The following is a 144179-nucleotide window of genomic DNA, read 5'->3' as shown; positions in this document are numbered from 1 at the left end:
GCTGTGTGTGCACATATGTGGACACCCAAGTGTTGCTTCCATCTTTAGATAGTTCCTTTAGGATCCACCTCCTATCTGGAACAATAGTTCCCTCTCCTCAACGACTGAGGATTTTTAAGAGCTAGTCGTGACTGGTCACTTCTAGTTCGAACTGCAGTTTTCCTGTCAGCCTTCCTTGGTCATCAGATTCCAGCTTGATCCCACATCGTCCTTTCTTTCAACCCTCAGAGCACCATACCTGAGCTATTTAAAGCCATGGGCATCCCCAACAGTCGACAGTGCCTTAGGGATGGCAACAGGATCGTAAAGAAAACTTCAATCTCATGCTGGTCTGCTAGACCTGTGATCACCCAAGTCCCTCCTAGTCTGCCTTTCTCCACAGCTTCTCAACGAAGTGCTATGCCTGCTGTCCTCAACCTCCAGTCTTCACAGTCCCTGCATCGCAGATGTCCATAAAGGACATCAGTTAACATACAGGCCAAGGGAGGCGCTCACACCCTTTACTACACAGACTGGTTGGACTTCCTTCAAAATTGCAGGTGTGGGCTGGGGAAATGACCCAGAAGATACTGGGTCATGCTGCACAGGCCCCGATGACCTGAGTTTGCTTCTCAGAAGCCCTCAGTAGAGAGAACCGACTCCCCCAAAGTCCTCTGACCTTCGCAAACCCACCATGGCACCCACACATTCACACTCACATGAGTGCATTGCACCCCTATACACACACAGGAAAATTCAATTCAAAGTTGCCCTGCTGGACCTGGACATGAGCACTGGGGTGATTTTTCTCTCCCTACAAACATTGCTCCCCACTGCTCTCCTGTCACCTTCTCTCCTCCCTCCCCCTTTCTCTTCCCTTCCTCTCCTCCTTCTCTTCCTCTCCCCTTTTCACTGCTTTGCCTCTACAGACTATTCCTTTTTGTTATAATGACATAAAAAGATTTCTAGTCATTGCTCAGTGGTGAAATTACAAGTCATTTTTCATTTCCCCATTTATATGCTTGTGCTCTCATTTTTACACGATTTTTCATAATGAGCGAATGTTATTTTTCATTAGTAAGAAAATAAAACAAACAGGAAGCCTCAAATGACCCCAGGAAGAATGACGATAGGAAAGCTGGGCTTTGCCCCGGAGGCTCTTCTTGCTCAAGGACAATGCCTCATCTCCCTCCATAGATACTGCTTCTCCTATAACTTAAAATAAATATTTCATTACATTTTCTTTTAGTGTGCTCTCTGTGTGTGTAGAGGACAGAGGTTGATGTTCAGTATCTTCCTTGATTGTTCTCTATATTATTATTAGTAGTATTAATATTAGTGTTAGTATTGAGACAGGTCTCTCACTGAATCTGGAGCCCAAATGTTCTGTTATCCTGGCTGGCCAATGGCTTTCAGGGCTCTCCGACCTCTGTACCTTCAGTACTGGGTCACGGATGGAGCCTGCTTGGTTTGACTTTTCCGAGGGGTCTGGACCCCTCTGGCACTCTGCTCTAGTGGGGATGTCACCGTTTTCTCCTAGCTGCACTCTTGCCAAGAGTGTCATTGTCACGAGCAGCCACCAGACTTTGGACTCAAACCTCCTTAACGCTGAGATCCGTTAATCTTTCCTCTTTGTAAGGCTAATAGTCTCCAGAATTTCATCACAGCAACGCAGAGATAACTGATAACCGGCACAGTCCACTTCCTGGTCCTGCCAACTCAGACGAACTCTCTCACCTCTGGGTCTTTAGAAATGGAAATGAATGAAGTGTTTATTACACAGGATAGCTGGAGAAATTAGAAATTTCCACCAAACCTCTTATATTAGTGTCTTGCCTTTCAAATTCTTGCTCAGGGACAATGTCTTATCCCCACAGATTTTTTTTTCATATAACCCCAAAGAAATATTTTATTACATTTTATATATAAATGTGCAGTGTGTGTGTGTGTGTGTGTGTGTGTGTGTGTGTGTGTGTGTGTGTGTGTGTGTTGTCATGTTTGGGAGGTCAGAGGACAACTTTCACATGGATCCTAGCATGCACAGGGTCCCAGGTTCAATTCCTAGTACCATAAAAGCAAATGAACAAACTGCAAATTCTATCTCCTAATTAATGCTATTGTAACCTCTACATCAACATCACTTTAAACAAAAGTACTTGTGAAGTCAGGGTTGGAGTGCAATCTTAATTTTTCTGTTTCAGCCTCTCGAGTGGTGTGATCAGAGACATGTGAACTATGCATGGCAAGTTATTAGAAGTTTGAAAGTTCAATCAGGTACCATGTATGACGTCTCATGTTCCCCGGAGGGCATCAGTACAGGCCTGAGGAGTACTGAAAGCACCTACAGGCTGGGTGCCTGTAAGGCAGACACACACTTCTATTCATTAGGGAAGCAAGCACAGATGGGTGAGAGGAGCCCAGATGCCGCAGAAGGGACAACAGGAGGGAAGAGACAGCAAAGGACAGTGCTGGGGCCTGAGCTGCCAGGCAAGTTAGAGGGGACAAAGGTGGCACTTTCCTGGAAGACAGAGAGGTGGCCGAAGGTCAGCAGGCCAGGGTAGGAGGACCTTAGGACACTCAGAGAACTATCTGCCTGCGGAGGCAGTGCCGGGAGGGAAGCGAGTGAGGGAAGCCAGATGAAGATAAAGAAGAGCATGCCTGTTCTTGTGGAAGGGTTTGGACTCTGGCCTGATGTCCATGGGGGAAAGCAAGAGCTTTAGACTGGGAATCACATGATCCACTGTGTGGCTAGCGACGCTCTGGGGTAGTTACTGTGAGTGGCTCCTGACAAGTGGGATTCCCACTGTCTGTCCCAGTGCCCACGCTCTCTGGTGGGATTCCTGCTGTCTGTGCTAGTGTCCACGCTCTCTGGTGGGATTCCCGCTGTCTGTACCACGCTCTCTGGTGGGATTCCCACTGTCTGTACCAGTGCCCACACTCTCTGGTGGGATTCCCGATGTCTATACTAGTGTTCACACTCTCTGGTGGGATTCCCGCTGTCTGTAGCAGTGCCCACGCTCTCTGGTGGGATTCCCACTGTCTGTACCAGTGCCCACGCTCTCTGGTGGGATTCCGGCTGTCTGTACCAGGGCCCATGCTTTCTCATTCCTCCTTCTGTATTTCCATGTTGTTTAACATGGGTTTCCAGGTGGGCCAGGGTGTTCATTCCTGTAGAAATGAGCACCCTGTTCTGTTTGCACTGTATCAGATAAGCTGGACCTGCTTGGTGGTACAAACCTGATTCAGAAGCTGTTTGCAGTCCCTTCCCCTGGTACCTGCATAGGCCAGAAGAGGGCATCAGATTCTCCTGGGACTGGAGTTGTTATGTGGGTGCTAGGGAAGGAACTCAGTTCCTCTGGAAGGGCAACCAATGCACTTAACCTCTGAGCCTTCTCTCTGGCCCAGGGATGTCTTTCTTAATTGTCTGATATTCATGAGATTCCATGATATCTGTTTTTCATATCTTCACGCCTGCCAGTACCTCTTCACCTTCATGACAGCTGCCTAAAACATCACAACTAGAGGCTCAAAATAACACATTAAAATGATCTCTTCTGGCCCAGCAGTGGTGGTGCACACCTTTAATCCCATCACTCAGAGGCAGAGGCAGATGGATCTCTGAGTTTGAGGCGAGCCTGGTCTACGGAATGAGTTTCAGGATAGTCAGGGCTGCAAAGAGAAACCCTGTCTCAAACAACAAACAAATAAACAAGAAAAAAAATCACTTCTTACCTCCCAGAATTCTGGAGTGAGCTGGACTTGGCAAAATGTTGGCTTTGCAAAACCTTGCAGCTGGATGGTAGCTGGGGTTGGGGTCTTTTCCAGGTCTGTTTCCGCACATAGGCTGCAGTTAACTTGTGGTCTGGCCTGGGCTAATTCACCAGAAGGAACCTGGGAATAATAAAAAATGTCCCAAGAAATCCATGAGGTTGTATCACCTTTTGTGACCTAGCTTCAGAAGTCACATCACTGTCCAGGCCTGGTGACAGCATGACACAATCTGTAACCCAGGACTTGGGATGTGGAGGTAGGAGAAGAACAAACCAAGGCAGCCTGAGCAACACAGAAAGACTGTGTTTCACACCCAACAACAGACACACCCCAATGCCACTATGGCAGAGGGTCTCTGAAGACAGCCCTATTCTGTCGTGGGAAATAGAATCTACTGTTTGATAGACAACAAATCCGCAGGTGTGTTGTTGAAACCACCAAAGGGCAACCGATGATCACAAATCATTTACATTCCTCCCTTGGGTCTTTTCAGGGCCTCTGTCCCCCTCTTTCTATGGCACCAGGCTTAGTTTATAGTTCAAGATCCTGTCACCAACATTAAGTTCAAGTGCATGAAGATCGCGGCCTGTGATACCTCAGGTCTACACATCTCGAGTGCGGTTTCTCTCGGTCTGACGTCCTATGAGGTCAGGATGCAAGTCATGACCCCCTTACATGCCCAGCATTCACTGGCAAGAGGCATCTATGATAGACCCTCACGTTTTGAGGCAAGTCACTGATCCACAGATGACCACATGCTGCCAGTTTGTGGAGCAGGGTTCACCCTGTGCGAATGCTACATGGTTAGCTGTGCCTTCATACATAAAGTTCTGGTCTGGCTTTCCGTAATGCCATAAGTATATACACATTCATACACATATATGTGCGCATATGAACAGTGTTATGTGCGTACTTGGACACTACGACTTGGGAGACTTGAAACCACAGAAACTAATGGTGCTGGGATAAAGGTCTGACATGCAGATTTCAGAAGAGCCATGCTCCTACAAGAATCTGTGTGGCAATCCTTCCTTTGACATTCCTTCGTGGGTAAATGCATTGCACCCTCCTCCCAACGCACAAGGCGTTTTTGCTGTCTTCATGGCATCTCCGTTGGTACCTGCTGTCCCCATATCCAAGTTTCCCTTTGTTATAATGATCCAGGTCACTCAAAGGAAGTCATTTAACTCACTGTCCTCCATGAAGACACTTCTCTGTGTACCCCCTGACTGTCCTGAAACTTACTCTCAGAGATCCGCCTGCCTGTGTCTCCCAGCATGTTGGGATTAAAGGCATGCACTGCCACCACCCTGCAAAGATGCTGTTTTCAAATTAAGATACATTATGGGGCTGGAGGTTAGGATCTTGTGGCGGTTTCAATGTAATGTCTTGATGTCCGCAAACAGTTTTGGAAATGTTTTGTTTTTCTGTTTGAGACAGGATCTTTCTATGTAGCCCTAGCTGTCTTGATCAGGCTGGCCTTGAACTCACAAAGATTTACCTGCCTCTGCCTCCTAAGAATACTAGGCATTTGAATACTTGGGATCCAGTTGGTGGTCTTTTGGGGAGGATTGGGGGTATGACCTTGGGCTGGGGAGATGGCTCATTGGTTAAGAGCACTGGCTGCTCTCTCAGAGAATGAGGGTTCAATTCCCAGCACCCACATGGCAACTGACAACCATGTGCAACTCCAATTCCAGGGGATCAAACACCTGCACACAGGCATACATGCAGGCCAAACAATGCACTTAAAATAAAAATAAATTAAAAAAGAAAAAAAAATAGAAGGTGTGACCTTGCTGGAGGAACTATGTCATTGGAGGTATGCTTTGAGGTTTCAAAAAATGCATGTCATATTCAGTTAGCTCTTTCTGTTTCCTCCTGGTGGTTTGAGATGTAAGCCTTCACCTCTCAGCTTCTGCCCCAGCTCGCTGATGCCAGCTGCCTCCACCTGCCACCGTGGACTCTAGCCCTTCAGAACCATAAGCCCCAAGCAAATTCTTTTTTCTATAAGTTGCCTGGGTCTTGGCGATCATCACAGCAGTAGTGAAGCAGCTAGTACAGACTCAACAGATCTTTCTGTGGAAACACAGTTTGATTCATGACAGCGGGGTTCGGTGAGATGCTTCTCACCAAGTCTCTCAAGCAACAGTTGCCATATGCTGGCTTGAGAGGTGACATCCCTTCTTTATTTCCATGTGATGTTGTTATCAGCTAGAACAATTTCTCCTTTTTTGGAAATCAGAAAATTAGGAAACAATCTACTTCAAGACCCAGCAGTACCGCTGTTGGGTATATATCCAAAGGAAGCTCAATCATACCACAAGGACTTGTGCTCAGCTTTGTTCATAGCAGCATTATCTGTAATAACCATAACCTGGAAACAAGGTAGATGCCCCTCAACTGAAGACTGGATAAGGAAAATGTGGTACATTTACACAATGGAGTACCTCACAGCCCTAAAAAATAATGACACCTTGCAATTTGCTGGCAAATGGATGGATCTATAAAAAACCATATTGAGTGAGGTAACCCAGACCCAGAAAGATAAATATAATATGTATTCACTTATAAGTGACTTTTAGATATAAAGCAAAGAAAAACTAGCCTACAGGCTACAACCCCAGAGAAACTAGACAGCAAAGAGGACCCTAAGAGAGACATAAATGGATCTACATAGGAAGCTGGAAATGACAAGATCTTCCGAGTAAACTGGGAGCTTGGGGGTCACAGGAGACAGTAGAAGGGGAGAAGGGAGAAAGAGAGGGGACTGGATAAAAACTTATAGTTCAATAAAACAATAAGAAAAGAAAAAATAATTCCTCCTCCTCTTTCATTCTCTTCTTCTTCTTTGTCCTCTTTTAAGGCAGGGCTTCTTTGTGAGCTCTGACTGTCCTGAAACTCATTCTGTAGACCAGGCTGGCCTCCAATTCACAGAGATCTGCCTGTCTCTGCCTCCTGAATACTGGGATTAGAAACATGCACCACCACCACCTGGTTTGGCTAGAATGCTTCTTGAGCTCTCTCCACATGAGTGAGGATCTCAGAACATGGCTGTCAGAGAGAAGAAAATCAGACTCCACCCCTCAAGGGCAGACTTAGCAATGAATTCACAGACTTATTTTAAATTTATTTCCTTTGTTCCGTAATCCTTCATGTTGGCAGCAAAACCCTTTTGTAAAAGTTTGACTATGACATTTTCTCCGTTACAGTTCTTTGTGTGTGTTATATACATGCATATGTATATCTGTGCTCATGTGTATATATGTATATGTATGCATGCATGTAAAAAACAGTGTTGACATAAGGTGTCTTCCTCAATTGCTTTCTACTTTATTTATTGAGGTAGAGTCTATCTGAATACATAGGAGCCCAATTCAGCTTGTCTAGATAACCAATCCAGGGATCCCTATTCTCTGTCTGTTGGGTTGAGATTACAGGCAGCTACCACATTGTCTAGCTTTTTCCCATGGGTTCTGGGGATTTAGACTCTGGTCCTCATGTTTGCACGGCAAGAATTTACCCACCGAGCCATCTCAGCCCACCACAATTCTTTAATAATGTTGGTGAGGTAGAAATCAAACTTGTTGTTGTTGTTGTTTCATAGAAGAGACCAGGCTGGCCTTGAATTCACAGAGAGCCACCTGCTTCGGCCTCCAAAGGGCTGGAATTAAATGTGTATGCCATCATAACTGGCCAGAAGCCAACCTCTTGAATGTGACCTCTGAGATCTGCTTTTCTGGTGTCCCATTCCCCATGTTGAGTTGAGGGCTATCAATGTGACATCTCCTTGAAAGTAATGGAACATGACTTCCACTTGAGGAAGCTTCCAGAGCAAAACAAAATGAAATCAAAACAGGCTAATTCAGGCACTCAGAAGGCACCTATAAAACCAACAAAAATTACTGCATTATTAGTGACCCTGTGGGGCTGGAGAGATGGCTCAGAGGTTAGGAGCACTTTCTGTTCTTCTAGAGATCCTGAGTTCAATTCCCAAAACCACATGGTGACTCTCAGCCATCTATAATGAGATCTGATGCCCCCTTCAGGCATACAAGGAGGTAGAATGTTGTATTCATAATAAATACATAAAGCTTAAAAAAAGAAGTGACCTTGTTACTTATGTTGCCAGAACATGTGCATATGGTTTGTCACAGAGGCTGTTCATCAGCATACTTCCAGTGAGGCCAGGAGAGAGAAGACTTGACCCCAGGACCAATTCTGAAACCCCTATGGTGGAGATGAACTATCTGGATCCCGTGACCGAGTGACTCCATGCTCAGCTGCTCTGATAATGGCCTGGCTCCCAGATGCTTTGTGTGGGAGAGAACATGCTAAGCTCTAAGCAGTGCTTCGGGGGATTTGATGACTAAACACATTCCCGGCTCTTCACAGACGAATAAACTGGCCTCCTACCATTTATTGGCCACCTCTTGGGAAGGGGGGTGGGTGGGAGCCAGTCCGACCTACAGTGCGTGTAATGGGCAGGTGCGGACTCCTGAGCCCACAGAATGGAGGAAAGCTAAAGGTGAAACTGGAGAGAGGCAGCGAGGAGCAAAGCTGGAAGACGGAAGTCCATCCCAGGACCTTGCAATCACTTCCTTTGGTTCTGAGCACTTGATCCTCTCCACCTCATCCTAATCTCAGCCCAAGGACACTCAGCAGGGCACATGCCATGGTGCAAAGTCTTTACTCACTAACAGCCTAACTGTGGAGGTGAGTATAGACTCCAGCCGAGAACTGAAGTTAAGCCCTGCTCCAGCTGCCTCTAGTTGGAGAGGTCCTTGAACAGAGAATTAGGCTTCTGTTATGGGCGAAAACCAGACAAATAAGTGTGTTTCTCTTAGATGCTCTGCTACTCCAAGGACAGGGCAAGAGAGTCCTGGGGCAATGAAAGTTTCTGCTGACTTAGCCAAAGGACGAGCATCAATGTCCTGAGTGCTCACACAATAGGACTGTCAAGGGGCAGAGACCTGCATCCAGTCCCAGCAGCATGGGTTGGCCAATAACATCTTCCAGTGTGAAAACAAACACACACAGGACCCTATACTTTCCTCTCCAGCACAGGCTTTGCTAAGGGAGATGTCCCTCAGTTCAGCCCTTGGTTGACCCTGTCTAAAGTCACTGAAAGGTGTGTAACTTGGTGGGAGTCATTTATTTCTTTGATGGGTTATCAGCCATAGGTTGTTGTAGGATCCTTGGGGTTCTGGGCTGCTATTGGACAGAGATGTCATTTCCAGAGTTGGGACAGGTGGACACTCCAGCTCGAACCCTTTGCATCCCGTGTGAGTGGAATGATGGGAAATGAGGTCTAATTTGGAATGTGATGAAGGGGAGGTTGCTGCACGAGCAAACATACTAGACGCTACTGCATTTTCAGTGTGAGTTATGGGAGGGGCACAGGATGGGAGCGAGATGAAGCTAGAGGACAGGAAAAGGTCTCAGACTTGCCGCGCATCTGTCCTGTCCAATGTCTTGGAACTCCTTTCAAATCAGTGAGGTAATGTAGCGAGGAGACACCACATCAGGTTGGTCCCACTTTGCTACTTGGGATTAATGTATCATGAAAGAAATAAAGGATGCGGATGGGACCAGTGATAAAGTCAGCAGTGTTAGGAACAGCAGCCAGCAGGCATTTAACACCCGGGGTCTTTCCCTTTGTCCTGTGGTTCCTCCCTTTTCCTTCACCTCGCATCCCATCTCGATGCCAACTAGCTTGCCCCAGAAAGAAAGCATCTCATGGAGTGGGCCTCAGTAGTTGGGAAGAAGAGAAAATTGTGGGCTCCAAATTGAATTCTGTGAGCAAGTTATTTTAGCCTTGGAGAGCCTGTTTCTCCAGATGTGAGACAGAGGCTGTAGAGCTGTCAGGCAAATAGAAGGTCACTCCCCAGTTTACTTAGTCTGGCTTGGTTTTGTTTCACAAATGGCTGCTAATTTTTATAATTGTAATAGGAATGGAGGAAGTGTAATAGGAATGGAGCAAGGTCTTGGGGAAGTGATAAGGATACTAAATCCTACGTGTGGTGTCCTCTCCAACCACTCCACAGAATCTAAAATCACCTGCAGACAGAACTCTGGCATGTCTGTGAGGAGTTGTCTGGTTTCAGCTAATTGAGGCTGGAAGATTCACGTCAATCGTGAAAGACAGCACTTCCCTGGGCTGGGGTTCTAGGCATCACCAAAGGGGACAGCTCTCAAGTCTCTCAACCTCTGACTGCAGATTCATGAGCTGCCTCCCCTTGCTTCTGCCACTGTTCCTTCCCTGCCATGAAGGATTGTGTCCCCTTTACCATGAGTGGATCTAAACACTGGGCTCAAAATCCAATAAAACAAAACAAAATAGAAAGCAGGTCCAACTCTACCCCTGCTGGGATATTTATTTGTTGAAGAGCACCCTTGACCCTCTCCTTATTTAGCAAAAACAAACAAAAAAAATCTATTGAGGTGGATTTTTTCAATGATTTTTTTAATGATTTATTTTTCATTTTATGAGTACAGGTGGAGTATTCATTGGGTCCCCTGGAAATGGAGTCACGGACAGCTATAAGCTGCCATGTGGGTGCTGGGAATGGAAACTGGAGTTTGCAACCAGTGATCTTAGCTGATGCACCAACACTCCAGGCCCCTGAGGTGAAATTCTTATGACAAACTATTGTAGAGTGAAGAATTCATAGGCATTTATTTTATTCATAATATTGCACAGTTGCCACTTTTATCTAACTTAAAAATATTTCCTTTACTTTTGAAGCAGTTTCCTCCTGTAAAAACCCACCCTAGACATTGGGACCCACCAATCCGTGTTCTGGCTCTAGATAGATCTATTCAGGACACTATATATAATGGAATCACATATGGAATTTCTTTTAAAGACAGGCTCTCACTCTGTAGCTAAGCCTGGCTTAGAATTTACTATGTAGCCCAACTTGGCCTCAGATTTACAGTAATCCTCCTGCTTCAGCTTCCTGACAGCTAGGATTATGGGTGTGAGTCACCAGGCCTAGCTCCAAGTATGGTTTTTGTGGTTGTTTCTGTTCTTAGTGGAGTTGTAAGTTTCTCCGCATCATGGCCTCTCTTTAGGATGGGAGAAATACTTCACTGTGTATGTAAAGCACAGCTTGCTTACCCATTCATCAGTTGATGGGTACTTGGGTCGTCTCTACCTCTCGTGTGTCGCAGAGATGAGCACGCATGGACTTGTACCTGTTTGTGTTCCTGTTCTTCGGAGCTCACGCCTAGAAAGGGGACTGTGGCATCAGGTGTCAGTTCTACATAAAGATTTTTAGAGGCATCACTAAGCTGCTTTTCTCAGAATTTGAGCCACCTCACAGTCCCACTGGTAATATTTCTCAACATGCTCAACAGCACCTGACGTTTGTGTTTGTGATTCTAGAAACCGACTCACAGCCTTAAGTAGGCTAGGCAAGTGCTCCACCCCTGAGCTACATCCTCAGTTCCTACTTGTTCTTTCTGTTTCGTTCTCTTCTTTAGCATGATCCTAATGGTTTAGGAAGTCACAGCTCACTGTGGTTAACTAATGATGTTGAATTCTCCTAGATGTCCCTTTGCGTATCTTCTTTGGAGAAATGTCTATTCTAGTCCTGCGCCTACTTCTCTCTCTCTCTCTCTTGGATTGATTTGTATCTTTATCTGTTTCGTTGCTACAGCAAAAAGCACAGAGTAGGTCATTACAATAACACAGGATTTGTTAATGGTTTTGGAAGCGTGGAAATCTGAGAATTGGCACCAAATCTGTGGATGGCCTTTGTTCTGTGTGATGACATGATTGGAGCTGATGACGTACAAAACTACACAGAAGAGTCAGAGAGAGGACGGGAACTGAACGCCCTTTATTAGGAGCCTGTTCCTGCAACTCTAACCCACTCTGAATAGTAACACTAATCAGCTCACAAAGGCAGAGTCCCCATGACGTAATCACCCCTTAAAGGTGGCAACTTTTAATACCTACAGTGCAATTCATTTGCAATGTGAATTTTGGTTGGGACATTCAACAACACTAGGTTATGATTTTTGTTGAGTTGTGAAAGTTCTCTAGACAGAATTCCTTGACTTAGAATGGGGCTATGTCCAGATTAAACCATCATAAATTAAAAATATCATAGATTAAAATGCATCAAATACCCCTAATATAGCAAGTATACAATGAAGGGTTGACTGTTTACTCAGGTGGTCATCTTCCTGCCTTCCCTGCACCAGGCCCCCAGACCTTAGTAGGCTTCCAGGCTGTAGCACAACAGACTCCTGAATGGAGTCTGTTCAAGGTCGTAAAACTCAAGCATGTAGACAGTATCACCAGCCAAAATGAAAACAAAGACCTAATCTATCCAAGTCCATAGTTCTGGAACAGTCTCTAAATGTACTAACCTTGCTTTTTTTACTTCTGTAATTCTGTTCCAGGATAATTGTTCTTGTTAACTGAATTATGTCAACCCAGAACATGGTTTTGTTCCCTGAGAAAGGCTCAGGACTACGCAAGGATCCTGAACACCCAGTGTAGATGCCAGTCAGCTAATAAAGACTTTCTATTGACTTAAACCCATGTCTGCGCAGTCTTCTCTCATGAATACCCTACAACACTGCCAGCTTTGTGAAATTATTATATTGGATGTTGCTCGCTCATGAAAAGATCACAGTTCAGACTTGTGATGGAGTCCTCAATACAAGTCCCAGTCTGCAGGATTTTAAGATACTAAACCCTGACCAGATATACACAGATAGACAGTTACTTTTCTATTGCTGTGATAAAAAAAAAAAAAACCCAAGATGACGAAGATGACTTACAGAGTTTATTTTGGAGTTATAGTTCCGGTGGGATAATATTCCCTGATGGTGAAGAAGCAGTAGCAGGCAGCTGAGAGCTCACATCTCTATCCACAAACTTGAGCTAAGTCAAAGTGGTACGTGTCTTTGACACAGCACAATCCCACCCCACCCCCAGCTGAAGTAATATACTTCTTCCAGGAAAGCCATCCTTCCTACTCCTCCACTAACAGCCACCAAGTGGGTATTGAAATGCCAGACTTATGGCAGGCGCCTCATTCAAACCGCCATCATCTGTAAGCATGTTCTCCCGTCTGTAGGCCGTCTGGTCACTCCATTGAGGTCTTTTCAGTTCTGGTTCACATTTTTTTTTTCTTTTTGAAAATGTCTTAGCTCTGATACTTCCTATGTTTCCCGGGCTGGTCTTGAACTCATGGTAATCATTCTGCCTCAGCCTTTCAAGTGCTGGGCTCACAGAAGTGTAGCACCACACCTAGCTTGGGAATGTCTTTTGATGCACAGATGTCTTCAAATCTGATGAGGTGAACCGATTTCTTTTTCTTTTGCTGTGCATGCTTTGATGGCAGAACTTGAAATCCATCACCAGGTCCAAGGTCGTAAGAATTTACCCCACATTTCTGCTAGACTTCAGTGGCTTTAACTTTTACATTCAGAGTGTTTGATCCATTTTGAGATTTATATATTTGTTTTTGTTTGTTTTAGTTCTTCCAGACGGTGTTTCTCTGTGTAGTCCTGACTGTCCTGGAACTTGTTTGGTAAACCAGGCCAGCCTCTCTGGAGTAGGCACGGACAAGTGGAGAAAAGTTGGTATCGCCTCTCTTGGTCAGACAGGGAAGTTAGCCGGGATGGGCTGCTCATCACGGCAGAAGACACAGGAGGGCGTTTCCAGAGCTGCAGGACTTACTGCAATGTTCGGTTGGTGCCGTATCAAAGATAGGCTGAGTGGCACTGCTAAAATGATTTGAGGCACAAAATGCAGAAGTCTACTGCATGGTGCAAACCATATGACAATATCCATATTCAATAGGTGGAGCTCATGCATGTGACGGGGAGGTGAAACGATTTCCCATCACTTGGAGAGCTTATGTCTTTTATTTGTTTTCTAATACTTCAGAATGTAAATATTATCCAAGCAGACATTTTACTGTATACACCTTTTTGTGGTAGCCTATTAGACATTCTTGTCTCTGCTTTCCAGGTATGGAAATAGAGACATAAATAAGCTAATACTCTTGCTTAAGGCGATTTCTTTTCTTTTTAAAGAATATACTTTTATCTTAAGTGCATTGGTGTTTTGCCTGCATGTATGTCTGTGTGAAGGAGTCAGATCCCCTGGAACTGGAGTTACAGATGGGTATGAGCTGCCATGTGGGTGCTGGGAATTGAACCTGGGTCCTCTAGGAAAACAACCAGTGTTCTTAACAGCTGAGCCATCTGTCCAGCCCCCAGACTTCCTTTTTAATCTGTGTAAATGCATATATTTTAGGAAACGTCTATAGTAATATATTCCGTATTTAAGGCAGATTTCTAAGAAGTAGAAGAAGATGAAAGGGATGCTCCAAGCCGGTCTCAAACTTTGGGTCCTCTTGTTTTAGCCTCCCCACTACTAGGATTATAAGTGTGAGTTGCTGTACTGGCTGCACATAATACATTTGATATTTATGTGCACAGTGAGGTTATCGCTATAGATAAGCAAGTTAGTGCATCTCTAACATTCCATAGTTAATCCAAGTCTATAATCCCAGTGTGTACAAGGTCAAGCAAGATGTCCCACAGATCAGGACAGCATGGTAAACATAGTGAGTTCCAGGCCAACCTGGGCTATAGAAAGAGATCCCTCCCCTCTCTTTTAATTATTTTTATTTTACATTCATTGGTGTTTTGCTTGCGTGTATGTCTGTGTGAGGATTCCAGAAGCCTTGGAATTGTAGTTATAGACATGTATGAGCTGCCATGTGGGTGATGGGAATTGAACCCAGATCCTAGGAAGAGCAGTCAGTGTTCTTAACCACTGAGTCATCTCTCCAGTCCCTAGAGATCCTGTCTTAAAAAACCAAAAGCGCAAACAAAACAAAATATAAGAACACAATCTGAGCCCTGCCACACATTGTATTCTACAGAGTGTCAGCAGAAACACAAGCTACCCTCATTAAAATACGAAAATATAAATAAGTCCCAAACAGACCCAACAAATTAAATCTGGAGCTTCTGCTGCCTATTTATAGTTCAGCCAATTAAACTGAAATTAAACAGTAATAGTGTACAGGCCTCCAATCGATTAGAGAAGAGCCAATATGACTGAGTACTTTATCTAGACAGGCTTAGGGTTCACAATATGGATATTTTTTGTTTTGTTGTGCTTATTTACTTGTTTTGATTTTTCTTTTTTTAAAATTGATTTTTATTGAGCTCAACTTTTTTCTCTACTCCCCTCCCTGCCTCTCCCTTCCCCTTCAACCCTCTCTCAAGGTCCCTATGCTTCCAATTTACTCAGGAGAGCTTGTCTTTTTCTACTTCCCATTTAGATTAGATCAATGTATGTCTCTCTTAGAGTTCTCGTTGTTGTCTAGGTTCTCTGGGATTGTGATTTGTAAGCTGGTTTTCTTTGCTTTATGTTTAAAAACACTTATGAGTGAGTACATGTGATAATTGTCTTTCTTTTTTTTTTTTTGGTTTTTTTGAGACAGGGTTTCTCTGCAGCTTTAGAGCCTGTCCTGGAGCTAGCTCTTGTAGACCAGGCTGGTCTCGAACTCACAGAGATCCGCCTGCCTCTGCCTCCCGAGTGCTGGGATTAAAGGCGTGCGCCACCACCGCCCGGCATCAGTATTTATTTTTTATTTTTTTAAGATTTATTTATTTATTATGTACACACTGTTCTGCTTCCATATATGCCTGTAGGCCAGAAGATGGCACCAGATCTCATTACAGATGGTTGTGAGCCACCATGTGGTTGCTGGGAATTGAACTCAGGACCTCTGGGAGAGCAGCCAGTGCTCTTAACCTCTGAGCCATCTCTCCAGCCCGATAATTGTCTTTCTGTGTCTGGGTTACCTCACTCAAAATAATGTTTTCTAGCTCCATTCATTTTCCTGCAAAATTCAAGCTGTTGTTATTTTTTTCTGCTGTGTAGTACTCCATTGTATAAATGTACCACATTTTCCTTATCCATTCTTCGGTCGTGAGGCATTTAGGTTAGTTCCAGGTTCTGGATATGACAAACAAAGCTGCTATGAACATAGTTGAGCACATGTCCTTGTAGCATGATTGAGCATCCTTTGGATATATACCCAAAAGTGGTATTGCTGGGTTTTGAGGAAGGTTGTTTCCTAATTTTATGAGAAATCTCCACACTGATATCCAAAGAGGCTGTAACAGCTTGCATTCCCACCAGTAATGCAGAAGTGTTCCCTTTTCCCCACAACCTCTCCAACATAAGTTGTCATCAGTGTTTTTGATCTTGGCCATTCTTTCAGGTGTAAAATGGAATCTCAGGGTTGTTTTGATTTGCATTTCTCTGATGACTAAGAAGGTTGAGCATTTCCTTAAATGTCTTTCAGCCACTTTAGATTCCTCTGTTAAGAGTTCTCTGTTTAGGCTTGTACTCCATTTTTAAAAATTGGATTATTTGTTCTTTTGATGACAAATTTCTAGAGTTCTTTGTATATTTTGGAGATCAGACCTCTGTCCAATGTGGGGTTGGTAAACATCTTTTCCCATTAGGTAGGCTACTGTTTTGTCTTGTTGACAGTGTCCTTTGCTTTACAGAGCTTTTCAGTTTCAGGAGGTCCCATTTATTAATTGCTTCTCTCAGTGTCTATGCTACTGGAGTTATATTTAGGAAGTGGTCTCTTGTGCCAATGCATTCAAGTGTACTTTCCCACTTTCTCTTTCTCTTCTATGAGCGTCAGTGTGGCTGACTTTATGTCGAGGTCTTTGATACATTTGGACTTGAGCTGTGTACATGGCAATAGCTATGGATCTATTTTCATTCTTCTACCTATTGATATCCAGTTATACAAGCACTATTTGTTAAATATTCTTTCTTTTTTACATTTTATATTTTTTGCTTCTTTGTCAAAAATCACATATTTGTGGGTATGTAGATTAATATCCGTGTCTTTGATTCAGTTCCATTGCTCCTCCTGTCTGTTTTTATGCCAATACTAGGCTGTTTTCAGTACTGTAGCTTTGCAGTAGAGTTTGAAGTCAGGGATTGTGATGCCTCTAGAAGTTCTTTTATTGTACAGGATTGTTTTTGTTAGGTACTTAAAGGAGACATACTTGAGAGTGGATCTAACTAAGGTGAAAATATCTACCCTGATATCATCCTATGTACTGGGGTCCCTGCGGGAATCAAAGAAAGTAAGCTGAGCCCCAGCAGTCACCGGATGCAATGTGACCAGCTTCCTGATCCTCCTGCCTTCCCATCAGCACGGGCTGCAGTCTCAGCCTGTGAACCCAAATGAACTGTCTCATGGCAGCTGAATGGCAGGCTCTGGGAGCCCAGCGTGCAGGGGAAGAGCCTTGCACATGGCTTGACTGCATGTACAGTGTATAATTGACAGGCCGCAGAGCTCTTAGACTTCCAGGTCCCTCCTGGATCCAGGATAGAGATCTATCTACAGCCTCTCTAACCTTCATTGATCTGTTCAGACAGGGCTGATCTGGAGTGTTTTTAAAGGTGCTCCTCAAGGTGGCATTTCCCTTTTATGCTCCATGTGTGTCCGTATTTAGCATTAGAGGGATGGCATTGGTCAAGCTTCTCTTCATATCTTCATGGAAGAGACGCTAGCCCTAAGTATGTGAGGACCACAGACACACAGGTTGGTTGGGGATAGGTAAGAGCATGCCTGTGTCATGCTTTCTATCCAGCCTGTGACATAACCTTGAGCCACCTCTCTGCATTTAAAAAGTAGGAGCATTGAAGTCCACAGATAGGGTTGTTATGAATATTGAGATTCACAAACACATGGCTCATACAATGGCACAGTGTGGCTGTGTTTGGACATTTTGTTGCTATAGTCAAATATCCAAGAGAAATAATTTAAGAGGAAGGAGTGATTTTGGTCCATGATTTCAAAAGTTTAATCCAAGGTTGCCTGGCCCCATTGTTAGGAGCTTGAGGCAAAGCCAAACAACATGGTAACACTTGCATGTGGCAGAAGCTGCTTAGCTCATGATGGCCAGTAAACAGAGAATGACAGGATACAACCTTCCAGGGAATGCCATCAGCAACCCACACCCCCATCTAGACCTCAAATCCCAATAATGCAGTCATTTGATGAATTCATCAAGGGTAAATAAATTGATAATATCAGAACCCTCTGAAGCTAGGAGCCCCATACTTGAGCCCTCAGGGAAATCTCAGATTCAAACTACAGCAGCTCTCTGAAGTGCCCCTCCTCTCCTGGAATCTTCCTGGAGATTCCCTCATTAAAAAGAAAGTGATACTTTAGTGTTATGGAATAGTCTTTCTGTATACTGTGAAGATGATTGTTCTCATTGGCTTAATAAAGAGCTAAATGGCCAATAAGAGGCAGGAAAAGGTTAGAAGGGATTTGCAAACAGGGAGAGAGCTCTGGAATGAAGGAGGATGGAGTCACCAGGAGACTCAAGTAAGATGAACGTGCCATGTTGAAGAAAGGTACTGAGCCATGTGGTAATGTAGATAAGAAATATAGGTTAATTTAAATTGTAAGAGCTACTTAATAATAAGCCTAAGCTATCAGCCAATCATTTATAATTAATAATAAGTCTCTTTGTGGTTATTTGGGCTCTGGCTGGTGAGAAATAAAATTATGCCTACATTTTAGGATCATAAAAACTTATTCTTCAATAAAGGAGAGACCTGTGTGACCCCCAACTCCAGCTAAGAAGATGCAGGTATAGATGGACATTGGGGGAAACCAAGTACATTTTAGTCACGGGTTTGGCTCATGGTAAATTTAAGCTCCTGTGGATATAGATTCCACGCATATGGACAACAACATTAATTGGTTTCAGTGGGCTATAAACAAAGAATATAAAATGGAAGGGACAGTCTTGGAAGAGGTAGATTGGGGAATGGTTGCGGACATGTTTGTGGAATTACCAAAGAATAGGTCAACATCATCCTCTAGCACTTGGGAGACAGCTCAGTGGATGAAGGGCTGCATGAGGACCTGAACTGGGATTCGCAGCATCCACAGAAAACTGGGGAGACATTGGCCAGCCAGTCTAGCTGAGCTGGTGAGTTCCAGGTTCCATGAGACACCCTGACTCAAAAAATAAGATGGAGAGGGCCAGGTGGTGGTGGCACATGCGTTTAGTCCCAGCACTCGGGAGGCAGAGGCAGGCAGATCTCCGTGAGTTCAAGATTATCCTGGTCTACAAGAGCTAGTTCCAGGACAGCCAGGGCTGTTACACAGAGAAACCCTGTCTTAAAAAACCTAATAATAATAATAATAATAATAACAACAACAACATGGAGAGTGATTGAGAACAATACCAAACATCATCCTTTAGATTACACAGCACACGCATGCACATACATGTGCGAGTGCATCACTGCACTCTGTTAGACTGGAAAGGACTCAGAATTCTGTCCATCCCAGTACTTGTGAGGGTAGATAGAGTAGGATAAATACTAAAATCCTCCCTGCTGGTGGGACTTCCTGTTGATTTTATGAAGCTGGTGTCATGGTCCACTCTTGTGATCTTAACACTCAGGAGACTGACACAAGATATAGAGTTCAAGGCTAGCCTGGGATGAATAATGAGATCTTATCTCAAAACACAAAAGCCAAAACCATAAAATGTTTTTACACATCGGAGAGTTAAGTGGTAATAAAGCAGAAAACACAAACACAAACACACAAACACACACACACACCCCCTAATGCAAGAATTGCACTTTTTGGTATGTATACCTTGAGAATTCATAGCATGACTTTGTAAAGAGACAGGTGGAGGAATCATCTATTAGCATGCTGCTTGTACTAATAACAAACACAAGGAAAATAGATACTGTGATGGTATTTAATTGCATGGAATTAGGATCACTAAATTAAACAATGGATATTTCTGAGTATCTCCCTCCCTCCCTCCCTCCGTCCCTCCCTCCTTCCCTCCTTCCCTCCATCCCTCCCTTCCATCTTTCCTTCGTTCCTTCTTCTCTTCCTTCCTTCTGTCTTTTTTTTGGGGAGGGGTTCGAGACAAGGTTTCTCTGTAGCTTTGAGCCTGTCCTGGAACTAGCTCTTATAGACCAGGCTGGCCTTGAATTCAAGATCCCCCTGCCTCTGCCTCCCAAATGCTGGGATTAAAGGGGTGCCCCACCACCGCCTGGCTCCTTCTGTCTTTCTTCTTTCATCCTTTCTTTCCTTCTTCCCTTCCTTCCCCTCTCTCCTTTCCTTTCTTCCTTCTTTACTTTTTTCCCTCCCTTCCTCTGACTCTCTCTCCCTTCCTTCTTCCTTCTTTCCCTCCCTCTCCCTCCCTCTCTTTCTCTCTGTCTCTCTCTCTTTCTTTCTTTCCCTCCTCCCTCCTTTCTTCCCTCCCTTTCATCTTCCTTCTCATCCTCCCGTCTCCTCCTTTCTCCCTCTCTCCCATGCATCTTTCCTCACATCCTTCATCCCCACATCCTTCCATCCTTCTCTCTCTTCCTTCATTTTTTTGCATTTTGTTAGTATTAGTGTACAAGCATGTGTATGAGTGTGTGCTTGTATGTGGTGTGTGTGATGTATGTGTGTGTGTGTGTGTGTGTGTGTGTGTGTGTGTGTGAATTCCACATGTGCCATGGCATAAATGTGGAGGTCAGAGGACAAGTCTTGGGATTCCATTCTCTCCTTCCACATTGTGCTCCAGAGATTGAGCTCAGGTCATCACTCTTGTGCAGCAAGCCATTGACCCACTTCCTCTTCTTTCTAGCCTGGCTTTAATAAAAAGCTGAGTTCTAATAAGGAGCTGTTAATGAAGTCTTCAATGATACTGGGCTGATTAACCACGCTGTGACTGCTGGGAAAAAACGTTTTAAGATAATGAAGAGCTGTCCACCCTTGCAGTGCTGTGGGTCCCAGTTACACGCTCAGCTCAGAGGTGCTTAATTTACACAGTTGGCCATGATGCCCACTGGGACACACTTGCAGACCTCTCAGTGGCAAGGTAGGAATGTACCCTTGACCAGACTTTCTGAAATTATGGGCTGGGGATGCAGTACAGTGGTAAAGTATGTGTTTTGCATGCACAAGGGCCCAGATTAGATCCTTGAAACCACAGAAAGAAAGAAAATACATAGATAGTATTAGTCAGTCAGCCTTCTTTCTCCCACTATCCCATAGAACCTGATGTGTGCTGTTCAGTCTGTTTTTATTGGAGGGGGTGTCTTCTTGTCAAAAGATAGGGACATCTGGAAAGAGGGAACCTTAATGAACAAAATTCTTCCGTCACTGCCTGTAGGTAAAGGTCTGCGAGGCATTTTCTTGGTTAGTGTTTGATGTGTGAAGGCCCTGCCCTCTGTGGGTGATGTCACCCCTGGAGAGGTGGTCCTGGGTTATCTGAACAAGAACCTGAGCAGGCAGGTAAGCAACATTCTCCTGTGGTTCTGCTTCAGTTCCCGATTCAGTTACTGTCCTAATCTCCCTCAACGATGGATTGTGATTGGGACACTTAAGTCAAACAAACCCTTCCCCCTGCAAGCTGTTGGCTTGTTTCACAGGCATAGGGAACAACTCAGGACATGGGATGGTACCGAAGAGTGGGTTACTGTTCTGCCGTTCTTGACCATGCTGTATTCTGGAGGATTGTGGAAGTGTTGGAACTTTGGGTTGGCAAATGCATGAGGCAAAACCCAATGGGCTGTTCTGTGGGAACACGGAAAATAAAAATCTGAGTAGCGCAAATGACGGGAGCTTGCCTTGAGGCTTCAGAGGGAAGCAAAGACCTTATCAGGACCATTGGTATGATTTATTTAAATGAAGACTCTGTGGGTTTTGGTCATTTGGAGTTGAAGAGTTAAGTGTGGTGAACAAGAGACCAGTACCACCGAAGTGAAACTTGGCTTTACTGAGACAATTGGAACTTGTTGGCCGGGACTGAGAACTCAATTGTGATTAATAAGAGAAGACATCGCTGATGTGAGATCTTCTGAGGACTGTTTCCTCAGAGACAGCACTCAGAAGCTGTGGTCCACGGGGTCAGAGCTGTATCCCAAGTTGGCAGCTGAGTTTGGCAATATCTAAGAGTCTCCTGTGCATTACTGGTTTTTGCAACATAGAAGCTGCAGCACTGAAGGGGTCATGGAGGCTTGGCACTGTGAGGGGCGGGAGAGGCCACTGGTGAAGGTGCAGACTTAGGTGCAGTGGAGACCCCAGGCAGCATATGGGAGATACCAGGACAATGTGATAAAGACCAAGGACAGTGGCAGGTGTGGAGTGGAAATGGTCGGAGCCTGCGAGACAAGCTGCATGAACTGTAGATGCCAGAGCTGGAGAGGAGGAGCTGCTGAAGTCTCCAGAGTCCAGAAGAGCAGGAGTGAGCCCAGACACTGGACACTGAAGTCCTCTAGAGTCCAGAAGAGCAGGAGTGAGTCCCAGACAATGGACACTGTAGTGTTTCCCCCCTTTTTGTTGGTCTTTGGTTTTACTTTGATCTAATTATGATTGTGTCCTAGAATTAGAAAATATGTGATCTATTTTGTATTTTACATGAACCCATAGCTAGTTATGAGACTTTGGCCTTTTGAAATATTTGAATTTACATTTTTAAAGATTTCTTTATTTATTATGGATACAGTGGTCTGCCTGAATGTGTGCCTGCAATCCATAAGGGGGCATCAAATCTCATTATAGATGGTTGTGAGTCACCATATGGTTGCTGGGATTGAACTCAGGACCTTTGGAAGAGCATCCAGTGCTCTTAATTGCTGAGGCATCTCTCCAGCCCTTGAACTTAATTTTTTTTTTTAAAAAAATTATGTATATGCATGATTTGTCTGCATGTATGTCTATGTACCACTTATGTGCCTGGTACCTATGGAGACCAGAAGAGGGCATCGGATCTCTTGGAACTGGAGTTAGAGACTGTTGGGAGTTGCCATGTAGGTGCCAGAAATCAAACCTGGGTTTTCTGAAAAAGTAGTGCTCTTGGCCACTGAACCAGCTTTGAAATTTTGAAAAGACTATGGATTTTAAAAGTAATACATTATTTTATACTGTGATATCAACATGAGATCATGGAGGCTAAACAAGAAAAGAAAGGTTATAGTTTAATAGAGATGAATTTCTATGTCAAGTCGATAAGAGATCAATTTTGCTGGATAGTTATTTGTCAACTTGACACAAACTAGGGACAGCTGGGAAAAGGAACCTCAATTGACAAATGTTCCCATCAGGTAGACTGATAGGTACCTTTGTGAGGACATTTTATTAATTAAGGATCAGCATGAAAACCACCCTTGAGTAGGTGGACTTGGGTGGTATAAAAAAGCAGGCTGAGAGAGTCATGGAGAATAAGCCAGTAAGGGGCACTCCTCTGCCAGTCTGCTCTAGTTCCTGCCTGGAGATTCCCGCCTTTAGCTCCTGCCAGGAACTGCTCTTCGTGATAGACTATAAGCAGTCAGTGAAATAAATTGTAGTCTCCTTAAGCTGTTTTTTCGCCAGTGACTTTTGTTCGTTTGTTTTGGATTGATAGGAAGAAAATTAGGATAAGGAGCTGCCTGAAAGCGCCCTTGCTGTAATAACCCAGCAATTACATGGAGAAGACAAACAAATACCAAAAAACGTGGAGGCCTGGCTAATGACAAAAGTATGTTCTGTTCTCTTAAGTTATTCTGGGGAGATTTGACAATTAAAGTAACAATAGAGTACCAGATGAAAAGGCACACTTTTTTTTCCTGAATGTGTTGCATGTGCAGGAATTTACCAAAATAAATAAATAAATAAATAAAAATGAACCTCAAGTGGTAAGAACAGTCCTGTGCACCATTTTAATGAAGAAGAGGAGCTTGTACCTCAAGAAAGGGTGAATCATGAGAAGTACCTAGGAAACCTTGGGGTACTGACGAAAGGTGGTTTTGCAGGGTTTTGCTGCTGCTGTTGTTATTTTTTTGTTTGTTTGTTTTTTCTAGGAATTAAGCCAAGGACCTTGCTCAAGACTCTGACTTAGAGAGATGTCCTCAGACCTTAAATGTGGGGCTTTTTTTTTGGTTTGTTTTTGTTTGTTTTTTTGATGCGGTTGGCCTATGCAGGCTTGAATTGTGATTGTGAGCTGACTCTTTCTGATCATGTGTCTCTCTCTTCTCCTGGTCCATGAGTGCCCTCCCTTGAGAGAAAACTTCTCAAGGGAAAAATCTGCCTTGCTTTTAGATAGAGAAATGGAGGGCAGAGATCTCTTCTGCATCTCTTGGTTAAAAATTGTATGCCGAGATAGCATGTTCATGTGGCAGATCCTGCTGTTTAAGATAAACATACCCCAGGAGAAGGAAAGTCATACAAAACTCGCCTGGATCCCCACATCCAGAGGCTGCAACCACATGAACAGAGACTGGCTTGGATCTGCTGAACCACAGCTACCCCACAGGTGCCTGGCTATGTGCCTAGAGAGCTTGCTGTTGTTTATCATTCGGAATTGCTGTAGTAATGGCAGATTCATCATCTGAGAGGTGCGGGCAGTGTGCTTCCTGATTTGCAGTGGCCTTACGAGAATCAGAGATATTTAACCAACGTCTCGGATTTCAACACTCAAAGAATGCAATTGTGGTCACATTCACACAGAAGGCTGGTTTACCACAGTTCCTTCACAGCAGAGGAAAAAACCTTCCCAGAAGAGGATCGTGAGCAGTGTGGACTGACCCTCTGCTAGACGACCACGTTGTGTTTGGTTCAGCTCCCTTGAATGGATTCAGGCTGGTCATGGGTGAAAATGCAGTAGAGTTACCATGGGTGACCAGAAGATGAACTGAGTTTCACCATATGAGACAACAGAAACATTTATTTAAGAAACGAGTGAACTAAGGTGTTACCCATGGTATTTTTGTAATCTGATCAGTTAATAAACAGTCACAGCTCGGTGATGTGTGTGTGTGTGTGTGTGTGTGTGTGTGTGTGTGTGTGTGACCTGTAGAAAGACATGCACTGAGCCAGATGCAGTACTACAGTAATGGCTTTGATAAAGGGGAGGGGACAGAAGGTGTTCTCTGTCTCCTCTGTGCCCAGCAGTGAACTAAAAAGTCTGCTCAGTCCCCAGGGAGTCACAGTTTGGTGAAGCAGCTCGTTTGCTTTGGTTAACGCTTTTAGAATGGCAGGTTTAAGAGAGTGAGGAGCTGTGGGCCGGATTCCCGCCACCCTGCTCCTGCATGTTTAGCTTTACACGCAAAATAACATCACACAAATTGTATTCTTTTAAACACTGCCTGGCCCATTATTTTCAGCCTCTTATTCACATCTTGACTAACCCATATCTAATAATGTAACACCATGAGCGGTGTCTTACCGGGAAAGATTCAGGACATCTGACTTGGCTGGCATCCTCGCATCTGGTTGTAGAGGCAGGGCAATTGTCCGAGCCATCTACCTCACTTCCTTCTTCCTGTTCCGTCTACTCCACCCACCTACTTTCTAACCTATTAGGCCAAGCAGTTTTCTTTATTAATTAACCAATGAAATCAACAGATTGATAGAAGACCCGCCTCCATCATGACCGCAACAATAAACTCCCCCGTTCTCATTCACCATTGGTGGTCCTCAGATCTGAAAGTCACTTGGACCGAGGTCAAGATATTTTCCCACAGGACACTGTGGTAGCCATGCTGATCCAAGCTGCACACAGTTGACAATGACGGGAGACATCCTAGGGCCTCCTAAGGCACTGGGTGTCACCGGAATCCCCGCATACAGGATGTGACAAAAAACACCACGCGGGAGGACGGTGTATTTCACCTTCCAGTACAAAGGGACACAGTCTATCACGGAAGGGACGGCGCGGCCACAGGAGCTCGAGACAGCTGGTCACATGACGTCTACAAGCAGGAAGCAGAACGAAGATGGATGCAGAAATTCAACTCGATTTCCCCCAGAACCCAGCCCATGGGATGTGCTGCCCATATTTAGCATGGGTCTTCCCACCTCCACGGAGTTAATCTAAAAACTCTCTCATAGATACGCACAGCGTTTTGCTCTAGATCGTGTGTTTGACAGCCAGTGTTAGCCACACGAGGTGATGTGGAGAGCAGCAGTTGGGTGAGACGTTGAATTCAAGCAGGACTGACGTCCAACTCCTGGAGGAGAGGAAACAGCTGCACACGGAGCATTTGGAATGGGAAAGGAGGCCATATTAGTGTCTTTGTACTGCGGGGCTTGAGGGTAGCTTGGGGTAGACAAGTGAGACTAGGAAGTGGCCTGGATACTGGGCTTGGGTTGTGTGATGGGTAAGATGGGGCGGGGTTCTCTGCACGGGATGACTCAGCCCTCTTCTGGGGCTGAAATTCTTCTAAGGCCTTCTGGAATCCCTGCAGACATCTCCTAAGTATATAATAAGGGCAATTTTTCTTACACTCATGGCTTTTTTTGTATTTGCTTGCAACGCTCAAAATATCAAAATGTCACAGGCTAGGTGGCTTGAGCAACAGAAATTTATAGTTCCACGGAGCTGGAAACTCATGAAGTTGGGGCACATTCCACCTCTTTCATCCGTTTCTCTTTGAGGAAGGGGCTCGTGAATCTCCCGTTCTCCTTTGGAGACATGCAGAGGGCAGCTGTGGACACGGGCTTCACATGCCCGACTCACTTTGAAAACGCACTTTTTCATCGAGCCCAGATAGGCTTGGGTTTGCCCCTTGACAGGGGTGGATGTGTGTGTGTGTGTGTGTGTGTGTGTGTGAGAGAGAGAGAGAGAGAGAGAGAGAGAGGAGAGAGAGAGAGAGAGAGAGGAGAGAGAGAGAGAGAGAGAGAGAGGAAGAAGATTTTGTTCAATTTCAGAAAGGGGCTATTTGGCAGAACCTACTGGAGCCGTGAAGGAGGCGGCTGTACCCACTCTGCCTGCACTGACTGGCACTGTTTTCATCTATGCTCCCCCAGCAAGGCATTCTGCCTGGTTGAGTGACTCGGTCACCAGAGGGTGCAACGTGAGCCTGACAGTTCTGGAAAATCAATCGGACACATCTTTGTGGAGGGAAGAGAAGGCTCAAATAAGAGCTGTCCTGGTAGACTCAGCTGGTCTCTGTACACTGCTTCCTGCAAGGGCAATGACCCAGACCCGCCCTGAAGAACAATCTGACTTTCTCTAAGTGAGTCTTGGAAGCTGTTACTCTGAGAGATGTCAGGAGGGTCACGTTCAGCTTCCTGAGTCATGAAGGGAAAAGCTAACCTTGGGTGGCCACAAGCCCCTAGCTTCCACCGGCAGTTTCCAGACGGCAAGTTCAGGCCTGTGGAGAGCCTGCCTGCTGCTCTCATGCACGACTGAGTTCCTGGGCCATTCTGACCAACTGGAATACTGCTGGCCTCCTCATCAATAGGAGCTTGAATGTGCACGCCCCCTAACCCCTGCATCTTCCACCATCCCTGCAGTATTTTAGGCTGAGTTCCACCTCCAGGCCCATGGCCAGATAATCCTCCCCAGACGCCATTTCCTTCCATCCCCCTTGTCAAAACCCTGCCACCTGCCAAGGCTCAGCTCCAGCCCCATAACAATTTTGCATTTAATAGCCACACTCATTGCTGAATACCTCGAAACATCTGTTGTATTGTCATGGTAGTGAAGTAGAAATGTATTCATGTGATGCTCAGATGCATATTGGAATATATTTTATCTATCATCAAGTCTTCCTTCTGAGAGTGCACTCCCTGGGCATCAGTCATGGCAGGTGGCTGCGGAGGTTGGAATCACTATTTAGTTCAATGGAATAAACCAATAGGCTCCTTTGGGAAATGCTTAGTCTCTTAAGGTCAAGTGCCACAGAATGTGCTACCTTACCTCCCCTTCCTCGGGAAGTTGCTATAACGCTGGGGCCTGTGGGAGATGGCGGCATCTACTATCAGGCAATGCAGCATCACCTTGCTCTGGCCTTTGATTCCGCTCACCAGTTGGTCCTGCTTCCAGCTTCACTGGTGTTTACAGATTCCTGTGGACACAGCTGCTGCGACAGTGCAGGAAGCCAGCATCTGCACCCTCCGTCTCTCCCGGGACATACGCAGATGCCTGGACACATTCAAACTGTGCAGGGGCCAGGGCATCTCAGAGAAGACACACATGGTAGTTTGAAGGGGAAATGGACTCCACAGGCTCATGCATGTAAAGACTTGGTCCCCAGTTGGTGATGCTGTTTGGGAAGCTGGTGGCTTACTGGAGTTAGTATGGTAGGTACTTGGGGTGGACTTGGAGAGTTTATAGCCTTGGCGCACTTCCAATCTGGTCTCTGTGCTTCCCACACATGGATGAAAGGTGACCTCTCAGCTTCCTGCTTGTGCTACCTGGATCACGCCCACCCTGCTGTTGTGGGTTCTTCCTCTGGAACCCCACACAACAAATAGCCATAGCAACAGTGTGGTTCATAGACTCTGGTATTGGAACACTTGGTCTCCAGTTGGTGGCGCTGTTTGGTGAGGTGGTGTGGCGTTGCTGGGGGAGGTTACGTCACTGGGGTGAGAATTCATAGCCTCACCCCACTTCCGGTTTGCTATGCTTCTATTGGAGATGTGATCTCCTGGTCTCCACACCTATCACTTATGGCCTTACCTTTCTTCCATGACGGACCTTTATCTCTCTGGAACCATAAGCCAAAATAAACCCCCTCTTCTGTAAGTTGCTTGTGGTCATGGTGTTCTATGACAGCCACAGAAAAGTAACCAATGAAGACAGGACTGAAAGACAGCTCTTATAACCCATGGCAGGAGTGTGACCCACTGAGTGGTGTGACTGTCTTCAGCCTAAGGACCCGGCAGATAGGGAAAGGGTGTGTTAGCCGTCAACAGAGGCTCTGAGCAGAGCTGAGCGCCTGCGTGGCTCCTCCCATATCCCCTCCTCACAGCACTAGTAACCAACCGTGCACTTTCCTGTGGGCTCTACGCACGCACGCCATCTCACTTAAGACTTGTGAGATGCCCAAGCGGTGGATTTATTTTTCCATCCTCATTATCTCGCACAAGAATGTGAAGCCCAGGGAGGGTTAATCCTAAAATTACTGAGTAAGTTACAGGACCAGGACTATTAGACTCCCGAGTCTGACTCTTTCGCCAATGGCTCAGGTAATTTCTGTTCGAATGAGGGCAATACACACAGGAGAAAGAGGGCGGGCTGGAGGCTTAGCCGAGAATCCAAGGAAGGACTCATCAGAGCAGGCGCCCCAGCACGGAGTGTGAGGCTCGGCAAACATCATCCTGGCAGATGTAGGCTTAGGATTCCCTAAGGGAACTTCCTGCCACCTTCAAATCCACAGCTGTCAGTGGCTTCCAGGACAACCCTTTTTGTGTAGGGGGTTGTTTTGTGTATTGAGGATGGGGAGGCGCCTAAGGAGAACCCGTGGACGTCAGCACTTGGTAGAATGACCACAGTGACAACGAAAAAAGAAAAGAAGCCAACTTCCTGGTAGTCAACTGTAGAAAAATAATTTTATTTACTACTGTAGATAAAGTAGTGCAAAGAGTAGTCCGAACCCACAGTAACGCCTTACTGATGTATTTACTACTGTAGCAGCATACAGTACACGGACACTCACACTCACGCACACACTCACGCACACGCTCTCTCACACACACACACACCTATAGACACCGGCAGGCAGAGGGGTGGAGATGAAGCTGTGAGCTAACAGCTGTTTTTCTGCAGATCCCATTGCTGCCAGTCTCATCTAATGGCGATTCATGAAGAAGACTACATTTAAATACTAAAGAGTTCCTAGATGTTATTGCGTGGGTTGTGATGGAAACATAAACGATATCCAATAATGTCATCAAATGATTTGGAAGCACTACGACTCTAGAAAATCCACAGGGGGGAAAAATGTAAACCAATGTACAACGCTATTGCCTTCCCTGTCTGTGCTGCTTTATTTGCTTCAAGGTGCCTTCCAATTGCTGGGTTTGGGACTCAGAGAGCAATCTGTCAGCCGGGCTTTGGGGAGAAGGATGTGGCAAACACAGACATTGAAGCATCATCAGCCTCGGAGGGAAGTTCCTGTCCTCTGGTCAGAGGGGATGGACAAAGACTAAGACTTTTTAAAACGCATCTCCATGGATGGGAATATGGATGTTCTACAAGGCAGGCTGTGGTTCCCAGAACAATGACTAGGAATGAAAGTCCAATGCCTCGGCTCACCTCCCCATATGCCCCTGATTTCAAGGCAATCCTTGAATTTGTTTGATACCTGTATCCTGCTCTGGGTATGTCCTTGTTTAGAAATAAACAAAAAGACACCAAGTGCAAAGCCGGCATCCAGTTCACGAGACATTTAAGGTATTTATCAGTACAATGCCCTGGCCTCGGCCTTCCCCAGCCAGATGTTGAAAGGGCTGTCTCTCAGCTGGAGAGACTTGGAGTGCACAGTTCACCCACAAGGCTCGGGGTTGTTAGCCATTGTGGGTGGGTCGTGGTCGGAGGCATCTGCAGCTGGAGGCACAGCTGGACTTGGGGTAGATGAGGTGGGGTCTGCCACGACCCAGGCTGGTGCTGGAGAGGAGCCACTGGCTGCAGAGAGACAACACAAGGGGAGCTGACGATTGAGAGAGGCACATGCAGGACACCCAGCCCCAGACAGGACCCAGCAAGCAAGAGGGATACTCCTTGGCTGGTGGCCCCAACTCTCCGTAGACAAGCAACCTTGGATCCGTTATCTACGTTCTTTGAACTTTGGTGTCCCCGTCTATAAAATAGGTTGGAATAGATATGTAAAGATCTCTGGTGGCTCTTACGGCCTGGGGTTCTAAGTCCCTGAGTGTCTGAAGGAATTTCCAGGCCAAATGCTGCTGTAGTCATTTTCATGAGCTGTGGGCCCTGTCCCCGCTCCCCAACTCTCCTCCCCCACCTCCCCCATGATGTCAATATAATCCAAACCATAATAATATCAAACAGTCAGAGGAGGGCTGGTTTTATTTGCATTCTTATGCCATTTGGATGGTGTGTCATATTCAGCCCAAGTTATTTTATTTAAATAATTGCATGCAATGGTTGGAAAATACAATCGCTGCATTTTTCATGAAATTATTAGGTTTCAGTATTTTTTCAATATATCTTTAGTAGAGAACATAATTACCCTGATTTTAGAGGAACGTATATCAAATTTATGTGAGTAGTTTTCTTTTCTCTTTAACTTGTATTTTATGTGTATGAGTGCTTTGTCTGCATTTATGTCTTGTCCGACTTGAGTGCCTGGTGCCTACAGTGGCCAGAAGAGGGCCCTGGATTCTCATTCTCTGAAACTGTAACAGATGGTTGTGAGCTGGCATGTGGGGGCTGGGAATTGAATCCAGGTCCTCTGCAAGAGCAACCAGTGATCTTAAAAGCCGAGCCACCTCTTCAGACCCCATGTCAGTAGCTTTCTGATACGAGTGATTTTGCCTCTCCCGAGGGCTGTGGCACTGTCTGGGGACATTTCCACTTGCCATACCTGCCCAGGGTATAGTATGATGCCATCTTATGGGTAGAAACCAAGGATCATGTTAAGCCTCCTGTAGGATACACGATAGTCTCACAGCAATGAGTGATTAGCTCTAAATGTCATCTACACTGGAGCTGGCAAAGCCTGCCTTATGTATTAAAACCTAGACATGCCTCAGGAAAGACTGTGGGTTCCTGAGGCCACCTGATCTGACCCTTAACAGCTGTGTGAGTGACTTTGGGTAACGTATCCACATGTTCCCAACTCCAGGAAATGGAGAAAAGGAACGTAGCTGCCTCACTGAATCATTCCAAGGGTTAACTGAGAAAATGTTCTTGAAAAGCTTAGAACGGTGTTTGGCATGCCTAAGTATGTGGGGAATGTGTTGAGATTTGTTTGTTTCAGGTACATGGCTTAGGGGACTGATGAAAGGGTTGAAGCATTTGTTTTCTGGTTGCTTGCCGTCTCCTTTGAGGCTCCAGCACAAAAACAGCAAGAACTTCAAAGCTAGAAAGGCCGCGAGTTGAATAGGGGGGATGTCTACCAGCTGGGCAATCTCTAGCCCGCTCTTAACCACTTTGAGTCTTGGTTTCTTTAGCTGTAAAATGGGGACAGTGACACCCGCAGCTGGGTGATGAATGGTTAGCTGCTCAGTGACCAAAGTCTGTGCAAACTCGAGCTAGTCTACCTGTAAGCAGGGATCTCAACTAAACTCGGTGATACTTCAACCTCTGCAGAGAGTGGGCTCATTTTTATTTTATTTATCACTTTTGTACTTATTTATATGTAGTGCATATATGTAAGCATGTGCATGCACCAGGCACACATGTGGAGGTCAGAGGACAGGTTGCAGGAGCCCGTGCTTTTCCTCCATCATGTGGGTCCAGGGACTGAATGCAAGCTTCCAGCATGGGCAGCAAGCACCTTTAGCTGCTGAGCCATCTTGATGGCCTGACGGAGCCATTTTTAAAGGTCATTCTGAACCGTATGTAATCACACAAAGATGCCACCCTTCACTGACAACCCAGCTCTTCAACAGCTCCATGTCTGAACGGGGTCACCCCAAGGGCTATTGCTGAAAGTTGGGGCATGAGCATCCTAGCAGGTTGGCTTTTCTGTCCACAGACAGGATTTTTCTTCAGGGCCTCTTCCAACACTTACAGAAAAAGTGGAAACAGAGACTAGGGGAGAGGCCACGGTGTCATGGGATGGTGGAACATTACTAGCTATGAAAGACTGGGAGACGGGTGATCAAGAGATGAGGTTCAGAGACCAACGTGCCGCAGTAGGAAGCCAATCCTGGGCATCTTCTTTAGCTGCCTAAGAAGTTGGCTACTCCTTGAGCTAGATACCGGTGTGTGGATGTTTCAGTTCTAAGATGTTGGAATCCCTGGTTCCTCTGTTTCCTCCCCTGTGAACAGAAGGGGTTGCAACAGCTGGTGTCTGGACCTCCATCTGCCATAGGCTCCGCCTTTCCTGTGACCCCAGTGGAGGTTAATATAACACTAAGGCAGGGGGACTTTTAAGCTTAGGGACTGTCTAAGTCACCATGGCAACGAGATAAATCAGCAATTGGTTTTCTGATTAAAACAAAAAGTGCCAATGTGTAAATGTAGAAGGAATGCCTAATTAGCGCCGCCACCACCTAATCCCCCCGGATGGGGACAATAATGAACTCTGGCTGTTTCCACAGCAAGTTTGTTATTATCTTTGTGAGGGTCCCCTCCCTTCTGTGGGGGCTGCAATCACTGTGTTAGCCCTCCTGCCACACATCTTAATTTTAGAGTGGGCCCTCTGTCTCTGCTCACCAGGAAAGTGCGCTGATTTTATTATTGGGCTACAACCAAGGTAACCAGGAATATCATCGTGCTGCTTAAAAAATAACAGAGTATGTTCCAGAGCCAAGGGGAAGTAATTTGTGGGTTACTCGCTGGCTGGGGAATCATTTCTGTATATTAGTGGGAATAACCAGGAGTTGGCACACATAGGACCCGCGGCCAATGGCAGTCACTGCCTGGTTTTGTATCAGTCTATGATCTAAGAATGGCTTTTATACTTTTAAATGGGAGGACAAAAATCAAAACAAGCCTAAGACTTTGTGATATGTGAAAATATTTGAAATTCAAATGGGTCCACACCCAGTTTTATTAGAAGCCCAACTATGATGTCTGCTTCTGATCTCCAGGGACAGAGAGGAAAAGCCGAAGCAATAATTATCTAACTCCTTACAGAAAGGTGTGGTGCTGGGGTGTAGCTCAGTCGGTAGAGCGCTAGCCTGGTATGCGTGAAGCGCTTGGTTCCAGCCTTAGACACACAAAGTAAATGTAGAGATGTTGGCCTATAATCCTAGCACTGGGAGAAGAGGCAGGAGGAGCAGAAGTTCAAGGTCATCCTCTACTAACTCGAGGCTAGCAGGGGCTAGGGAGACTCTGCCTAGAAAACAAAACAGAAAAGTGTGCTGATCTGATCCGTGTTATAACCATCGCATATATTTGGCTGCCAGTTAATCAAACGTGGGCTTCAGCAAAGAGTATGGGAGCGTGCATTGAAACGGCAGGTGACTGCAGAGAATGAGGGGAAGGAGGCAGCCTGTAAATCTCACACAGGGCCCAGGACAGGTACAAGATTCCTGTCACCAACACTGGCACTGGTAGGTGCCAAGAGAGGGAGACTAGGGGAGACAGGGAAGACACCTTGCTGTGACTTCCCTGACTTCAAGACTATCCGCTATCTTCACCAGCTCTCTGCGTGACATTCCACTGTGCTTTTAGCAGAAATCTCATTAGCTGGAAGTGTAGAGGACAGAGGCAGAGCAGACAAAAGTTTAATTAATCTCACTTGGATCATCTTACATTCTGTTAGAAAATAAAAAGAAAGAAGAAAAAAACCTAGAATAACCACCGTCTAAAAGGATGAGTCGGCATACATGGGCAGTGTAGGGACAGACTGGCAAGGGACTCAGGCCACCCTGCCATCCCTGGGAGCGGAAAGCTCTACGGATCTCTTTTATGTTGTGTGTTCTTTAGACGTCAAGTTTAGAGTCATGCTGCAGACGGGGATTTTTTTTTCTCTGAAATGAACTAGACCAGATGGGTTTCGAAGTTCAGAGCCGGGGCTTAGGTTAGACTATGTATAATGATGTATCTTGTGGACACAAATAGAAAAGAAAAACTCGTTGTTTCAATATATACACCTTATATGCACAGACTGAAAGGTAATTTTACATGTTTAGTGCCCCTGCATTTTCCTGCAGCCTACTAGGTGGTTAGGTGTGGACCCTCTGTGGCTTCATGCTGGTACTCAAGCTTCAGGGTTTAAGAATTTAGGATTTAGAGTCTTACGGACTTTGTGTTTTCAAAATTCAAATTTCAGTTTTCAAAGGGGGACTCCTTCTTTGACATGGTGCTTCTGTTTTTTTTTTTACCTCCCTTCAGGCAGCCAGCTAGGCTCCAGGCTCCGCTGTGTGAAGGATGTCTGCAGCAGGTCCAGGTAAGTGTGGCTCTGGACTCACTTTACTCTGGGATATTTTGGACTTCGAAACAGCTACTCCATTATGCTAATTATGCTTGGTGCCCTTGGCAGGGAGTGGGAGGAGGTGCTTCTGAGACACACTCAAGCAGTGAAATAAAACTCTTTTTAGGGTTTGAGAGAGAGGCTGATCTATCTGTGAACTGTTCTAGCAATGCGCTTCCTCCTTTCCAGGGAGCAACCTGAAACTGGGAGGCTCCAGGGAAAATGCTAATGGCTCTGGGGTTGGGGAAGATGCCCAAGCAGGGTGATCCAGAAGCTGCCTAACTGAGCACCTGGAGCATTTAGTAGGAGTTCTGCTCTCAGACCTGTGGCAGCCAAGTAACTCCAGGGCCCCTAGAAGCACTGATCTCTTGAAAGATGTAGCTGCCTGGAGGAAGGCAAGCCAGGAACCATAAACGGGTTTTCTTGATGGCAGTATTTGTCTCCTATTTTGTTACTTGTGACAGATTTGTAAACACCTTTGCTTAAATGCTTTTGAAGTGAAAGCCCCACGGCATAGCAAAAGCATGCTAGGCTTCGGTTAACTATTACAGAGGCAAATCAGGCTAGTTAAGTGTGATCACCTCCTTGTGGCAGAATTCTTTAACTGCAGGCAAAATGTCCCAACAGGACATGACTCTGAGAACTGCTTAAATACACCATGTCATCTCATTTGGTTCTCTCAGCTACAGAAAGAAGCAGGCAAAGCATTATCTCTTCCATTTTACAGAAGAGCAAATGGAGGCAAAGGCAAGCTTCTCCCTTGCTCAATATTGTCCCACAAGTAACAGTTGGGCCAGAATCTTAGCAGCTCTTTTCCCCACTGCTGGTGGGACTAACTCCTGTCCTGCACCACTGAACATGGGACCATTTCACGTGGCAAAGGCTGGGGCATGTTGACATATCACATAACATATATATCACAGAACATCATATAAACATGGGAGAAAAATGGGGATAGCTGGAGTTGAACGCATAACAGATATGAACAGCTTGCTGACAGATGATTAAAATCGAAAAACAATTGATTTTTTTAAAAAAATCAAAAACTCTCAAATGAATAAGAACCCCAACTTCTAGTGGCAATCCTCACTCCAGGCTGTTTTGGAGGCCAACAGTTTTCAAACCCAAGCTTTCTCTATTCTCTATTCTCTTGACTATTGACCAGCACCCAGGGTAAATTACTATGCTTATTTCACACCCTCATCCGCGGCAAGGGTCAGTCATCAACACCTCCATTTCCTGTGGTGCAAGGGACATGTGGGTGCCAGCAGCTCATCAAGGCCAGTGGCAGAAGCATTGGCTTCTAGGAAACCCACTCACCCGTGCTCCTGTCACCTGCCTAACACCTCTTCAGTCACCTGGGTTGGACAATCTTATTTCAAAATGACTGGCATGTTTTCATTCTGGGCAAGGAGAATGGATACCAGCCAAGGAATGGGAGAGGTGCGTCAGCTCTCAGCATGAGTTCTTATGCGGCCGGTGGCACCGCAGCAGGCAGGCACATTCTGGCAGCATGATAGCCCTTCCTTTCCATTTCTGCCATTCCCGGTCCAGGCATGTTTTACAGAATGGCAGTGTGGGCATGGCCCAGAGGCTGGCTACAAATGTCTAATCTAGACTCACTCTCTCAAAATCTTCAAGGCCTATGAACCCTGCATGATTCGTATGCCCAGTAACACTTAGAAGCAGTGGGCTCGAATTCACATATGGAAACATTATTTTGTAACACATTTTCTTTTAATTATCCTTTATAGTGCTTTTAAAGCAAATATGCACGTGGGCAGGTTAATTACGAATTTTATTTTAAGATACTCAAACCTATTAGGAAATATTCCTACTGTGAAGGGGCAATTAGTTTAAGATACTAAACTAATTTTAAAGTACTGAGGTTTTGAAAGCTAGTCTGGAATGCTGCATCCTACATCCCTCTTGGTCTCGTTTCCTTAGCTGAACAGGCTACTTCACTCTCTGGCCTCTGTTTCCTCATCTGTAACATGCCGCATGTAGAACTGAGTTCTTTTTAAGATCTTATCTCAACAGTCTTCTGTGGTTGCCAAGAAGAAAGGGGAGACGCACTAGAAAAAGCGAGTGAAACCATTTTTGAAAAGTGAGGGGAAACAGGTGACAGAATGACACAGGAGGGACAGGAAGGGGAAATATATGTGATCTATGAAAGGGCAATAGGGACAGGGAGACAAGAATGCAGAAGGACTGATAATGAAGACGGGAAGACAAGAAGCAGCCAGTGTCTAATGAAGGAGCTCCCACCCACCCATGAATTTTCATGGCTACCGGCGGGCATAAAGCCATCAAGTCAATTTCCAGCAACCCTAACAGAACTGCGTTCCGAGCAGTCGTAACAGTGTTTCCACAGAGTAAAAATGACAAAGATAATTTGAAATGGAGAACATTGACAAGAAGCAAAATAAATGGGCTATACCTGGCAACAAATTCAGGGATGAGACAGACGGTGCCCTAGGGAGATTTATGCAGGGGCAGAGGAGCGGGCCTCCAGCCTGCAGGGCTGTGTGAGGGCAGCTTGCACCTCCTTCGGTACATTAGAGGAAGACGGCCCTGCATTTGCCTGCGAGAGGGAGGCCCACCCACTCCTTTCACTTTTCATCATCTTGCTGCACAAATAACGGGCATGCAAACACTCAGATGCCAGCCTGTCCCTAATTTACCCATTATAAGTGTCTCTGTTAGTCTTTATGACTTATTCCCTCCTCCGGTTGCCATTCAACATGGTGGAAACCTGTCACTTTCCACCAAGAGACACTTGCAGGTTTGAGCCTCTGTTAAGTATGAGATCGTAACATGAACGGTAGGTCTTGGGCCATCCTTTACCCTGGGAAGACAAATCAAACAGCTAATGTTCACTGAGAGGGTTTTATACATCCACTCAGGTTTGATGGCTGTCAGGTAACTACAGTTGCCATTATGATACACATCCTATATGCACGTTAAACTGTCCCCTCATTTTACAGCCCTTGGAAGCTATGGTAGACTCTCTTTCCACTGATGAGAAACTGGGGGATCAGAAAGGCTGAGTAATTCACACCAAGTCACACAGATTCCAAGTCTGGAGTCAGTCTAAACCCAAAGAGAAGTAATGAGAATCTCATTGCATTAGCTACTTCCTTACGCTAGGGTGAAAAAAATGACCGTGCCTGGAAAGAACCAAAGTGGACTCTCCGTGTCTACCTGGCTAGGCAGGTACACTTGTGCAATATGACTGGGATGAGTGTGCTGTGGAACAGAACATTTGTGTAACTAAGTAAAGATGTGTTACATTTGTTTGTGTTGCAGAATAATTGTTTAACTATGTAAGGATGGGTTGCTTTTGTTTGTGCTGCATTTGTTTAACTACATACAGATGTGTTGCCTTTTACCTTGCCTGCTTAAGCACCTGACCAGTCTAATTAAAAAGCTGCATGGACTGAAAAAAAAAAACAAAAAACAAAACAAAACAAAAAAGCTGAATGGCCAATAGGGGCCAGCCAGCCAGCCATGGAGGAAGCAGGAAAGTTGAACACACAGAATCAAAGAAAGGTAAAAAGCCCTGAGGTGAAACATAAATGAAGAGAAACAGGTTAAAGTAAGTTATAAGAGCTAGTGGGACAAGCCTAAGCTAAGGCCGGGCATTCATAATTAATAACACGTCTCTGTGTCAGGATTTGGGGGCTGGTGGTCCAAGAAATCCTGCTACACAAGTGGGAATACTTCATACAGCTGCTGGGTTTGAAATGAGGGTTTCGGGAATATATAGGGAAGAAGAAAACATTTTAGTTCAATTTTTGTTTTTGTTTTCTGATTTTTGCTTTTTGAGCTCAAAAGATAAACAGCCAAAATCCCAAGCCCTTTCCTTTGAAAACTAACAGACTGAGGCTTCCTGAAGTCGGGGACTGTGAGACCCCGTACACTGTAAGGACGCCTTCATCCCATGCAGGACCATGCTGAAGAAATGAAGCATCCCCAGGATTGTGAGGAGGTCGTTGCCACTTGTTGGGAGAGAAAAAGAACCCCCTTCCCTCCTGCCCTGGCTTTCGGGAAAGCTTTACCTGAGACACACTGGAAATGAAGCACCATCCAGGCGATCCCTACGGACAGCAGGAAGGTCCCCAGGAAGTAGATCTGCAGGCATTCGGAGCACACGTCAGATGACTGAGGAAGGGCAGTGCCTCGGGCAGGGCTTGGGGAGGATACTCACCAGGGCAGAGTGCAGGACGGCACCCCAGAGAAGCCGCAAGTGAAGGTAAAGCCAGGCCAGGGAGCAGGGGCTAAGGGACTCCTCATTACTGAGGCTCCAGCACCTGTGAACCAAGACCAGGGTACCTGTGACATCGCTGGCTTTGGTGGCATCAGCCATGGTTAGCCCCTCATACCCACATGAGTTTGCTTTTGCATACAGGAACTCCCTCGCGATGGCAGCAGAGAATGAAGCTAATTAATTTGAAGAGCTTTGGGCCTGACCTGGTATTGGGAGATTCTAGCAGAAACCCGGTTATACCTCCTTCCCAAGGAAGGCCCTGAGCACAGGATCTACCCAACCAGTAATTCTGAGTGTCTATCCAAAGTCCAGGTGTAGGATGGCCTCCTTATCTTCTACAAAAGCTAGCTAATCAGTTGTGTGATTCCCCTGCCCCCCATCTGATGGAAAATCTTGGTCAACACTTAAACTTCACATTTAGAACATTCCATGACAGACCGGAAGCTCAATAGAAAAGGAGCAATTCTGGTGACATTTTCTAACAGCTGACATCACAAAATCAGGGTGATGTTAGCTTGAATCAAGGCAAGAGTGTAACCCATGTGGGTCCCCACCTCTCCGCAGGATCAGAGCAGCTCAGAGCTCACCTTTCATACAGCTCCCGGAGGATGGAGGAGTTACTGGGATGGAGTGAGGGGTCAATTTCCAGGAACTCCAGAATGTGGTGTGGGACGACAGCACCTTCCTCTATCAGTAGAGCTAGGTTGAAAAATCCCTAAAAAGTGAGCAAAACCTAAGTCAGCGACTTCTGGATAAAACCCAGACACAACTGTAAACTTTACAACCTCTACTTTTTTTTTCTTCACAGTCCCAAGAGCCAGATGGTTTGGTTGTGTTCATTGATGAGTCATTTTCCTAAATATATGCATCTGAGAAATATATTTGCAGGAGAGTGGGAGGTTTTCAAAGAATGCTACAGTCCATTTGCTCAAATGCTGGGCAAGCCTTCCCGACTCTGGTTCCTCCCCAGGACCTGGGAAACGAGTCCTGGCATCAACCAAGTCAGAACGCCAGTTAAGTCACCAGGCCCTTGATCACCATCCATCTACTGGACACCTAATCAAATAAACAATAGCATATAAACACATTTCTGGGATATGCTAAGTGAGTGTGGAAAACATCACATGATTCCTGTTGGTGTAAATCTTAGCTCTGGGTTATTTTTCTACATCTTTCTTCTACACTTTGCTTCAGAGCCTCCGAGTGGGACCTATTGTTTGGACTATGTAGCTCCAATAAAAGAATGTCATTCAAGAGTCGGATGGTTGAGATGTGTCTAAACTGTAATACCCTTAAACTACCAGAAAGAAATAATCCCTCCGGCATTAGGGTATATAGAAAGGAACAGCAGAGCTACATCCCACCACCTGGCTAGCTTTACACCGAAATAACAACACACAAATTGTATTCTTTTAAACACTGCCTGGCCCATTAGTTTCAGCCTCTTATTGGCTAATTTTCACATCTTGCTTAACCCATTTCTATTAATGTGTGTAGCACCACGAGGTGGTAGCTTACCAGGAGAGATCTTAACCCGAGTCTGTCTCGGAGAGGAGAGGCATGGCAACTGCTCGAGGCAGCTGCCTGACTCTGCTTTCTTTCTCCCACAATTCTGTTCTGTCTATTCCGCCTACCTAATTTTCTGTCCTATTTAAAGGGCCAAGGCAGCTTCTTTATTAACCAATGAAAGTAACACATAGACAGATGACCCTCCTCCATCAAGGGTATGTGGCCAGACCAGCATGTCCTCCAATAAACTACTAGAGATCCACAGAGAAAAGTGTTACTGCCCTTCAAAAGATGATTGGTTGTGTTTTCATGGCTTCTCTTTGGCCTTGTATTTCAATGGCCACTGATAATAATTTGCAGGCCATCAACATCCACCAGCAATACCAGAACTCCCCACCAGCCCACGCAGCAGTCACTATCGACACAACAGCAGCTAACTTGCAAGTGCTGGCTGTGGGGGGGGGGGCAGCATTCTGCTTTACAAACACTCACTCGGTCTCATGACAGTGAGTCATTCCTGGTACTATCACCCTTTTATCGTACAGATTGAGAATCTGGGGCATAGAGAAGTTAAGGGATGTGCTCAAGGTCACCCAGCCGGAAAATGGCAGAGCTGGGATTCAGACGCAAGAGGACAGGGTCCAGAGACTCCACTCACTGCCAGTCTGTAGAAAGAGTCTGAAGTGTCCTTAAGACGCACGCACACATCCAGCAGAATGCACAGCGTTCTCCTCTCTTTGAAAGAAAGGGGCTCTTAGAACTTGAAGTGTTAGAAGAAGAGAGAGAACGTGGCTATAAAATTGCAAGGATTCTGATCAATGGGAAAATAAGATCAAAGTAAGTGGCAGCGAGGCCGGAAGAACAAGCGTCTGTGTGTTTGAACGCAGCTCAGTGGTTCATTATCAAGTAGGGAAATATATAAAGAACTAATTATGACTTGAGTTTTAAAATGTATCAAAGGACCAATAGATAACCAGGCAAAGAACGAGAACGGAGAATTCACATAAAGAAGCTGGGGCGATTAGTTCATCAACAACAAGTGTGGATGAAATCGCCTACTTTACTAGCAATTATGTAAAAGCAATTTGAAGTGAGAATCAAGTGTCAGCCTGCAGTCACTCAGTTAACAGGATTAAACCGTCCACGCCGACAAGGTTTCTGCCACCCTGCTCGGCTTAGCTACTTACTGCTCACTGAGATAATGACTGGAAAATATAAATATAAACCAGCAGTATACTACTGTGTAGTCATAAAACCACTGGGATGGTGACGGTCTTTCTCAGCGTATAACTGAGGTATTCAAGTGCGGGGCAGGGGGGGAGGTGGAGATCCCAAAGTGTTCACTAAGGCCAAAGGGGGGCACTCACCAGCTCCTCCTTGGGAGACTGTCAATTCCAAGGAAGAAAGAATAGCGACCACTGAACTTTGTAGCACAGTAGGACTGGATAAATACACGTAGAATCAATAAATAGGTTGTCAAACAAAAGAAGAACCATTCATCCATGAGTACGAATGAAAAAGACTGTTTAATAAAATGTACACAGCCTATCAGTGAGTGATAAGATTATTCCCAAGGTTGTAGGCACACTGGAGACTGTGGGAACCCACAGTTGTGAACCTGTTGCACCCTGACTCGAGGTCAGTGAGTTTGAGCCTAGTTTTGCTCTCTCTCAACGTTGTTAACAACAGGTGTGGCTACAAACGAGAGATTCTGACCTAGGGTGTAGTTAATTAGTATTTTGGGTATAGAGGTGGATCCACTCCACCTGGACCAAAGGTCGGAAAATTCAAGTCTATGCCTTATATCACGCTAATGAAGCCTGTTGCATCCTTCCTTCCTTTTTGGAGGGAAGTACATAAGCATAGGCATGTGGAAAATAAACGCGGATGGATTCAGTATTCTCTGAATGTCCCTCCCGATGCCGCTCTGTGTTTCTATCTCTTATTTCTCTCATATCTCTGTTCCTCTTGCTTAATAATTCTAATCCTCACGCTCCTACCCTGGAACGTAGGAGTTTTGTTGACGCTGGTCTTGACAGACACAGCTGGTGGGCAGGGCCTGGAAGGGATGTGAAGACATCATGAAGAAGTGAGAAGCCTAGGCTAGAGGAACGGCTCAGTGGGTAAAGGTGCTTGCCGCCAACTCTGATGACCTGGGTTCAATCCCCAGGATCCACAGTGGGGAGGGAGAGGACCATCTCCCTAAAACTTGTCCTTTGGCATCTGCATGAATGCTGTGGCATGCTCACCCTTCCCTCCAATGCACAAAAATGAATAAATAAATATAAAAAAAGAAAAAAAGGAAGAAACAAAAGACCCTTGCCATGGAACTACAGACACATTTATTGATTTCCGTTTTTTGCCATTTAAGATTCAATTTTACTGTAACGTTGTGTTTCTAAAAAAATAAATAACAAAATTGAAAATCAAATTTTTAGGCTTAATTTTTAAAAGACAGCTAATAACTGGGGAGATTGTTTCTTTAGCAGAGCTAGGCGATATAATAATAAGACAGATCGTGTTCATCAAGTGTACTTGGCATAGAATCAGAGCTTTCTAACAAACACCTCGTTCAATACTCACATCCCGCAGGGGAGAGGCTATAATGACCTCAGCTGACAGATGTGGAAATGGAGACCTCAGGGATTAGAGACATGTCGCGTACAAGCAACCGAGTGGGAAAGATATGGGATTTTTAACCCGGGCACACAACTGTACTGATGTAATGCCTCTGAACTAAAAGAAGTCCGCAACTTTGTTCTGTGACCACACACGACCCAGCCACTGACACAAGCAGGAAGCAACCTTCCCATTCTCCACTGTGGAAAAGAGCCTGAGATCGTCCCCTGATTCTAATCAGGAAGCTGAAAGGGGAGGAAGGAAAGAACTCCTGTAAAGATACAAGCTAGCGACTGTGGCAGGCAAGGTCTCCTAAAAGCCCTGGGCAAACTTTGGAAGACAAGCAAGATGCTTGGATAGCTTTGCAACACTTCCGTCAAGATCTTCATGAACTAGAAACACAAGCATAGTTACTTTACAGAAATCACCTGTTGTGAGTTCAGTGTGAAATGTCCCCCCACAGGGTCACGTGCTTGAACCCTTGGTCCCCAGCAGGCAGCACCATTTGAGAAGGTTGTAGAATCTTTAAGAGTTGGTCCCTCACTGGACTAAGTGGTCCACTGGGAGTTGGTCTTCATTCTCCACAGCCCAGCCTCACTTCCTGTTCACTCTTGGCTTCCTGAGTGTGACAAACCAGATCCCAGTTCCCCCAACAAGCCTCCTTCCTTGTTGCCACAGAACTGAAAGCCAAAACAGGCCTTTCTCCCTTAAGTTGCTTTTGATCAGGATATTTGATCACACCAGGTAGCTAAAATAAGCTTGCCACCGTTGAGGCTTTCTAACTGCATGCATTCCTGGTACGATGCTTGTGGGCATGTCCTCTCCCAGGTGCTGTAAGCACATACTGTGCTTCCGTATATTCGTCCCCATATGTCATCAAGTCATGCTGCTGAAGCCACAGAACGGGCTGATAGGCCTTGGGCCTCGACGGGCAGTGACTGGTGCTTACCTGGGAGTCTCCGTCCAGAGCGGCTTGGGCATACATCTGCACCGATAGCTCCAGATCTTGGGACTGGTTTTGGTGACCATAGTAGTAAAGGTCTCCCATTTTCAAATATGCTGCAGAACACAAACCATGTGGTTACTTGTCAGGTAGTTTTATTTCCAGGGGTGTTTAATCCATTGCCCATAGGCTGGGAGAGTATATATGCTTATTTTGGGTGACTCTGTGATAGGACATTGTCATCTGAAATTTCATGATCTAGAACCACACAATTAAGTTATCCCCCAAATAAATAAATAAATAAATAAACAAACAGATAGATAGATAAATAAATAAATAAATAAATACATGTGCAAAAAAGTCATAATTGGGGCTGGAGAGATGGCTCAGAGGTTAAGAGCACTGGCTGCTTTTCCAGAGGTCCCAAGTTCAATTCCCAGCAACCACATGGTGGCTCACAACCATCTATGAGATCTGGTGCCCTATTCTGGTGGGCAGGCATACATGCAGATAGAACACTGTATACATAATAAATAAATAAATTTTTAAAAAAGTCTACAGCTCTGAACCATTAAAAAACAAGTCACAATGATGGCTTGGTGTGGTGGTGTGCACACCTTTTATCCCAGCACTTGGAGGCAGAAGCAAGGACAGCCAGGATAGCCAGAGGCAAGTGAGTCCCAGGATAACCAGAACTATATACTGAGATTCTGTCTCAAAACCAAAACAAGGGCTGGAGAGATGGCTCAAGTGGTTAAGAGCGCTGCCTGCCCTTCTGAAGGTCATGAGTTCAGTTCCCAGCAACCACATGGTGGCTCACAACCATCTGTAATGAGATCTGGTGCCCTCTTCTGGCCTGCAGGCATACATGCAGACAGAATACTGAGAATACTGTATACATAATAAATAAAAAACAAAACAAATAAACAAAGCAAAAAAAGGTCATGTTTTAAGAAAATGTATGATTCTGATTTTTCTTGTATTCTGTACTATCTTGGGGCCACACGTGAATACCCAGTTTTAGATCAACATGTTAAACCGCTGATATTTCTTATTATAATATGTTTACACATGCTTATAAAACATTATCCTAACTATAACTGTCAACTTCTAATTGTAAAATTGATATAATCTAGAGTCATCTGAGAGGAAACTCTCAGCTGGGGAATTGCCTAGACCAGACTGGCCTGTGGGACAACTGTGAGGAACTATCCTGAAACCAGAGTTACAGACGGTTGGGAGCTGCTGTGTGGGTGCTGGGAATTGAACCCAGGTCCTCTGAAAGAGCGGCCAGTGCTCTTAACCACTGAGCCATCTCTCCAGCCCCGTGAGGAACTGTCTTGATTGACACTTGATGTGGGAGGGCCTAGCCCACTGTGGGTGACTCCATCCCTAGGCAGGTGGTCCTGTAAATGAGAGCGCCAGAGAACAAACCAGCAAGCAGCATTTCTCCCTGGTTTCTGTCTCCAGGGTTCTGTCTGGAGCTTTTGCCCTGACTCCCCTCATCGATAGAATGTGACCCGGAAGGGTATGCCAAATAAACCCTTCTCACCCCAGGTCACTTTTTCCTGGGGTGTTTCTATCACAGCAACAGAAAGGAAAGTGGAACAAACATCTTCACGTTTTCCTTGGTGGAAATCTTATGCTCTGATCACTTCCATCTACTGACATATTGGGTTTCCATGTTGGCTCCCTAAACAGATCTGCTGAGGAGAATCTCCATCAGCAGGCTCACAATCCATCAGTTGAGGCCATCTCTGAATCTGTCACAGCTGCAGTGCTGTGGCCTGGCCTTCGCGTGTCCTGCATCGTTTTGACTTTGTTTCAGCCATGTATGTCATCTTCTTAGGACTAGAACTCAGTGCCAACAGAGGAAAGCAGACTGTCTCCGGTAGCTGCACAGAGGACATCCACCATGTGGAAGTGGGTGCTGGTGTCGGAAGGGCATAAAGGGTAAATGGGAAATCGGAGGTGATTTAGTAATCAGGATTTAGGAAGCAAATGCCATCCTTAGTGTGCAAGAGAGTGGTATCAGGGGATAGACGTGACACTTCCAGGACTTCCTGGTCCCATGAGAGCTGAGACCAAAGAGAACAGAGTTGGCTGATGGGAGCTAGAACACTCAAGGGCCTCTGCCAGGAGCTGGGTGCAAAGAGAAAGACGAAGGTACTTCTGGGCTTCTCCCCTCCCCTCCTGAGATGCAATCTTCCAACAGTATCCAGGGGGCAGAAGTTCATCTGAATGCCCTGGGCACAGGAGTCTGGGGACTGTTTCCTGGAGGCTGAACCTCTACCCAGAGACCAGACTGGAGGGTCCAGGAGCCCACCCATGGGCACAAAGACAGAGGACCTGCCCAGGGAACCACATCACAACAGCGCTCTCTTTAGAGATGTCTTGGTTTGAAAGGAGCTGTTGGTTTGCAGGAAGTAGACAGCAGGAGGCTGACAGCAGTTTAGCCCTGACCTTAATGGCAGACGTTTTCACTTTCTTCCCTAATTGTTTAGAAACACCACACTCCATACCAAACTGTTAGATGGTCCCTGATACTATGGATTAAAACCTCCCCAACACTCCAGTTTAGCACCTGTTTTTCTATACATACCAAATGAAGGGGCATCGATTTGAAAAACAGAGAAATTATAGTATCGCCAAACACAATTAATGCCCAAGAATCTCCCAGCCAGGTCCTAGAAGGAAAAGGGGAGAGGAAGTTAATTCACTAATATTTTGGCCCAGTGACTAATTTTGCCCCTGTAAAACTCAATTCATTATCTTTAACCTCTGAGCCTCTACTGAGAGAAGAATGGAATACATTACTTACTGGCCGCTCCTCACAGATGTGTGCTAAATTTGTCTGTGACACTTCAATTCCAGTTTCTGCTGCTAAAACATAATACAGCAAAGCTTCATGCCTAAAAATAGATGATTAATAATGAATTTCATATAGTGGCTCTTACTAATACGCAGAGAACCTTATATTCAAACAGAAGAGGGCACAAAATAAGCAGTTTTTTAAAACCACAAAATCATGAGTTTTCCCCCCCTTTAAATAAATACTGTTGTTAAAAATACTGCCGGCACTGATTTATTTTCTCTTAAAAGCGGAAAGGACAGATAAGGCCTGGAGCTCCTCGATGCAACAGCTACCTCTACTGGTTGAACGGCATGTGGCCATGCTGCCTGGGAACTGTCTGCAGGTCCTAGGTTCTTGAAGCCTTCCTTACCTTCATCGTTTATGATGAGCGGTATTAAGAAAAATCCCCGAGCTTAAAGCTCTCTGTTTCATGAAAGGCTTTCTAAGGTCTTAGGGTTCTGAAGAAGCTTAATTAAGTGGGGCTTTTGTTGTGCATTAGAAGCAGGGCAAAAGCAACGTGGTTTAGAAGGGCTTGATAGCAGAGGTTAAAATAGACAAGAAAATAACCATTGAATGCAGCGAGTAATTGCCTAGGATTTCTGCATGGATCTGTGACAAGGGCCTGGGGCTGTGGATATGGCCCTGCATCCATTAATAGAGGAAGGGCCATGAGCACAATGGCTCTGGAGGATGAGGTAGTCATGCCAACGCAAGAAGCATCAATAATATGTGTACGACATGGTCCCACACATCTCACCTGCGGGGTCTATTCAAAAGGGAAAAATCAGAGCTATGTACAGAGACTCCATTGTCAAGGAGTTCATGGGAGGGCTGCTCGCAGAACAATAAGAAAGAAAACAGCAAACATATGTCTGACAACTACTGACTGGTGCAGGGACTCCGTGGTGTGTAGCTCCTTTCAGAGGTGGTCGTTTAGAACAATGTCACAAGATGGTGTCGTGGTGTATGCCCGTAAACCCAGCACCTTCCAGGCAGGAGCAGGGGGGTTCAGAGCTCAAGGGCATTCTTAGCTAACTGGTACATTGGAGGCGAGTCTGGGTTGTATGAGACCTTGTCTCAAAAGCAAACGAAATCGAGGTCTTGGTTGAAATCAATTGCTAGAGTGCTTGCCTACCGTACACAGAGCTCTGGGTTGCAAAAGAAAAGTAAAACCGAGCACACAAAGGCACACACAGATGACGAGCCTCTGAGGCTCTTCGGCCTTAACTCATTTGGTCAGAGTGCATGTAATATTTACTTCCTTCCTTTTAATTACCTGCTTCCTTAATTATGTATATGGCCCAGTTTATGATTAAAAATGAATCATAAGTAGTTGTTTCCAAGGTTTATTTTTTTCACTTGGAGCAGATGATATTGGTGATGCTTTCTTCATTTTTGCTTAGAAAATGGACCGGGGGAAGGGTGGGGAGGGCATGGGTGAGACTAAACCAGGTAAACAGTCTGAAGTCATTGCTTCTAAACAGCTGTGAGCTAGCATCTCTGGGCAGACCATGAAACAGAGAGGTGGCTGGAGAGAGAACTGGGGCAGTCAGACCTTCAGCAGAAACGTAGGCCATGGGCCACCGGGCTGAAAAGGAAGCCAATTCCCAGCCTACGAGAGACCCCCAAGAAGAGGACCCGTTAGCTGATGCCTGCTAAGGAGAGTCAACCAGCTGAGCAGTGTTCCCTGCAAAGACAAGTCCAGAACCCAAAAGCGTACAGTAAATGTCACACAGCCTGAAACAACCATGTTTGGGTACCAGACTCTTCAGAGCAGAGCAGACCCCAGAAAGCCTGTCAGTGGGACCAAGCAAAAAGCTACATCTTTCTGCAACAAGGTTCTGCTCTTACATATTTTCCTTCTCCCTCCCTCCACGTCCTTTTGATATAGGGTTTCATGTATCTGTGCTCCAGGCTGCTCTGAACTTGCTATGTAACTGAGGATGACTCTGATTATTTTCACTTCCTGAGTAATGACATTGCAGGAGCATACCACCATGACTGCTGCCAGGGATCGAACCCTGGGTTTTATGTATGCTAGGCAAGTACTCTACTAACTGAGTTACATCCTTAGACCTAAAGGTCTCAAAAGCTCAAGTTGTTTCAGAGATAGCTGGGATATATTCATGCCTTGGTTTCCACCCAAAAGGGACAAGGGTCAGGTGAGGTGGCACATGCCTATAGTCCCAGCACTCAAAAGGATCTCTGTGAGTTTGAGGCCAGCCTAGTCTACATGGGGTGCTCCAGGATAGCCAGGATGACATAGAGCGACCCCGTCTCAGAATCAGGAAAAGCACAAGGGAAGGACATGATATTGCTTAACAACCCAAGGTCAAGATCTGGGCCGTGAAGAGACAGAATGGGCTCACATTATTAAAACATAATGCGAGGAGCTTCTCTTGAGCAAGAGAAACACCAGCCGGCTGCGAGGACTGAGGACTGAGAGGTGAGTGTGAGATTGATCTTCCTCCTTAAGAACACTTACTAGGACAGAGCTGGTAAGGACAGTACCTCCTCTTCCAAGTGACCTTGGTGATGGGGGGAAGAGAGACTTCTGATGCCCAAATATTACATAAACCCAGAGGAAAGTCAGCAGCATTCTGGAGCACTGCCATCAAGGAAGAACTGAGATCCATCAAAATGAGATGTCTAAACATATCTTTGTCAATATCAGTCTCAACAGAAACCCGCCTCATCTTCCATCTGGCAGAACCAATCACTCAACGCCCATGCGCCTGATGTCATCACATTTCCTACAGTGGTCGTCTCTAGGGATGCGACACTACAGACCAACCTTCCCCGCTTATTAAAACCGTTGCGGGGCTGAGGATAAAGGGCTTGCTGTGCCTGCGTGCGTGAGAATCTGGTGGGGACTGGGAGGGACTGGATACAGGCAGATCTCAGGGACTTGCTGGACAGCCAGGAGAGCTGAAAAGGTGAGCTCTGGGTTCAACAGCACCCTGTCAACAATAGAGGAAAAAAACCCACTTACGCCTCTCACTTCCAAGTGTGTGCATGCCCATACATCACACACACACACGAACACACACACACACACACACACACACACACACACACACACACACACACACTCCTCGGAGACACAGACCTTCCTCCATGTAACCTCCCAGCATTCACTTGACTATCTCCACGGAAATCATGTGAAAGCGTTCATTACATATATTTCTACTCTTGCATTCTGGAACAAACATCGGCTCGTCCCCAGAAGTCCAAAGACAGAGTTCAAAGCTTTCTTGTTTTTCCACAAATATCGTCAAGGCGGAGAAGGGCCAGCAGTATTCCCAAGCACAGACACAACTCTTCCGTGACAGTCGCTATGACAGAAAGGTCGAAAGGGCACACACAAGAAGGAACTCGTGGAGAATGGACTGAGAAACCTTTTCTCCCTTCTCGTCTCAGGCCTGGCATTAAATGTTCCAGGCACTTTCTCCTGGTGATACATCTTCGGAAGAGCTTGTGTGGCCACCTACTGTGAAGCGTGAGTTTGAGCACTTGGGCATGTCTGAATGGGTTCTCAGACAATTAAACTATTGCTTCTGTGGCTTTGGGTGCTAGTGCCTAAAGCAGCGCAAACCAGAAAGATGAGGGAAAAACAAAAACAAAACAAAACAATCAAAACAACTAACATTTTAGGGTCTCTCCTTGGAACTCATTGCTGCATTACAAAACGGTGACTCTCTTTCATCCCCAGGTCCATGTGCCTCCTTGTCTTGCAGCAAGCCAACTATACGCCGGCCGACACGGAAGGGTAAGTACTTGGGGTGTGCTGAAGACAAAGGGCAGTCAAACTCACAGCTCGAAGACAAAATACCCACGAATAAGGCAGCCTGAAATGAAACAGGACAGCTGGCCCTTCTAGGGTCCGAGGACCGCCTCGGGCATGACGACATAATCTCCCAAGATATGTCAGTGCAGCCGAAGCCCCCTTCCCCATCACGGTCTTCTCTTAAACAATTCCACATAAATCTTGGAACAACAGAAAAAAGCCACAAGCACAGCAAACTGACACATGTAATTTGGAAATAACGTCCAGAGGCTGGGGACATTGATGGATGCCTTAGTTCTATTACAGCAAAATAGAAGATACCTCAGAGTTGGAGGCTGGGAGAAGCGCATGTCTCTTCCCTGTTTGCCCCTGGGGAGGGCTGGGAGGACAGGATAACTTAGAAGCACTTTGCTGCAAATATATTTTGACAAAATCTTCCCACTGTGATGGATATAGACGATTTTTTTTTCCTGTCAGACTAAAGCTTCAAATCCAAACTGATTGCGTCAGCTGTACTTAGCATCAGGATTAAGACTGGCAAGGACAACAAGGGGCAGAGATGCGTGGATGACGGGCAGGACAGCAACGGGAAGACATTTCAGGGAACAACTAGCAACGCTGTGTAAGGCTGCGCCGGCAACAGGTGCCTAGCAGAGACCCAGGAACCCCACTGGCAAGCTTAATTGTCAGCAGGTCCTCCAGCCCAAACTTCAAGCCACACGGAGCTTCAAGACGACAAAGAAAAAACACAGACATGCATTAATGTGAGAACCTTGGCATGTGACCACCGAGGATGCGCCGCCATGCTACCCAGAGGCGGGAATCGAACTGTAGAAACAGGCTAACTTGAAAAGCAGTTGAGTGATTACATATATACTGATTTTAATAATATAAAGGTCAGAAGCAGGCCAAACTAAACGTCCTGCATGTAAACATATCCATATATCCATATCCATAGAAGAATCTAAAAGCAAACAAGACGTACTGGGGTGGTGGTGGAATTCAGTTCGGGAGGGACAGGCAGGTTTCGTCAACAGAGGACCAGAGCAATGCTTCCTCCCCTGCCCCCTCCCCCCAGTCCTTTCTTCCTTCCCTCTCTCCTCTCCCGTCAGCCTCCTTCCCTGTGTGACCCTGGCTGGCCTAGCATTCCCCAAGATCCGCCTGCCTCTGCCTGGAGCGCTGCCATTACTACCACATTCAGCCGTGTCTCCCTCCCTCCTTCCTTTCCCTCCTTGATGAAAGAGCTCACTAAGTTGCCCAGGCTGGCCTTAAAGTGCCCACACAGCCTGGCTGGCCTTGAACTTCAGGGCCCTTTGCCTCGGCCTCCCCGCTCCGAGACAGATCTAGGCCCGTACCATTGTCTTTGGTTCACGTTCACCTCCTTAGATAAGGGAGACCCTGCTGCACTTGACTGTTAGTGTCTGCTCTCACGCCCACGGCACACGCTATTTCACGTGGGTCTCTATTATACAAACAAAGGGGAATCAGTCCGTGGATTCAAACGCGTGGCTCCCTTGGCTTGGATTCTGAACTAGCCCCCATTCCCATCTATGTTACCAGTTAGTAAGAAGGGGCTATCTTGTCACTCATAATCCCATCAAGCCATGTTTCTCTGGCTTGACTAGATTTGATTCAAAAGTTGCTCTCGTTGCAAACGGAATGGCTTAAAAATTTCCAATTGCACAAGATTGGTTCTGTTTTTGTTTGCTTGTTGTTTTTTTTTTTTTTTTTTTTTTTTTTGTCTGCTTGTTTCTTTACTTCTGCTACTGCAATATTCTCTGCTAGAAACTCTGCCCCCTGCAGGCTAAGCGGACACTGCCCATCCTTCAAGGCTGCGGTCTCCCTAATTCTCTGGACAAGGCTGTCCCAAGCCTCCCAAGCCAGGTAGCATCTTTCCCTCATCATCCAATTTTCCAAAGCCCATGCCATGGCTCTTCATCCAGTCACCTCAGTTAACTCATTCAGGAGTTTCTGGGTGCTTCTCAGGGGCTCCCCTGTGCAGGGCACTGTGATGCCGACTGTTCAGCTGGCATGCTAGGAACAGGCATACCCCATGATGGACAAAACAGGGAAGGACCGGGCAGGATTCCTGGGTAGAAGCAACCGTAAGCGCAGAGGCTTGGAGTCAGACTGAACTTTGGCCTTGGGAGAAAAGACACGTGGAAGAGGAGAGGCAGCCAGCAGTCTGAAGTGTGACCTCAGCCATCCTCGTGGCCTAAATGCAAGGTGTCCTGCATTTAGGCATTACACTAAATCTTTTTTTAAAAAATAATACTTTGTATTTTTGAAAGTTCCATACTGTTCGGTTTTTAAATAAAAAATTATTTTTAATTTTTATTATTTTTAATTATATCTATGTGGAAATGTGCACATGACTGCAGGTGCCCACAGAGGCCAGGGGAATGATATTCCTGGAGTTGGTGGTGAGTTGCCTGATGTGGGTGCTGGGAGGTGCATTCAAGTCCTCTGGAAGAGCAGGACATGCTCTTTAACCACTTAGCCATCCCTCCAGGCTACTACAGTGAATCTTAACAGAATCAGGGTTGACCCGCGGTGGGGGGGGGGTGTAGGGGAGCGCACACTCACAGTCTCTTCCCCTGCCAGCCACAGAGTGTAGGGGGAAACTCCTTCTAGGGCTGGATTTTAAGAAAGAAAACACACTAGGCCCAACCTATTCATCTAATCCTTGTGGCAAGTTCTAAAATGTGTGAGCTCAAGTGCTTTGTGAAGTTTAATTCAAAAGCAGGCAAGAAAACAAACCCTCTGTATGGAAAGTCAGGCGCAGACATGAGTGTGTTTACAGGCGTGTTCCTCTTTGAGGAAACCGCCACAAAGGAATGCTTTGATAATTGGGTGTTTAGTTCACCCTGAGAAGCTTGAGAGAAGAGAAGGGAGGTTAAGGTTGGATTTGAGAGAGGTGTTTTTTGTTTGCTTGTTTTTGAGACAGGGTTTTTCTATGAGCTTGGAACTCACTGTGGAGACCCAGCTGGACTTGAACTCACTATTATCTTCCTGCCTTGGTCTCCCAGAGCGCTAAAGTATGCACTGCCACTCCCAGCTCTGGGTTTGAGGTTCTTACGAACTCAAGTTCATTTGGGAATCAAGATAACACAGGGCAGAAAGGGTGAGGTGTGTTCACAGCTGGGGACAGTTATTTCATTTAAAGAAATTTCTTCACGATGGTGCATGGGGAAGCTATAGATAATGAACAGTTCCAGGATGACAAAACAAACATTTGTATTTGGTGCTTTTCCAAGAGTCTCATTTTCCAGCACGCTTTGATTTAAGATCCTTGCTCACTGATGTGTTGGTTCAGCTATGGATTGAAAGGGGAAAATGGCATCCTTTTGGGCCCTTGGTTTTATTTTTAATTAAGGTTCATATCAGAGTGTGATCTATTCTAGGTCTGGTCTAATGTCTTTGAGGCAGTGGACCGAAGGGATTTCTGATGATTTGCATATCCATTTTTGTTATTATGGAAATACCCAGATCATTTAGGCAATAAACCAGCCAAGAAAATGCGGCCTGAGGGAGCAAAGATGGAGAGCCAGAGTCCACAGAAGGAAAGAGAATGGGGAAAGAAGGCAGGTGGCGTTTGAAAGCTGCCCGGCGATTTATGATCACCAAACAGTGACAGAGATGGAGAGTATCTCATCTCTTCAGGACAGGGTGGGTTACCCATGGCAAGGTGAGGAAAGGGAGCATCAGTCAGTTAGTGACATCCAACAACCCTGTGGTACCAAGGTGTAGGCAACTATCTGTGAAGGAAAAGGGCAGAGCCTTGACCTTCTACACCGGCCTCTTTTCCCACCAACCAGGTGGATATGCTAGGCTTTGAGTGGCCTGGCGGGGTGAAGGTGGGTCTTCCCCAGAACTGCCTGTGTCGTTCCTAACTCTACAGCCAAGCAGAACAGGTTTGAAGGAAAGAGAAATCAATGTACGTGTGTGTCTCTCAACTTGATGAATGTGGACACTCCCCCCCAGAGAACTAATTTTTGTGTATAATTAAACATGGAAATGCAATGTTTTCCAATCAACAGCCAATCAGCCTGTGTGGCTCTGAATAGCATTACTGGGAGGCTGTGATTTCCCTGCAAATTGCCTTTAGGGGGTTACATTTTAAGTTCCCCCCGCTAAGACTATACTGACAGGTTGAATGTGGAGGGCTGAGGAAGTTCACTCTGATGTGGGTCCTGGGCTTACCACAATCCCTCCAGGTAGGCGTTGAGGCCTCTGCGAATGACATGACCCAAGTATCCATTTTTCTCAGCCACGTGCTTTGCCCATCTGAAAAAGAAAGGCAAGAGAAGGGAAAACATGCGGGCTGCAGCAGATTAAATAATCACCTTTCCTCATATGATCGCCGTAAATCCCACTTGGGGAATATTTTCCTGTTTGAATTTTTATAAAGCAACAAAGCAGAACAGAATATTAAGAAGGTAAAGAGAATGCATTTGGAGAGCTCTTGTTCAATGTCCTTGTTTACAAATGCTGAGTAGCAGCCTGCTATGGAAACAAAGACCCATAATGCACATAATGTAAAATTCTACTGCTATAGAAAGACATCTCCACCCAGGGTGCCATAGCTGCTCTTATTAAAACAGGTTCACTAGAGCTATTGGACAGCTCAGAGGTACAACAGTGGCTTAGGACATGCCGGGCTTTGGGCTCAACCCCTGGTACTAGGAAAATAAACAAATAAATACATTTACTGCTATACTAATGAGAATGTTTGACTCATAAGCTCAGATGTTTGACTACTTGGTCCCCAATTGATGGAACTGCTTGGGAAGCATTAGGAGGTGTGGCCTTGTTGCAAAAGGTGTGTCCTAATGGGTTGGGTTTGAGGTTTCAAAAAGCCTCCAGCACTTCACTTCTCTCTCTCTCTCTCTCTCTCTCTCTCTCTCTCTCTCTCTCTCTCTCTCTCTCTCTCTCTCTCTCCCCATTGTTCTTGTGGCTCAAACTGTGAGCTCTCAGCTACTGATCTAGCACCATGCCTGCCTGCCTGCCACGCTCCCCACCATAGTGGTAATGAGACACCTCTGAAATTGTGACACCCCAAAACTCTTTCTTCTATAATGTGCCTTGTTCATGGTGTCATATCACAACAATAGAAACCAACTAAGACATATGATGATAAGGTTTCTTTGTTTTAAGTCTGCCCCCTAATGTATCCAAGAGGGGTTTATTAACAATGGATTACTGTGTTGAGATCTGTAGACTTAAACCACTAAAAAAAAAAAAAGTATAAAATTTTGCCAGATGTGGTGTGGTACACAACTTTAATCCCAGCATTTGGGAGGTAGAAGTAAGAGAATTTCTGTAAGTTTGCTACCAGCTCAGTCTACATAGTGAGCTCCAGGACAGGTAAAACTACATAGAGAAACCTATGTCAAAAACCAAAACCAAAGAAATAAAAGGTATAAAAATGAATAGCTACAAGTTAATGGGGGGGGGATAGAATAACTTATAAAACAATTGATTAATACAAAAGAGGAATAAGAAAAGAGAAAATCAAAGATGGGAAATGAACCAGATAAGGTAAATAGGAAATAATAAAATAATATATTTTAAAGGTTTATTTATTTTATTTGGTGTGTATAAGTGTTTGCTTACACATCTATATGTATACCACATGCATGCCTGGTGCTCTCTAGTGGTCAGAGGCACTGGATTCCCTAGAACTGGAGTTGTAGATGTCTATGAGTCCTCAGGGGTGTCCTCTGGAAGAGCAATAAGTACTCTTAACCACTAAGCCATCTCTCTAGTCCTAAGTATTAGATTTTAAAACCAAGTGTATCTACAATTGCACTAAATGTAAATGGACTAAATATGCCAATTAAAAACTAAAACTGTCAGATGGGATACTTTGTATATACAACTCAACTCTATGCTGCCTATAAGAGCTATACAATAAAGAAAAAAGTGATACATTAAAGGACAGAGAACCAATTAAAGTAAATGAGACTAAGTTAACAGTGCCCATTAACAGAGATAACAAGAACACTGTAAAATTATGAGTCATAGAAAAGCAAAATAAATCTATGTGATCCAATTACATAAACTCACGTTACACAGCACAAAACTGATAAAACTCTAAGGAAACAAGTTAAGTCTATATACACAGAGAATTCGAACACATTTCTTTCAGTAAATGACTTAACAAGCAGAACAAGGAAAGCCAGAAGAAATACAGAAGGTCTAAACAATGCAATCACCAAACTTGGTGTAGCGATGTATGCAGACATACATTGCTTGTACCCATACATACTCGTACCCAACCAGTTTAGAAGAGCCTGTTTTTAAAGAGAGCAGAAAGCATCGACCAAATTGTCCACACGCTGCTCACCGAGCATGCTCCAGCGAGTTCCCAAGGACTGAGGTTGTTGGGTACTGCAGACCACCAGACCCTGAATTTTCTGTAAACAATTTGTTTTCCTCTGCCCTGAGCAGCCTGCAGCTGCTCTGAGTACAAGACCCTGATAGCAGGGGAGTGATTTCTGATGGGTCTGCAGGGAAATACCCTGAGAGCTGGGGCGTGGCCAGAGCCCTATATAAGCTGCCCCTGAGCACAATAAAGTTGGTATTCTTGGCATTCTTGTCTCAGGGATGACCTGTGTCCCGCATCTCTGTCTATGTGCCTATGTGCGTGCGTTTTTTAAATCTCCAGCCTGGTTCCCGGCTACCGCGCATAGCGCGTAGACCATAGAGCAGACACGGGAGGGCTTTACATGAGGTCACTGCAAATACATTCTCTGATCATCATGGACAAGAGTACTGAGAAAATCTTGACAGAGTGAATGTTCACCCCAAATACCCTACATTACAATGAGAAAGGGCTTCAAATTAGCCTGCGTTTTATCACTTAAGGTGAGGTCAGATGGATTTGATCCCAACTATCTTAGGAAAACATCCTTTAAGGGAGTCAGGCTACAGGTGAGATGGAGCCAAAGGCAGGGCCAGTCATGTTTTCTCTCTTCTATAAAGGGTGAGAGATAAACTTCGTAGGTCATAAATGGTTTTTCTTTGTTTGCTTTGTAACCTGTTAAAAATGCAGAAAGCTTCTAAAGCCCTGCAGGGCAGGCATAAGAGGCATCTCATCAGAGAGCCACAAAAGGCCAGACTCTGAAAAGCATTTTGGGTAGGCAAGACTTGAAAAAGGTGCCTGCTGGGTGGCTCAGTGGGTGAGAGCATTTGATGATCTTACAGAGGACCTGGGTTCTGTGCCCGTGTGAGGCTTGACACTGTTTACAACTCTCGTCCAGGGGATCTGATGCCCTCTCTCGACCACTGTGGGCAGTGCAGTCACATGGAGTACAGATTTACATGCAGGCAAAAAAACACATGAAGTAAAAATAAATGAATCTTTTTTTAACACAGGCTGCCTCGCCAATCTTCAGGAAGTTATTGCAGGATATGTTCCAACAAAACTCTGGGAGGAGGACTGAGAAAGACAAGGGCCAGCCTGGAGTGTCAGAACACTGGCAAAAACAGAAGGAAGGAGAAGCCCCAATGTGGGGGCAAAGTCAATCTCAGGATCACAACCCAAAACGGAGCCCCCACAAAGGCTCCAGGAGAAACACCGTGAGAAGATTAACTTAATAGAATAGACCCAATGTAACAGACCCAATGTGCCTGGGCACACTGAGTGGGGGTTTAAGTGACAGGAGAACTGGATCAAGAATACAGTAATATGATGGGACTGGAAAGATGGCTCAGCAATTAAGAGCACTGACTGCTCTTCCAGAGGATCCGGGTTTGGTTCCCAGCACCCACATTATTGCTTACAAACACCTGTAACTCCAGTTCCAGGGTATCTGACAAGCTCTACCAGTCTCCTTGGGCACCAGGCACACATGAGGTGTGCAGACAGATGTGCAGGCAAAGCACCCATCCATATGAAATAATAAAAATTAAAACTAAATAAAGGTTTATTTTTTCAAAAGAATATGGAAGTGATACATAGAGAGAGAAGAAAAAATAATAATTCCTCAATAGAAACCTATGTAAGAAAGAAAAACCTAGGATAGTATGATTCAGGGCTTAGTCATATGAACTCAACCCTGATACTATTCTCACCAAGACTAAAAAGTCCCAGGGAAGATGGCAGCAGCCAGGAAGCCTTGGGGTGCTGGGGCCTGGGAGGCAGCAGAGAAATGCCTTCATTCTCCCGGGGAGCACCACCACCACACAAGGCCTGTTGTGAGAACACTGAGACCGGCGGGGAGAGCGTGCTGCTTAGAGATGGAGGAAGAAGAAATAACAGCCAGACTGTGCCACGCTCCAGGGGCCAGGAACTGGAGTGGAGGGTGGGGACTGGGATTGCTTGTTTTGTCTTGCTGATTTTTTTTAATTAAAAAAAATTAAAATACTCTGCTTGTCAAGTATTTGGTTTTCTTTTTAATTTTAATTTTATGTGTTTTAATTTTGTGGATGTTTACTTACATGTATATCTGTGTAATGCATTTTGGGGAGGTTCAAAGAGGGCATTGGATCCCCTGGAACTGGGACTATAAATGGTTATGAGTAGCTATGCGGTATTTAGACTCAAACCTAAGTCTTCTGCAGGGGCAACAAGTGCTCTTAACCTCTGAGCCCTCTCTGCAGCCCCAATTATTTGGGTCCCCCCTTTTAAATCTACAGGCATGTATAAATGATAAATGTAAAAACTGAATTTTAAAAAGTTCAATGAGAGATAAAGAAATAATCAGTAAGGGGAGGGGAATGAGAAAGGAGCAGGAGAGAGGGAGGAGGGAGGGAAGAGAGATATCCCTTTTGTCAGGCAAGGTGAGTAGAGGATGTGGCTTTTCAATGGTAGGGGACATTTGGCAGATTCTTACACAACGGCTTTCTCGGGATCTCTAGGGAAGGTCTCCAGGTTGCCCGTGATATAGTAAAGAGAACACCACAGCGTCCCTTCGATGTGCCCTCCTTGGGCGGCCTTGTGGAAGTATTCACCAGCCAGCGTCTGTAACGAGATGAACAGGAGCCCCCTCATTAGTGCAGAGCCCTCCTGGCCGCAGCGTCTTCAGCACAGCCGAGGTTGCACACACGATCACAGGCTTATGTCTTCTGACACTTCAGAGCAAACCAGGTCAAGAGAGAGCTCCAAACAGGGAGCTCGCCCCAGAGGCCCGGGATAGACAGCCTGGCTGAGAACTATTCTGTTGATTAAGTTTACCCAATAAAGACGACACCTTGCATCCAGGAGCGTGCTGCCACCTCGCTGGGTCCTCACAAAACCTCTGCAGGCTTGATGGCGGCGTGTGACAGGAGTCGCGCGGGGTGAGAACTCCAGCATTTGCTTTCATAACCTCACTTAATACCTTCCTTTACGCTCATGCACTTCTAGTGCGGAAGTGAGAATTAGAAAGTGACAGGGATTGGATCTACGCTCGCAGATGTGTGGGAGAGCTACCAGACATTTGCAGTGCACCGGGATATCAGCTTTAGTGCAGCCGGGGAGAGGTGGAGGGAAAAGAGAAAACAACCATTTAGGGTGTGTGTGTGTGCACATGTGCGTGCGTGCACACGTGTGTGTGTGTGTGTGTGTGTGTGTGTGTGTGTACTGACTTCCACTGGTCACCAATATTTCTCAGAAGGTAGCGAACTACTGTTATTTTAAAAAGCACGGCCTTTATAAGCAAGAGGGACTTGGGGTTGAATCTCTGCTTGCCGTCTGTGTGGCCTTATTCTTTCCAAACCTCTTTTGTTGTGTTTGGTTTTGGTTTGCTGTTGTTGTTGTTGTTTTCCACAGTACATGTGGCTTCTGAAACCAGACATGGCTGTACACACTTGTAATCCTAGTCCTTGAGGGGTGGAGGAAGGAGGATCAGAAATTCAAAGCTTGCCTTGGCTACTTAATAAGTTACAATGTCATCAGAGGAGACGTTCATGGCCCGCCTTCTAAAGCAGCATCCCCCAATCTCCTCTAGTTCCAGCCTCTTTGTCCCTCTCATTAGGACAGGGACCGGTATGTCCACTGCTGTGTGCCTGGCAGAGGGGGCTATATGTCACAGTTCTGAGTTATGACTCCCATCAGCAGTGTGACCGTGAAGAGAGGGTTCCCACATCACGTCAGGGCCTAGCTCCTGACTTAAACTAAGTATATGACTCTAATGATGCAGAGATCTGGTGGCCCATTCCAGAAGATGGGCACAGACATAGCTGATGTTTCAGAGGCTGGTACACACGAACCTGCCATCTTCCGAACTTCTGAAGTGCTTGGCATTGAGGAAGTGCCCAGGAAGCACCAAACATGGCCTCTGTTCTTTGGTTTGTAAATTTGGTCTCACCTCTGGCAACTCTACCAGCCCTTGGTCCTTTCTGCGTCTTCGAAGGCCAGTTTCCCAGAACCATCTCTTGCTCTCCCAACGTGGATAATTCCCCTTATCCTCTACTCAAGCCTTCCTCTGCCACAAAGACTTCATGGATGCTCTGGCCTTCCTTGGTTCTACTGCCTGGAAGCACTAGGATGAGCTTCCAGTGGCTAAGGTCCTCTCGCCCTCCTCACTGAGCTCCTTGAGGGCACGCCCATGCCTCAGGTCACGTTCTTACACACCTCCCATGCCACCACACCTCCTTTAGGCTGAGCCCTCCCTGGCAAACCTTCCCCAAGCATTCACAACCAGTCACTGGCCAGGCGTGGAGTCCTTTCAGGTTCACTCACCAGATTCCTTCCAGAAACTCCCGGGAAAATGCCATCCAAATACAGGACCCCAAGGTTGTATGATGCATCCGGGTTCCCCATTTCTTCTGCTTTTAACCAGTATTTTGCTGCTTTGGCATAATTTTTCCTGAATTTGTGGTAATACCATCCCAGGCCATTGACGGCCTGATGTAATCCCTGAATTTTAGAACAAGAGGGAAATTATTATTATTATTATTTTAACAAAATCTAAAGCCATCTGGAAGCAGTTGCTGTGGCGGCATTCTTCCCTAGTCTTTTCCTTTCTCTTATTCGAGGGGCAGATGGCACTGGAGAAAAGCTAACTGCTAGACAGCACGAGCCTGCCTGAGAGACTTCCCAGGTGGATTATGCCCGGCTGCTGCTGGGTTTTCTGACTTGCAGCCTCAATAGTGACGCTGGTCCCCAAATCATCTCTCAATGCCTATGGGCTCTTACGCAACACCCCTGCAAATGCCACTCCTCCCCCAGCAGGATCCTGCATGCCCTTCAAATTCATGAGAACCCGGCTGCAGCAGGATGTCTAAGATTGAAACCCGCCCTGGCTGGGATAGTTTCTAGGCGACCCGCCTGCCCATCTGTTGAGTCCTCTGCCCTAAACACCAACAAGCCTCTGAGGACAGCAGCTGTGACAATGCACTTGCACAGCTTCGGGGGCTCTGAGATGAGCTGGCATCTCCAGTTCTGATGGGATTCAGGCTCTGACAGGGACTGGAGCCGCAGACAAGGATGGTGAGGGAAGATTTCAACATGGAGCTGGTAATATCGGCTCCAGGGAGGGAGCTGTTTGTGTCAATCTGTCCTCCAGCGTCCTTGTTCTTCCTGAGTGTATTTCATCGGGGACCCTTTCCTGTTCTCACAGATGCACAGATGATGAAACTCGACTGTCTTGCAGGGCAAGAATAAACCCAAGAGAGCCTCCCGCCCTGCCATAACACACCTGCATGCACACTGAGTTCTTATTTCTCAGTTCTGGGGAAAGATGGGAGGGACCAAGAGTGCCCTTGCGTCTGCGGGCTTGTAAGGACAGTCTCATTGTGGACGTAGGCATTTTAGCCTCCCCTTGCATCCAGGAGGAACTGACATCTTGGTTTTTATCTCCAGCACAGTAGACACTTTCAAACAAGTGCCAGATGGGTGAAATCTGCACTCTGAATGCAGGTGCAAAACAGAACCCTCTACCTTTAAGGTGGAGAGCCATTCCTGCAGGCCATTCAGAATACCCAGACCAAAAGAACCACCTGAGCAGAGTCTGCACATGACCTTCACAGAAGCATTCTTACATGCCTGGGGCAACCTAAACTCTGTACTATAACTCTGTCTAAAGAAGTAATAGACCAAGGCATCCTATAAACTGGCAGCAAAATTCTGGGGACATGATCACAGTAATATCCGAATGGCTTTCCGTTGCTCAGCAGGAGAGAACACAGCCTGATTCCGATGCTTACCACAAGTCGAAAGCTAGCGCTTCTCTGGGAATTGCTCTGGATTCATTTCAGTTCAGGATACCACAGGAAATCCTGTTATATTGCTTAGTACTTAGCCCTTGTTCTGGGCCTCTATTTAACTGAATCAACAGATCTGCCTCTGTGTGTCTCCAAATTCCAAAATTTGAGTTGTAGGCATCTTTCCCCCACAGTCCCTGTCAAACACGAGGCCCCCAGTGAGTCCTTGCCAATGAGAGTGAGAATCACACAGGGCTCAAGGCACAGAGACTCCAAAATGTTTTGTAATCTGAAATAAAGCAGCTGAATGTGAATTCACCACTAGGGGCGCTAAAGAGATGCAACCCTCACACTTGAGGATGCCCTGGACTCAGTACCATCAATGACCACCGTTATTGAGCTGCTTCTCTGTTTCTGTGCATCACTTGGGTTAGGTCAATAGCATGTATGCACATAATAAGCAGGGTCATCATAGCTAAGCACTGGGCTGAGCTCCTGGACTTGAGCTGAAGAGATGGAGGAAGGGTCATGATGAGCAAGAGGGGTCAAGATCATGGTTCGGGAAACCCACAGAGACAGCTGCTTGGAGCTCATGGGAACTCGGGGACTCTGGACTGACAGTTGGGGAACTTGCATGGGACCAATCTAGGCCTTCTGAATGTGGGTGACAGTTATATAGTTGATCTGTTGGGGAGGCACTGGCAGTGGGACCAGAACTTATCCCGGGTGCATAAACTGGCTTTTTGGAGCCCATTCCCTCTGGTGGGATACCTGCTCAGCCTTGATACAGGGTATCAAGGGGGAAGGCTTGGCCCTGCCTCAACTTTGTATGCCAGACTTTGCTGACTCCCCAACAGAGGCCATACCCCCTCTGAGGAGTGGATGGAGGCAGGGAGGAGGAGAAATAGGAGAAGCAGGAGAAGGGAAGAGGAGAGCTGGGGTTGGTATGTAAAATGTAAAAATAAAATAAAATAAAAAAAAAAAACCAGGGTCATGTGCAGTGCTAACACATAGATAGATGAGCCTTCTGAATTTCTGACTCCCTAACTCAAATTCCTCCTCTATGGGGCAGGATGTTCTGAGCTCCCCCAAGAAAAAGAATTGGGAAGAAAAATTAGCATGGTTACTTTTAGAAGCCTTGAGAACAATGGACCGGCCAGGGGCTTAAAGAGTAATAGAGTTCCCTAGCGAGGTGGAGAATCAGACTGGCTTCTAAGAATCTATTCACATGCACATCTGGACACATCTGGTGCCTGTGGGAGCATGGAAGGACTAGTGTTCATGCATTTGGACCTGCATGCACGCATATGTGTGCATGTGTGCACCTGCATGTCTTCTTTCAAGGGATGTCTAGCCTCCAGTGTGCAGGGTTCTCTTGAAACCAGCTGACTGAAGGTACTATTGAAATATAAACAGTGGCAGAGGCAAAAGGATTCATAAAGCTCTGACCTTGGTGAGGATCTTTGTTAACAGCCCATTGCCAAAGCACGAGTAGCAAACGGGAATTGGTCTGAACAGGGTTAACTTTCCAGGAAATTCGGCTTTGGTTTTTCTATTTCAATGGCCTTTCTCCCCATTCAGTTTCGAGGAGCCCCACTGCTTGTTATCAGGGAAGCTCGTGATTGTAATTTTAGCCTTCAAACAAAATCAGCCCAGATTCTATTGGCAGTAAGGTATATTCAGCCTCTGAACGGTGCTGTTTGCATTGTGGGAAGATTATGTGTGTGTTATTACTTAAAAATGACTAGTCGCTGCACGGGGGGACCCCTCCCCACCTCACTTCCACCTCTGCTTTGTGGAAGAAAGCTGGCCCTTTGCTTGCGCAGCTTTCTGAGAGCGTGGGTGTGAGGCGCAGTTCCCTCCCGACAATATGCACGGGTTACCTTGGAAGCGGCTTTCTTCATGAGCTCTAAGGCGAGCCGTCTGTTCTTTTTAACTCCTTGACCCTAAACATTGACAAACAGCAATGGTTACGAGAAAAATGAATCCCGAGTCCCCACAAGCGTCACACAGCGACACCCGCGTTCAATAGAAAATGCTTGCAAACAAACCCTGAACCTTTAAAATTAAAAAAAAAAAAAACAACCCACAATCTTAAGTCTTTCTAGCACCACAGTATTGCGAGATATCATTGTTGCTGTTGTCACCGCCACCACCATCATCATTCTGTTCATGTTTGCAGGAGAGGAACAAGCCCCAACTCCCAGCTCGTCAGCAAGGAACTTCCCTACAACATTAATCATGGTGTGAACTGTGTTCCCATCATTCCACAGGTGCTGGGGGAGAAGCTGTAAGGCAGGTTGGGTGGATTTGGTCATGGGGGGGGCTTTCCTCTGGAATTATCTAATCTGACGCCCAGATAAAAGTATGTTATCTGTGTTGAACAATCAAGAGTTACTGGAAGGTCCCCAGGGTGTGACATTGTGGCTTCCTAATGGGAGTGAGAGTGTGCTGTAAAGGAGACAGGACCCTGAGAAAGCAGTCGCCTGCCTCCAAGGCAAGTGATGGATGCTAAAGGTTCTTTCTAGCACATGGGAGAGCGCCAGCAGAGGTGGCTTGTCCTCTGTATTCAGAGGTGGGCTTTGCAGTTCCTGTTGTCAAAGGACTTTCTAAGGGGTCTAAAGGACTATGTGCAGAAATGGTGGGTCCAAGAGTGGGCAGAAAAGATGTCCCTGAGATCTTGACCCAAGTCTGATGGCAGGAGGGAAGTCGGCTGAAGGTCCCTTGTTGCTCCAAATTTATTCATAATCATGAGTTGATGGAGGACTCTCATTGGGTAATAAAGAAACTGCCCTGGCTTTTTGATAGGTGGAGTAGACAGAACAGAATGCTGGGAAGAAGGGAAGTTAGTCAGATGTCATGCCTCTCCTCTGTGAGACAGACGCCATGGAGCCAGCCACCAGGTCAGACATGCTGAATCTTTCCCGGTAAGACACCACCTTGTGGTGCTATACACATTACTAAATATGGGTTAAAGCAAGATATGAGAATTAGCTAACAAGAGGCTGAAACTAATGGGCCAGGCAGTATTTAAATGAATACAGTTTGTACGTTGTTATTTCGGGTGTAAAGCTAGCCATGCGGGAGTTGGGCGGGACGAAAAGCAGGCCTGCTCGCCTCGTCACTACAGTGAGTCACTTCTACTCTCCCAATGCTTTAGTGGATCTTCCTTAACTCGGAGGAGACTCACAGGGCCACACGACATGGCCATGGGAGGGCTTTCTTCCCTCTGGTTGGCTCTAGAACAACTGGAGCTGGTGATTAACACACCAGGTGATTATGGGCCAGCACCCCCATCACCACATCCAACCAACCATCACAGCCACTGTACAGGGAGCCACTGATCCCCATCCACCTCAGACTTCCCAGAATTCCATAATATGTGAGAATGCGAGGCAGGATTTGAACACATGCAAGCAGGCTAAGTCCCTGACCACCATACTACACTGTCTATTGTGTATGTTTGGTTCTATTCCAAAAAAGTATGACTCCTAACTCTCTGCATAGTATGGAAAAGACGAGGGTTTGCTTAGCTATATATATTTAAGGACCACCGGTAGAAATAAGAATCAAACTGAAGGTTAAATTCTGCCCATGTTTCTACTTAACTATTTAGTAAAACCAAAGTGAACGGTAGAATGAAAATGTTTTTTTTTTCAGAAGTATCCCTGCGCTGTCTAGTTTTATGTCAACTTAACACAAGCTAAAGTCATCTGAGAGGAGCTAAACTCGATTTAAAAAATGTTTCCATAAGATTGGGTTGTAGGCAAGCTTATAGGGCATTTTCTTAATTAGTGACTAATGGGGGGAGAGTCCATTGTGGGTGGTGCTGTCCCTAGGCTGGTTCTAGAAGAACCTGGGTTCTAGAAGAAAGCAGGCGGAGCAAGCCATGGAGAGCAAGTACGTAAGCAGCACCCCTCCATGGCTCCAGGTTCCTGCCCTGTCTGAGTTCCTGTCCTGACTTCCACTGATGATGAACAGCGATAAACCCATTCCTCCCCAACTTGCTTTTGGTCATGGTGTTTTATCAAAGCAGTAGTCACCTTAACTACGACATTGTCATTATGTCATTTAATTAGGCAGAGGCTGAGGACACATCTGTACACTTGGAAGAGTTGGGGAACAAGAGAACACTTGGACTGCCTGAGAAGCATTAGAGGCAGTGGAATAACGGGACATCTAAGCCTGGTAGAACGCAAGGTTCATCTTCCTCACTTCTCCGTTTTGAAGAAATGAAGCAGGACAAAGGCTCACAGAAACACAGCAGATCCCTAAACCCAGACACTCTGCCTTCCAGGGCATTGTTTCCAGCAATCTAGAATTAAATGTTTAATCTAGTATTCTTGTCAGCCTCATCACGTAACTTCGCGAACAAAGCCTTACCATATGCTAATCTGAGCAGTACTGGAAGTTCTTATGTGAGACCAGTGCCAAACGTGGGCAGAGTGTGCGCTCGGTGAACAGCCTATGAATGCCGAGACAGAGGACGACACTGAGTCTAAGCCAAAGTTCCACGATCAGGCAAATGTAAGATGCTCTTGACCGCCTTGGACAAGCCACACCCCCACTCTGGTGTCATCTTTGCATGTGGTATGTTGGGTGCCCTACACAACCAATGCACACCATTGCCTTGACACCCAGTAAGCCCATGAATTCCCATTTCCACGGGAGACCCTTCTATGTGGGCTGTAATTAAAAAGAGCTCCTTGCCAGAAGCGATGCTCTTCCCTGAGATGTGGATAAAAGCTTCCTGCACTGTACTCAGAGATAAATGACAGAATTCGATAGCACTGGCAAAACAAAAACAGCTTTGAGGTCTGGGAAATGGGACCCGAGGAAATATGTCACCCACGGTCACAGATGCCTGTTTGTGCATCCAATTCTACACCATCAGATCCTGGTGAGCAGAAATAGTGCCTGACTCATGCCTCCTTCTTCTCTGGACTTTGCACAGTGTCCAGCCCTAACTCTGGTGGATGAGGGTCTCTCTGCTATCCCATTTCTGTCCTCTGTCTTCCCCTCCAGCATATGAGCCCCCTGAGGCCAGGGATGTGACTCATGCCTCCATATGTCCCTCCACTGAGCGCCGAGGTTGGCATGTGGCCAGCACAGAATGGATGTGTATTAGATAAATACACTGGCATATGGAGAAGATTCAGATAATTTCTGTCAATTTGGTGCCTGGAAAGAGAAGGTCTAGGCCTCAATTTGGAAACCGTAACAACCATTAGATTTTCAGGCTTCAGTAGGGTTTAGAGGATCGAGTTGTAGCGACATCATAGCTGTCAGTGAGTGAGCGGCCACAGCCGTGGATCTGAAAACAGGTCTGGCCAGGCACACAGGTTATTTGATGACATTCATCTGGGAGCATGGGCATAAGGTCCGAGGATTTCCTTCTCAAAGCCAAAGTGTCTCCATTTCCAAGCTCAGGTCTGCAGCCATTCCACCCTGAGTGCACCTGCTCGAGTCTGATTTTGGAAGCTAAGTGGGGTCGAGTTTGATTTGTGCCTGGATGGGAGACTTTTCTGAGATTAGCGATTTTCTACATCTGCGTTTGGGCATGCAGACCACCGCCATAAAGCCAGTCTGCCTGGATCCCTGCCTTAGGGGCAAAATGCATCGGTTGGGTGACCCTGGGTCAGTTACAAAACCTCTCTGTGTCTCTGCTGCTCTATATGTGAATATGACACTAGGACGACCTATAGCACTCCTTGGCCATGAGGATTCAATGTGCTAGTTTATGTGAGGCAAGAAGCAAGTGTCCCGCTCATTGGTGGGAATAATGATTTTCTTGTAAAGGGCACACGTGTGGTACAGATTTTAAACCCCGCTGGTCATATTGTTTCATTCCATCCATGGCCACAAGCATCACCCCAGGATATAAATTTCTTCAATGATATCCACAACGAGGGCAGAGGCAGAACTCTAATACCTGCCCTCTATCTCCTGGACTCTTCTCTGCCCTTCCTCCTTAGACAGCAACCAGGTTCACTCACCCTCCCCCATCACTGGGATCTGGCCCAAGCACACACGCTATTGAACCAGAGACAAATGGGCAGCCCTTATGGGGCTGGCGGCCATGCACCAAGCCAGGAAATATGGGTGTCTCCTTCAGAATGTCACAGAGGTATAGAGAAGCCAGGTGACAAGTGTAAGATTGTCAATTAAAACTGCGCCCAGGGAAGTGCTTCTGACTTCCTTTTCAGCGGTGTCCCTTTCCATCACAGGTGACAGCAGCTTGTTCTAAGACTCCCTGTTTGCCTGCACGCCCACAGGAAACGTCTCAGGATGTCTATTATCAGAATCGAACCATTTTAGACCAGATTACGTGATTCCTACCTTGAATAACACGATGGCGTAGTCATAGATCAGTGCAGGATCCTCTGTCTCCAGGGCCCCCTTGGCGTACCACTCGATGGCAGCCTCTGGATTCTTGGCCACTCCTTGCTGTCCCCAGAACAGCATCTGGGCCAATCGTTGCTTAACGACAAAAGTGATTTAGAACAGTGAGTTTCCTGGGTAATGTTTCACACTTGAGGGAGTGGGCGGGCCAACCTAATGTAAAATATTCTAGGTTGAATGGTCAGCCACCAAAGAGACATCTGTATCACCCCTCAAGGCTCAGGGAATGTCTTAGAAGAAGAGGCAGAAAGAACGCAAGAGCCGGAGGAAGCAGTGGGGATAAGTGTGTGTGTGTGTGTGTGTGTGTGTGTGTGTGTGTGTGTGTGTATGCTTGTGCGCGCGCGTGCGCATGCGCGTGTAGATGTGTGCTGTCATAGGTCTGGGAGTTGGCTCTTTCTTTCTACCATGTAGATCCCAGAGAACAAAGTCAGATAAGCTGGGTATCAGCTGAGCCATCTCACCAGGCCCCTCCACTTTTTAAGGTTTATTTATTATTTTTAAGGGCATGTGCGGGTACCCAAGAAAGTCTGGGTGCACCACAGGCATGCAGGAGCTGCTGGTAACCAGAAGAGGGCATCAGATCCTCTGGAACTGGAATTACAGGCAGTTGGGAGCCACCATGAGAATACTGGGAACTGAACCTGGGGTTGCTGCAAGAGCAGCAAGTGCTCTTAACTGCTGAGCTGTTGCTCCAGCCCTCCACGACACCTGTCACTCCTGACGTCACAGCAGCTGTCATTACCTGCATATGGCCTCAATAAGAACAGGCCTCTAAACACTCCATCACGGAAGGGCGAGGGGTTCGTGGGTCCTCACCCTTCCCTACGTTAACAGCTGATGAGGGATGGAGAGATACTGTCTCCAGTGGTGCCCATGCTCCTGTAAACAACCGTCATGAAACTCAGAGGTTTCCCCTTCCTATCCCTCCTTTCCTCTCTTTCTTTTCCTCTCCTTTTCCTTCCTCTCTCTCTCTCTCTCTCTCTCTCTCTCTCTCTCTCTCTCTCTCTCACACACACACACACACGTAGAAGGGAACTAGTTGGCAAAAGGAAAAGAATTAGTGGGAGGATGGAGGAGTGAATAAAATTGAAATACATTATGCATATGTATCATAATGAAACCCATATTACATAATTAGTATGTGCTAATAATAACATATAACACGTTTTAGGTGGAGAATAAAGACTTAAACACACTATTTTCAGACAGGGGGAGGAGCCTGAAGGCATATTTGCATAAATACAAGCTACAACACACATGTATGTTCTTGTCTCCTGACAGCTCCTAGCCTTCCTCTCATGATGGATCCGACCACAGAGACAGCAATGTGCACAAGAGATCAGACATTGGGAAAGGTCCCAAGACAGACCTCCTTGCTGGCTGCTGACAAAACGGCAAAGGCAGTACCTCCTACAGAGTCTGGTTCTGGGGTCACTAGGCATGTTCCAGCCAGTTCTGGTTCTGGTCCAATACACATACACACACACACACACACACACACACACACACACACACACACACACCACAAGGCTTTACCTAGCACTCTCAAAAATTCCCAGAAGCTTGTGCATATAGATTTGCTGAAGGGAATAAGTAAGTGTCCACTGCTAAAAGATCACTGTGAGCTCTGGAGCCCCCAAGCAAAGGAATTTCTATAACTAACTACTCCCTACTGGAAGGACAGCAGGCCAGGGTTATAAAACCAAGAATGGGGGCAGGGGTCCCCTTTGTTAATCATTTGGCCCCATGTGGGCCCCTTATTGTCTGACCTTATTTCTGCTCCCACACCAATACCTTCAGTATCTAGCAAAGACAGTCTCAACTAAAGTGCCAGGAAGATCTCTAGGGAGTACTAGGAGATGGAAGATCTCCAGGGAGCACTAAGAGACATGAAAGCTCTCTAGGGAGTATCAGGAGACTGATTTGTTAGTGACTCTGACTCTTGTCCCTTCCCTATCTCTGCTACTCCTACCATTCAGCAGTGCTGGAGCCTCCTCCCCAGCCTAAAGTGCTCCCCAGGAGCACTCATCCATTGGGAAAAAGGCTTCTGGTGAAGTCAGTCTCAGCAAACTGTAGCTGAAGACTTTTCATCGGCTGCAAATCAGACTCCTAAAACTCTGCTCAGAGAAGTCAGATGCTCGAGAGACAAGGTCAGTCTCTCTGGCTTGACACTCTGTAAACAGTGATTGTTCTCCAGGCTGAACACACGGCCATCTATTTTTTCCCACTCAAGCTGTTTCTTGTTTGCTGTCTATCTGATGCACGCACTAACAGGAGTCTTTAAGGGTGCAGATACCCTGGTATCTTCTCTTCCTGGTTAGGTGGGAAGACTACACCCCAGCCTCTTGAACTTGAGAATGACCATGTGATATGCTCTGGGACTTGGGCCCCTTGTGAACAGAAGTGTTGCCCGCTTGGCTCAGACGTGCCATGGCTGTGGCTCTGACAATGATGTTGGAAGTATGTGGAGAAGCCCCACTCATCCACCTAGGTTCTAAGGCTGCAAGAAAGAGTTCCGTGGGACACGGTTGCAAGCAGAAGACACAGCAGCATTGCTTCAAGCCACCGGGGATGGGGCAGTTTTGTTACTGAAGCAAACCCTCATCTGAGATGGCCGACAGACTCGCTAAGGCGGGCCTGTGCTTACCTGTGCTGCTGCGTTGCCGCGGGTGGCTTCGTGCTTCAGCCACATAAAGACATCGCCATCCTCTTTGGTTTGGACCTTGAGTGTTTCATCATCTTTGAGTCTAATAGTTTCAACATACGCCTAAAAAGAAAGGAAGTAAAGGAAAAGGGGAGGAGGGGGAGAGAGGAGACCATGAGCTCGCACAGACATGATGCTGTCAAACCAGCAATTGGTCAAGCGAAAGCCATAGGAATAATTTAAATCTTAGGCGTGACTGCATGGTCACGGGAGCGAATTATTTTTAAACGAGTATACCACATCCTGCAAGCCTGCACTGTTATTTGTGCCTATCGAAGTATTTGGGGAAGCCAGGATTTTTTTCTCCACCCCCCCCCCACTTCACTATTCCAAGCTTGTTTGAACGTCTGCCTGATGTCACGGTTCTCAGAACCTGTTCCCATTTCCAACAGCATAAAAAAATGTTATTTTCTAAGTATGACCTTAATTTTTACTGAAGCATCCTTATCTGACATAACTAAACATGTTTATTTCACGGTTTCAGTAATTGTCTGCTATAGCCCCAAAGTTAGAAATCTACTAAAAGATTTCTGAAAAGAAGCAAGCGTACTAAACTCGAAGACGATGAGGTGGGATGTTCCATATGCTCTAAAGATGAACCCGGAGGGAAAGTTCACAGGGTAGTTTGAATTTGCACACAACCAGTCAGATGTTTGACCTCTTTGGAGAAGAGCATACAGTGTATACATTCTGGCCGTGTGTTAGAAACCAGCACCCACTGTTCTGTGGACTGCTCTCATATATGACGGAGTGTGCGCAGCACGCCATGAGGGGGCCCTGGAGTAAGCGACCCATGCTCTGCCAAGCCACGGGCAGGTGTGAGAAATCGGTAGCAAAGCCTCAGAGAATGAGGAGCCAGGCCTGATTTCCCTTCTGACTGCCTTTGTTTCTTGAGAAAATTATTCAGTCACAGTTTCTGGTCCGTAGCTCCATTGCTTAGACTGTCTCCCAGCGGCTTTCTAAGTTGGGTCTGTGTGGGGTCCAGTGTCCCTTTCAGGAGCACTAGGGGACTGAGGAGTCCTGCAAGGCTCAGGACCAAGCTAAATCCATTCCTGCCACGTTCAGTGTAGAAACAATAGAGGGCCTCTTCTTTTCATTGAAATCGACTATGGCGGCGGAGTGTCTAACAGGTCTTCATTCAAACCACCGCCCCCAGCCCTGATTTACAGACAAAGTAACAAACCGAGGCTCCTAAAGTGAAACACGAATTCCAGCTCCAGCTGCTCTGCCCTGAAAGCCAGGCTAGCGCAGAGATCCTCCACCCTAGCAACATCACCCTCCGGTGAGAAGACCCTGCAGTCTCAACTGGGAGAGAGTCGGGGTGGTCAAGGGACTGACTCCTTGTATCCGCAGCAGGGTTAGTGAGGCCCAGCTGGCTCTTCAAGGACACTTTTGTTTTCTTTGAGGGGCCTGGGGTTTCACAGATGAAGAATTCTCGCTTTTACGATCACCTGGAGAATTCCGGTGTTTTGATTTTTGGTTTTCTTTTTCTCCTTGTCATGAGACTTGAAAGAGAAAGACTAGGCACACAGAGACAGTTCTGCCTCAGAGCTTCATGCTCTTGCGTCTCTGTGACTTTGGCACTGATGACATACCAGTGACCCTCACGAGGAGTGTGCCAGGCACTGTTCCGCTCCTTACTCCAACGGACAACCGTGCTTGGTTATGAGCCCCCATTTCACACACCTGAATACCCACAGACGTTAACTAAACTGCCCAAGATCACACCATCAGTGCTTTAATGCTAGGAGTCAATTCCAGGCTGGCTCACACCCGTGCCTGGCAGCCAGTCTCCCTTGAAGGACTGGTACATCTGAGAAGGAGCACACGCTGGATTGTCTCAAAGTCCCCTGCCTTCCCCCACACAATGTCTCTCTCTGGGCAGTCAGAGGGGTCTTGACTGAGACCACATTTCTCAGTGTGTGTGTAGGGGGGGAAGGGGGACTGAGCAGCCATTCACAGTGGTGAGAAAAGAACACATCTGCTTCTGGTTCCATGGCTTTTCCCAGGACCTGTGGGTGCTGCCATTGCGTGGCAGCAAGCTATAAGTATCAGGACCACGCCCCTTCCTCTCTGACCCAGGGGATTTCGGTTCCGACCCACCACCAACTAAATGTGAGCCGTGGGCCACTTTATTTAGATGGTACTGCTTTTCTACAATTGGAAAAAGTGGCGGGGTATAGAACCTCCCACCTCCAGAGCACTCAAGAGGTGAGCCGTTAGGTTTTACAGAACAAAGAGGAAGCTCTAAGCTGAAATCTAGACTCTGCTGCTGTTCATTTGCTGGGTCACTTTAGTAACTTTAACTGACCACTTTTAGAAGATGGTAATAACATACTGACCACACAGGATGGCAAGCCTATATGTGATCTGCGCATATCCATAATCTTTATACAATTTTTTTATATCCATAATTGCAGCACTGGGGAATAGAGGCAGAAGGATCAGAAGTGCAAGGTCATCCTGCAGAGTGAGTTTCATGCTAGCCTGCCTCACATGAGAAAGGAAAACAAAAGGAGTGCAATCTGGAGACAATGTCCAAATGTCAGGCAGTTTTTTGAGGGCTCATACTCTGCCAAGCTCTGTCCAGCATGTGGATGAACTGGTGTGTGTTGTAACAACCGTGTGAGAGGCAGGCAGTCATGGTGGCCAGGCAGGAGTGGGAAATGGAGGCAAGGCTTCCCTCCTAGTGCAGACAGACTGGGAGTGAGCCAGTCAGATCTGATCAACCACACTGTGTGCTGCACCCAGGCAGGGAAGGGATGCCTCTCCATGATCCTGGGGTCCCCAAAGCAGAGTTGGCACCATGTCAGATGCCTCCGCCTGGGCTTTCTGTGAAAGGAGATGGTCTACAAAACACCTAAAGACAGAATGGCCTTAGGAGGGGCGGCTCAAAGGTGCTCATTCATTCAAATAGCATGTTGTGGCCAGAGAAGGGGTAGGATACAGAGAGTAGCCATGGCGGGGTGAGGCAGGTATACAGAGCCAGGGGTGCCATGCTGGTTGTTCTGAGAAATCCCAAGGTTCCCGGAAGGTCCTGTGGCTGCTTTTTTCATAAATCAGTGTCATCAGAATGAATAGCCCAAAAGTTCACATCTTCTAGCACAGGGTTAGAGCACGCTGCCAAATTCCCGGAGGACCAGTGTCTGGAAACCGTCACCCTCACATCCCTGGACCGAGTGCCAGAGAAAGGCGCCGCATTGTCTAGGAAAAGCTTCACCTTCTTTTCCTCTGCCCAGCCTGCAGGCTGCCAGGGGCACTTGCTGTCCTGTTAAAAGATGCTCTCACTGGTTTCAGGAAAGGTCAGAGAGGGGAGAACAGGGGTGGGGGGGAGACAGAGACAGACAGACAGACAGAAAGAAGAAAGACAGAAAGACAGAAAGATAGAAGGAAAGAGAGAGGGGGGAGGGAGTAGAGGAAATGAGGCAGGGACAGGGGGAAGAGCTGGAAAGAAAGGAAGGAGGTGGGGGAGTGGATGAGAGAAAGGAAGGGAGAAGGAAAGCAAGAGGAGGAAAGAAGGGGGAAAACAGGAGACAGGATAGGACAGCTGGCCGGGCTGCAGTTGGACACTGTCTAGAAATGCAACCTCCTGAGGACTTGTGGGCTGCCACCCAGGCAGCCCCAGAGAGCCAAGGAGAAGCTGGCGAGAGGCTGGGCCAGCGTTGTAGCCAATGCTTACACCTGCTAATTGCTGCTTAGTTCTAGCCAGTTGTACTGCTGGCTCCAAGTTTGAGAGGGTGGCTTTTAGCTGAAAGTTAACATTCTGTTTTAAAGCAACAGTGGAAAGGTATTGACTACTGCAGTAGAGAGAAAGGAAAGCAAGGTTCCGCAGATGCTGACAGCTGGATCCTGCCTGGGTCCCTGCCCTGAAAGCTCTGTCTGTTGAAGGAGTTAGCTCTCCGACCCTGGGTGGGCAAAGACAGAGCTGCACCTGGGTGCTATGTGGGAGCTCCAGCCAGGCCCCAGAGGAGGTTGCTGCTGAGCACACGGTACAGTAGGAAGGGTCCCACGGATATTGTCGGGGAGGAGAGAACACAGACAGGGCCAGGACCGTGAACAGTGTGCTGTGCCCAAGATATGATAATGCCAAAGTTAGCAAGCCAAGGCAGAGTTGCCAAGGTAAGAATGGGTAGAGGGAGGGAGTGCAGACAAGAAATACCCTTGTATGCCCTGGTATGACCTGTGATAGAACTGGGTGACTTGGGGTCAGTTCTTAACCCTGACTACACATTATAAAAATGAGAAGAACTTCTAATATACATGTGCACACACATACACACACATACACTCATATACATTCATGTACACATAAATGTACACATACCACACCATATATACATATGTTCATTGTATATAAATGAACACACCCATGCGTATACAAATAAATACATGTACATACATGTACGCATGCACACACATACCTCAGTATCCCAGGAGGATTGGTTGCAAGACCCCCTACAAACAATGAAATCCCTGATTATTGTCTCTTATCTATTATGTGGTAATTGGGAACCTAGAGCCTCAAGTGCACTTCAAATGCATTCAACCACTGTGACCCAGCCCCATGCTCTAAATCACGGCTAGATTACTTACAATACTTAATATAATATAAATAACATACAGATAACTATTATGCTGTGTTTCTTAGGAATCTAAAGAGAGAAGTCAATACGCACTGGGACAAACACCTTGCTTTTTTGGAATATTTTCAATCTCTCCTAGGTTGCATCTGAGAGTATGGCCTCTTAGGCAGAGAGTAAAAAGCAATATACACACATATATTACCTTCTGTCTATGTGTGATCTTACTCCGGGGTACTGGAGGCTGGGGCATCAACATTTGAATTAGCGGGAACACAATTTTGCATCCCTAAGAGAAGTTGTTGCAGCAGCTCGGGATAGACAATCAAGGACCAGAGTAGGCAGTGGTGGCAGCGATGGTGATGGGGAAGAGAGAAACACTGGGTGGTTCTTAGATAGGATGAGGGGTCAAGGATTAGCCTCATTTCTTAGTGTAGCTATGGTTGTCATCTGGGGAAGTGTTATCACTAGAGGAAGGGAGATGTGGATGGCCAGCTTCTTTTGTGACGTAAATGAGAAGTAAGAAAGATATGAGGTGGAGATAAAGATTGGGCACTAGCAATGTGCAAAGGCGGCTGTTGCAGGGACTGTGACTGAAGTCTGCCATGCTTGCAGAAGCCACAGAGCAAAAGGAAAGCTGTGACTAAGCTCGGGGGGGGGGGGGGGGGAAACCTCTAAGGACTGGGCTGAAGGAATGGAACTCGTTCACAATGTAAGTCACAGTCCAGACAGAGGGAAAGCTAGCTGTCCCTTGCCGTTCTACCTGCGGCACAGTCCCTCTCAGGCACAAGTGGGAGCGGAATGAGAATCCTGATGGAGAAGATGAAATGATGAGAATCCCAGAAGCAAAGAGAACGAAGAAAGGCGCCATTGACAGAGCCTTCGCTTCTTAATTAGCGGTCTGGCTTTCCAGAGCTCCTCGTTTGCTACATTATGGCTGGTGAATTAATAGATACCTCAACAAAAGGACATTTCAATGAACGCATGACACCTGCTTCAGTCCTCAAGAAGCCATTAATTATGAATTCTTAGGAAAATGAACGACGACACAGCTCCTCTAAGTGTATAATTCCTATCCACGGCGCCTAATCATACGGCCTTTCAGCCGCGAGACACATCTCTTCTGCTCATCTCCTCCGGTTCTGACCAATTAAACATTTTCATCCCTAATCATAACATTTCACATGCCAAGTCTTCAAAAGAAAAGGAGCTTGTCAGCAACGTACCACTTCCCGCTGCTAATTGGTGCTGAATTCGGATTCTTAAATTGTGATCTATACATGCAAGATGTTAGGGACATGTTTGGGCTTGGTGGAAAGGTAAAGGCAGCCTTATTTGGCAACTTGATTTTGTAAAAATGTTTCTTGCAGGGAATTTTTTTTTAACAAAAAGGTTGATTAATTAATTGCTGTCAAGCTGAGGTCAAATTTTGCAAATCACTTATCCACAGGGAAAGAGTAGTCAGCTATCAGTGACAAGCGTTGTACGGGTTTATCTGAAGAGAACCAACATTGTCTAAAGGAATTAGAATGTCTCTATAGAGACAGACTTTTGGTGTTTTTTTTTTTTACGACTTCTGTCCTTTTCCTTCTCTTCCCCTTCCCCTCTCTTCCTCTTCCTCCCCCCTCCTCTTTCATTCTCCCCTCTTCCTCCTCTTCTCCCTCTTCCTTCTTGGGACAGGGTCTCACAAATCCCATACATACATAGCTTCCTATGTATCCAAGGATGATTTGAATTCCTGATCCTCCTGCATCCTTCTCTTTGGTGCTGAGATTGCTGGCACATGCTACTACACCTGGTTTCATAGGGTGCTGGAGACTGAACCTGTGCATGATAGCCAAGTGGCCTACCAAGTGAGCTACATCCCTGGCCTGCTCTGCCGCGTTTAACACCCGCTGAAGCCTCATCTCTTTAAGCCATCCATTTCACAACAGTAGAATGGCCACAGTAGATTTTTCTTTTTTTCAGAAACCATTTTCAAGTATCTATTTCCAAGTATCAAACACCACTCTTCTGCCCTGTGGGCTTCTGACTCAATCCAAGGGCAGTTTAGTTCCCAGTCAGTCACTAAGCCTGAGATTCAACAATTCTGACCTAGTCAGGCTTGTCCCTTAGACAGGCCTGCTCAGCAGGCAGGAACAGAGAAGCTCATGGCATAGATCCTGCAGTGGAGCTTCATATTGTCTGTGACCACACAGACCCAGATGCCCCGTTTGGTTCCACATTTCCCTGGCCGAGATCAGCAGGTGCAAAAACACCATACAGTCAAAGCGTGAAATACTCACCAGCTGGCCCTTTATAGAAAACAAAAACAAACAAACCAACCCTCAACCCCCACAGCAAACCAGATGCATTTATCAGCGCGAATCATCTCACGCACCTCGGTGACCCGGAAACCGAGGAGCCCACTGTCTCCTCTCACATCTGTCTGTGGGACTGTGCTCTCGAGGAGCCTCTCCTGTTCTTACACAGGCACCTTCACTGGCAGCCTTTTATCCTCACCCTCCAAAGAAGCCCGGAAGCAAGCCATCAGTGAGTCTAATCTAACGCATTATGCTTTTTTGGCGGATGTGAGCCACTGATTTCTTTGTCCGGTGAGTCAGCAGAGCCGGGAAGCAGGGACGGGTGCTAAATCCCCCTTGTCTTTAAGCGTCAGCCACCTGGCATCAACGAGAAGGTAGGTCCACAGGAAGAAGACCTTTCTTAAGCATCCGGAACTGGGCACCTGGCTGGAGACAGAGCTGGCTGCTTCGTGCGGTAGACCCTGCTTGTTTAGCATGGACAGAGAGTGGTGCTGAGAAATTAAAGCCTCCTCTCAATTTGATCCCTTCCTTCCTAATATCCAGACCTCACCGTCTCACGTGGACAAAATGCTTCTGTTTCTGCAATGCTTCCTTTTTTTTTTTTTTTTTTTTTTCCAAGACCAAAATCTGCTCCCGGAGCCAATCTCTCCTTCACCCACCAGTTTGCCTACTCATGGGCAGTTTGCAGATGTGGGCTCACGCCTGAGGTCAGCACGCGAACCTGCACACCAGCAGGAAATGGGAACCGGAGACGGGACAATAAAGCTCTGCTCTCCCTCCAACAGCGCACGTCCTGGGAGAGCCAGCAGATTGAACCAGACGCAGGTGCAGCCTCCAGCACGCTGCCCAGGACTGTGTAACCAGGCCCTAAGCCTCCCCAGCCATCTCTTTCCTACCTGGTCTCCCTGCAGTGTGTGCTGGTCAAGGGGTGTCTTTGTGGCAATGTTGCTGTAGTACGCGTAGGACAGTTCCCAGTCCAGCGGATAGCTGTCGACACCCTGGTAGTGTTTGTACCCAAGATTCAGTGACGACAGCCTCTCGCTGCCCTGGCCTCCAACCAGACTGTATAGCATGCCCTGTTAGGAAGAAATTGATAAAAGTGTTCACAAGGCTGTAGATAAGGTAATAAAATTCCCCGAAACTGAAAGGTCATTTGCCCTGCTCCCTCTCTATAATCTCAGCCATCCTAGACAAGTTAATGTACCTTAAAAAAAAAAAACTAACTAAAACAAAAGCCACAAATACAAAGACAAGCAATCACACACGGAGATCAGAAATTAAAAGTCATCAGAGAACATGTAGTGTTTTCTTGTGATAGTGTTATCTGTCAATGTGACTACGGCTGGCAGGGGCCCAGCATCTTTTCTCAGGGAGTCTGGTGGGCTGTTTCCAATGAGGCCTGGAACTGGGGCGCTGAGTAAAGCAGATGGTTCTCCCCAGGGTGGGGGAGCAGTATCCTACCCATTGAAAGCCTAAAGAGAACCAAAGGCAGAGGAAGGAGGAATTCATCCCTTTTGGCTTCCTGCCTGCCTGCTTGAGCTGGGGCCCCGTCCAAGGGCTGGGCTTTCTGCTACCACTCCCCTGGTTATTGGGCCCTTCTGACCTCGACTAGAAACCCAGCAGCAGCAGCCTTCCTGGCTTCTCACTTGCAGATGGCAGAGCAGGGAACTTCTCAGGCACCATAATTGCATGAGCTGATTCTTCAGAATAAATCTCTTCCTATATATATCAAATCCCATTGGTTCTGTTTTTCTAGAGAACCCTGACTAATACGCTTAGGAAAATGTGACTTTAAATGTTAGGCACGTTGCATAATCAATTTGGATTCAAGGCCCAAAGTAAAACAGTCTACTGCGGCATTTATTTTGATAGTAGAAAGGGGTGGATGTGGCGACACTTTGCTGAGAGATCTGAAGGCTTTTCTGAGCCAAGGAGTAATATGGGGTGACGGCATCAACGTGACAGCCTCAACATGCGGTCCTCGGTGTGAGGACCATCGCATTTATTGGGGGAAGAGGTCCCTGATTCTGAAGGACAGAGTTCCCACTGGCCCTGTTCAAACTGTCCCTGGGCTGGTTTACCAAACCTGAGAGCCATGGCAGAAATTGAGAAGTGGCTCTTTCCCTCTAAAAACGGGTTGTCGTGGAGTTCCACAAGCCAAGGACATTTTTTTTTCCTGGGCGTAAAGGTTTTCAGGGGACTCCAAGGAGCCGCAACACATCCAGTGCCAGCAGGGCCATCTCTCTGCACACATAACCCAGGTGACAGATGCTTCTGAACCCGTGAAATACGCCACCTGCAGCTGATCCCGAGGTCCATTTAATCCAGTTTCATAGAAGACAGTGAGGTAGTAGGATGCTTTATGGTATCCACAGCAGCTGGAATCCATCAGAAAGGGGATGACAGAGCTAATTTGGTGGAGGCCATCAACGCCGGAGAGTCTCTTTACAGCCTTCTCAAATATCCTCCCACCGATTTCTAACACGGAGTCATTTTGGTTCCATGGCACTGTAAATAACACAATTCGCAGCACACAGAATTAATTACCACAGGGCTGATGTGGCTGGAGAAGGAAGGAAAGTCAATTAAATACCTCTGTTATTGACAAGGTGGGTCCTGCAGTACCTTGAAATATACCACCCTCTGGGGAAGTAAATTAAACCCTTTGGGGGAAGCTATGGTGTCACTCCGTAAAAAGCTTTTCCTCCAGCACTAAATGACAGCCTCGTATCCTGGGGGAAAGAATGTGCCTCACAGAGCTGAGAGAGTGCCTCAAGAGAGTCATTCACTCAGTGTAATTCACCGCCCAATCAGGGCTGCTGAAACTTCCAGAGAGACTCTTCTGAGACGGACACGGAAGAAGAATGTGTCTTATCCCAGAAATAGTTCCTTGGTACCGCTCCCAAAATCTGAGCAAGAGCATTTTATTTTTAAGATGCTTCCTCATCATCTTTCGATTCCAGTTTTGCCTGTGGGTCTCTAGATATAATGAAAAGAATGAGTCAACTCTTAGGAAGGCTTGCAGCCACCTAACACAGTGTCAAGCGTCCTATGCAAAGGAGGCCATTGGATCTGCACAAGCTTAGGTGGCTGATACTATTATTAGCCTCCTCCTTCTTCACAGCAAGGGATGAAGGCCCGAAGAAGCAAAATAACTTGTCTACAGTTACAAAGCCTGGCAAAGGGATGGCCAATCTTTGAATCCAGCTAGGCAGGCCACACCACGAGTCAGAGTTCACTCACCCCCTTGTGGACAGGCAAGCAGTTATATTCACCAGGGCCCTCCCAGCATGGATGGGGAATTGTCTGGTCTGCCTTAATATGCTTGGTGCTTTCTTTCATGAAACCTCTCATCAGTCTATATGCTGATCAGTGTCCAAGCCAAGCGAGCAAGTGTGATGGCTCCATGATGTGCCTGTTAGGATCTTTTAAAGTCTATCTTTGTTATCTATTTCGCTTATTCATCAATGCAACCAAGGAATTCTTCTAGGAGAGGCCAAGCACTAGTGTTTGTGCCATTCTACAGAAGATCATACAGGATAGAAAGATGTTATTTACAGGAAACACAGGACCTAAGTTATGTGTAAACAGTGTCAGCTTGAATGTGAAATTAAATGTCAACCCTGAAAGTTTCACCTGCCAAAAAACTGGTACTTCCAACGTTTTTATTTTCTTCATCCTATTTTTAAAAAGTCATGCTAAAAAAGCATTCAGGAGACAACGGATAAATCACTCTTCTTAGCACACCGGAAAGGAACAAGCAGAGAATTTTTTGTCCAGAAGGAGAGGTTTGGAATAAGTTTACTGAAAAGTAATTCCCTTACAGTGGTTCATTTTAAAAACACGGGGCAGGAGGGCTGGGGAGATGGCTTAGTTGGTAAAGTACTTGCCACAAAACATGAATACCTTAGTTTGATTCCAAGAAACCACATAAAAAGAAAGGTAGAGAAGCATTTACTTATAAATCCAGTCCTGGGTAGAAAGGGCCAGGAAATGTCAGGGCTTGCTGGTCAGCTAGCCAAGGGGAATTGGTGAGCCTCAGACCAATGTGAGACGTGTTATGGAATATTAGTTGAAAATGTGTTATATTTGCTTATGCTGTGGAATACTTGTTTAATGATGCAAAGGTGTGTTACATTCTTTTATGTTGCATTTGTTTAACTCTGTGAAGCTGTGTTACTTTGCCTGTCTAAAACACTTAATTGAGCTAATAAAGTTCTGAATGGCTAACAGCGAGGCAGGAGAAAGGAGAGGCAGGGCTGCCAGGCAAAGAGGATAAATAGAAGGAGTAAAAGAGAAGAGAGGGGAGGAGAAAAGGAGAAAGAGGAAGATCCAGGGGTCAGCCACCTAGCCACGCAGCCAGAGACAGAATAGGAATGAAAGAAAGGGTATACAGAAATAGAGAAAGGGGAAAAGCCTAGGCAAAAGGTAGATGGGATAATTTAAGTTAAGAAAATCTGGCTAGAAATAAGCCAAGCTAAGACTGGGAATTCATAAGAAAGAATAAGTCTCCATGTATTTTTTGGGAGCTGGATATAGCACCCCCCAAAAAAAGAGTTAAAAAAAACCACACGGGGCATGATGTCCGAGCAACAATATCTGGGGTGCCCACTGGTCTCCACACAAGGCATGGACACAACTCATGTGCATCTTCACATAGAGATGCATAAGTGCTTGTGCAGACAGACAGACAGTCACACACACATACACACACACACACACACACACACACACACACAAGATCAGAAAGATCCAGAGCTGGCATTATGAAAGTCAACACATTTGTTTACAAGCTGCTAATGGATAATGGATGGAACTAGAAAAAATAGTCACCCTGAGTGAGGTAACCCAGACCCAAAAAGACAAACATGGTAGGTACTCACTCATAGGTGGATTTTAGATGTAAAACACAGGCTAACCAGGCTACTACCCATAGCCCCAGAGAAGCTGGGTAACAAGGAAGCCCTCAGAGGGATGCAAGGGTCTCCCTGGGAGGAGGAGATAGATGAGACGTCCTGGGGAAACTAGGGGTGAGGGCTTTTGAGGGTGAGGGGAGGGGGGGTGACAACATGAGGGACCAGGATGGTTGACTTGGGGGCAGGACAGAGAGGGAGAGTAATGAAAGAGGTATCTCGATGGAGGAGGCCATTGTGGGGTTAGGGGAAAACCTGGTACGAGGGAATCTCCCAGAAACCCACCAAGGATGACCCCAGCTAAGAGTCCTAGCAATATTGGAGAGGGTGCCTAAACTGGTCTTCCCCTCTAATTATTGGTGACTACTCTAATTGTCATCAGAGAGCCTTCATCCTATACTTGATGGAAGCAGATGCAGAGATTCACAGCCAAACACTGGGCCAAGATCATGATGGGGAAGCCCACAGAGGCAGCTGACCTGAGCTTGTGAGAGCTCATGGACTCTGTCCAAAAGCTAGGGAGCCGGCACGGGACTGACCTAGGCCCTCTGCATCTGGGAGACAGTTGTGTAGCTTGGTCTTTTGGGGGCCTCTAGCAGTGGGACCAGGACCCGTCCCTGATGCATGAGCTGACTCTTTGAAACCTTTTCCCTATGGTGGGATGCCTTGCCCAGCCTTGTTGCGAGGAGGAGGAGCTTGGCCCTGCCTCAACTGGATATGCCATGCTTTGTTGTCTTACCCCTTATGAATGGAGATGGAGGAGTGAAGGGGCAGTAGAAGGTGGGGGAGGAAACAGAAGGAGGGGAGGGAAGAGAAACCAAACAAGCTGCTGGGGGTCCCTATGTGCTCCCCACCCCTGGCCAAGGCAGATGCGGTCTGCAGGTCTTCAGCCAAAGACCCCTGAAAGGTGGACACCCTCCCAGCTCCATCTGCATCTGTCCCAAACACCCAAAAGCACAGTAGCTGAAAAAGCCATCCTAGTGTGTAGGAACAGCAGGGTGCCTTTCTCGTATTCTCTCTTTGTTTATTTGCTTGCCTGCTTTCCTCGCGAAAGACATAACTATTTGCTATGTAGGAAACATAACTATTTGTTTTGGTAAGACAAATCAAACAATGCAAATGGTTTTAAATAAAACAGAAGCCTGCACTCCCCCACTCTGTCTTGGGTGAAGATAAAAGCTGTTAAAAAGCTTGGTACCTATGCTTGGAGACTTTTCCTCTGCATGCACAGTAATTCATGTATGCATTTATTTACATATATTTTTCTTTTTCCCAAGTGGCATATTATGCCACTATAGATTCTGACCTCATTTTGTATGCTTTAAGTTTCTATTAAATTTCACTTCTTTCTTTTTGCGTGTATATGCGGAAATGCTTACATGCCACAGCATGAATATGGAGCTCAAAGGACACCTTGCAGGATGTCAGTGCATTCTTTCCATTATCTGGATTCTAGGGATCAAACTCAGGTCTTCAGGCTTGGTGATAAGCCCCTTCACCCGCGAAGCCATCTCACCAGCCTGCCTTTTTCTTGTAAATTAACTATGTATTATTAATGGCTCCCTATGGTCGTCAGAAGTTCATTCTGTTTGATGCACCGATACCGCAGAGGAAGAGGAGGACGGTAGCTCTGTTGACGAAGTGCACGCTGTGCAAGCATGAGGACCTGGATTCAGATCCCCAAACATGCACATGGAAGGCTACACATTGTGGCACATGTCTATAATCCAGCCTCAGGGCAAGGGAGACAGGAAGATCCCTGGAGCTCACTAGCCAGCGAGCACAACCTTACCCATTAGCTTCAGGTTCAGTGAGAGGCCTGTCTCAAGAAATAAAGGCCAACGGCGAGGGAGGAAGGACACCAATGCTGACCTCAGAGCTTCACACACACGTGCATGCACATGCCCACATCCTCCAGATAGATAGACAGACAGACGGACGGACAGATAAATAGACAGACAGACAGACAGACAGACAGACAGGTAGATAGATAGATAGAAGTGATAATAATTGGGGTCCCACTTCCATCATTCTCCCCAGTTCCCCATAGTGGAGTATTTGCATGTGACCAGTGTACCATCTTTCTGTGGACACCCACCTGCATACTCTATCAGGAGGGTCCTATCTGCAGCTTGTGGTCACATGTGACCAAAAACAGCTGGAACTCAGCCTAATACAATTCTAAATGTACTGAAACAGTGTGAGACAATTGTGGGCTTTTTATCAACTCAATTGTGTGGTTCTAGAGCATGAATTTTGTAGGTGACACCACCCGTCTCCTGTTACTATGAAACAGCAGCTCATGACCTCAACTCCAAACCATCTCAAGATTCCTTGTGCTCAATACATTGGAAATGCTATGGAAATGGTTGTTACAGTGAATTGTGAGGATTAGTAATAAGAACAATATGTTTATACATGTTGACTACAGATTGTGTGTGTGTGTGTGTGTGTGTGTGTGTGTTCCCAGTGCTGGTGATTGACCTGAGGACCCTCACACACACCAAGCATCAGAGACCATAGGTGTACCCTCAGCCTACTGCTCTAAATATCTTTGATTCCTCCTGGTTGTGTAGAGATGCAGAACCCACAGGAACAGAGGTGATGCAGGAGGGTCATCTGTATATCTGTTGTTTCATTGGTTAATAAATAAAGAACACTGCTTGGCCTGATGGGTCAGAACATAGGTAGGCGGAGTAGACAGAACAGAATTGTGGGAGAAAGAAGGCAGATGCCATAAGCAGTCGCCATGCCTCTCCTCTCTGAGTCAGACGCAGGTTAAGATCTCTCCTGGTAAGCCACCACCTCGTGGTGCTGCACAGATTACTAAATATGGGTTAGTCTAGATGTGAGAATTAGCCAATAAGAGGCTAAAACTAATGGGCCAAGCAGTGTTTAAATAAATACAGTTTCCATGTAATTATTTCGGGTGTAAAGCTAGCCGGGTGGTGGGACGCAGCCCTGCCGCTCCATCAACACAGAGGGCCAACCATCCTGCATCTTATGGCTGCACCAAGTTCTCTAATTTTAGACTCTTGGGCTGCTCCTTGTGATTTTGCTATAACAAACACCACAGCGATGGGTGGCCTTGGATGCTTCTCTCTGTTCTCCTGCTGGCCTATGCCTGCAGGATAGCATCCTTTTCCACCAGGACTCTGGGAGTCTCTTTTGTTGGGTTTTCTCTTTGCCCTGCTGAGAAGAGCATTCCTTGCTACTGGACCATTCTCTTGCTAAGAACCTTCTCCATGGATTCAGTGAGAACAATAGTACAGAGATCCAAACACACAGATCCTACTGCAACTTATTCATAGATTTAGTTTTAAACATGTGCTCATTTCAGGTGCTCCTGTGGGCACATTCCCTGCAAAGTGGCAAACGCATTATTGTTAACGATTCATCCTGGCCTCACCTCCCTGCCAAAGTCCAAGATGATGGGTTTTGCTGAGTACACAGGGATGTGGGCTTCGTGGGCTGAGGAGGAAAGGGCTCCAAAAGAAAAGAAACCTCTGGCACTGAACCCCAGAAATCAGCATCAGGATTGCCCAGGTAGCTGGGAACATACCCAGAATCCCTCAGTCTATCCTGGGCCCCAAAAGTTTTGCAGACAGAAAGGCCTTGTTCATTTCATATTTTTTATATTAAAATTCTTAACTCCCTCCCTCAAAAATATCAGCAATTGATATTTTCTCTGCTCAAGAATCTAAACAATTTTCTGCACTACTGGATTTAATAAAAGCAATAATTCTAAGGTAAAATGACTCATTTCACACATTTGGTAAATTTCAGATTGCAACTATTGTCTAAAAATCAAAGCCATGGTGTATTTGTCGATATTAAAGTCAGTTTAATGAAACTGTTAATTTCACCCATCTGGTTTAGCATATGCATTTTCTTCCTAGCTAGTCTGTAACTGAAAACATGTCTTGTTTGTGGAGATTAATGGTATAATGAAGAAATAAACAGACAGGGTGGGAAAAGCCACCGTTTCTCCATTTTCTTTCTTTTTGTACTGGATGCTAAGGAACAAAAGGCATAGTGGCCATCACTTGAGTCCTATTTTCCAGGTAGCACGGTGCGACTTATTTTACCCTTCGTTCATGTCAGGTGTGTGCTGGTGTTAGAAGAGCCAAACGGCACAATCTGAGACAAGAGCCAGTGAGCTGGAGGCGGCTTCTGACTGAGAATTCAGGAGGAGAGAGGCACCCTCACTCCCTGTGGGAGGGACGGAGACATCAATAGGAAAGTCATTTTTAGTGTCGCCTTCCCAATGGCAAAGAGCATCCAAAGTAGAAGTTCGAAAGAGGAGAAAAGTAGAGGGAGGATATTTCACGTCGCTGTCGTAAGGAGCCCTCTTCGTCAAGCTTACTAACTTCAAAAGCACGCAGTTTCCCATCTGCGTTCTGATCCGAGGTCCCGATGGGCTCCAAGAGCCGGCTGCAACAGCACCTTAGCGCAGCACGCATGTCTGTCGGCACTGGGAACCCGGTCCTATCCAAGCTGGCCCTCTTTTCCCCTTCCTTCTAATACAGTGGGAATGCTCAGGAAAGAGGCATTACTCTGCACCATTTAGGTGCAAATGATAAGAAAAAAAAATGTCTGTACATGTTCACTACAGATGCGACTGTTTTCCTCGTTATTTCTACTTTTGGGTAGTGCCGAAGGTGGGTCCAAGGGCTACACATCTGCTAGACACTGCAGAGTGCTATCCAGCCTGCTTTTCTGAATATTTACCTAAGGTTCAGAAACTTGGACTTCCTTCTTCCTTCCTTCCTTCCTTCCTTCCTTCCTTCCTTCCTTCCTTCCTTCCTTCCTTCCTTCCTTCCTTCCCTCCCTCCCTCCCTCCTTCCTTCCTTCCTTCCCTTTCTTCCTTTCCCGTCTTCCCCCAACCCCACTCTCCTCCCCCTCCCTTCAGTATTGTTATTTTGCAGGTGGTAAAACTGTAACCCATTTCTTTGTTTTCTTCCTCATCACCTCCATATGAATGTATTTGAAAACCCAACAATACACACTTTCAGATCCTAATGATACAGGCAATGGCTCTCCAACAGTCAAGCGAAGCTCTTAAGGGAAGGAGCGCCCTGGTGTTACTGGGTCACATAACCGCATGTCCATCATGCCCACGCTCCACATTTCCTCAAGAGAACAGTAGAACTGTGGGCCAAATTAGGATCAAAGTAGCATTCTCGCGAAGCCGTGTTCCCCTCAGCAGACTGTGCAGAGCCGCCGTTTCTCTACACTGTGCTCCAAAGCCGGGGGGGGGGGGGGGGGGGGGGGGGGGGGGGGGCGCTGGGGGGCGCGCTGGGGGGGCGCTGCGGGGGGGGGGGAAAGAAGCCCTGGGGAAACCAGGCAGATGGTGTCAGCCCCGGGAGAGGAGCCCAGGCCTGGACCTGGCCTCGTCCCAGAGCACCGTTTACTGGCAGTTCCCAGACTTCCTCCAGGCACCGGCACCAGCAATGTGGGCTTAGTGGTGCCCTGCAGAAAGGAGGGCAAGGAGACAGTGCGCAGTTCCAGCATGGGGCAGATGTCCCCAGGGGCACACGGTCATCACGGCAGCTTCACTCGCACATCCCTCCTGCCCATTATGGCACCTGGTTCTCCCCATGGACCCCTGCCTACCTGAATGTGAGTCTCTGTGGTCTTCTTCCCCGTCCCCAGCCCTCGAGCCTGGAGTCCAGCCCCCAGTGTCACTCTGCCCAGCGCTCCGCTGTCCCTGGTACCACAGCACTCTTTAACAGGCTTCTGATTTCAAACTACTCCGTTTTGACAAGGTTGGTGTGACAGGAGGAGAAAAGAATGAAATGGCCAGAACAACTCTTAAATAATGAAAACCACGTAGGCTACCAATGCTGTACCAGAAAAAAAAAAAAAAAAAAAAAAAAAAAACCCAAATGCTAACAGGGCCATTTCCATGCCCCAGCAGCAACTGCCTTTTTCCTAGAGAATTCAAGGCTCAGGAGACAGCTTTAAGGCTGACCAATCTGCTGAAATCCTGATCAAAGGATCTTGTATTGGATGCACCCTGGCACTGTGCACAATGGGAACTTAGTGACAGCAGGCATAGGAGGTTTTACAGACCAAGTAAGGCAACCAGGATGTAGAGCCGGTCTCTGGAATGCCGGGGTGAGGGAGGAAGGGTCTTGGGAGCATCTATATGCACTGCAGCTGGGTACCCCAGGAGTGCTGCCATCTTTAATTCAAAGGCTCGCAGACTCTGTGAGGTGAAGAGCAAGCCCTGTTATACACCAGAGTGAAGACACCAGTGAGAACAGCTGAATTTTACAGCATGTTAGCACATCAGCTGTCAGCATTTAGCAAGCTTCCCCCACAGCACCCCCGGGCACTTGGCCTAGAGCTGTGTGGGGGCAGGTCCCACTCTCGGTGTGGTCGCTCCAGGGCCTAGCACAGAGCCAGGAGGTGCTCTGTCTATGGGTCCCAAACTGGCTTTGCAATGTACCTTGGAGACGCCTTCACGTCTGGCCACCTGTACACCTTGCTACCAGAGATCAGAGGAAGCAGCAAGGATGAGAGCCACGCTTCCGAAATTCTTTGGTATGTACAGAACTGGGAAGATTCCAGGCTCCTTTCAGAAACTCTAAAGAGGGTCCATAAGTCCGGGGACCAGAGCGGTGTTTACAGAGGCAAGACGGTAGCTCTCAAGAAGGACCAGGTTCATGATGGGAGAGAAATGAGAAGAACGCAGAAAGTAGAAGAGGAAGGAAGCACAGTGCAGATCTCCACCTTGGGTCTCCTGATGCTATGCTGCTGCCAAAGGCTTGGGGCCGGGTAAGAACGCTGAGATCATGGGTGTTTGGGTGGAAGCTCTGCTTTGGCTCCACCTCTCTCTCCAGACCCCGCCCCCGAGAAAGCATGCCAAGCTGCAGCTCCCCTCCCCCAGATGCTCAAGACTATGCCTACAGCACAAAGACCTGCCACATGATTTCTCTCCTGTTTTCTTCCCCTGAGAATCACTCAGGAGGGCTTTGCTCATTAAACCTGGACTTTTAACTTAGCCTGATCTGATTTCTTGCACTGGTGGAGAAACCCATTATAGAAAAAAGAAATTTGTTACCCGGGCACTGGGAGGCTCATAGCTTCTCAAGACTTTCTGAGGTGAGGGTATTCAAGACAGCAGGGAAAGCTTCTTGTAGTATTGAACACCTGGAATCTCCAGCACATGGGAGGCTGAGGCAGGAGGCTTTCTGTGAGTTTTGGGATAACCTGAACTTCATGTAAAAGCCCTGTTTCCAAAACAAACAAGCAGCAACTGAGAAGATAGCTCAGTGGGCAAGGCACTTGCTGTGCAACCATGAGCACCTGGGTTTGATTCCCAGGCCCATACTAAAAAGTCAGGGATGGTAATGCATACTTCTAATCCCAGAGCTGGGGAGACAGAGATGGGAAAATCCTTGGGACTTACTGGCCAATCACCAGCCTACTCAGTGAGCCTCCAGGCCAGATGGAGACCTTGTTAAATCAAATAGTGTAGATAGTGCCTGAGAATGACCTCTGGTCTCACATACATTTATACAAATGTGCATTCATACCCCATACATATATACATACACACACACACATAAACACACACACACACACACACACACACACACATAAACACACACAAAGAAAGTTGAGGTACTGCCTCTGTGTTGGAGGACTCAAAGCTATATGGTGGAGCCAGGCAGTAGTGGCACACACCTTTAATCCCTGCACTCAGAAGAAAGAGGCCTATCTCTGTCAGTTCGAAGCCAGACTAGTCAACAGAGCAAGTTCCAAGACAAGCTCCGAAGCTACATAGAAACCCTGTCTCAAACAAACAAACACACAAGCCATATGGTGGAAGCAGACAAGCAAGCGCTGTACTATAGCAAGGCAGCAATTGTGCGAGCATGCATGAGAGGAGGGCTGTGGGCCTACGGAGATGGATCAAGGCATGAGGAGGCGGGCCGAGTTGAGACATGAAGGCTGCTTATTAGGAAGGAAGGAGAAAGTGAACCACGGTCATTGAATGCACAGGCACAAAAGTGCTGGGCAGGATCATATGAAGGGAGCAACTGTACTGAGGAGCTAGCATGTCCCCAGAAGCTCTGCTGGCATAAACTGATCACTTGGATGTTCTGGTCCATACTGCCCAAGCCAGCCCCTGAGATCAAAAGGGCACACAGAAGATCCAACAGCCGTACATCAAGGCAGATCCATTCAGACAAGGCTGTCCCTCACACCCACGTGGTCATTTTCATTTTCTGTCCACAAAGTTCCTTCCCAGACACTGTGTCATGTTATAGCAGCATCACATTCTGTATTCTGATAAGACCAGACTTCCCACAGTGTGTAAAATGCCGCATAGAATGTGTCACCCTGCATACTTATAATAGTGGCTACTATCAAAATAAGTGGAGAATAAGGGCTGGTTGGGGTTGGAGAGATTTAATTCCTTGTGTACGGTTCGTAGGGACAGAAGATAGCAGCCATTGTGAAAACTGTAGAGGTCCCTCAAAAACCTAAACAGAACTGTCACACGATCCACACACACTGCTGGATGTATGCCCGAAGCCTTGGGAGCAAACGTGGCTGAAGAGAGACATTTGCATTCCCACGTTCAAAGTGGCATTATCACAATGGACAAGAGATGGAAAGGGCCCAAGTGTCCACTAATGGATGAATGGATAAATCAAATGTAGCCAGGACACACAATGGAAGGCTGCTCATCTTGAAGAAAAGAAAGAAGATTTTGACGTGCTATATCGTGAGTGAAGACACTATGTTAAGTGTAATAAGCCAGCCACAAAATGACAAAAGCCAGAGGGTGCCACTTCTAGGGAACATTTGAAGTAGCGATACTCACAGGAACAGAGAGCAGAACGGTGCTCTTCAGGGTCTTGGGGTCAGGTAGATGGGAATTTTTAAAAACAAATGTGTATATTTCAGTTTTTCAAGACAGAGAGTGTTGGTGACCTGAAGCATAGCGTGCAAGCACTCCTGACGGTACTGAACTGTACAAAGAAAAACAGTCAAAACGGCAGCTTTTATATTAAGCCTATTAGCACAGCCCTCAAACGGTGTGAACTGCAGCTGACCTTACAGTGGGGACATGCAGACTGCCCTGTGTGTGTGTCATTTGCCAATGGAGTGGAAGCTTCCCTGCCCCTGCAAAGTTCCCAATCAATCTCTCCTTTCAAATGTTGGCTTCAATGGGGGGAGCAGATGTACCATGTGAAATCACACAGTGTGTGGGGGGGCGAGCAGAGGGAGGGGGAATCACTCTTTAATCTGAAACGGGCATATGCAGAGGCCCGGAAGCAGAATGTTGGCTGGATACGTGAGGAGATGCTTCCAAAGAAAAAGGATTCCTCATAAGAAATCAGAATCTCCACCATCTTGTCTCATCTTCTCTGTTTAAAAAAAGAAAACAGCAGGCTGGAGAGAGGCCTCAACAGTTAAAACCACTGACTACTCCCCCAGTGGACCTGGGTTGGATTCCCCAGCACCCACATGGTGGCTTATAGATGTCTGTAACTTCAGTTCCAGGGGATCCAATGCCCTCTTCTGACCTCCCTGGGCACCAGGCATGTGCGTGATACACATATATGTAGGCCACACACACACACACACACACACACACACACACACACACACACGCACGCACACTAAAAAACCAGGATGATTAATTCCACAAATTAATTTCTCTGAGGAAATGAAGAAAGCTGTTTTTTACCTTTCCTTTTGACCCAACTCAATCTTGTTTAAAACACGGCCCTCTGAGGCTGCAACTCCATGGTGGCATGCTTGCCCAGCACATACAAGGCCCCAGGATCAATCCCCAGTGTCAGAAAATAAAAACATCTTGTCTAAACATAACTTGGGCAGGCAAGACAGCTCAGGGGGTAAGGTGTTTGCCTGACAAGGCTGGTGACCTGAGTTTGATCCCCAGAATCCACATAAAGGTGGAAGGAAGAACTCATTTCACAAAATGCTTTTCTGACTTCCACATGCACACTGTGTTGTGAACATCCACAAATACTTATCATGCACCCACACACCGAAAAAAATATAAAAAAAACAGTCTTTTCCTTATTCTTTGTTCTATTCTAACTCACGGCGGCCATTCAGCCAATACCTGTTTAGTGAATTAAGGCGTGAACCGTTGAGAATGAGTTAAGAACGCACTCAATGAGAGCCTTATCTTTTGTACCTATCCGAGCCCTGCAGCAAGAGTTCTAAGATCAAACGTCTGCCACTCAAGTCTGTTTCCAAGCCTATCTCAGATGTGGTAAATAGGATGCACACACCTGCCTGCCTTGCATTACTATAAGTGAAATGCTCAGGGCATGGTTTGGCTTGAGGCACAGCTCTGGAAGTTAAAGATGTTGCTGGCCTCAGCTTGACCCTAGGGACCATCTTATGGTGGGAGTGAGAGATGCCACATGGCCAAAGCTGAGGCTAGGGAGAGAGTCCATGTCTGCACTTAGCCTCATGATAATTCAGTCTCTTCGAAGTTCAGAGATCCCATGAGAACAACCAAAATCCCTTCTGAGGGCAGTGCCTGGAGTATCCAAGACTTCACGTGTGTGTCTCATACATATGTTTGCATTCAAGTATACACATGCACTTGTATGCACGTGTGTGGAAGCCAAAGTTCTTCACTCTCCCCAACTTAAGTTTTGAGACTTTGCCACTTACTCAAAACTGGGCCTCACCAATTCAGCAAGACTAAGTGGCCAGCCAGCTCCATGGATCCTCTGGTCTCTGCCTCCCCTGAACTTGTGTTAGAGGCATGTGCCACCTCATCTGGGTGCTAGGGACCTAAACTCAGGTCTTCTTGCTTGGACAGACATTCCTTAACTGACAAAGCCACTCCTCCAGCCCCTAACGCTAATCTCTTGAAACTTCCCTTCCGTCCCACAATGCCACACTAGTGTCCAAGCCTCTATCACGTGAACCCAGGTGGCAGAAGCCACAAGCAAACCATAGTGAAGGGAAATCTACGCCAGTCTGCCGATCAATGAGACAAGACATGCCAGGGCGACGGTACGAGAGAGAACAAAGACACACTTTTTATGGCTGAGCTGTGAGGAGCATGCTGGGGCTAGCCAGATGCTAACAGAAGGGTGACCTTGTCAGAAAGGGTACTCAGGAGACCAAGGACACAGGCCTGGCAGCTTTACTACCATTCTTTTGGTAAGAGACCATAGCGAAGATCCACTAATCATGTAAACTGATTTTCTACCTTCAATTTTTAAAATCAAGTTTTCTGCATTTTTCTCAACCTTGTTAGGAAGCTGGGTATGAGATATGATACCAATTGCTCTCTCTTGGGTTAGCCAGATGATGCTATTACAGCCCCAAGCAAGGGCATCATGCCAGGCAGAGACGAATTTGATGGTGTGTGTACCCTGCCCCTGCAGGAGGCTCCGGGGCCTTTCCAACCCAACCTAGGAAAGCAGATGCCCCTGGCAGAAAGGGGTGTTGGCCCCAGAAATGCACCTTCTCTTCCACTCCTGCATCCCCTGCTCTGAGGTCCCTGGGGAAAGACAGAGGAGGCCACGACCATGGTTTCAGGAGAGGCACATAGCCTGGGGGCATCGCTTCCTGGTGATCTCATTTGGCCTGAGCTCTGCATTTGACTGGCAAGTCTAGTATAGTAGGTCCTAGGGTGGAGTATCTGGCTCTGGGTGGGGGCTCTCCTTCTTCTCTGGAGGGCCTCAGCAGCTCGGTCTCTGCCAGTGGGACTTGCTAGATCTAGCTGTCCTACATGCTCATGATTTGAGCTTTTCGTTTGATTCTATTTCCAGGCCTCCGCGGAGAATAAAATAGTCCTAAATACAAATAAACAAAACTGTGAGCTGTAAAAATAACAGGAAAACATTTGTATTGAGAGTATTTTCTTTAAAAAGAATGTATTGTGAAAATGACTCGATTCTCTTCCCACCAGTGACTCTATATTTAACTACAGTCAGAAATCACAGGCACCAGTTTTGGTGGATGTGGTCGGAAGCTTGGTTTGAACTCCTCAACACCCAGCATGCACTCCCTCTCCTTAGGTATTTATTAGGTGTGAGGCATCTCCACCTTACAGAGGCTCAGGAAAAACATGGGGTACCTCTTCTCAGTCATCATAGCAGTTGACTGGGATTGGTCAATGTTTAGAGATGTTTTGGAAGAGAGGGGTGGGCATGACTGGTACTATCTGGGTTGAAGGGAACATCTAGTGGAGTACCCTACAATACACAGGGGGACCCCGAAACAAAGACCCTTCCAGCCCAAATGAGTACAGTGCTGAAGATGAGGGATGCTGCTAAGTCTGGAGTGATATTTCTATCTATCTATCTATCGATCGATCGATCGATCGATCGATCTATCTATCTATCCATCTATCATCTATCTAATGTATCTATCTATTTATCTATCTACCTATCATCTATCTACCTATCTACCTACCTGTCATCTATCTATCTATCTATCTATCTATCTATCTATCTATCTATCTATCTATCTACCTACCTGTCATCTATATATCTATCTACCTATCATCTATCTATCTATCTATCTATCTATCTACCTACCTATCATGTATCTACCTATCTACCTACCTGTCATCTATCTACCTACCTATCTATCTATCTATCTATCTATCTATCTATCTATCTATCTATCTACCTACCTGTCATCTATCTATCTATCTATCTATCTATCTATCTATCTATCTATCTATCATCTATCTATTAGAGTCTTGCACAATCTAGGCAAGTAAGTGCTCTACCACTTAGCTACATTGCCATTCCAACCCCCAGTGTTTCATATGCATGTTAGCTCACTGAACCATGAGGGAAGGATTACTACAGGAGGCTCCCATCACCCCCTCTACCACCACCACTACTACCCCCCACCATACACCACCACCTCTACCACCACCACCTCTACCACCTCCACCACGTCTACCACCTCCACCACCACCACCACCTCCACCACCACCACCACCACCATCACTACCAACCACCACCACCATCCACCACCACTCCGGTATGTAGATGAGGTGCCCAGGGCTCAGCGAAAACAAACATTTGCCTAAAAGCACACAGTGAGTCAATGTTAAATTAACTGGAGCCGGGTCACCCTGCTCCAGAGACGCTGGTGTCACGGAGCATAATGTGTGTTGTCATGTCACCCAGCAGACACGTGTGCTAGAAAGCCACCTTTGTCGCGTCCTTAGACTCTGTCACCATCACTCTGTCCTACTCAGCCCTCCACCATTTCTTCCTAAGACTATGTGATCCCCGTCCTGCTCCATACCTGCCCCGGCTGCTGCCAGAGCAACATCAGAAAAGCTCTCTGATTACTCTCTACCTATAGCCCCAAGCCCTCCAGCAAGTTACAGGCACCTAGGAGGAAAAGCCGCAGATTCCATCTGGTGACTGAGTTTTGCCTGAGTCATCTCCTTGGTCATCTCTGGCTTCCCATCCCGTAGGAGTCGCTCAGTACACTGTGCTGCTCCCTCCTCCCTGCCTCAGCACCTACTCCTGCCTCTCTCATCTGGAAAAAACGCCTCAAGAAGCAGTCACGATGTGAGCTCCTCCAGGAAGCTCTCTGGGACAATGGGCCCAGAAGCAGCCATGCCTCTCTTTGTGCCTTCACCTTCATTGCTTTTCCTTAAATGACTTACAATTTGTCTTTGTGTGGAAGCCCATCACTCAAGAGGAGGCACCTTCTGTCGTCTCTTCAATCAAGCTAAGTGACTGAGCAGTCCTTCAGTCAATATTAAAGAATAGAAGAACAAATATCCTGTACAGCTTGAATTCTTCTGGCATGGGCAGGGTCACTGGATAAAGAAAGCCTGTGCCCTGGGACACTGCCATTCATAGGAGGAGGTCATGCTCTCGTCTCCTTGACTCAAAGGCCTGCTTCTGTAACCAGGAACACAACGGGCCTTTATCACCAGGACGTATACACATACCTGCCTGGTGTGCTTCCCGTGTGACCATCTCCTCTTTCTGTCAGGCATGGTTTCAAGATCCACTGTGGCCCTACAGAGTGTACTTAACTAAGCAAATTCTTAAGCCTAAGAAGAAACCGCCGGCATCCAGGGGGAACCTGTAAATCTGAGACTACACTGAAATGAACTTCAAACCGGGAGGCTCAAGTTCAAATGCCTCAGGACTCAGCAGGCGAGATCTATGACAGTAGAGGGCAGGAGTAAAAATCAGAGGAGAAAGGCTGTGCGTAGACAGAGCATGCCAACACCTGGGCCTTCCCTCCAGGATCCCCGATTGTAGGAACAGAGGCCCAGGGAAGCTGCCTCTTTGAAGATTTTTCAAGTAAAGCTAGAAATTTGCATTTTTTTCTGAAAGTTTTTAGATACCGATAATGAAATTCTTTTCAAATACACAAAAAGATATTTTGCAAACTAACTCCATTTGGAGGCCAATTCTGGCGGCGGCCTGTCCGTGTGCAGCCCTGGCTTTAGATAAAGAATTGCTTGAGTGATCCCTAAATTTAAGTGTTTGGAAATGTACATAGATATATTCAGCACTGTGGACACACAAGGGCAGAATTTAAATCTGAAAATTAAACTAGAACACTAGAGTTAAAAATAACATCAAGGCATAAATCACCGAGTGAGTGAGGAGTGAGACAGAAAAGAAGGGAGCCTTTCCAGTTAGCACCCAAAACCTAGGCAGGGGCTCGGTTACCAGTCAGCAGGTCCATCTGCAGTAGTGTCTGGAACAAGCTGGGGTGCCTGTCTCTCAGGTCCTTCTCCCAGGGCATCGCTCTACACACCTCCGGCCTCCCGTACCTGTGCTTGTGGTCCAGGTAGGAGTTAGAGACGTCACCTGCGCAGAAATAGAAGACATCACCCCTTCAGGAGCAGCACAGCCGTTTTTCTTCTAAAAAACGATCCTCCCTGAGGGGTGCTTGGAATAGGAGGTCAAACTAACATTCCTGGATTTGGCTTGGGTCCTTCGGGGATTTGAAATTAGCCATGACAACCCTGCCTTGGGGTCAAATCCAAGCGAACAAGCAAGGATGTTGGTGGCTGTTGACTAATTCTGCAGAATGAGCAGCTGGCCTCTGGATGGTCCTCAGGAGGCCAAGATCTAGACCATTTTGTGTGTTGAAGAGCAAGGCCCAAGAGCCCCCAGAGAGGTGAAACAGTTAAAGACTAGAACAATCTCCCTGATGTCACCAAACTGGTCAGCATGTAGGACTGGCTTTTCGCCTCAAGGTCTCATGCCTGGTGCTGTGTAAATTATCCAAAAGCGTTTCCTCTTTGGGGCATTACTATTCCTGTGTGTCTGCCCCCTCCCCTGGCAGCATCGTTGCTTCTGTATGATTCAGCGGGAAGCGCAGCGGCTGATTAGGACAGTCTGTTTATTCTTTCGCATTTTGTATGCTTCCATGTGTATGTGTGGGTATGCACATACATGTGCGCATGCACGCCGAGGCAGGGGACGATCTCAGAGATGTCATTTATCCTTTAGGATGTGGTCTCTCACTGTCCTGGGAGCTGGCCGCTTAGGCTAGCCTGGCTGGCCAGCAAGCCCCAGGCTCCACCTCCCCAGCGCTGGGATTACAAGCGAGTGACACCATATTCAAATTTTTATGTGGGCTCTGGGCACAGAGCTCAGGGCCTCACGCTTGCAAATACTTTACCAACCGAGTCATCTCCTTAGCCCAAGATAATCGAGTCTTTCTTTTTTATTAGATTTTGTTTATTTATCTTATGTGTGTATGCATGTGGTGGGTGGGGGGTGTACATAGGGTTTAAGAGAAGATCAGAGGACAACTTGGAGTTGCCCGTTTTCTTCTTCCACCATGTGGATCCCAGAGACTGACTTTACGTTGTTAGGTTTGAATTTAGGTTGTTGGTGGCTCTACCCTTGGGGCTACATCGCCAGCCTGAGAGTCCACTCTTGACTAGGACTGCAGGTGTGCCTATCACCCGCCACCGTCTCCGACAGCTGTGTGACCCTCCCAGGCTGGGGCATAACTGGGGTACATCTATGCACCCCTCCTTCGCCGGCCTGAAACTTGAAGTTCCCCTCTGGGGGACCTAGACCACACAAGCGAGACTGAGATACTGAATGTGCTCTCGCTAAGGACAAATGCCCCACAGGAATGTCTTTTCCAGACAAAACATACGTGGCTAACCGCAGTGTCAGCTACATCAAACGTGAAGATCTAAAGCACACAAGCTAAATCTAAGCTGGGACCCTGGGAAATGAGACAGGACCAAGCTCTGAGTGGGAAAGGAGGTCCTGGGCAAAACCAGCACCCCGAAAAGCAGTCTGTTGGAGATCTGTTCCTTCTGTCGAGTTACCCAGTGCTTTCCTGAGCTGATTTAGAGGGTTTGAGAATAAAACAGGGCCCCAGACAGCAAAGTTACTGTTCAGATATTAATGGTTTAAGACAAAAGTATACCGATATGTACAATGATTTCTAGTGATTAATTTAAATTTTCCAATGTATTTTTTTTTTTTTGATCTGCCTTCTAGGTAGGGAGACCTCTAGGCAAGGTTTGAAACACGCTCATTTTTCTGTTTTCTTAAATAAGATCAGGTATGGTGGGATCCCTGACCGGGTTCAGTTCTTGGATGCTGCCGGTGCTTTTCAGGGGGTAGGTAGGGGTGGGGATCAAGGTGGAGGCCTCGCTCTGGTTCCCATCCATCTGTGGAAGGCTGGAGGAGCATCTGATCCTGCTGGTATCTGGGCCACGTGGTACACGGTGTTATGTTTCTGTTTCAGTCCCCCCAGAGCACAGCCAAGCATGTCCATGCAAACTCAGAGCTTAGGATGCCATGTACTTACATGTGTCCCGTCTCTCACCCCCGACCTGGACGGTGGCAGCGTACCCTGCTATTATTTCCTGCACCTCAGCACACCGCTCATAATATAACTTGATTTGTTCTGCCAGTTCCTTCTCAACGAAGGGATTAAGAATCTGCAGGAAGGCAAGATAGGACATGAACTACAAGTCATCAAATGCCCACAGCTAATACTGAGTCCGGTGTGTTCAGCGGACTGAAGTCTCTCATGGACGTCACCAGCAATCACCTCACTTGGATTTGCATACCAACGCCACTAGGATCAATTCAAGGCCACGCCAGCTCCGGGCGTCTGGTGTCCCATCTCATCGGCAAAGCTTCTTGCACATCAGTGCGACCTGAAGGCCCCGGTCCTTTCCTAATCTTCCCCAGGGATGCTAATTTTCCCCAAGCTGTGCCTGCCACCTGAGGTCCTCCTCCCACTTCCTTCTGCTTGGCAGCACCCTCAGACTGTGAGAGCCAATGCAGGGCCACGGCTCCAAAACACAGCTCCCTACAGCCTTAAGGGTGGCCAGATACACATGTGCACCTCAGTGAGAAAACACGGGGGAATTAAGTCAAGTCACGTGACAAATAGGTTAATGACAAACAGGTCTAAATCCCAAAGAGCAAGCCCCTCAACACCAGGGGACTTAATTTTAACTCTGCGTTTGCGCACGCATATCGTCATGAAACAGGCTCACAGGTTGTGAGCAGCTGTGGTTTCTTTTGCTTTTACATAGAAGGATTCAAAACTTTAGAACACAGCAGAGAAAGAGGATGTTTTCCTTTTTTTCTTTTTGGTTTTTTGAGACAGAGTTTCTCTGTAGCCCCGGCTGTTCTAGAACTCGTGGTCTTCCTTGCCTCCGCCTCCTTTAGCAAATCCTACGGGTGTGTGCCATCTCAACCAGCAGGAGGAGGTATTCTTAGTAATACTTTTCTTTCAGTTTCACGTATGAATACATTGATTATGTGTGTGTGTTGTTCGTGATATTAAACAGGCTCTCTTCAAACACTTTTGAAAAGCTGGACCTGTTGACACACATCTGTCATCACATCGACTCAACAGACTGAGGCAAGAGGATCAAAAGTTCAAAGCCCGCCTGAACTCCAGAGTGAATTCAAGGCTAACCTGGACCACTTACTGAAAACTTGTCTCAAAAAGAATTTTTTTAAAAAATATTTTTAAGAAAGGAAAGAGTCTAAATCTGGAGAGAAAGCTCAGTGGTCAACTGTTTATCTAGAAATTATAAAAGCCAATGTTCGATCCCTGGGACCAAAGAATGTTTTTATTGGGGGCTGGAGAGATGGCTCAGAGGTTGAGAGCACTGGCTGTTCTTCCAGAGGTCCTGAGTTCAATCCCCAGCAACCACATGGTGGCTCACAACCATCTGTAATGAGATCTGGTGCCCTCTTCTGGCCTGCAGGCATACATGTAGACAGAACACTGTAAACTAACTAACTAAATCTCTCTTTTAAAAAAAGAATATTTTTATTTTGTTTTTGTGAGACAGGGTCTCCTGCATCCCAGGCTGGCATCAAACTTGAACTTGAGCTCTTGACATTTTTTTCCCTCCACCTGCTGACTCCTGGCTTTACAGGCATGCACCACTATGTGCCACAACTGCAAAGTGTGTGAAACTCATCCTAAGCCATCTTGCTTACCCAGGGTCTGGCACTAAGCAGCCACTCTGAAGTGTTTACTGAACAAATGAACACATGACTTTTCTTTTCCCTGACATTTCGAAGATAGGGATCAGGAGTCCTATTTTCTCTTGTACCTCTGCCTGGACCCCACAGGGTCAAGGGAATGAGGGAGCAGTCCCCTCTCAGACATTTGGTGGGGTTTCCAATCTTCCCAGGAGGGCTGAGAAGACACTGTTAGGAAGCTACATGGTAGGGAGTCCTGTATCCTCTTGAAGGATTGGAGATGGCTGGGGTAACCCTCTGTGGAAGTGTTGGGATGTGCGATAAAGGTATAGCCAATTCAGCTTGGGACCCAAAGTCCTCTTCAGTCAAGCCTGCTGCGGTCTGCCTACCCCAGCACGGGCTGAAGCCAGGCTTCTGATGAGGAGAAAGACTGGCGGACTGGCACCAGGGCTTTAATTTGCTGGAGTATCGCCTCCTCCGATACTTTAAATAATAGCGTAGAAAAGACGCTTTACCAAATAACTAAGATTCTCTCCTTTCATTAGCTTAATCACTGGATAGGCAACAGCTTGATAAAAATCTACTCTATAATTAAGCTAGTAGTTATTAAAACAGAGGAAGTAAATGGTTTCCATTTTATGAGTACTAAATGAGCCGCACGGTAACAGAAATCTATTATTGGACCGGCTCAGGGGAAGCCTCGATATTAATTATGTTTGGTGGCTGAGCCCAGGCATGGTTCAGTCCGCTTGGGTAAATCTTTTGTTTACAGTGTTTCCTGCCTCCAGTGGCCCACTGTCACACACACTCCCGGCAAACTGCTCGATCCCCCAGGCTCACCTGTGCAGGGTGTAGGCTGCGGAGGCGATAGTATTTCACGGGTCCAAAGAACCCTTCGATGCCTGCCACGTACCTGCTCCCTCCAATAATGAAGTATCCAGATGTGTCGTTATAATAGAAATCTTCATGGAAGCTAGAGAGAAGCACAAAGGATTGAGACAGTCTTGGGGCTGGGACCCAGTTATTTAGAAAGAGACTCATTGGAAATACTGAGAACTGTTCTTCAATTTTTTTGTTCTAAAAGGCAAATTTCTTACTGAGTAAACAGAAAGTAGATTAAGGAGAAACTTAAACTGCAGATTACTTGACAAGGATGAGAAGTAAAATTCAGTGATGAGGTATCCATAGCAAGGTCAAAGGTCATGACCAGGGACAAGAGCACAACGACAGGGGATGTGCTGAATGTCCACGCTGCCGGGAAGGGTGTGACGCACCAGGGAGGAGACAGGGACAAGTGGGTGGTGTGTATAAAGTGCATGAAGGTGATCTCGCGATGTTCTTCATAGTCAAGACTGGAGAAGCCCAGGTGTGCACCAGCGAGGGATGGCCAGCCAGCAAGCCTCAGACATGACGCTATTTGCTATGTAAACTGAAAAGGGGTCAAAAACCTGGAAACCCAAATTATGTTGCTAAGTTTAAAAATAAAGATGGGGGAAGGGAGCTGGGTGGTCCATACACAGAGACCTGGGTTCGAGCCCCAGCACCACATAAACCAGGAAGAGTAGTATGAATCTGTAAGGCATGAAGGTAGGAAACTCAGGGTCATCCTCGGCTACACTGTGAGTTCAAGACCGGTCTGAGCCACAGGAGACAGAGAGAAAGGAAGGGAAGGAGGATGGAAGGGAGGAAGAGAGAGAGAGGGAGGGGGGTTCTATTTGTGTAGAGAAATTGGATATTTTTTGCATCTGCACAAACTCTGAAATGTAGTCAAGAGACTAATGAAACCATTTCCCCATAGGGTGGGGAGTAGAGGCGGGAGTACGTGGGGCATTGGAAGCAAATCTTGGCTCCATTTTCCTTTCTACTCCTTTCTTTTCCTCAGTTTTGACTTCTTAAACCATGTGCACTTATTACCCACTTAAAACCCAAACTAGAACTGGGTGATGGTGTGACCGGAGCATATGTGAACAGCAGGGTACTCGAGGCAAGGATCAAGTGAGAAGCCAGGCACAGAGGAGAGAGCCAAGGGCAGAGAGGGCAGATGGAAAGCCAGGAAGAGGGCACAAAACGACAGGCAGGCCGCCAGAAGCCAGGGAGCCAGCAAGGTCCCTGACAGGTGGGTGAGGGAAGCCAGGCAGCCGGGGGTTATTCCAGGACAGAGATGGACTGACTGCCCCTCAGCAAAACCCTGGCCTCTAGTTCTCCAGCAGGTGTTCCTAGCCAGGGAGGAGGTGGGGAGCGTAGGGAATAGGCTTGTGTTGGTGGCAGCCAGTGTCACAAAGTTGGCACTTAGAAACGCACTAGCTTAGGGACCCACAACACGGGTGGAAGAGAAAGGCTTCCACTCTGGGGACTTGTCTTCATAATTCAGCCTTGATGGGCTAGTGAAGATTCTCTCTCTCTCTCTCTCTCTCTCTCTCTCTCTCTCTCTCTCTCTCTCTCTCTCTCTTTCTCTCCAGGAGAGATCACAAAGTTAGTAACTCTGAGAGATGAACAGGCTCTGTTCTTCAGGACCTTGGGAAGACTGGAAAGCTCTACCAACTCTCGCGGGAGTACTTGGTGCTGAATGGATGAGAAGCTTTGTTAATGAACCAGCTTGCTAGAGGTCCCCATTCTCTGCGACTCTATTGGCCGAGGCTCACAACACACTAGGTGCTCCCTCGTAGAGGCTCTCTGGAGCCCTTAACACCGCCCTTTCTTTTAAACATGGAAATAACAATGCTTATTTATATGGTTGTTGTGAGGGTTGAATGGATACAGGTTGAATAGCCAAACGCTTCAGACCAAAAGTACTGTAGATTTCAGAGGGCCTGGGTATTCCAGGGCATGCATAGATGCAACCAGATGAACATCCTGAATCAGAAAATCTAAAACTCCCCAAATGCTCTGAAGTCAGAAATGTCTTGAACATCTAAAATGCTCTAAAATCCGATGCGATACTCAGAAACTGCCAGATTTTGAGCATCGAGGTTTTAGATTTTTGGATACTTAACAGCTAATACCTAACATGTTCAGTACGGCGGTGGGCACGTGGTTTTACCGTAGCTGTCAGCTACAGGTGTGTCGGCTCATCTCACAGCTGGGCTTCCGCTCCCACCATCTGAGGCCCAGGCTTACACCAAGATGTGTTCATTTCTCAAACAAAATACTGCCAACTATATGCTCATTGTAATCCTGGCATTTACTTCAATAAGTACTCTACTAAAACAGAACTGGGGAACTGACAGTTCCTTCAATTATAGACCACGTTAACCTGGGTCTGCCATCCCAGCTACTCAGGGAGATGAGTCAGAGGATCAAAAGTTCAAGGCTGTCTTGGATAGCATAGTGAGACTCTGTCTGGAAACAAAACAAAAGAGACTCAGCGGCAGAGTGTGGGCACACACACACACACACACACACACACACACACACACACGCAAACTCATTACTACTCTGAGTAGACTCAATAAAGGAAAGTTTTTAGTCATGGCATTACGATAAATAACTATGAAAGACTGGCAAGATAAGCTGAAGAAATCTTGACGGGCTTTGAGCCTCAAACTGTTTCACAAGTGTCTTCTCTCTTCCTATTTGGGAAAGGAAAGAACAAGTTGTGTGTGGTTTCTGCAAAACAAACAAACAATAACAACAACAACAAAACCTTAGCAAGGTCCAATTTTCAGAACAAAAGGAAGGCAGAACCCGTCTAGAAAGCTTAGTGCAGACTTACACAGCAATCTCTAACCACCCAGGAGGTGCAGCGCAAGAACCCAACAGATGACTGAAACCTTATATGGCTCCAACCCCTGCCTATGCTGCTTTTCTGTCCCTGCATGGCTACACCCACGATAAGCTTTAGTTATAAACTCCACACTGGAAAGGATGAACAATAGCAAACCATAACGTAGAGCAATCCGGGCAGCAAACTATCAGGAACATATGCAAATGTGGTCTCTTTTCCAGTGCTGTGGTCTTCCTTCTCGTGGGAGTGAGATGATACTTTGTAGAAGCTCCTAACAGCCCCCCTGGGGCTTCTTAAGCCCCGGCCACACCACTCTTGTGCTTTGGGAGTTAGTAAGTAGAGTGGGAATGGGACGAACACTGCTATCTTGACAGCGGGTGTGACAACTGAAGACCAAGAGAAGTAACAGGCAGGTAGCACCCACCGCACAGATACATAGCAAAGGACAAGACACAGTAGGGGAGATTTCATCCTGCTACTCCTAACAATAAATACTTTAAAATGTACACAGTGTTTACTCGCGGAATTTTCCACTTCATAGTCTTAGACCTCTGCTGCCTGTGCATAAGTAAAACCATGGAAAGTAAACCCCTGGATAAGAGGAACTACTGTATGTTTTTAAATTAGCGGAAGATGCTTTTAACTGTTTTCTTTTTTTTTCACCTAATAACAAATTACTTGTTCTCTATGTCATTGCTCAAGGATATTTAATTGTCATCATGATCAGCCATCAGGAGCTGTGTCCAGCCTGGTCTCCGTCTGCATCTCTATGTCATGTTTCCACATTTTTCCCCTCTGAGGTGCTCAGCGTTTGCACAAGACTGCAGGAGAACCCTTGTGCTGTGCACGGCTTGATGGTCATCAATTTTGCTGACACGAAAGCTGAGCTAGACTCTTCCAGAGCTCGGACTAGTCGCTTTGGAAAACCGCAGACACTCTGGCAAACGATCTTCCCCTTATCTGGACATAGAGGGTCCACGTTTATTACCAGAGAGCACCACAGCCCAGAAGATTCACAGACATTGTTAGACAGGCCACCGCTCAGAATTAGGAAACAGCCAGACTTGCAGTTTCTTCGAGAGGAGACTTAAGGACACCTCACCTCTGACCACAGTTTTTATCTGGTGTCAATTCCTCAGGACCTGTTATAAGTTCTGACTCTCTAAAGACACGTATTCATTTCTTCCTAGCATTTCTGGTAGCCTGAAACTTTAAATCTATTTGTGAATTTATTGTTAGGTATCACTTCCCTTTATTGAAATTTTTTTTCAGTTTCCTGGAAATAGGGACTTCATTCCTTCTCTCCCACCCCTGAATCAAGCCTGTGCCTGGCATGTGAAATTTGTTCGGTAAGTATGGGATGGAGAGACGGATGGATAGTTGGGTGGATGCATGGATGAATGGATGCATGAATGGATGGATGTAACCTGAAGGCATTCCTGTTACTGAATATCATTCATAGCCTCTTACTTGTACCAAGCACTGTGCTGCTGAACACTTAATTTCTGTTCTATGACACTACCCCCTCTATGTAGACATAGCCAACACTGTGTTTACCCCCCCAAGAGCAAAGAGGGGAGCTAGGAGGATGTCTTTACAATCCTTGCATCACCGTGAAAGTAGGACTCTGGTTGAGATTCTATACACCTGCTCACAGGAACCCAGGAGAGGGTTGCATACCTTGTGGTCCTGGCTTTACCCCAGTTCTTCTACTGGCAGGATGTGTTGGGGGGTGCATTTTCTGAAGGAGCCCCAGATCCTGTAGGGCTTCTCTATCCCTTGACTTAGTCACAGAAGTCACTTCCGTAAAGAGAACCTGCCTGGGTCGGGTGATTTCTGCCAATCCTGGCATACCTCAAGACTTATCCTTAGCTTCATTCTCTAGGCTTCGATGTAGCTATCAAATTACTCTTGACCTTTCCGCAGTTAAGTGATGATAGATCCTTAGTCTTTTGAGAAAACCCTAATCCTTTAATCCATCCACAAAAAAACCCAAGAATTGTTCTAAACTTGCGGAGCCCACTAGAAAGCAGTTGGATTTACAGGTGAACAGGAATGGCTGAGTGAAAGAGTGTGTAGCATCTAGTCCCGTCTCACCCTCTCTCTGCTCTGGTTTCCTCAGTGGCCAGTTTCTGAGGGAACCTGGGTATGTCGCTATAATGGGGTTTCCCAGATACCTCACGAAGGCTGCTTGTGGTTGACATTATAGAACCCACTATTATGTGTGGATCTAGGAACAAATTAAGAAACCACAAAGCGCGAGGCAAGGGCCCCAGCTCTCAGCTTCTTTAAGTCACGTGGAGATGGTTACGGGGATGAAAAGCTGTGCCGATATCAATAGCTGCACACATTTCAAGTCGAGATTATGAACATAAATATGAAGACTGTCTACTTTTATGCTCTACACTATGCCGAAGTTTCCAGCTGCTCACAATGAGCAACATTAATACTTAGATTTATTTTCTTTAGAATCCTTCGTAAAAGATAATTTTCAAAGAAAATAAATTACAAAGTGCTACAAAGGAAGAATTTATGGTAAGATTTGGGAAAAAGATCAACTACTTTCCCTTGCTTAGTACAAATATGTGTGTGTGTGTGTGTGTGTGTGTGTGTATACATATATGCAGGAGAAATTGATGCCTGGTAAAATTAAAGAGTACAAAGTCTAGCTTGGGCCCAGAGATGGTTCAGTGGGTTCAGGCACTTGCTATCAAACCTGACAACCTGAGTCAGATCTCAGGAACCTATATGATGGAAAGGGAGAACCAACTCCTGCAGGTTATCCTTTGACTTCCACGTGCACATGGTGGCTGACCTATATGTGTCCGACATGGCCAACTTCCACATGTATGACATAGCATATGTACATGGGCAAGTGTGTGCACACACACGGGGTAGGGGCTAAACATGGAAAAACAAGAACAAACTAAAGACGACAACAACATAGTCTGGCTTGGAAAAGGTATGTAGAATAACCTCACCGTTGAGGGCTAGAGAATGAAGACGACCACATGCAGTAGCCCTAGAGCGGTCGACTTGTGAATGAAAACCACACTTACCTCATGGTCTGATTATGGTAGCTTTTCAAGTCCCATCCAAGGCTGGCAGTGACCACTATCTACATTGGGAGAAAGAACAAAAGCGTCAGGTAGGTCCGTACAGCCCACGCTACAACTACAGACGGTCCTTGGTATCAATTACTCATGAAATGAACTTGTCATTCTCCTGATTAATTTCTACAAAAATAAAATTAACAGTTTACTAGCCCTGTGTATATTTTAAGACTTAATAAATTTAGCTTTCCCAAGTGACTGGGTGGTGTGTCTAAAAATATCTACAATGCAATTTCTGCCAGTGGATTTTGGATGCTCCCAGACTTCAAGCCAGAGGTTGATTGGATGTGTCTGTGCTTCTAAATTCATAAAGAAGACGGAGAAGAACATCTGGTAGTACAAGTAGGTTTTGAAGTTTTACTGATTTTACCAGGGCCATAGAGGAGACAGACGGGGACTGTATGTTCTATACAGCTTGCTGGTCCCTCCTCCCTTCCCTAAGTAACAACACTCATCACCTTCATTTTGGCAAGGACAATATTCTTCTCATGATGTTATGTGTTGTCTCAAGTAAGTTCTTCTTAGGTATAGGGATACTGTGTGAATCCCTGGACTAATGGGGACACTTTTACTCTGGCACTCCACAAGACGTATTTAGCAAATGTGTCCTGACCTTGCTAGAGTCTCACTGACAGGACTTAGAGGTCACCCTGTGTCTACAGAAAACAAATGAAACCACTAGAAGTCAACCCGACCAGACATGGGGCATGTGAGAAGAGAAAACGACTCAACCAGTTGTCTCTCTTAGCAACCATTTATTTTTAAGTGAGTGATTCACTCGGCCAAAGCAGTGAGTGTGGCAATCCCATCAGAGATCTGGGCCAATACCCATGAAGGAGTCTAGAGGAGGCAGAAAGATAAGTCTGAAAGCATCTGAAACCAACTGGCAAAAGAGCGCGCGCGCGCACACACACACACACACACACAGTACTGATTTCTTTCCACCTTTCTGCTCTTCCTACTCCTCTGTGGCTTCACCACATCATCACATATGCATTACACCATGTAGCTCATCTCTCATGCTAAGGGACTATACCCTTAGGGTAGTCAACACTATCTATGATTCTCTACTGCCTTGCAAGCCGAAGTCCAAATCCAAGATTCTGCACATTCTTGGCCCAAAGAAACAACTTTTCTTCCATTCGTTTTCTATATCACTCAAGTTTATATATTGAAAATTTGATCCTAAATGTATGTGTTGATGCTATTTGGAGGTGAAAACTCTAGGATTCGTATTACAGGAATCCATAAAGATAGGATCCTTTGATGAGGTTAGCAGCTAACTAAGAAGAGAGGGCACAAAAGATAATGGTTCAATGGTTAAGGGTGGATCCACCAAGCCTGATGACCCGAGTTTTATTCCACATGGTGGAAAGAGAGACTTGACTCCCGTGAGTTGTCCCGCAACCTCCATATATGCACTGTGCCATGTGAACTCCAGCACTCACACATACATATCATACCTACACATGAAAATAAACACATATGTATGTAGATGTAGTAAATAAATTAAGAAGAAGAGAAAGGAAGAAAGATCTGAGTCGGAATATTCCCTCTGGCTATCATCTAGTACTGCCCATGCCGTGTTGTTGCCGTGTTGTGATGCAGCAAGAGGGCTCTCACTAGATGCCAGCAATAGCTTTCAAAACTGTGAGGAATGAACTTCTTTGTCTCCAGAAAGTCTGTAGCAATAGACGAACGCTAGTCAACTTGGCTCGTCTGTGAACTTCCCAAGCATGTGCAGAAAACCCCCCTCCTTTCTTCTCCATTTAAATTCTGCCCAAACATAAAAATCTTGTACATGAATGCTTCCCCGAGCATCCCAGCATGGAACGCTGTCTTCCTCCTAGAAATCAATAGGAATCATTTGGCAATTAAGCTTGCCTTATGACTTCTCTTCACGTGCTTAATGTTACTTCCATAAATAGTCTATAAGTAACTGGAGCCGGTGCCTTACATACATACAGCAGGTGCAGGATGAGACCTATGAATCTTCTCTGATTTGATGCCTGTCTTGGTGACATGCCATGTGCCTCACAGATATGGGCATGGGTGACATGGACCTCAGCTCTGTTACTGAACATCTTTTAAGGAAAAAATGTAATACATAAAAATTCCCAGCTAGACTCTTACTCAGTCCTCTCAGGAAGGCAGCAAAAACTGATCTGATTAATTTTTTTTCCTCCTCAGAAAGCAGAACTGTGGGGACCGTAGCACGGGAGAGAACCATGCATTATCTAATGCATGAGACAAACAAAACATCTCCTCCAGTTTTGTTCCAGGAAAATCACAAATCAATAAGAAAAGCTGATGAGAAAATAAAGTAACCAGAAAAAAGCCAGCATGCCAGCATCGCATCGATGGAGAAATGGAATCGTCTTCAATTACAACAACAGATTTCCCACAATCCATAAAAATCTCTGTTATGGGAGGCTTGAAACAGTTATGAGCAATGCTTTATGTACAAAATAGATAGAGACCCTCCATCCACCACAATCATCACTTATACGCACTGGTTATTATGAGTGTGTTTAGTGCCAAACATAAGCAATTGTTTCAATTGCCAAAAGCAGTCAAATCATTTTTTAGCTGAACTAGCCAATAAATTCCCTACCAAAAAAAAAGTTGTAGATCAAATAAGGCCATGTAAACATGGCGGATGTGGTCTTGACACTTACCTGCACGAAGCCTATCTCCCTAGGGGAGAAGGAAGGACTGGAGAGCTCAGATCATTGTGGCTACAGAACTGGCTATGTTATTTACTCCTTCACCACAGAGTGGAGAGAAGCACTTTAAAAGTTAATTAAATGGGATGAGACTCTTATGATTTAAACTTCCATCTATAAAGTTCGATTTAGCAAGTGTGTAATTGTAAAGGGCCCATCGTTTGCCAAATTTCCTCCCAGGCTTTGTGGCTCTCTGGGTTCACAGCAAAGTTTAGCTCAAGACAGAAGCTCCCAGCTCTCCAGGCAGAGGTACCTGGCCTCCATGGAAAGAGATATCCAGTCGGAGCCACTCCTTCAGAGGCAGGTTGAATTTTGTTTTTACAGCCAGGTCTTCTCCTTTGACAAGATGCATTTGAATATGCAAAGCGCCTGCAAAAAAAAAGAAAGAAGGAAAGAAAGAAAGAAAGAAAGAAAGAAAGAAAGAAAGAAAGAAAGAAAGAAAAAGAAAGGTCATGACATTGGCAAGGAGCCCCTCATGGTATGCGAAGAGGCAATGCTTTTTCAATAATTTGTCTAAGAAGTTATATGAATAAAAAAGGAAATAAAAATTCCCTTTTCCCTCCTTTAAACAAAAGCGAAGCCAAGTCAGGTGCAGTGTGGTACGCACCTGAAATGCCAGCACCAGAGGCAGAAGCAGGAGGATGGAGAGTTAGAATTTAAGGCCAGTCTGCCTTATACAGTGAATTCCCACCTTCCCACATAGGGAGATTTTATGGAAGGAAGGGAGGGAGGGAGGGAGGGAGGGAGGGAGGGAGGGAGGGAGGGGGAGGGAAGGAGAGAAGGAGGAAGGGAACAGAGAAAAGCAAAACAAAACCAGCAACACCCAAAAATGTATTCATACATGCATTTCTTTGTAAATAAGGTATTTATTTTGAGTCCCTAAGGGGAGAAAAAGACTTAATTTGAAGCTCATGGTTGGTTCCCTATGGTCTTGTCTGCATAAACAATAGCCCATTTCTATTTTCAACTTCTATTTCCAAATGAAAAGAAAACAAAGACATCTCTGTCTAACAGCCTGAACCCAACACTCATCGAGATCTCGTCAATGTATTTTCCCAACTTTACACAGTGGTCGTAATTCCATGATCAGCTTGGGTGTGTGTGTGTGTGTGTGTGTGTGTGTGTGTGTGGTGTGTGTGTGTGTGTGTGTGTGTGTGTGTGTTTGTAAGGGACATTTTTTTCTTTCCCTATCCCTATTTCATTGGGTCCCACATCTAAGTAGCATTATTACAATGCCCGTACAATCACCACTGGCCGCTTGCAGAATAATGTACATTTTAGCCTCATGGAGCTTCGATGCTGACAGTATCTTCCTTATCCCAGACAGATGCTTCTGCTAGGCGAAAGAGTATAAGAAAACGACAAGATCATTTCAAGGCTCTGTTTATACTCACCCTCTTCCGTAAGAAACACAGAAGGTGTGCCGTACATCTCATTAGAATCAACAAAGTACAGAATTCCACAGAGACTGGCCTCGCAATAATTGAGTAAATAAAGCCACAGCGAAACAGTAACCCTAAAGAAGGGAGGCGGAAGAAAATTCTGCAGACTGATACCATCCAAGCACAGGTAATTACAGCTAACAATGACCAAGTAAATTGCTTTCTTTCTAAAGAAGGGGTGGATTTGCCTTAGTGTTCATCATGGGAGATCGGCTTGCAAAGCCTGAGATTTTGAGACAAAGGAGGTAGTTATAGTAACTGCAAAGATTGGAGTTAAGCTCCTTTGTACAAAACGCGCTGACATTCTACCTTGCACCAAAAACTGTTCTGGGGCTCTCTGAGATGCTCACGTGCCAGTAATTTGAATTCTTGATTGAGGCTGATAAAGCGAGACAGTGAATAAAAATACGGATTTTAATAAGAGGCGATGTGATAAGGAGCTATTCTAATATCTGTGATTAAAAGGTAAAAAAAAAAAAAAAAACATAATTAGGGCTTTTTGAGCAATTTTGTTTCTTTCGAAGATAAAAGCCCCGAGCGTACTGCTCAGCAAATGGCATCTCCACGTGACATGTGGCCACAAATGCACCATCTTAACGCTCACATTAAGGTGCAGAATTCAGTAGCCCAGTTCTGGCCGACCGACATGGCACATCTCATCTAGTTATTCTATTCTTGCATGGGGGCTATTTCAGTTGCAGGGCCATTATGGCAGAGCAGACGGCTCAGTTGATAAAGTGCTTGCTTTACAAGCATGAAGACTTGGGTAGATACCCAGCAACCCAGGCAAAAGGCCAGGAACGGTGTGCTTGCTTATAATCCCAGTACTGGGGAGGATGAGACAGGAGAATCCCTGGGGCTCACTGGCCAGCTTAGCCTACCTGGCAAGTTCCTGCACAGTGAGAAACCATGCCTCAAAAACAAGTTGGACAGTTCAACTTCAACAGCCAAAGGTTGACCTCTGGCCTCCAAAGGCATGTACACACGTCTGCCTGAATACATACAGAACGCATACGCACCCACTTGCAACGCATATAAGGGGGAGAATTGGTACATCTGTGATTTATGGAACGAGGCTAAAATAACAGTAGCAAACTCAACCAGGACAGTTTTAGCCAAGATACATGATACATCCATACATGATACTCAGGAAATATTTGCTAAACACTTGTGGGAGGCTCCACACTGCCAGAGACCACTAGTTCTGAGTCACGGAGCTAGGAATCGGCCCGTTTGGTGTATGCCACGACTCAATGTAGAACAAATGCATCCTGCTCTTTCTGTTTCTCCCAGTAGCTAATTTGAAGCCAGGGTTACAGGAGCAGTGGCTCTCAGTTCTTTGGGGGATACAGCCAAAGAACTCTTTCAGAATATTCTGGGCTTTGTAAGCTGGCCTTGAAGTCAGTGTCACAACATGCAAACAGATGGTGTCACAGACGTCCCTCCTGACCCGCCCAGCTGAGCAAGCTCGTGATGATAAGTTATTACAAGGAAGCTTAGCGAGAACATACGCTTGGTGAGTGACTCAAAATCTTTCTACCGCCAGCAACACAGGAAGAATTAAATCACTCGGCTAAATCCATCTGATCTGAGGTGAGCTAGGAGCCATTTCCAGCATCTTCAGCTCGGCAAAAGGGAAAAAATAGATGTGGGTCCTGCTGAAATCAGTGGAGGAGATCAGAGGCCCAGCGTGTTCTAGGAGCTCATCCAGTCTTCCAGGACGGAACCGGCCAAGGCCACGACTACAATCCGTGCTGGCTTTGGATGGCTGGCTGCACTTGAAGCCTCAGAAGACCTGAGCCTCAACAGTTTGCTGCTTGCTCATGTGATCTCTGGGACCGGCCCTGAAAGATGGAGGAAAGTGGAGAACTCCTAGTACGGAAATAATTTCCACTTACATTTCCTGCTTCTCCATTTCTCTGTAGGCATTTGTGCAAAGCACCTTGCCAAGCTGTGTCTCTGGAAGGGGTTTTCCCGCTAGCTGCCAGATGGCCAGCTACAAACAGGCCCATCCCACTAGCTCACGACTTGCCCTTCTTACGTGGGGTAGTCCACGCGCTGGCTTCGGGTGGCCTCCAGCTCTCGATTCTGGAACCTCAGGAACTTCTTCACGATGCCAGTGTTTTCTCCACTGGAGGCGTACGGGAAACTGAGGAGGGCAACCGCATCTGTAACCATCACAGAATTCACCTTCAGTTCTCTTCTGAGAAGCGCCCCTTCCCAAGGCACACCCCTTCTGGCACCCTCGACTCCCAGCCACACGGTTAAAGGAATAGCCTAAAAATATGATCAAGAATTTGCAGGAGGGCTGGAGAGATGGCTCAGAGGTTAAGAGCATTGCCTGCTCTTCCAAAGGTCCTGAGTTCAATTCCCAGCAACCTCATGGTGGCTCACAATCATCTGTAATGGGATTTGGTGTCCTCTTCTGGCCAGCGGGCATACATGCAGGGAGAATATTGTATACATAATAAATAAATATTTAAAAAAAAAAGAATTTGCAGGACACGGAGCCTAAGCCAGGAACCACCCTGCTAACTGAGCAACAGTGTCTTCATTTGTTTTCATGACTACTCCAAATTATTATTACTAGTTCCATTCTGTGGAGTGAAAGCCCAAGGTTAAGTATACAAAGTTCAGAAGTGATAAGGACAGATTTCAGGTTTAAATTCAGGCATCTATCTGTATATCTATCCATCATCTGTCTACCTATCTGTTATCTATGTGTCTATGTATCTATGTGTCCATCATCTATGCATATATCTATCACCCATTTATGTATGTATGTATGCATGTATTATGTATGTATGTATGCATGCATGCATGTATCTATCTATCTGTTTTCTTTCTGGCACTCAAGGGCCTTGCACAAGGAAGGCAAACACTCTGCCATTAAGTTGCATCTTCAGCTGGCTTTTTTTTTTTGTTCTTAACCACATTGCATGCAGCCCTTTAATGCTAGGGAAAGCATTTTCAATTTGTGTTATAGTTATAATGACAACACTGACAGACCTCATGGTGGCACAGTCAGTTTATAGCCGTATAAGCATTACACATGTGTTACCTTATTGAGGTCTCATTAGCACGGCCAGCGTACAGATGGGGAAACAGAGGCACAGTTTGCCAACGTAGTAACTAACATTTGGTGTGTGCCAGGCAGCGTGACAAGCACGGCTCAAAGGTTATATCACTAAACTTTACAACAGGTGACCAAGTGGGTCCTTTAGCACAGTGCTTGACCCATGAGAACCTGAGCCTTACAGAGAGGAAAAAAAGAGGTGGGGCTGGGATTCAAACAAAAGCAATTTGATTTTAGAATCCGTGTTTTTTAATCTACACTGCTTTTTGTTTTATTTGGGTTTTGCAGTTCTGGGGATTAAACCGAGGCTCTTGCACATGCTAAACACACACCCAACCACTACTGTAGATCAACCTCATTTTGGTCTGGATATGCAGATTCCACTTGCACTCAACATATTATCTCTGCACAAAATCGCTAATAGCGTCCCTAAAAAGGGAGCCAGGCTCCACTGTCTTTCAGAAGCATGGCTCTAGAGTATAGGCATACCCACAGCAGATCCAGGGGAAGCCAGGCTCTTAGGTTCTTTAGCTAACAGCCACTGCTTTAATGAAGGCTAAGTATACATTTCTATTTTCCATATTCCCTTGACCTAGGAATAACTATGCCTTTCTCTTTCTTAAAATGCTCCTGGGTTTAAACATCCATAATTCAATGAGAGAAACACAGCCCACTCTTCCAGGGACTCTTGGAGAGAAGAGCTGCTTTCTGTAACAGTCATCAAAAACATAGTATCGGCACAGATCTCAGGATCCTCAGCCTGGGAGGACCCACAGCTCAGCTCTTTTTCCAAAGAGATACAAACTTTACTAAGTGTAGAAGTACCTTGAATTTAATATGATCTGAAAATCCCAAAAGCCGTTTTTAGAATCACCAGCCCTTGTATATATAGTTAATAGGATTAAGCAAGCCATTTCCCCCAAAGCATCTAAATCATGACATGAATTTGAGCTCCATTTGGGCACAGAGGACTTGCTGGTCTGTCTTAAGTGCAGTGATGGAGTCTGTGAATGGAACTACTGCAGAGGTCTTTAGACTCCGAAGATAGTTCATCAAAAAGATTGATTTCAGCTTACCCTTGGCTTGGCTTCTATGGGTGGAGGGAAGTGGCCAGACAGCCACATGTGTGCCAGGAAGCCTGAAGTACATAGCAGAGCAACCTTACACAGGAAAATGAAGCTTCTCAAAAAGAAGCTTTGCTTGCCCTAGGGCCAAAGTGCCCTGCAGCCAAAGAGTATGGAGGGACAACTCTCAACCCAAGCATCTAAATAACTTTGCAAAAATACATGGTTTTGATACCCAACAATATCAAAAGCATGGACGTTTTCTTACCAACTCTGTAGGTTTGATAGTTCTGTTGTTGTTTTTCCCTGTATCCATCTTATGTGTCCTTTACCAGCAACATTTATTGGCAAGAATGACATTTTAGAATCCATGTAGGACAGGTGAGCATAAAGGCTTGTTGTCCAATAGCTAACAGAGGCTGTTGGGAATATCAGATGGTCCTTGACTTAGAATGGGACAATGTCCCCAAAAACTTCAATGGCAAAAAATTAAGAATAAAAAATGTACTTAAAACCCTACGCTACCAATAATTATCACTTAGCCTAGTCTATCTTTAATGTGCTTAGAGCACACATTTGTCTAGAGTTGAACAAAATCATCTTACACAAAACCTATCTGACAGTCAAGTGTTAACTCACATGACTCACTAAAACTCTATTAACAGTGAAAACCTTAGTGGTGGCGGAGGTATGATTTTCTGCCCTCAAAAGTAGAAAAATACAAGCCTGAATGGCTGACTCAGTGGTTAAGAGTCCTCTCTAGGCCACCAGGAGGACCTGGAGTCACATAGAGGTAACAATGTAACAAGCCATGGTCTTGTGCATGCCTAGAACCCTAGCACTTGAAATCACTGGAGTTTGCCCGCCACCAGCCTAACCCAAAAATTCAAACTCTAAGTTCAGGGAGAGACCCAATCTCAGAAATATGAAGAAAGTAATGAAGCAGGACACCCAATCCTCCACGTGCACACACAGGTGCGAACACTTGCATACACATATACATATACAACACACACACACACACACACACACACACACACACACACAGAAGTTGAAAAAGTCAAAGCCAATCCATCATAAATCAAGGATCATCTGCAGTTGACTAGTGATGTCTATCACAAGAGCAGGCTAGGGAGTGACAATACCATTCGCTATCACAACGTTTATAGGTAAGTTAGGTCCAAAGAGATCTAGAGACTTATCCAGTCAGTTGTCCCTGCAGGGTCCATGAAAGCAGGGGCCACCTTCATTCACTTCTGTTCTCAGAGCCTAGAACAGTGCCCAGTGCTTGATAGGTGCTCCATAAGTATTGATGAATAAATGAATACATGTAACTATAGACAAGTTAGAATTCAAACCCGTCTCTCTTTTCCAACGCTTTCTACAATTCGAGAATAAGCACCACTCTACCAAACACAAACAATCCATTCAAATCCTTACTTCAAGCCTATCTTTGACTCTTGTATGAGATGAGGTCGGGGGAGGAGACAACACTAACACACACACACATACACATCATAAAGGCAATGCATGCTTGGAATACTGTCTGAACCGCTTTTGCTTTGTTTCCTTAAATTTTAGAACAACAAGAGGCAGTGGCTCCTAAATGGTACACATCCCTTTATTTAGAGACAAGAAAAATGTCACTGTCCTGGGATAATTGTGTAACTAGTAAGGGGCCCAGCTCTGACTCAAACTGGAGGTGCCCATACACACCAGGGAGGGTTTTATTAACCGAACTACATCTTACAAGCACTCTGAGAGAACAGGCGTACATCTGCTATGCCTACTGGCTGCTGAAACACTAGCATCTTTTGATATTGGTTAGCTAAGCAATGCCGCCTTGAGTTCTCAAGGCCCTGCCACCTTCTCTGCTTCCCCTTCAGGTTAGGGACTGGGTCAGCATAGCTGGGGTGAGGGCAGGGGTCCTCCAGCACCACCCTGCTTCATCACTAAGGCTTGCATCGCACCCATGAGGTAGACTGGGGTGCCTGTCTCTCCCTGGTTATTGGTGTGTGGGTGTGCGCGCACGCGCACGCGTGTGTGCACATGAGAGTTTGTGTGTGTGTGTGCTGGTGTGGCACGTGTACGAAGAGTCAGTGATGCACATCTGGAGTCTTCGTTATTTCTCTCTACCTCACATTTCTGAGACAGGGTCTCTCACTGAACCTGGGGTTCACCAATTCAGCTAGACTGGTGGGCCCATAAAATCAAGGACCCTCTGGTCTCTCCTTGCCTAGCGCGCTGTGTTACATGTGCAATGCCACAGCGCCCAGCATTTTACATGGGTTCTGGGAATTAGACTTAGGTCCTCATGTCTTTTTGACATCGTTCTTCCTGATCCCTGTTGAATATTTTAATCTCATCTTTGGGTGGGTCAGGATAGGAGAATCTTGTAACCCATTATCTAGTCTCATCAGAGGACTGGGACCCTAACATGGAAGCATAACTCTGGGGAAGGTCCTGTCTCCATGCAACAAGGCCTTTCTCGGGATGAGCTTCAGACCTAGCAGGAGGACACATCGAGAAAGACCCCCAGCCTGCACAGGGGGGCATCTCCCTGCAGGGAATCTCTGGGGCTAACGTCTGCTGGCAGAACCGAAGGAAAAGAAGGTACGGTTTTTCAATCCTCAGAAGGACTTTCCAAACAGAGGTCCCTAAAATGGTAGTGGATACTGGGTGCACTGTTGCCCTTAAAGTCAATCCTGAAAATCAAATCAGTATGGATGATTTAAATCATAAATGCCCCCCAAAGGTATCTGGGTAACGAACTGGATTCCTTTGGACGTCTGTGGAAAATCCACTCTTAGGAGTCTTGAGAATACAGGTCTGAGTCCTTTGAACATGCTCACAGGTACACAAAGATTCCTGTAAGAATGTTCAGGGAAATGAAAGAAAGAAAAGCCCTCCCATTCTCTTTCGAGAGATTCCTTGCTCAGCCTAGATATACGGGGGAGGGCCTTGGTTCTGCCTCGAAGTGATGTGTCAGACTTTGTTGACTCCCCATCGGAGGCCTCACCCTCTCTGAGGAGTGGATGGTGGGGTGGGGTGGGTGGAAGGTGGGGAGAGCAGGAGGAGGGGAAGGCGAGGGAACTGGGATTGGTATGCAAGATGAGAAAAGATTGTTTTAAAAAAAACAAATAGAAAGAAAAGAAAAGCCCCGTGTGGAGGTTGGGGCGGCTCAGTGAGTAAACTGCTCGCTCCAAAAGCATGAGAACCCAAGTTCAGCTCCCCACGCCTGTGCAGAAAAGAAAGAAAGGAAAGCTAGGTATGGCATCACCCAGGACTGGGAGATGAACGCGGAGGATGCCAAATGCTTGCTAGGCCAGCACATCTAGCCAAATCAAAAGGCTCATGAGAGTAATAGACCCCTACTAATGACCTCTGGCCTCTTTATGTGCACACGCCGGTACATGCATCCCCACATACGTGAACGCAAACACACACAAAACACCCTCAGGCACACACACTTGGCCTGCAAGCCCATCCAAGCAGACAGGTTAAATAAGTGATAGACTATCAGACAATGGGATGCTAAGGATCTGTCAAAAAGAACAGGGCCAAGTAACACGGCCTGATGGAGAAAAATCTCTGCTCTGTCGCTAATGAGCGTAAGGCAGAGCCGCTCCCGGGCTATCATTTGCTTGTGGAGACAAGGAGCTAAACTTAATGCTTCTATGTGCAGGGGATTATTCTGAAAGGAGAAGCAAGAAATGCTTGTACTGAGTTTGCTTCTGGGAAAAGGACCAGAAAGAAGACTGGGGTGGGCGGAACGTCTTCCCGCTAAACCTTTTTCCACGATTTGAATTTTTTACCAGGTACGTGTACCACCTTTGCAGCTAAGGAAGGCGAGAACAAAGGCCCTGAAGATTTCCATGCAGGCAGAGAGAAGGCAGCCGCATTCCAGTGGCCTCCCCACCCCGGGCCTCTGAGGCTCTTCAGCTCAGCCCAATCGCTTCAAAGAGACGAAGTCCAGTGGGTGAAGGCAACATGATTCACATCGATAAAAATTCAACTTGGAAAAAAGTCTTCTAATTTAGAACCTGGGTTAGGGCTATATTAGCATATCTCAGAGAGGCGGCATAGCAAAGTCGAAAGGATGGAGGTTTAGACTCCAGTTAAATAATCTCTCCGAGCCTCTGTTTTTCCCCTTCATTAAGAAGAGGATGAGAATAATACCGTCTTCCCCATGAGACTGTTACGAGGATTAAATGAGACAAAGTGCCTGGAAAAAGTGTTTTGTACATTGTAAAGGGCAACGCAGAGGCGAGGCACTAATTAGTGTTATTACTGGGAAATACAGACTACTGTGATTAACTGGGGACGGGGGGACTCAGTCTGTAGTTTTTTAAAAGTCCAAATATATAGCTTATAATTAAAAATGGATCATCACGTCACTGGCTTGAATAATCCCGATGCATATACAGTTTGTTTGGGAGTTTGTTTTGTTTCTCTTCCCGCAAACACAAGTCAAGCCTGGCTCCAGTCGGACTCAAATTTGAACAATTTTGTTGTAATGGGATTTCCTTGTAAGGAACCATAACTTTCAAGGGGTGAGATGGCTCAGCAGGTAAAGGTGCTTGCTGCCAAGCCTGATGACCTGAGTTTCAACCGTGGAATCCACAGGGTGAAGGAGAGAACCATCCTCCCTGCCAAGTTGTCCTCTGACATACACACATACATCATGGCATGTGCATGCCCCCTCCCCACCCCAAATAACTAAACAAATATAATCAAAGTATCATACTTCGGATCCACTAGAATTAAATGTGAGGATGGCCTTTCATTGAAAGGAGAAGGAGCCGTCCATCATGCCCGAGAGTTTATCAGAGACCTCAAGAACTGCCATGAACGGAGAACCCAGGGCAGAAGGCTTCCTACTGTTAGTGTGGCACCTGAAAATCTTCAGAGCCCGGTCCTAACCTCCCTCACACCTGAGGTTCTGCCTTCAAGTTCAAGTAAGCGCTTCAAACACACTTCACGCTGCAAATCTGTACCTTCGTCCCAGGGCAGATGCCGGCAGTCAGCTGACATGATCCTTCTCACAGGGCAGACTCAGCACCAGAGCCTTCTTGACCCCATGCTTTAGGAAGGTGTGAGAAGCCAGCCTGCCACCCCCATGGAGGAATGACACCCTGTCATACAATCCCCTCCCCCACCCAGCACTATGCTTCCCCTTGTTCTTTTCCGTCCCATGGCCTCCCCTCTAGTCCTCTGACTGTGAAAGCTGTGCTTGTCTATCGGGTCCCTGTCCAATGTCACCTGCCCTGTAAAAAACCCCAGTGGAGCACCTAATAAACACACAGGGGCTTTGTCCAAGGTGAATGACATGGAATAAATAAATAATAAATAAACAACCCCACAACCCCAGCCAGCTGTATAACCCAGGGTTAAATATGAAGTTTGGGAGGCAAATGATCCAGCCTTCTAGACCAGTAGTTAATAGCTGTATAACCTGAGATGGGTCATTGGATTACTCCAGCCCACTTCCTCATCAGCGAGTCTGAAGGCAGAGTGTTGGGAAGAGCGGTTGGATTCTTCCCACAGTGTCTGGCACATGACAAGGACTTGGAGAGTGGCTGTGGCTGTGCCGTAGCTGTGTTTGTCTCCCACACAGCCACTTTCAAGAGAAGGACTAGGTCTCCATCCATGAGTTTCCAGCTTAGGGGAAGAAAGTAGTCCATAGAGGCCTGGCCAGCCTTTGTTTCATTTAACTGAACACAATACACGTCACGGGAGAGGTACTCGTCAAGGGCTTGGGAATCCAGAGGTCAGAGAGGAAATTTCTGATTGTGCAAATAAAACACGCTCATGAACATACATGGATATTTGGGGTCGGGACAAAGGGAAGCAGCAATTTGAATCGGCTGTCAAAGTTTAGGGAGGATTTCGGGAGGGAAACATGGGGGCGGTGGCGGGAGGTAAGGCTGGATGCTGATGGCGCTGGTGGGGCTGGCTGAGACGCTGTAGGGAAATAGGCTCTTCTAGGTCAAAGGAAAGGAATTAGGAAGACATAAAAGTGGGAGTGTCAGCCTCAGCCTACTAAGGCAGAGCTGAGGCACGTGAGTATGTGAGTTTGCAAGAGAAACGACTGGGAGTCTGCAGCCTTAGCCTCTCAGAGGCCACCCGGGAAGCTCCAGCCTGTAGGCCTGTCTGCAGGGGGCCAAAGGAAGATTCAGGGCTAGCTCTGCACCTCCTTGCCCTCCACAGGGGTTAGGATATTAGGATATTGTCACAGTATGGTCCTCCCTGGAACATAGCACCAGGAGTTTGCATTATCGCGGTCTATGGGAAACCAGAAAATATAGGTATTTAATTACAGGGTCCAGTGAATGTAGGTTATAGAGGAGACTGAGGGGATAATGCCAGGCAAGGACACCAGCTCAGACCAGGTGGTCAGGGAAGTGGGCATTTGAGCAAAGGCATAAAAGAGGCAAGAAAGCAAGCTGGACAGAGATTTGGGAAATGAGCATGTTAGATCTGTCACTCAAATGTCCCAAAGTGGGGCTGAACATGGTCTGTTTAGGGAGAAGCAAGCAGGCTCATGTGGCTGGCGGAAAGCATGCCAGGAGATCAAGCCAGCAAGAGCCACACAACAGTGGCTTGATCCCGAGCAGCAGAATGAGGGTCTTAAAGGGGGCATGAGGTGGCCAGCCTGTACTGCACAGGCGGCTACAGGCGGCCTGGAGAGACACGGGCAAGGGTGAAGTTGGAAAGCCACCACTAGGCTATGGCCAGAGTCCAGGAGGGTGGGGACTTAGACCACAGTGCCAAGAGTACACGTGGCAAGGAGAGATTGGACACAAGTCATATACAGTTGAAACTGTAGCCAACAGCCCTGAAGGACTCTCCCCATAGGGTGTGACAGAGAGGTGTTCTGAGGGTGGCCCAGGCTAGCCTGAATGTTAACCTTCCACTCCACCCCACCACCAGGTGGCTGATTCTTTCAGTGAGTTTAGCAATGCATCAGACACACAGGGGGCATAAGGGATAATGCCCATCCCTTCCCCGAGGTAAAGAGAAGACAATAAGTTCTTGCCCAACCAACTATGGCTCCATGGCCAGAACATAGCAGGGACAGGTATGTAGAAGGACACGGCCAGGCCTTGGCACAACGCATCTGAAGGCTGTTAACTTTTGATCTGGGTTGGGCTTGCTCAGCAGGGCCGGATGAAAACCTGCCAGTTTTCCACCAAAAGTGCAACCAGTAGCCCAGCCTGGGCCTGGCAAAGAGGAGAGTCTGGGGGGTACTCAGTCCTATCACTGAGCACAGGCTAAGCTGGCAGCAGTGGGGACTTCAGCCATTCTCCCGGAAAACCCAGGCACGGGGAGTTCGAGTCTTTTCACAAACAACAAAAAAGATGAGCCCAGATAGGGGGACGGAAGTTCAGAGGCAAGACCATATAGGACATGAGATGCCTGACTCAGAAACCGCTTCCCAAGCCCTGAATCAACAGGACTGTGGTTTATAAAGAAGCCCAGACTTAACAGGTGAAGCTCAGAGGGGGTCTCCTGATACTGGCTTGTGTTTCAACTGACCCTTGTGGGGCTGTAAAGCAAGTGAGAAGGGCCCTGCTAAGAATAACGTTCCCACCCAGCCACCAATCCTGCCTGGCCCCGCCCCAAGGCCCTGCCCCCAGGTCCCACCCCGGGCCCCACCCAGAGCCCCGCCCCAGCCCACAGCCTCATCCAGAACAAAGGTCGAAGCACCTCCCACAGCTGGCTGCTTCTCATTCAGGTGACTTCTCTTTTAAGGGGAGAGGTAAAATGGACTCATTTTGGTAAACAAATCATAGCTACAGGTGCAGAGCTGGTTTGAGAGGGCAAGGAACTCCCGCCTCCATTTGCAGAGATTTTTAACTCCTAAGAAAGGTTTTCCTCTGTGCTATGATTTGATTAGATTGGTTCTCACACCAAAAGTAATGTTCTGAAGAAGGCAGGTAGAAAATGCCCACTGTGCCATTCCTGGGCCTTGCAAGCAGGGCAAGAATGACAGAAGAAAAGGCAGCTCCCATTTTCAGGGAGCCCTGAGAATGAGCCAGTTTATAAATGATTTCATTTCAAGACGTCCTGCTTGCAATTTGGTCATTTTTCAATGAGAAATATATACATTTGCAAAACATGAAATGGAATCATTAAGCCCTGATGAAGTCAGAGGCAAAGCAAAACCGGGCTGTGTATGCCCTGTACTCCCTTCTGCTTGACAAATTAGGAATCCGTGTGGAAGGCAGTCCAGATAGGCACTGGCGTAGGGCTCTGCCTGGAGGAGGGTGGCACCCATTAGCAAGGGGCACACAGCTCCCATATTCCAGATATCTAATGACCCAGCTCTTCCCACAATGCACACACACTCACACACACACACACACACACACACACACACACAGAGAGAGAGAGAGAGAGAGAGAAATGCAAATACTATTAAACCTGAATTCAGTCTACAGTTAACAATATTCAATCACGCTGGTTCCCTAGTTTTGATACTGTGCTGTGATTACAGAATGCAGTAGCAATGGGAGAAGCTGGGCTGTGGCACAAAGAACTTTCTCTACCATTTGTACAGTTTCTTGTGACTCTACAATTAGAGTAAAATAAAGAGTTTTCAAGATGCCAGCTGTTTAATGCATTCAGCAAGAACTGAGGACCTATACAGCCACACACACACACACACACACACACACGCACGCACACGCACACGTTTTTATTCTATATAAAGTCACTTTGGAACCTTACCAAGAAACTACCCCAGCTACTGTTTATCCAAAAGTCCCATCTCAAAGGTGAGAAAAAGCATGTCACTAGAGGAAGAACATAGAATCATGTCCTTAAGTCACCTTCTCCCATAGCAGATCTGGAAAAGACTAGGTATGAGGAATGGACTGTGGAAAGTCTGTTGTCATGGGCTGTGGAATTCATGCACCTGCCAAGCCAGCCTGGGGGGCTGGGCTACAGTCAAAACAAGATCAAAGTCCTCAGCCCAGCCCCACTCCCTAGCCCAGAGATTGAAATTTGTGGGTGCAACAGAATCCATTTCAAATGCTGAGTCTACTCCATCCCCAATCCTAGGCAGACGAGGAACATCATAGACCTCCCGTCCTGAGGCGGAGGGGATGTTGAGGAACGACCCAGGAGCCTCTTTATGGATTCTGTATGGGCTGTTACACATGGCAATTAGGATAAAATGCAAAACTGAGACTCGCCCATCAGTGCGGCGGCTTGGTGCTGAGGACTGGCGATGGACTCAGTAGACATTGCTTGATTCCGAGGGGAGGATCCATTAGCCTGTTTTATAGGTCAGGAAACAGAGGCCAGGCAAGTTCTGCCTACACACTCAGAAGTGGCAGGCCCCAGCCACAAGCTGCTACCCCGAGGCACAACCTCCCTATCAGGCACAAGGATTGCTTTTGGGGGTCTCTCTCATCTCCTCCAGGATAGAACATTTTTTCTTATAAATAACGAAAGCTGTGTGGCTTGCTGGGGAGCCAGTCTTTGTTATTGCTTCGAAGCAGCTCAGAAGCTCTCAAAGGTTTCCTCCTCTCCTTCCATGGCCCCTTGATTCCTTTCTGTCTTTCATCTTCTTCCTTATTCCCCCTTAATCTTTCTCCTCTCTTTCATTTTTTTATTCGCTCGCTTTTGTCCCCAAATTCAAAATGACAGACACAATGGACCTCTCCACTTTCCTTGCCTTATTGATGCTAACTTAAAGAATTTGCTTTCGGGGCCTGGCATGATAGCTCAGTGGGTAAAGGTGGTGGCTGCCAAGCCTAACGACTTGAATTCAATCCCTCAAACCCACATGGTAGAAAAAGAGAAATGACTCATGCAAACCTGTGCTCTGATGTCTATGGGACACACACACACACACATTCACACATACATATTCACGCACACACTCTCGCACATACTCACACATATGCTCACACACATACACACACTCACACACATTCACATACACTCAAACACACTTACACATACACATACACACTCACACAGCAGCACACACTCATACTCGCACACACATACTCATGTATGCACGCTCACACACACACTCATGCACAGACATTCACACACATATAGACTCACACACACACACACTCACATACACAGTCACACACATACAAACCCACTCACACACACGTACTTTATGAAAGGAATGTGCGCCTGCTGTCATTTGACGGCACTGGGCTCTGCCATGAGGCAAGTGACCTACCACTTTCCAGAGGACACTGGGGGATCCTGTTGGCCCAAAGGCTCCAAATATAGTCCACGTTCCACTCCAGGCACACCTGATGGTCTTTGAAAGGCCGTTCAAACGGCGGGACCGTCTGCAGCAGGGTGTAATTCTTTGCTACGGCATGCAGCAAATTCTCCTCCCCTCGGACATTCAAGCCCCCGCCACTGTGCCTGTGAGTTATCCAGGCGCGTAGGATCACCGTGGACACAGAGATGGGGTGTCTGATGAAGTAATCATCTCTGTACACCATAATGCTTGGGAACTTCACGTGCACTATTTGTGTCCTGCTGGTGTGAAGATGCTTCTCGTTCCTCCACCTCTTCTTGTACACGGGGATGCTACTTCTGAACTCAGACGAGACGACTGCTTCCAAATTGACAACACAAGGCTGAGAGCATAAATACTCCACAGAGACTTCAGAGACATTGCGCACGCTCCCTTCAAAGGCAGTAAAATAAATAAAGTCTGCGTACGTTGCACCCTGCTCGGCACTGGGCAGCACCAACGTCGTCAGGGAAGTCTGCCTGCCCAGAGATGGCACAAAATTCTGAAAAGGAGAGAGAAAGCAATACAGAATGCTTTAAAATATCATCCTATTAACACATTCAGAAATTGTTATTTTCTTGGCATTAAAAACTATAGGTCTATGTAAAGGCGATGAATCTGGGCAGTGAGAGATGTCAAAAGCATGACTATTAGACTGGGAAAAAACCAACACACATACGCAAATGAAGACCGGATCACGCTGGCCTCTCTCCTAGGCTCAGGAACATCTGCTGAACAAAATCTGGCTTTCAAAGCTATGTGGCAGCCAGTCCTAAGCAGGCTTTCTGAAGGACAAGGCTGGTCCCTGGCAGAGGTAATAGCAAAAGGGTCGGCTACTTCAAATGGTGGCCAGACACTGTCAATCAAAGGGATGCAGGGAAGCTGAAAAAGCATCACCAGGAAACATAAAAAGAAGGCCAGCCTGGTGTATGTATCTCTTGTAAGTGTGAAGCCAGGACAAGCCTGCCAGGCTGGTGGCTCAGCCGGAGGTCTCTGCTGCTCCACACTGGCAAGCTTGGACCACAGCCCTATTGCTTCACTATACATGATGTGACAGAAAAATTCTAGCAGGATGCCTACTTGGTTGTTTCTTTACAAGTACCCAAGTCCTCCCCTCCCTGGTGCTTGTCTTCCAGAAATCTGAGGAGCTTGCTTACAAAATGCAGGCAAGTTGTGAGTCTGAGATCATGAACTACAGCTAGCTGAGCCCTTCCTGACATGACTTTGTGACTCAGGTGTCCAGAGCAAACAAGGTCACTGTGACCACTTCACACCCATGTTGATGGTTAGGACTGAAAGAAAAAAAAAAAGCCCTAAAAGGCAAGCATGGGTGGTGGTGTGGAGAAATTGGGATCTCTGTGCCCTGCAGGTGGTGATCTAAACTGGCACAGACCCTAAGGTAAAACTAAAGCCACTTCTGTTTTTCAGGGGGAAAAATAGAACTATGTGGTCTGATCCCATGAGTCCTCTTCCAAATATACCTACAAAGTTGAAATCAAGAACTTGGGGACGTAGCTATATGCTGACATTCATAGCCACACTCTCCCTGACAGCTAAAAGCAGCTCAAGTGTTCATCCATGACGGGAAGAGCGGTCTAAGTGCACTACAAGGGAATGGGATTCACTACCCTACATAAGACGGACGAACCTTGAAGATATGCTTAGTAAGATAAGACAAACACAAAGCAGAAGGTACTGTATGAGGCACTTCAGGAGAAGGTAGAGGAGTCAGCCCCGTGGGGACAAAATGGAAAAGGGACTGCCAAAGTCTGGGGGCAGGAGATGGGTGGTTCATGTTAGAGTTTCATTGCAAGGTGATGAGAACGTGCTGGAGGCAGAGAGAGGTGGTGGCTGTGCAGAATGTGAGCTTACTCAACACTACCGAACTCGGCGCTTCCAAACAGCAAGCTTTATAAATACTGTATCACAGTTTGAGAGGAAAAGCCATTTCATTTGCCAGCTGTGACGATGCATGTCTCTAATCCCAACATTCTGAGGGCAGAGGTGGAAAGATCTTGCAAGTTTGAGACTAGTGTGGTCTACCTAACGAGCTCCAAGCCATCCAGGGGTACAAAATGAGACCTTGCCTTAAAAATGGGAAAAGGGGGTGGCAAGATGGTTCAGTAGGCGTAGGCTCTTGTTGCCAAGCCTGATGACCTGAATTCAATCCCAGATCCTACATGGTGGAAGGAAAGAACGGACTCTCAGAATTCTCTCTGACTATCAGACATATGCCATAGTACACATGCACACACACACACACACACGCACGCACACATACACACAAATAATAAATATAATTCTTAATAATTTAAAACTACTTTGGTCTTACAAAGAAAGAGAAGGGGCTCCTTTCTTCATTCTGGCTTAGAGCCATAGAGAAGCAAAGGTGGCAGAGAACCGAATTCTTGCATCAGGGAAACACACCTGCCAATAGCAGCCAAAACCAAAACAAAACAAGAAAACAAAGCAAAGCAAAACATAGCCGTATGCTGAGCAAACCACAAACACGCCCAATGCAGATCAGCACCACATGCATAACTGGCTGGGGTCTAGATCAGCTTAGGGAAGAAATAACACTGCATTTGGGCTTTGAGGGGTGAGGAGAAGTTCTGGCGACAATGTAAGGGAGAGGCCGACAGTGGCATTAACGACACAATCGGAGCAAGTAGCGAAGAACCCAAGGGTTCAGGAGAAAGCAGCTTGGCTTGGCCAGAGAACAGAATAATGGCAGAGGTGCAAGCAGCCATGGGAACCTGAGACGACAGAGAGCATTTGGCTCTGGGGAACAGTGAGTGGCAGCCCAGGGCAAGAACTCTTCTCTCTGCATGCAGGCTTCTGTGGAAGGTTTTCTTTTGGACTCCACGCACACGGGTAAGAGTGACTGTCAAGCAGACATATAAGGAGCTAGTCCTAACTCAGTGATGAGTAAGGCCCCACTCACGGAACAGAATAGCAAATTAAAGCCACGCAGAGGTAGCATTTTTAACCTATTAGACCCTCAAGATCAAGGTCAGCTTTCATCTTCCCCTGGCTGCAGTGGGGGGAGGAACAGCAGTGGGCTGTTGGTGGCGGTCATTTCTACAAGGCAATCGTGCAATGCCTACCGAAAGGGTAAGCGCAGTCATCCGCTGGCCCAACAACCCCACTTGTAGAAATTTATCCTACAGATATACTAGATCTGTGGGAAAAGATGTAACTACAGGTTTATGTCAGCACTGCCCGTCTCAGCGGAAGAGAAAAGGTGTAGATGTCCATTGCTTACGTAAACTAAGTATTTCCAACCCTGGAGCTCTCTGTAGCCACAAAGAGACTCGAGATCTTCACACACAGAGGAGGGGACTGTCTCTGAATGGTACTTTGGCTTTGGAACTCTGGATCCTCTTGTCCTTTCTAAGTGGGTTCATAAAGTGGGTTACAGAGCACACAAAGCCATACATGGTGTAAAAAAAGAATCACTTGAATACACATAGCATCAGTTTCTCCCATGGAAGGACGAAGTGGCCAGAAAACACACACACACACACACAGAGAGAGGGGGGGGGTTGCTATCTCATTAGCTTTTGCATTCTTAGTGAGGGTCCACAAATGGCAGAAAAGAAAAGGAAGGGTTGGCCGTTCCTTCGCGTTCATCATGGAAACCTGGGGGAAGAAATCTGGAAGGAGTGAGGACAGTTCAAACTGCCCAACCCCCCTGGGAGAGGCGTATTTCCCGCACTACTTACTATGGCTAAATTACAGGAAGAAAACACCCATAAAAATAATCTTTTTTTTTGCCACTTAAAGATAACCATAAAAATAATCTTGTAGCTGGAAGTGGAGCAGGAGAGCCCTTGGTGATGGCTGGTCCTGTCCTTCACTGTGCAGAGGATGAGACAGCAAGCACTTTGCTGCATCTCTCACATCACCCCACTAGAGTGGGCTAGCAGAGCCCAGCCAGGAACCTGGTTCTTTCTTCACCTCCACCCACCCACCAACACAATGCCCACCTCAAACCATATCACAGTAAGACAGATCCACTGCTGCCTGGGAACTCTGGGATGCAACCTGTTCCTTTTGCACAATAGATGAGCCAGTGTTGGTCCATAGGAAAAATGCATTCATTTAACACCCAAAAGAATTTCCCAAAAGCCAACTGCAGTGATATTTTGTTTGTAATCAAACAAATAAAGCTCGCCTGAAGATCAGAGGGCAGAGCTAAGCCACTAGTCAGCCATAGAGGCCAGGCAGTGGTGACACACAACTTTAATCTCAACTCTTGGGAGACAGAGGTAAATAAATTTATGTGAGTTCAAGGCCACCCTGGGCTACCTGAAATTGATCCATTTTAAAAAAGAAACAAGGCCGGGAGATGGTGACACCTTTAATCCCAGTACTTAGGAGTCACATGCCTTTAATCCCGGTACTAGAGAGGCAGAGTCAGGAAGGGATATGGCTGGATGGAGAAAGAAATATAAGGCAGGAAGAGACAGGAGCTCAGATGCAGTCTAAGGATACAGTCTGAGGATTAGTAGAGACAGGATTGCTCCTTCAATCTGAGCATTGGTAGAGGTAAAAGATCTCTTTAGTGGCTGGTTGCACTGCTTCTGTGATCTCTCAGCTGTCACCCCCTAATATCTGACTCTGGGTTTTTATTTATTAAGACCAATTAGAACTCGTGCTCCACCAACAGTCCTTGGTGCCTGTGGAGCTTGGTCAGAAGAACAGCAGACAGGTGGACAATGCATATTATGCTTGAGTGATGCCCCAGATATTTCCCCACGGAAATCCATGCAAGGAGCTGTTCACTTCGTGAAGCCAGACAAGGCCCAGTGTCCGGGGCCTGCCTTGGTACAGTGCACACCATAGCGTGTTCTCTTCCAAAGAACGAGTCCCAATCTCAGTCTTTCCATGCCTCTCTGAAAAACTCACCAGGTCCTGTTTTCTTGCTATTTTTTTCCTAGCACATTTTTTCAACGTTAAAAGCAGAGAACTCTCTTTTAAACAGAAATGCAGGAGGAAAGCCATTTGATTCCCCCTGAAAAGTATGGTTCCTAATAACCCAGTTCATTATTTTACATCTGATTGCTTGAAAATGCGCTCGTCACACTTTTCTGCATTAATAAGGGCAGCGTGCCACGGTTTGCCTGGCATGTTACACTTGTTACATTGTGGCTGAGGGAGGTGGAGCCACACCTTACCCTCCACCTCTCCAGGGCTTTCCTTCCAAATTCTGTTTCAAAGAAAATGTCTGGATATTCGCACAAAGATGATTGTATTTTCATCTGGTTCTAAGTCTTGTGTCAGCAAAAGCAAACATAAAAGGATGCAGATCCTAGACATATGTTCTCCAGCATGAGAGTCAGGAGGCAGGTCAGCCACTGTGACAGACTGGAAGAACAAAACAGACCCTGAATTCCAAAGCCTCGCTATTTAACAAAAGGCTGTGAAGGGTTTTATTAATGATTTTATACTGGTTGCATGTCAAAATTATAATACTTGGGTATAACAAATTAAAATATATCAAAATGAATCATACCTGTTCTTGTTTACTTTTTCCAGTGTGGTGACTACGAAACATAAAATTATAGATATGGCTGGAATTGTCTACAGATGGTACTATTCCAGATTGGAGATCACTTGGCTTTTTCTATTTAAAAAATGACCACATGATAAAAACCAGTCATCCCTCAGTTTCTGAGAGGCACTGGTTCCCAGTCCCCAATAATAAGAACATCTGTGGATGCTTGGGGACCTTACACAGTACAGGGTAACTGTGACGAACACATCCTCATCTGTGTGTACAGGAGCACATGCATGCAGCTGTGTGTCCATGCATATGGACGTGATAGCCAGAGGACAACCTTAGCTATTGTTCCACAACCACCATTCACCTTAGTTTTGTTTGTTTGGTTGCGTTTTTTGTTTTGCTTTGGGTGACGGGTGTTGGGTTTATTGTTGTTGTTGTTTGTTTTGTTTTTCTGAAACAGCCTCTCTCATTGGCTTGGAACTTGCAAAATAAGCTCAGCCAGCTGGCCAACAAGCCCCTGGTATCCTCCTGTCTCCACTTCCCCAGGACTGGGAATGAAAATACACCCCATCATATACATTTGGCTTTCTTTGGTCATTTATGTTTTAGAGATAAAGTCTAACTAAGTCATCCTGGCTAGCCTTGAACTTATTAAGACCAGGCTAGTCTTGAACTCATTATGTAGACCAGGCTAGCCTTGAACTCATTAAAACCAGGCTAGTCTTGAACTCAGAGAGATCTGCCTGCCTTTGCCTCCTGAGTGTTGGAATTAAAGGTATGTACTACCATGCCTGGTCAATACTCAACTTGTTTTTACATGTGTTCTGGAGATGGATCTCAGGTTCTTGTACTTATGAGGCAAGCATTTTACTGGTTAAGCCATCTTCCCTACTTCCTTGCTATACATTGCAAATGGTCTTTAAGTGATTTATGTCTAAGCTGTATAAATGCTTTGTGCATATTTGCTGTATTATACTGTTTCAGAAAATAACAACAATAATACCTGTCCATGTCCAGTACAGGTGCAACTGTTCGTCCAACAGTTTTGACCCTTGATTGGTCCAACCCCAGGGACTTGAAAGCCATGGAATATGAAGACTGACTCACCTTGGGTCATATGTGTTCACTGTGGCAGGAAAGGAGCCAACAGGATGACATACAACCGAAGGAAATTGCTGCCCCATGCTACTTTTGCTCACAAACAGGCACGCTGGTTGGGTTGGCCTGTGGTTTGCCAACCACTGCTCTAAACCACCAAGCTTTCTTCCTAGACACAGTTCAGAAGCACTGAGTGATAGAAGCTGAGCCCTGAAAGGAGTTGCTAAGGGAGAGATGGGATAAAAGACTCAACCCGGCATGATGAGCCTTGACTATGTGTTTTTCTAAGGTTCCCAGGTGAGAGGTGTTGACATCCTGCTATGGCTTCTTTCAGAAAAGATTCAAATTGGATACGACCCTGATGCTAGGCTGTGCAGAGAGATAGCTTATTTGAGAAGAGGGAGAAGGGTGGTGGCAGTTGGCGTGTAAGAAGGACTTCAGGATGAGGCCATTTCTGTAATATAGTAAGGATATGCTAGCCCCAGAGAGGATCCTACAGTCACCCCATGTGTCACGTGCAGAGCATTGGCCCACGTCCTCTGAGATCCCTTAGGATCTCCGTCTTTGGGACATCTCTGCAGTGAAGGAAGCTGGCCTCTTCCGGGCTGGAGAAGACCCAGCGGGCAGCTGCTCTACCATGAGCTGTGGCTACCTCTGCTATGTGCAAAACCAACACCGATTAGTAACACATCACACTCTAAATATTGATTAAGCCAAAGCTGATTTCCTGGCTCAAGTCATGTGTGTGGTTGTCAGCTGCTTCCTGCCAGGAAAATAAGGCAATTAACTTGAAGAGTTCCAGCTTCAGGCCTGACACGTGTCCAGGCTTCATAGGTATTTTCCTGAGCCAGGGCACATTAACATAAACTAAAAGACCTGCCTACATTTTCTCTAGTCCAGAAACTTCTAAGCCAGAGTCTATATCTTTGTTACATCTCCAGATTCTAAAAGAGACCTTGGCATACAGTAGGAATTGTGTGTTTCCTGAAAGAAAAAAATGCAGGTGGGAAAGAGCACCTGCCAGGTGTTTTGGTGGTCAATCTCCTGCTACAGCTTCACAGCCTTGGCAGGTACCTAGACACCAAAATATCTGATCCAAACTTGAGAGGACACTGGCCTTCCTCACTGTCCCATGTTCTCCCATAAGTGATTACCACTAGTAATCACTTACCCTTACTCAGCCTCCTTGGCCTCGTCTGCAAAGCTCCTGACATCAGCACTGCCAGCCGAAGGAACCTGAGAGGTTGCAGAAGTGTCATCACCTGGACCATTTGGGGTAGGCTCTCACAGCCCGCTCCCCCTCCTGACCTTTCAGATAACCGCTCTATGACCTGGAACTTTCCCATGCCTCTAGAAAAATTTAAAACCTATTTCTTGGATTAAGAAATTTCCCACTCCCACCCCCACCTCATTCATGCTGGATTCTGGTTCCTCTGGTGCGTTCAACCTTGTTAATATGACAATATGATAGAACCACATCCCCGCGCTTGGGTTCCAGTCTTGTGAGATGATGCCATAAAAGAAAAGAGAAAAACAAAAGGCAAAACCACACACAGCTCAAATGCTCTGTGGCTCTGAGCAAGGCATTCAGGGTGGGAAGGGGCACTCCTGACCCCTTCATATCATGCTGTGTAAGTGACCATACCAATGTTCCACTCCAGAAACTAAAGATCTGCTCTGCACGCTCGGGGCTGGGAAGAAACTCCAGAGTCCTCAGATAATGGGTTCCGGCAGGCGGAAGCCCCAATCAAAGTCAGATTTGAGAATGCCATGCACAGTCAGAAAACAGAAACGTTTTTGCCTTTATAATTGTGTACTGTAACATTTTTAGAAAATGAAATAGATCCGATAATGCTTGTTCATGATAGAAGACCCCAAGTTAGAAACCTGAACTTATTGATTCAGCCTGGGCATCGAGGACAGATGAGTCCGTATATCTTCTGGGCAAAGAAACAAAACTGCCCACATGGGCTAAACTTCTTTTAGGATGAGTGCTTTTGATTCCTTTAAGCAAATCAATAAGGAGTGGCTCTGCTCAAATAGCCCTGTTCCACAGAGCTGGGAAACTGACTTTCTTCTCTACATGGTCCACTAGGTATTGAAGGAATGAACAGGGATGGGGAAATCTAAAATCATTCACTCTCTCCACAGGAAGTTCATTTACACTTACCAGTGTGTGGGAGCAGATCAGATACGCAAACAATAATCACGTCTGTTTTTCTCGTTCCTGCCCGCTCATTCCATCCATCACCTAAGACGTCCTTGGCTCAGAATTCTTTCTTCCCAAACTGCCTCGATCAAACTTTCATAGGTCAAAAACGCAATTGTATTGGCTTGAAAGTCCCATTTTGTCCAATTTCTGCTGACTAAATAAGCAAAAAATCCTCTTGCTATCCACAAAGCATGCCATTACACAGAACGGGCAATGATGTCAACATGGTCTTCACCATCAAGATCTGTCTGGGGAGACATTTCCCGTCAAGCGTTGTCCATTCCCAGACAGAGCCGGCCAGAGATGCGCCATCCCGACAGCGATCAATATTTCTACTTGTGTAAGAGAAACCCCTAATACTAGTTAGCCCGCGCTTCCGTTCTGACTCAGACCCTGTAAGGACAAACACGGTTGGCTTGGTTTTGCTTCCCTGGGGCCTACTGTGTGCTGACCACTGTGGCAGGTGCAGTCAATCTTTTTTCTTTTCTCATTCACTTCCTAGCCTCGTGTCTCTTGCCTTCCAGAAACACTCCAAATGATACCCTCAGCTCACTTGACTTGCTGTCTCTACCCTTCGGCTTAAGGTCAGGAGAACTGGAGACCTCTGCATCTCATCTTAGAAGTGGGAAGGAACAAGTCTCCCTCTGGTCGATCTTGGGGGGGACAAGATAGTCTGTCACACAGTGACATGTGGGCCTGGGTGTGTGTACATGTCAGCATGAATAAGCCATTCTCCAGGTAGGACAGGAGGCAGGAGCTGCCAAGGCAGAACCTCGTCAGCAATTCCTCAACCTCTTCCTTCAGTTCCTCCCTCCGAGGGACAGGACAAGCCAACAGACAGAGTAACTGAATTCACTCTGGGCTATTTATGGTTCGCTCGGTCGATCCATCATCGCAGAGAATTGCTTGGGTTCTTTATTTCTTCTCTTACACATTTCCTATGGCTCCTGCACTCTTGGCAGCCAGGGAAAGCAGGGGGCAAAAGACAGGGGGCCACAGCATGGGAGAGTCAAGACAATGATCTGAAATTTGAAGGTTACCTCTGAATTTCAAATATCCATAACCACAGTTCCCCAAGCTGACGGTCCCTGACATTTTTTCTTAAACTTTTTATATCCTGTGCCGCACAACGTGAAAGGATAATGAATATTCCTAGATGGGTAATGGATGGGATGTACGCACTTACAGGGGTTCCGGTACGAGACTATCATAGCCGCCGTCTGCTAACGATCTCTCCATCTATCTGTGATGCTAATGTCCCGTTATTCCGTTGTCCCTAGTTGTCTGACAAGCCCAAATGTCCACGCTGAATACTTCAGCTATACAGCTGACATCAATATTGCCTACAGTGAGATTTACTTTCTCACTTAAGGAAAAAAATTATTCATTTGAGACTAGAGTTCAGAGAGACAGAATTGCCTTCTAGGAGCCCAGCGTCAAGGGCAGGACTAGGCCCTGTTCTAGCAAGGTAAGGTGAGGAGGGGAAGCATTGGCGGTGTATGGACACAGCAAGAGGTCACTCTGTGGGGCATAGCCCTCCCTGTGAGGAGACTTCTCTGTAGCAGTGACTTCAGCTGAAGCAATTCAACCTTATGCTTTGGAGGCCCTCACTCTCCCTGGAGGCTGTCTGCATCTTGCCCTTCGGTGACCTCAGGATTTTCTGGTAGTCACTGGAACCAGGCAGCGTTTTTTTTCAGAAATCTGCCTGACATGGCTTCCTGACTTGTCTTTCAGGCCTCATCTCAATGATTCATGCTCCGGCAGTATCCTAGCTACAGCCACAGAACTCCTGTGACTCTGTCCCAGCTGATGAAGAAGGGAGGTGCCTTTCCTCGGAACCCCGAATCTAGGGGACAGGCTCCCCGGAAGGGAGTGTTCATCAAGCTGCTTGCATCCCAGCCTGTGGGCAGGCTGATATAAAATAGGAACGACCCCCAAGGCATCCGTGATTTGGCACTGTAGTGCAGCCTACTGCTTGGTCACCATCTGCTTAGGACACAATAATACATGCTCAGAGGCTGCACCTCCGTTTTTGCCTCACCTTTACCAATAGCAAATAGTTTCTGAGTTTACTTTTTTTTCTTCCTCTTTAATATCCTGCTTCTATTCTGTGGTCTGTCCTTCCTGCTTTGTATATTTTAGGTTACTTGAGACATGACCTCACATCCTGGACAGTTGCACCATAGCTGCTAATTGCTGGAGCTCTGCTAATGGACTGTAATTTTATGCAAGAGGGGAATGGGCCATAAGAAGCAACATCCAGAAGCCAACGGGCTAGTGTAGGTCAAAGTAGGCTCTGGAGAGGAGGTGCTTGAGCTTCATCTCCGGTTGTCTGTGTGGCCTGCAGCAGCTTGCTTAACCTCTCTGAGACTGCTCTGTCCTCAGAACGGCGATCCTCACAGCTCCTGCCTCACAAAGGGTGTTTCTGAGATTAATACTAGGCAGTGACCACACGTGACTTAGCACAATGGAAGCTGTTATGGCTTCTCAATTCTGGAATGGCTTTCACCACCAGCTCCTGGCTACACATTCTGCTCCACCTGCCTGCCTCTAGCTCCCAACCAGTCAGCTCCTCCAGTTAGCACTCCAGGAGAACCCACATGATAACGCATCTTCATTGCTTCCCGGTCTCCTCTGTCCATCCGTCCGTCCGTCCGTCTGTCCGTTCGTCCGTCCGTCCGTCCCTCCCTCCCTCCCTGTGTGTGTGTGTGTGTGTGTGTGTGTGTGTGAGAGAGAGAGAGAGAGAGAGAGAGAGAGAGAGAGAGAGAGGTTTATATTTCCCCCAGTTCACACCCCAAGCTCCTCCAAGATCTAGAGGCTCCACCTTTGGCAAACATCTCAGGTAGTCCACCCCAGGAGAGTACAACCATCAGCATAGGGCTGGGCCCTTCTAACAAAGCACGGAGGCCTCCTCTGGAACCCAGCTTGGGCTTCCTCAGGTGGGCAAACCCCTCTCAGGCAGTGTTGCACGGCTTTCTTGCTTATTCATGTCTGTTATCAGGATGTTATAAGTCCCCCAGAAGGAAGCAGGGACGGTGACAGTTGCCCTCCTCCCCATCATGTCCTCAAATCCACCCCTTCAACAACCACCACGTCATCCATCCATGCTCTGCTCCCCATGCGCCAGTTCTACCACACCACTTCTCTTTCCGGCCCCTCTGACTCCCCTATCCTGTCCCCCTTTGGGTCTGTTCCTCTAACCCCCCTTGGTGAGCACAGAACATCTATACTTGATCCACCTTCTGTCTCTACCACGTTAGCCATTGGGTTTTACACGTATTACTCTGATTTCATCAGCTGACAAAAAAAGCCACCCCCGCCCCGGGCAAGGCCTTGAGAGTCACACGTGGAACTTTCCAGATTACCGGCATGGACATCTTTCATGAACTGCTCAACTACATAAATTCTGTTTCTACGCTAACCAGCAGTGCCCTGTATGCAGGATCATCTGTTTAAATGAAAACCCTGTCATTTGTCATGGCAGCTTTATTTATGAGTCTGTGTACTGTAACCCTATGGCATAAATATTAAATAATAACATCCCTCGGGCAAAAAAGAAAATCATTCCCATTACCTGGCAACTTCTTATAAAAATAGGAAGTAAGCCCAACCACAAAAATTGATATTGGCGAATTCTAGAACACACATATAAGCAAGCATTGCTCAACAGGTAGAGGGGCACAGTTACTATTATGGATTTTGACACTGACTTGATTTTAAAAATGAGATGGCCAAGAAGCAAAGAGTGTTTAAAAGAACAGCAAACTGGGGTTAGGTGACAAATTTCCTCAAACCCAAACTCCAGTTCCTGTCAGCATCTCCAAGCAGTTGAGCTTTCGAGAAGACCAGACTCCAAACACTGCCCATGCCACATGGAACAGGGTTCTGGACAAGGGCATTGCTCGTTTTTTAAGCATTCTGTGAATTTCCTATTACATCAGTTTCATGATTCAGCGTTTTCCTTTTCATTTATTTACAGTAATATACGGTGAGATAACCCAAGCTTTCAGCAGGATCCTGGAACATAAGGTAGGCTGGGCAGCAAAGGTGTAGCCTTCTGTAAATATACTACTGCTCGGAACTCAGGAACAAATGGGAGAAAGGGAGTCATCCAAAGAGCTGAGAAATATCTGGGTCTTAACTACTCTAGTATTTAAAATAGGTTACTGCCATCTAGTTCGTAAGTCTAACAGCAGGCAAGTAGTGTACAAATTGCAAACTGACGTGCATAAGCCAAACGCAGCTCTGAAATGACAACGTTTCAAGACGCAGCTAAAGTCACCACTCTGGCGGTAAGCGTGGTACAAAGAAGTAGATTTTGTTCTGGCATCCGCAACTTGGCTGGAGTGACCAAGGAGTGGAAGAGTCTGGAAATGCGAGGTGCGGTGGCACAGAACCTTCCGGGTCGGGAGGACCCAGGGAAAAGTCAAAGAGAGACGGGGTGGGTGGCAGAGGAGAAGAAGAAGTTGGGGACAAGAAGGAAGGAAGCTTCAAGAAGGTGAATGAAAAGCCAAGCATGGGTGGGGACAGGGTAGGGAGTTACGCTCCGAGGGGCTGGAGACGAATGCATGATAGGGAGGGTCCAGTGTCACTGAGGACAAGAAGGGTACTCTAGGGGAACCTGGCCCTGGTCTTCAGCGAGGTCGTGAGGAAGAGGAATGGACTCCAACGAGAGTAGCCGGCAAGTCCAGTCCGCGTACCCGGGTACTTATCCCAGCTTCTGGGAGCGCCCGGGGCGCATTGGCAAGGAAGAGAGAAAACTCGCGTTGTCGTGCCCGCCTCCTGCTGTTGGGGTCCGCGGCCACCCCACCCGCCTGTCCCCAAGGCCCGGGCAGAAGGAAGGACCCGAGTAGGGTCCGGCGCTCACCAGGTAGAAGAGAAGGAGCAGCGCGCCTGCAGGGCGGCCGCCGAGGCCCAGGGGGACACCGCCGCTCGGGGGGACCATGGCTGAGGCCCGGGGACCGAGCGCGAGCGGCGGGGGCTGCTGCTGCTGCTGCCGCCGCCGTGGCCACCAAAGCCCCGCGTCGCGCCACTGCACGGCGAGGCCGCCCGGATCCGGGCCGGAACAGGTCACCTGGTGCAGGGACCGGCCCCCGCCCGAGGCGCCACCTTCCCGCCCGCCCCCGGCCGGCGGCCCGCCGCGCGCGGGGCCACCTGCCGCCGCCACCGGACCCGCCGCCGCCACCACCGCGGCTCCCGCCGCCGCCCCCGCAGCCCCAGCCGAGCGCCGGCTCCTCCCCGCTCGCAGTCCCGTCCCCTCCCTCCCTCGGCCTCTCTGCCCAGCCCGCCTCCCCGGTCGCTCCTTCCCAGCCCCCGGCGTCCACCCCTAGGGGCCCTGGGCGCCCACGCAGGTGGGGACCGCGTGGTCCCGCCCCCCCACCCGCGCCGCTGTTCGCCGCCGGGTCCGCGGGGCTCTCGGCCGCCCCCATCCCTTTCTCTTGCTTCCTCCTCCGCCCCTTCCGCGCCCTTGCAGTCCACGATCCCCCCCCCCACCTCCTCTTCTCCCCACTTTCTCCCCTTCCTTCGCGTCCTTTCTTCCTAACTCCCCTCCTTTTCCATCGCTCCCTCCGGTATCTCCCGCCCGTGCCCACCCTGCTGCATGCCGCTCATTCCCACTTCGCGCCCGGGCACTAAGCAGTGGGGTTTGTTTGGTAGCTTGGGGGCCCGGGGTGGTGGTGGGGTTGTAGCCGGGGCGCCATTCCCGCAGGGCGGGGGCTGAGGGTGCTTCCTTAGAGTTTATCCGCACAACTGCTTGGCTTCTAAACCTTTGGGCTGGATTTTGACCCCTGCCAACCTGCACCTGTCCACCTGCAAGGCTTGGGGCCGCTTTCTTTCTTGCTGTTTAGAGCCCAGGCTGTGCCCCACCCTGCCACCTGATTGGCGACACATTCTGGATGTTTCCTCAGGGTTTTGTGCGGTGCCGCCGCTGCTGCCACAGCGCTCTTTGTTTTAATTGTCCGGAGTATTGGTGCCCAGAGCGGGTTTGTATTTGATTTGCATCCTCGAGCTCCAGCTTCCACTTGGACCAAGAAGAAAACAAATTAATTAGGCCAGTCCAATCGTACTCAAGTCCAGTATGAAAGGGGGTGAGGCCCTTGAAGTGCACAAACAGATTTTTTTAAAAAAAAAAAAAATCAGGACACATCCTAGACTTTGTGGAGACAGAGTGGGACTATTAGTAGACGCGGATTCTGTAGCCAGACATAGGTGAGACGGACCTGGGGACAAGGCAAGCAGCTTAGGGCATGGTGTACCTTGTAGTTCCGGTAACTGCTTGGCTGTCTTGCTGCTGAGAAAATATTGGGGCGCGTGGAGACAACAGCTAGTGCTGTGAATTAGTTAGTCCATCTTGCAAAGTTTGTCCCTTTGGCATTGGTGTGGATTTGTGTGGATGGGAAGTATTAATTGATTGGGAGTCACAGAACACTGTCCTTTCCCTGAGGAGCAGTCACTATTGTTGGCCAGGCTTGTGAGGTTGGGCAAGGATGAGGATAAGAAGCCCAGAGTTGGTTATCCTGGCCCTGGGCACGCTGGGGATATCAGCAGATAGTTGGGTCTCTTTTGTTGGTTTTTGCTTCTTAAGTCACCTATGAGTTTGTGGGCCTGTGTAAGGCCCCTGATACCCCGATCACAGCTGGAAGGCTCTCAGATGTTAGTTCGGTCAAAGGCACCGGGAGAGCAAAGCAGCTAGGTGGTGGAGTGGCCCTGAGATCTCTCAGTGGGTCCTGTATAGGGTTGAGAAGTCTCCTGGTGCCTGAGTTTCCAGGTGGGTGACAGTGCCCGATCAGGGAGGCCTCACTTTCCAAGCCATGGGCTTACAGGCAGGACTCTGCCTGCCCAGCCAGCTGCAAGCACAATGAAGCACTTGGGAGCTTTGACAGATGTTGCCAGGATCCCTGTCCCACTTCCACAGAAACAAAGCACTTAAAATTCTCTGTGATGTGATGCAGGAAACTATTTATTCCATTTAGTGTCCAAGGGAACAAAAGATGGGGTGGCTTTGTCCCAGATCCCATCTGTATTTTTTCCATCAAAAGAAAAAAAATACTCCACAGATTTTTTTCTGCCTCTCTCTCTCTCTCTCTCTCTCTCTCTCTCTCTCTCTCTCTCTCTCTCTCTCTCTCTCTCTCTCTCTCTCTCTCTCTCTCTCTCTCTCTCTCTCCTTTTCTGAGACAAGGTCATGATTCTATGTACCCACACTGGCCTGGAGCTTGAGATCCTCCAGCCTCAGCCTCCTGAAGGCTGGGACTGCAGGCAACGACCACCACATGGCACTGTTAATATATGTACATGGAGAAATGTTGGCTTGTATAAGAGAAGGGGGTGTCAGAGGCAAGACAGTCTGTGGGTGTCCACCTGTCTTCCCGGGCATTCCTCCAGAGTTTCTGTCCTTCCTTGTGGGCCCAGACTCCTATCCTTAGGGAAGTGAATAGTCTCCCATGTGGCTCGCAGTTAGGGGCACATTTTCCAAAGCTTTGTGAGCTTTAAGCAGCTGCATTTCCCCAAGTATAGTCCACGCAGAGGTGTCCCACTGGAGCTCAGTGGCTCTAAGTGTAACACTCAGTATCCAGCTATGCATTCCTTTGTCTTCTGTAGCACTGAGTACTAACCTACTTTTTAGGAATTCAGAGGTGGGCGGGACCTTCCATTTTCATCAGGGGCAATGGGCATGCTTCAGAAAACTGACCTAAACACAGTTTGGTCAGTTTGCTCACCTAAAATAAGACTTAGTGACTTTGTTGCCCAGGGAATGAAATGGTTTGCCTGATGACTACTATATTGGAAAGGGGAGGATAAAGGTCAGGAAGTCTCATAGTGACCTTTTGGTCCAGAAGACACAATCACTTGTTACC

General features: G+C 46.6%; 1 protein-coding gene and 1 long non-coding RNA gene across 2 annotated transcripts in view; one reads left to right on the top strand and one right to left on the bottom strand.

Moving 5' to 3' along the window:
• The window catches only part of LOC119810065, a 2655-nt gene extending 1433 nt beyond the window's left edge, over positions 1 to 1222 (top strand). The window contains exon 2 of the long non-coding RNA XR_005284710.1: positions 1 to 1222. This exon is cut by the window's left edge and continues 642 nt beyond it. This is a non-coding gene — a long non-coding RNA (uncharacterized LOC119810065).
• A 27872-nt stretch (positions 1223 to 29094) lies between these two features.
• Sel1l3 (SEL1L family member 3) lies at positions 29095 to 141363 on the bottom strand. The gene is made up of 24 exons (XM_038323371.2): positions 141194 to 141363; positions 127439 to 128009; positions 115130 to 115256; positions 113041 to 113162; positions 111900 to 112015; positions 108867 to 108925; positions 102924 to 103056; positions 100438 to 100570; positions 98322 to 98462; positions 81021 to 81232; positions 79621 to 79800; positions 71785 to 71904; positions 69075 to 69215; positions 64619 to 64681; positions 61273 to 61449; positions 59444 to 59571; positions 54807 to 54890; positions 46784 to 46874; positions 46565 to 46649; positions 43969 to 44078; positions 39479 to 39606; positions 38832 to 38934; positions 38683 to 38755; positions 29095 to 30198 (listed from the first exon to the last, which is right to left on the bottom strand). Exons 1-24 carry the CDS (start codon positions 141269 to 141271, stop codon positions 30059 to 30061), a joined length of 3315 nt encoding a protein of 1104 aa, XP_038179299.1. The 5' UTR covers positions 141272 to 141363; the 3' UTR covers positions 29095 to 30058.
• Between the last annotated feature and the right edge of the window lie 2816 nt (positions 141364 to 144179).

Source organism: Arvicola amphibius, chromosome 1 (genome assembly GCF_903992535.2).
Source record: "Arvicola amphibius chromosome 1, mArvAmp1.2, whole genome shotgun sequence".
Lineage (NCBI taxonomy): Eukaryota > Metazoa > Chordata > Mammalia > Rodentia > Cricetidae > Arvicola > Arvicola amphibius.
This window is presented reverse-complemented; position numbering and strand designations above follow the sequence as displayed.

Coding starts and splice junctions, on each gene's coding strand:
- Sel1l3 (XM_038323371.2), bottom strand. CDS start 141,271: ATGGTCCCCCCGAGCGGCGGTGTCCCCCTGGGCCTCGGCGGCCGCCCT. Junction 98,463..100,437: donor GGGTGAGAGACGGGACACAT/GTAAGTACATGG, acceptor ATTTCTGCGCAG/GTGACGTCTCTAACTCCTAC. Junction 30,199..38,682: donor TCATTTCCAGTGTGTCTCAG/GTAAAGCTTTCC, acceptor GTCTCTCTGCAG/CCAGTGGCTCCTCTCCAGCA.